This window comes from Dermacentor variabilis, chromosome 6 (genome assembly GCF_050947875.1).
Source record: "Dermacentor variabilis isolate Ectoservices chromosome 6, ASM5094787v1, whole genome shotgun sequence".
NCBI lineage: Eukaryota > Metazoa > Arthropoda > Arachnida > Ixodida > Ixodidae > Dermacentor > Dermacentor variabilis.
Genome location: NC_134573.1, coordinates 98,291,506 through 98,435,684, shown reverse-complemented (window position 1 = coordinate 98,435,684; position 144,179 = coordinate 98,291,506). Strand labels below are relative to the sequence as shown.

At 45.6% G+C, this 144,179-nt stretch overlaps 1 protein-coding gene across 2 annotated transcripts; it reads right to left on the bottom strand.

Annotated features, from left to right (window-relative positions):
* Window positions 1–40,077: 40,077 nt before the first annotated feature.
* LOC142584283 (uncharacterized) lies at window positions 40,078–134,203 on the bottom strand. 2 transcript variants are annotated; one of them, XM_075694420.1, is made up of 5 exons: window positions 133,985–134,200; window positions 111,221–111,357; window positions 78,825–78,895; window positions 71,995–72,084; window positions 40,078–40,327 (listed from the first exon to the last, which is right to left on the bottom strand). In XM_075694420.1, the coding sequence occupies exons 1-5, from the start codon at window positions 134,093–134,095 to the stop codon at window positions 40,167–40,169; spliced, it is 570 nt and encodes a 189-aa protein (XP_075550535.1). In that variant the 5' UTR covers window positions 134,096–134,200; the 3' UTR covers window positions 40,078–40,166. The 2 variants fall into 2 exon arrangements, with proteins under 2 accessions (XP_075550535.1, XP_075550536.1); XM_075694421.1 differs by lacking the exon at window positions 40,078–40,327 and adding an exon at window positions 55,611–57,237 and having other exon boundaries at window positions 133,985–134,203.
* Between the last annotated feature and the right edge of the window lie 9,976 nt (window positions 134,204–144,179).

The following is a 144,179-nucleotide window of genomic DNA, read 5'->3' as shown; positions in this document are numbered from 1 at the left end:
TTGATGTCTATAGCATCGCCTGGGTACCGGACTTCCCTGTGGTCAGCCTCGTTAGCCTCTAAGGAGCTGAGCTTGAGTTTTTTCTTCGCAGTGGAGCCGCCAATGTTCCTGTGGCGACGGTGCCTACCGACGGCGGTACCGTCAATATGAAAAAACCCAAAGACGATTCAGGACGAATTCCAGAAGGCCTCACCTCACTTCCGTCAGATCACAGAGGTCCGCCAGTTTGGCAGAGGGGGTATACTGTGCTGCTCGCCAGACCAGACCTGTGTCAAGGAACTGCCGAATTGTTCCACATTCGCTTCCCATCCGGTGAACTCTTTCGTACTGCCACATCTCGCATGCTCTAGAGACATTGTACGAGGGGTAGACGTCGCTTTAAACCCTGAAGAGATTTTAGAAATGTTCTCGGTGGCTGGAGTCATCTCCGTTCACCGGTGTAGTTGAGTGATTGACAATACGAAGATACCGACAGAGTCAGTCATAGTTACATGTGCTGGGACGATGCGGCCAACGGAAATTAAGGTCTGGCCCATAATTTACAAGGTAGAAGCTCTGGCTCCACACATTCTACAATGTAACAAATCTTGGCGATTCAGTCACAGCGTCAGGGGCTGCACCCTGCTACCGTTCTTGTGGAGACAGCCATAATTTTAGTGATCGTTCGTTCAAAGAATAGAAATGTCGCTGTGGTGGTGGTCATCCCACCAACTACTCGAATTGTCCTGCAATAGTACAGGAAATTCAAATTATAGATGTAATTGAAAGGAGACGTTGCTCACGCCGTGATGCTCTTGTTGAGGTCCAGGAGAGATCTAAGGGATATCCAGGAGTGACAGCCCGTTAGCAAATGGTTGCAGACTCAGCCCTTTCCGATTCTATTGCGACAGCGTTCGAAAAGGCGTTGTCAAAAGCTATGGAACGATTCATATTGAACCTGTCGGAGACTCTAGCTCAAGTTCTGACATCACAAATGATTCAGCTGTTCAGTCCTTTAGCGAGTTCTAATGTAAACTTGTAGATTTTTACACAGACCCTAACTTCGAATGCTTAACGGCTTATGTATCCTTTATCAGTTATTCTAAAAGACCGAAACAATGCGAGGCCATCAACTTCAACTCAGTTGACCTACAACGGATGCTTCTCTGGATCAGTGTCCTAAAACAACCAGGACGTTGAAATAGACCTCTCGACGCTTAAACGAACAAGATTACCTAACGATAGTTCACCGATCTCTGTCACGCCCTCAAAACCAAAATGTTTGTGAAAGATAGTCTTTCCAAGTTACATTCTAATCCTAACTCTTCCAGCTCTGTCCCTCAATCGAAACCAAAAAGTACGGTAGAGACAGTCTTTCGAAGAAAGATATTTAAGAGACAGTATTTTAGAGCAAGCGTTTTCTAAAGTAGGCATTAATTCATAATAGGTTATTTAGAGGTATTACAGTGGAACTGCCGTTCCATTATTCCCGCAGCTACCAATTTATTGTATTTTTGTTCACACCTTTCCCCCGACATTATTCTTTTGCTGGAAACTTGGCTCTCCAATGGCGAAGCTTTTCATATAAAAATATCGCTTATTTCGATTGGCCGTCCATCGAAAGGCGGGTAACTGGTTTTCATGATAACAACTAAAATATGGCACAAAGTAAGAAATTCCTACCAGTATATGTCTACGGAGTGTGAGATACTAGCAATAGATCTAACTATTCCTTGTTGTTCCCCATTTTCTTTAGTTAATACATATTTTCCCACAGGCGTGCATGATATTCGTTTCCTTGATACTGTTGTCAAATCTTGTAGGAAAGAAATTGTGATAGCCGGAGGCTTTAATTCGCATCACGTGTCTTGGCGTTTCAAAACGGACTCATGTGGAAAGCGATTGTCCGACTGGACAATTATTCAAAAGTTTTTGTTGGTCAAACACGAAGTCAGCTACCTTTATTCAGAGTCTTTCGAAATCGTCATTGGATCTACCACTCGCCAGTTCAGGAATTTCTCTAACTTCCTGGTCTACTGTGGACTCAGCCTCAAATAGTGACCATCTACCTATTAGGTTTCATATTATCTGCCCTGTTATTCCCTTGGAGTCTCCGACCCGACGTGTACTTCTGTCAGTTACCTGAAATTTCAGATTGTCTTGAAAACGGTCCTCAACTCCCAGGTAACGGTACCCGATGACATCAAAGCCATGAGGCTTCGCGCTGTAATAAATAGCTCCTTTAAAAGTCCCAATTTAATGTTAACATAAGCATAAGTACTACTTCTCTTTGGTGGAATTCGGATTGCACGCGGCATTATAAAAGGCGAAAAGCCGCGTGGAAGAAATTACATTACAGTCAGTGTGCGTGCACCTGGAGTGATTAGAAATTCGCAGCTGCTGCGTTCAAGAGAACGGTATCGAATGCCAAGTACGAGTATGGAGAAAAACATCACGAATTCCTCTCTAAGCCCAGCAACAAAGAAGCTCTGTTCAGATTCATTTGATATAGAAAATTCATACTGACACCAGCGAACACTTAATCAATAGCTCTTTCACGCCATGTGATATGTGCTTTTTAGAGGTCATAGGTAAGGGCTGAGCGCAACGCTTAACAGCACGTTTGCCAAATGGGCCACTAAGGCCTCCCATCGCCGATGACTTTGTGGAAGTCACAGTGTCAGAGCTCTCTAATGTCCTTAGATCTCTGCCTGCCTCAGCTTGAGATTCTGACGGCATTTCCGATGCCATTCTAAAAATGTTGTTTGAAATGTCTTCTGATAACATTCTGAACACAGTGAATTATTCTCTAAAAAATGCTTGAATTCCACCAGAATGGAGTCAGCCAAAATTTTTCCGCTGCTCAAAAAACAAGAAACTGGCTACAAGGCGAATTGCAGAGCTGGAGAAGAAGATCTCGCAAAGATGGCGGGCACCAAATAGGGAAGATTTGTTATCTGGGAGTGGAACTGCCGCAGCTTCTCAAGCAAAAAGAGCAATGATGACACAACCCATTAAAACGACCACATAAAGAGAAAAGCCCGACGCAGTAATTCTCCAGGAAAAATTTGACCACGCCAAGATTGCCGGGTACGCTGCCCACAAACAACGCACAAAAGGGAGGGGAGGGAGATCGTCGTGACTACATTAGACAAAAAAGGGCTGGTCGTGATCCCCCCAATTATGAGAAAAATTACGGACAATAGAGACATTCTCATAGAAGTCGTGCCACGCAGCAAGAAGGAGAGCAGCACTTTCGTCCTGAACGTCCAGAGCAGCCCGTCCAAAAAGGGCCTAACGCACAATTTCTAAAGTTTAATTAACGGAGTGCTGACCATCGCGGGCGACAACCGGCTCGTTATTGCAGGTGAATTTCACGCTCCACACACGCAGTGGGCATATGGGCACTCGTGCAAGAAGGGAGAAGATCTGGCCGACCTCATAGAACAGGCCGGCCTAATCCTTCTCAACGAGCCGGCCTCGCACACCACGATGGGTGCGGGCCTCGATAGGGACACCGCACCAGACCTAATGCTGTGCAGGATCGCCGGGAGAATCACTTGGGAGAACACCTTCGAGGACCTGGGGAGCGATCACAGAATCCTCAGTATAACCCTAGGAGAGGCCCGCGTCACGAAGGGAATAAAAACAAGTTGAGGCTAGTAGACCGGGACAGATTCCGCAAAATCAGAGACGAAAAAGAGCGAAAGACAAGAGCAGGGCCGCATAAAACAGGGAACGGGGTGCTGCTACGAGATGCAGAAAGGGCCCGACGGAGATGGAGTGGGACGACTGGGGGGTTCGCCGCAAAACTAAGATGACGACGACGCTGGTGATCACCCTCCGCGGATGTACATGAGGCTCGCGCACCTCGTACAGGCCGAAAAATCCGTCCAAAAACGTCTCAAAGGGCAGAAACGAAATAGAAATCTAAGGCGCAATATCGCGGAACTGAACAGGAACATCGAAAGACACTGCACTCAGTTATGCAGTCAGGATTGGGCAAGATATACGACGCCATGGACAGCAATATCATCGCGGGCAACACGTGGAAGATTCTAAAGCATCTGCTCGACCCATTGGGCACAAGAAAGCGGTGAAAGGGCAAGTGACCAAACTTAAACACAACTACAAAGGAAACATCCGTGCGATGGGCTATGAACTTGTCAAGCTGTACATTAGGAGACCTCCAACCGTAGAAAAACGGAACCACGCGGGCTCTCCGAACGATGACCTCGAGAGACTTCTCCCACCAAGAAATCAACGTGGTCGTGCAGACCATCAATACCAAGTCGGCTATGGGCCCATACAAAGTGACACAGAAGATGACCTGGAACGTGTGCGACCAGGCAACAAGCCGCTTGACAGAATACATCAACAAGTGCTGGCGGAACGGGCGATACCCGACGAATGGGAGAGGCCCGACGTGATCCTAATCCCCAAGCCGGGTAAATCCCTAGAAATGCAGAACATGGTGCCGATCTCCGTCACTTGCTGCGTTGGTAAAGTGATGGCGCACGCCTGTCTAAGTAGAGTTAACGGCTACCTGGAGTCGAACAACATGTACCACAGCAACACGATTGGCTTCAGAAGAGGGCTCTCTACCCAATACGCCATAACAAACCCCAAGGAGCAAGTAATAGCCACCACGGGGCGAGGCTTGAGGACAACACTCGGACTTGATCTAAAGAAGGGCTTCGACAAGGTCAAGCACGCGGCCATCCTCAACAGAATCACGCAACTCGACCTGGGTGAACGAACGTATAAATATATCAGGGATATTTTTTTGGGAAGAACAGCTAGGATCAGATTAGACGAGGAGGAGAGCATTCAGGTGGAAATGGGCAGCGCGGGCACACCGCAAGGGTGCGCCGTGTCACTGATGCTCTTCAACCTCGTCATGATCGGACTATCGGAAGAACTGGAGCGAATAGAAGTCATTACTCACACAGTTTATGCAGACGACATTACGGTTTCGACCATGAAGAAAGGAAGCGAAAGCGATATGGAGAACAGACATCAACGGGCGGTGGAGGAAATCGAAAATCATCTGGAGGGCGCCGGACTAGAATGCTTGCCGGATAAATCGGAACTGCAACTCTACCGCCAGAGGAGTCTAGGCAAACCGTCCAGAGACGTAGCGGAACTACACAAACGGGGAATAAGAATAACCACGAGAAAAGGCACGGAGATTCCCGTGGTCCAAAAGATCAGAGTCCTGGTTCTCTGGATCGAAGCCAGAGGAACAAACGCGGAAACTATAACGAGCCGACAAAATAAAGTCACACGGTGACCATTAAGCTAATACAGAGGGTCTCCAACAGCAGCACGGGCATTAAAGAAAGAAAGCTCATACTGCTCGTCCAGGCCTTTGCGATCAGCCATGTTGCGTACATGCGGCATTCGTCCACTGGAACAAGGCTGAGAAAGGCAAGATCAATGCGCTCGTTGGAAAAGCACACAGAAAGTCACTGGGTCTCCCGCTATACGCAAGAAACGAGCGGTAACTACCCAGGCGGCACGTCAGGTTGGGCCGACGTTGGAAACATATTGGCACTTCTTGGCCCAATGACGGCCTAAGATTGACAGCGTGGTTCCAATATTGGCAGTGCCATTCTGATTCCTGGCCCAATGATGGCCTAAGGTTAACAGCATGGCGTCAATATTGGCTGTGCCGTTCTGATAGAGATCCAACGTTGGCCCACATTACACAGTCAGTAAACAATATTGGCTGTGCCATTCTGATAGAGATCCAATGTTGGCCCACAATACACAGTCAGTAAACAATATTGGCACTGTCGTTCAACAAGGCGGGAATTATTGGACCGACTTTCGTATGGATTTGCCAATATGGGTTACTAGTTGGCTTTCTTTGGAGGACATTGGCCCGTAATAAGCCAATTTTCGCCTTGTCGGCTTTTAGTGCTCTACGACTTGCTGAGATTGAACAACGTGTTTTGAAAACTGACGCAGGAACCAGAAATATGTTCTCCCATGTCAACTCCATGAATGGTACACCGCCATTTTTGCACTTCTCCTTTACCGAAATGCGTCCCCTAAAGAGAAAAGCCAGTGTACCACGTAGCAAGCAGGGGAAGTCGCATAAATTTAGCCGCTGCTTTATTGATCGTGAATAAGAACATGAGCTTTCCATAAGAAGCAACGGTATTGCGAATTTGCCTGCGCATTGTATATTTTGCATGTACGCTCCGCGGCTTTGCTGCGTCAGGATTCTGAGGAGAATCGAGAATTACAGTGCCTCAGAGCTGATGAAACCATTTTATATTGCATCGAGATGGAGCGCATATGTATTAGTGAAACTTTTGTTTCTTTGTTTAGCATGCATGGGATGTTGCGGCGACATAATCATCATGCTCCTACTCTAATATATTTGTTTGTTCGTGCATGTGTAGTAAGCTCCTTGTATGAATGCCCCTGACAGAAAAAAAATTGCACGTTTTGGCATTTGCGTGTCAACAACCTCTTGTCTTTGCCTTTAGTAGGCACGGCGCATTCCGGAGTTTTTTTTTTCGGCCTAGCTTTCCGTCCTTCAGCCCCGACTTGCCTCTCCCCCACGCACCCACGTGAGCCTGGTCAATGCTATCAGTCAAGCGTTCAGACAGCCATAAGCTGCTGTGTCGAATTGGGTGCTCTCGGAAGCACGGCGAAAGCGGCGGGGTCTCTATTGTCCTCCTTGTCGCCCTCCGTCGCTGTCACCTCAAAACGCGGTCGGGCTAGGTCCAGCGGGGGAAAGTGGCGTTTACGCCAAATTCTTCGTTCACCCTTTCCTTTCACTCTTTCCTTCTATGCGTCGCTAGCACGCCGACTGGGTGCAACACCGCCCGAGTGCTTGCCGTCTTGTCCGTTCTTGCCAGCGCACTCCTCTCGTGAAAAATGCTTGCTTGCGGTCGTCGTTCCTACTGAGAAGCCTACATCTTGAAATACGCAGCAATGTGGCCACGAATTTTTGTGAGTGTTAGAATTAATATAGGCGAAACAACAATTAGAAAAAAAGTCGGCGCTCTTGGCCACCGTCTTCGATGTGGGATGAACTCGGATACACAGAAGCATGGATCTTACAATGGTGAGTGCATTTGTTTTGCGCATGTTTTAAGTTTTATAAGGAGCAATATCACCCAAGCAATATCACGGGGTATATATATTACTGAAGCAGGCCTGGCTAATGTAGAGTGCCTGTAATTACATAGGTCTTTTTATTTGCAGCCTTTGAATAGTGCCCGGAGGAGAACCACGTTAAATCTCTGTGAATTTCACCCACATTCCAGGACTATGATTTTATCAAGCCACGCGCGCGGCCTGATCCTGCTAGTGATACCGAGGAACCACGCTTCTTCTCACTGTTATAGGTCAAGCATCATTTCCAGCCGACAGTATTTCTTTCTTTTCGTATAATAAATGCCTCTTTTACTAGTGTTTCCTGACGGAACTTCTCGGTTTCCACATTAAAAATTTCGCACGAAGGCCGCATTGTGGCTACGCAGTCTGAAACTAGGCTTTTTGTGCTGTAGCAGGTTTTGCTGCAATTTTTTAATTATAAAGTGCTACGATGACTAGGTGTGGGGTGTAAACAAGGCGGACGGATCCTGCGCATTTTATGTCTGTTCTAAATATTACGTTACACCTTGTACAAGATATGCCTAATATGTCGAAATATTAAGAAGTGTTACCTGACAAATCTCTTGCAAGAAAGTTTCTTGATTCACCCATTCGAACTCTCTGCTCAGACTTATACTATTGTTGCAGTATGGCGATTTTTCAAATGAAAACGCTGCCACATACATTTGTCATACCAACATCTCTGATAATGTTTCTTTTTTAATTTACAGTGCAAGCATGTCCTCCAAGTAATGGTGAAGTCGCTATGGGATATGGTAGCAATATTAACGAAACCACCGCGTTATCGTGGTCCTCGGGGGCCTGATCAGCCCGCCGTCATCCAAGCACTGACCAACCTGCCTACCGACATCAGCTCCCTGCCCTGAAACCCCTGGCCAGCCCACCGTCCTCGGCACCTTGCCTAATTCCTATCCTGAGGGCAGTGCCTGTAAATAAACTGTTTGAAGATAACCGAGTGTCACCCATCTAGGTCCACGGAAAATGCCTGCTTGTGAAAATTTATTCGCAAATAAACTGTCATAAACGTCAATTTCAGTATTCTTTTATTATTATTTGCAAGCATATCTGACTTCTGCTTCTTGACATCCTTTTGTGGAGCTTTCCTAGCTACTATTGAGGAAGACGGTAAGGGGACAATTGCTACAAAAAATGCCGCTAGCAAAAGGTTTGCGGTAAGAGTGTGTGCGTGCTCTAAAGCCAGCGTATCTAGAATATTCGTCATGCAAAGGGCATTGGCTCAAAGCTGGCATTAATAATGGCAACGATATGGCTCAACACTGGTCCTACGCTGGCAGCACGATGGCTGCTGCATTGGCATAACATTGGTCCAATCTTGGCTTTAACGCTGGTCCTACGATGGCTGCTGCATTGGCATAACATTGGTCCAATCTTGGCTTTAACGCTGGTCCTACGATGGCTGCTGCATTGGCATAACATTGGTCCAATCTTGGCTTTAACGCTGGTCCTACGCTGGCAGCACAATGGCTGCTGCATTGGCATAACATTGGTTCAATCTTGGCTTTAACGCTGGGCGAGCATTGGATTGGGTTGCACTTTGCCAATATGCCAACATTGGTCCAACATTGGTACCAATTCCTGCCAGCATTGGGCCATGGTTGGACCAATGCTGGTGTGCTGCCTGGGTACAACTTGTGGTACATAACACGCTGGACGACATCGCGGAAGCACAGAGGATAGCGCAAATTGAATGCCTCTCCGGAACCAAGGCGGCAGAGAACTCATGGAAAAGATCGGCATAAACTGCCACGGAATAAAGGGCCCCAAGACGCAGGTTTACCCAGACGTCCGAGCCGCAATAAACACGGAAGATATCCTGAAGAACATTCACCCCATGCACAATGTCGAGAGAAGGAAATGCCGCACGAAAACGATCCTCAAAAAACCACGGCGCGCGGGAGGGGTTGCTCTTCGTTGACGCCACCGGTACCCCCGGAACCGGCACGGCAATGATGGTGTTGGCGGTGACGAGGGTACTTTCCTCTTCGCAATGGCGGTCGTAGACATAAATGGCAAGACCATGACTGCGGGCACGGTAAGGACCAGATTGTCAGAGGCAGCGGAAGAAACGGCGATCGCAGTGGCTGTAATCAACGGTCGGCACAAGATCAACACTGAATGACTCCTAAACGGCCATTAGGAACTTCACAAAGGCCTGGGTCTCCACCGAAGTGGCCAAAATACTTAACCGCAGAGGACAAGACTGCAACAATGGCAAAATCACGCCCAAATACCTCAAATGGATCTCGGCACGTATGGTAGAAGTAACCAGAGAATGCCCGCGCGCCCCTCACAACTTCAACGAGAAAGCCCACGGAGCTGCGGGAGAACTAGCCCTCCGTGGCTCGGACAGTGACGGTCCAACACCCCGCCAACCCTGAGTTAGGGGGAGAACTGTGGCGGAGGTGATGGCGAACACGGAGTATGCTACGACGACGAAGTAGCGATGCAAGACGACAGGGCAAGACTGGTCACGTACCATGATATAATGATACACTATACGAAACAAAGAGAAGCATACCTACAACATCACAAACAACTCGACGGTTCTCAAGAAACAGATTGGAGAAGGTTGTAGGCCAGAACTTTCCGAACCCCAGCAGAATTAAAGAGATCAAATTGCAGACAATATCTAGACACGAGCTGCAAGCTCTGCAAGCACGAACACGCAGGCATGGCGCACATCTTATGTAAATGCACAGAGATTACAGTAATATATGCAGATGACAATATAGAAGCGGGCCTAGCGCGGAACTACACAACCAACTGTGGGCAGTCCAGCAGGCCCGGGCAGCAGTAAAAATGCTATGCCTCAACACAGATATAGTCCGGGCCGGGTGGCCTGAGCCCTGGCTGGCTCGCCGGTTCTTTTCTAATTTAAGTTTTTTTCCCGTCCTTCCGTCCTTGAACATCCAAAATGAAATTTGACCTCTGCGCCAGGGTGACACTTAGAAAAGGCGGAGCGTTGCGGGCACGCCCCGCTCCGCCGCAGCCTTCCCAATACAAAGCATTGAAAAAGGAACGGGAGCACAGCGGATGCCACGTTTGATTGCCAATAACTCCGCTTCTGTTGAACGCACTGAAGAACTTTCTGTGGCAAAGTATTTCTCGAATAGCCTATTTTTACTTCAAGTACCTTTCTTCTTCTACATAAAAAGTGGGTATATGAGATTCCCTTTAAGACGTTGTCCTCATAATACTGTTCTGTTTGCAACCTACCCCGCATATAACGGTTTCAAGCCCTTGTTGAATCAGTTTTACAAAGGCAGTAATCATCCAGTCGCATTTCACCTCGCCAGATTATTGGCCGTAGACTTGATAGACACTTGGTCAAGAAACATTTACAAAAAGTGCATTTAACCAAAGAAACTCGCAGTGAGATATGCGATATAGTAGCACCAATTTCGCCTAAAGTTGATTTTGGTGGCACTTGTAGATTTTAATGAGGAAGTGGGCTAAGATGGGCGCAACTGGTAAGCGAGACTAATATCACACTAGAGTGATTGCAGCCGTAATCTATGCCGAAGATGCCAATGTACCCTTTCACTTCAAAGTTTGCCTGCGCATGACCCAATACATGGTCCTTGCTATCACCAAATGTAAGAAAAACTACCTGGTTTAATTGATTGAAGAGCCCATGTGAACTTATAACGCGCATAGAAAAACTGAAATAATCCAGGTTTCACTAAATATCTGTTAGGCTCCTAATCAGGCCAGAAACGTTAAAATTTGCGACCGAATGCACATAAGATGCAGCCCATTTCTTCTAGGTTAACGAAAAAGAACCGCCGGTCAGCCCGGCGCACCACGAGCGTTTCAACCTATACGAAGTAGGAACTTGAGGTGGCCAAGTGCTTCGCATGCCTTTAAGTGCGGAGCCAATACTACATGCTGTCAGAGTTAAATCTCCGGGATGAGTCTCACCTCTTCCGTATTCCGTACCCTATAAATGAACAGAATGCGGGGTAAGATTCCATTAAAGGTATTGTTGCGCCTCGCTAACTCACGGTTCATTTATTGCGTTTGCAGCCCTAGGGTACTTCAGGCACGTTCCAGGGGCTATGTATGTATGTATGTATGTATGTATGTATGTATGTATGTATGTATGTATGTATGTAAGTATGTATGTATGTATGTATGTATGTATGTATGTATGTATGTATGCATGCATGCATGTATGTATGTATGTATGTATGTATGTATGTATGTATGTATGTATGTATGTATGTATGTATGTATGTATGTATGTTCGTTTGCTTGTATCTAGCCGCTTTCCTGCCTACCCGGGTCACTGTGTAGTCAATGGTCGAATGGTTGCGCTTCGAGCTGCTGTGCTGAGATAATAAGGTTCGAAACGAAACATTGGACAGCTTGCATCAGTGTGCATGTGCCAGTAGGTCTGTGCCTCTCTTGAGCGAACGCATACGATGCCAACTTGGTTTACTAGAGATGTGCCATTGTGAATTTTCCGCGCTACTATGACGACAAAAATTTCTTAACTTATCCGTTTCTGAGTGAAATTTAACCCACGCCACAATAGTTCACCCAAGGAGTGCGAGCAAGCTACGCCACAAATGCATTGGGTATGCGCCTACTTTCAGTGAATGCCTTTCCCACCAGCGTTTTAGCAACATGCGCCATAAGTTCACTGGATATGTGCCCCGCTTCAATGAACCTCCCGCCACCTTGAGTCAATGAGTACATGCCACTCAGTGTGCGGCTAAGCGAGGGGACAATTCTCAGCGTTCACAAGCCTCGGCATGTCCCGCTTCTCTCCTCTGAGGCCACGCGTGGACTTCGGATTAGTGCCACTGGATGGCGCAGCGTGTACAGAAAGAAGCGCGAGGAGCGCGTTTGCCGCATGACGCGCTTCTAAGCGTTCGTATGCACCGGTGTGCCTGAAAATAGGAGGCCACGCACAGGCTTCTCTGCAGTGGTGCTAGATAGCGCCGACTGTTCTCGGGTAAGCGCGAAAGAGGAGTCTCGCTGCAGTACTCACCTTATACATACCGTATATACTTCTGTAATGACCACACCCGTGCAAAAGCCACATGGACTTTGTAAAAAAATAAAAAAGATCACCCCAAATATATTCAAAAATTACGCGTGCATAAGCCGCACCTTTGAATTTGACAAAGTTCGCAATGTTACCTGTCGTTTGGTGTGAGAATTCGGAATCTTTTTTTTTTAACTCTGGCAAAACAAGGCAGCCGTGCCAAATGTGTGGGACCTCCAACTAGCAAAAGCCCAGCCTCCGAGATCTGGCGGATGCTTCCGAAAAGCTACCATCGTTTATCTGTGGGGGGTCACTATTTATTTCAGCTGGCAGGTGACGCGCTACAGAAATAGGCAAGAATAGCCAGAGCCAGTGCAGGCGAATACTGCGCTTCAATAAAGACAAGTACCACCGAAAATATTTACGAAACGAAAAATCTGTCTTTTTCTCCGTGTAATCACCGCAACTCCTATTTCACCACAAATATCCGGAAAATGCCTGCGCCCATTACACGAGTACATACGTTAACTCGTTTCGGTGGCGACCATGCGTTATGTCGCATTACTAATTCAATGCTAACGCATCCCCGTCTGCAGTCGTCGTTAGATGGCCTCTGCCGCAATTTTTTGTTTCAGAAATTTAAAGTTTGTGTAACTTTGCAGAATGCATATTTGTCTCGTGACATTGTGAAACGCAGCTGATAACCACAGCGTAGCACTTTCAAACGCATGGTAAAATTTTTTTACTAGAGCAGTATTTTATGAACCTCACACAAAACCTTGCCACATCATTTTACTCATGTTCGCTCAACTTTATTTTGGTGGCAATATTAGTCATATAGTGTGGCAGTCTAAATATTGCGCCGCTGCTCAAGCTCACTATTCACGCGCGAGAGCACTTGCAAACTTAGTTTACTGCAACACCTGAATTTAATCAACACCCATGCAATCTTACATGCACACGGCACATAACGTGCCCCGTGTTCTTCCCGCAGAGAAGCACGGTGTTTTGTTCATTTCACAGAAGACATCAAAAAGACCTTTAATGAACATTGTATGACGCATAAGATTAGAGAAAATATGATGGTTCAGTAATTATTTGTAGTGCATTTTTTAAACAAATAACTCGAAAATGTTTCATATGTGGCGCATACGAGAATCTCGTTTTCCAAGAAATGCAAACTTTCTGTAGACTATACTTAGGTCGGGACATGGGAAGCACATTCGATGGCAGAATAATATGATGCTTTGTAATGTTCCATCAACAAAGTTCTTGGAAAGGCTGTATTTATTCATCGCATTTATCTTCGCTCAGAAATTTGACGTGGGCTTGCACCCTCGTATGTATTTAATAATATATTTCAATATATTGCGTCAGCATTGTGTTTGGAGCGGAACTAAAGAAATCTTGAATTGAGAAAATAAGGATGAGGTAACTGGGCCTCTGGTGCCTCTAATGCGCTCGTCGTCCTGCATTCGGAATTCGCAGGAATGAAGCGAAAGTATGAATAAAAAGCCGCGCACGTGCGCGCCAACAATGATGCGGTAAGTTTTCAACCACAGTAAAAGTAAAATTTAAAAGGTCAAGAAAGCTCAACAGGCACCTCAAGTGATGTGCGCGACAGAACACGTGCTGATGCTTTAGGGAGGATGAGGTTTGGCTTAGGTATCGCATTGGGGGCTCCCCCCGCCCCCCCCCCCCCGAGAACTTCGGAGGGGACTCAGGCCCCAGAGCCCCCCCCCCCCCTTCCTGTGGTCGGCGGCTATATTATGGCTTATGAGTTCGTGAGGTAATGAATACCTAAATACGGTCTTTTCTAAAAGTTACTTTAAAGTTTTTGATGGCTTTATATGCAGGTAATATTTTAAAGTGAGTGGTTTATCACGCGAGACTGCAAATTTTATTGCAACTGCTCATTAAGAACAGTGGAACTTCAAGTTTGCAAACGTCTGCTGTCTTTAACAAATTTTCATGCAGTAGTTAGTCTTGAAAAAATGAGAACAGCTAATGTTTCACTCCCACAAAAAAAGAAGTTCAATGCCGTGCTTCTGTATTTGCTGTTTCCCAAAGTTTTATCGATTGCAAAAAATCGCGGCTCGTGAAAGTTGTGTAAGCAATTAAGCGGGAGTTTTTTACCTAAAGTTTTCTTATTAAATAATATCAGAGAAGTCTGTAACTATGGTAGAGGCGTAGAACTGACCTGTTGTGTCATTGAAAAACAGAATACCACAGTGTATGTCATTGTCCCAGTAAAGGAGTATATAATCTACAACGTCGTAGCTGGTATCTATAAGGAATAAAAAGTAATAGAATACACCAACGGAGCGCAGTCAATTTCAGCCGTTTTGTGATAATGATCAACTACCAGAAAAAACATCACAAAACAGCTTTTCTTACTAAAATTAACTATATTATAGGTGAATAATAGGGAGGTAATTTTTACCAAATGCGGATTTTTGTTATTGCATATTATTATTTGGCTTCTCAGTATGTAAAGATACAATGCTTGCGCGCTGTTTTGGTAGTGATCATCAATTCCTTGTTTCAATACTTCTGTCGATGTACATCCTGTTTGGGTACTCATTTCTACATTTCCCTATGCCGCTTTATCTTCAGTTTTGTATTTGCCTAATATATTGCTAATTACTACATATTTAGTTCTATTATTAACAGCATTATTTATTTGCATTGTGGTCCTTGCGTATTACTGCCTACCCTTTGCCTATTTGGACACAATAGGTTTAGGACATTTATGTCGCCGCGTGATATGCTCTTGTAATATGAGCATGTTCGTGCTTCTCCCTTAATGTAGGGGAATGTATAAGGACGGGCTAATGTACACACGTGTGACCTTGTTAACAGCAAAATTCCAACAACAGTGTCCTCTACGGCACGCAATCACAAGTGTAATAGGCAAGTTTTCTGCATCTTGTCACATTATAGCGACAGTGAACAACCACAGTGGCACAACAGAAGTCACGAAACTAAGTCGTTGTTGGGAAAGCCTGAGGTCAGCAATCCAATAAGCACTCAGCGCAATATAGCGGTGACCACACTAGTCGGTCAGCCAAAATCTGATTTGTGCATGATAGGCGCTGGTTATTCATACATGACTCATTGAACATTCCAGAGTAATTGTTGGTGCTTGCGTAAGGTCTAGAATGTATACAGCTTTTCTCGTCGTGGAGGAAATATAATAACACAATGCTCCATGGCGACATACACAGCTGATAGAACCGTCGATAGCATTTGACAAAGTTCTGATAAAGAAAGGTACGTCTTGTACTAGGTGATAACTTTGAGCATGTTATAGCCGGCGAAAGATGGTTACCAAGAAAGGTAAATAGGTACCCTTGTGAGTGCAATGTAACGTAAATTTGTTAATCAGTATGGAAGGTGATTATGTTTTGAACGCTGACGCCCTAGCGTTATGGAATTCCAGCCTTAACATTATCTTCGCAGTTGTCTCTCAGCCACCGTTTTATTTATTTGCCAACAACGTAGATATCTCTACGCGCGCAGGCACAATTGTCAGCATATCGCAGGGTAGTCTCTCCACTCACTTTACTTAAGGACGATGACTATATAACTTATTTCATCTGTAATGCCACCACCCTAAAAGCGAGCCTAACGGCGGGCTCGCGCAAGCAATAACAACAACAACAAAAAAGAAACACGCTGCTTGAAATAGAAATAACGGAATATATTTGGTAATATTTGCGCATGCAGAACTAATTGAGTGGTTTTTAAACCAGCCCCAAATCCAGAAATGCTATTGAAACCGAACTGATTCTATTATGACCAGTGCTGAGATTCAAAGCTTCGCTAAGAACATAACGGCCGGGTAAAATTAAGCTAATATAGGTGCACCAAAAGAAAAACTTTGCCATGTAAGTAGAGAAAGATTTACTACACACACAGTTTTCGTAAGAAGACGCGATGTCAGCCGTCCAATGACAAGATCTGCAGCACAAGGTAGTCTGGCCGACTTGCTGTAGACGCTTGTACCTTATGAACGCATTACTGCTTCTCGTATTATGTGTGAGCTTAGAGGACGACAAGTATTACAGCAATGCCAAGAACGGTTTAGTGACAAGAACAATTATGCGTTCAGTGGCATCCATTATCGGCAAGCATTCCATTACATTGTAGAAGTACAGATAAGCTTTGCTAATCTAAAATTTAGCAATACATATGTGCCAATAGCTTGTAGCTTATGCCTGATAGCATTGTGTAAACACCGTGCCATTCCTAGAATTTTAATCTTTCTTAACAGCACATCTTTTTGCGACAAGTTTCGAAGAAAAATTGAGAATCGTCTTATGATGATTACTGTCAGAATTGGCAGATGCAAAAATAGACTCTCATGATCACAAAAAATTAGAGAGCCTGCAGCACTTCCGGAGGCTACTGCACGGGTCTATGGCTTGTGTGGGAGTGTACAGCTGCGAATAAAATTCTCATGTGATGTTCTTTTTTAATAGTGCATGTGACTTCCTAACGTAGTCAATGCTTAATTGACACACGCGCGGGCGTGGAATCGTAAGTTACACTAGAGTGAGTTACGATAACCTAAAGGACAGGAGCCATATCAGGATGCACATGACGAAAATTTGCCGATGTGTAACGTGCACAGATAACGCAAAAACTATTAGTGATATTTTGTATCCATATTCATGCATCACCGAGGATTTATCCCATTTTTTGTAGAATACCAGTAAAATACTTTCACTCCAATGAGCATATATATGCCATTAGTAGCAAACGTATATACATCAAGAATAAAGGCCACATTTCTTTGAAAGCTTTTGTTCATCTGCTGCATACGAGGGTGCTTGCCAGTTCTTTCCTTTCTCCTCTTGAAGCGCTTGGGTTCAGCGAGAGCAATGGGAAAGGGAACATGTCCGCAATAGAGATGAGTAAGAGGTAATTCGAAGATTGGTGGAAGAAAATTAGGCAAATGACAAACAACGGCGGTGCACAAAAACGAAATTCGCAATAGGGATTCAGATAGTTTGATAGCTTGGTGGCGCACCGCATTACCCCGTTCCAAAGGGAACGCTCATGGCATTCATACATTTACCCTGCCTCGACGTGGGAAACCTCGAAAACAATAACATCTATCTTCGCGTCAAGCCAGAAGCTGCATGACTGATGCACGTTCGACAGCTACACCAAAATATACTAGCGTAGTAAGTGTCGCAAATAATGCCAAATGTTACCGGCATTATCTGCAGCTTGGATGGAGCAGCCAAGTCCCAAGGCAAACTCGGAAGTACGCATCAGAAAGAACCAAACTTCCCACCGCTAGTACTAAGGTACGTATGTATGCGTTGGAAGCTTCAACTTTATTAGAATTCATTGGGGCACAAACACCAAATTAGGAGCGGTTAACAAGCAGCGTAGCTATGCGATATGTTGCGAAAATGACACACCAAGCGCCGTATTTACAGCCGGCATGAATATCGCAAAAATTACGTGTGGCTCACGTGACATTTTCGGTGTTGTGCCACTGGTGCCATCGATTATTTAAAGCCCATTTATTGGCCTGCGAAGCAGGCAAGAGCGCGGCACCGGCATGGTAGGCAATGACGTTTCACTGCAGAGCTCGAGGTTGGATCCCGGCCGTGGCGGCCGCATTTCGATGTAAGTGGAACGCAGAAATGATCTTGTACCTAAGTTTAAGTGCACATTACTCCCCCACTGCGGCGTGCCTCATAATCATATATTAGGTTTTGCACGTAAAATCCCAGGATTTATTTTGTTCACGTTGCCGGAAAGCGCTGAGTCGGTACGCTGAAGGTGCACAAGCTATTCACCATTAATCACGGGACATCCTGGAGCTGTAGACTTATGTCATTCCTTTTAATACGCAGCTAAAAGATGCCCGTTTTCAGAATCAAATAAAAGTAAAAATTTAAAAAAAATTGGACGCAGCCGACTTCGCATGTTATTCATAGTGCAACACAGAAGCTTTAACTTGCACAGTTTAGCGTGTGACAACATTCCTCAAAGTTTCACTGCAAGCAGCATTTCCAGATACAACACTTGAGTTTCAAATGATGTCAATGTGATGATATTCCATTTTTCATTTGCTCCATGTTGTTTCAGAACACGCTAGCCAACCTGCACGGCCTTCCCATGGATGCCACTTGTGGCATTTGTACTCAAGACCACAGTGATGATTCAAGACAAAACAGCTCAAGCCTTGCAGGACTAGGTGCTGGTGCGAATACGAGTGCAATTGCCAGTTATGTGTAAGAAGAGTAAACTAGTCAAGCTGCAAGGGAAAGAGATGTTCTTTGTGATGATAGTGCAACAAGCTTCAGTGGCAGTAAACTCAATTTTGCTTTTGAGTTGAGCTCTGAGAATGATCCTGTTCAAGAAACAGATGAAATGGGCAGCAATGATGAAGGAAGTGCACAGATGCATGATCCTGAAGGAAGTGGGAGTGAAGCTGCATGAGATCACTTCGTTAAGTATTTTGGAAAACTCGCACAGGAAACCCTACCTTATCAGGCAACAACAAAAGCACAAGCTTTCCTGGTTTTGCTTAATACATTGCCACTGCAGGACTGAAATGGGCGCAAGTTCGAGGACTTCTAACTTTGATCAATGCCCTGTTTGGAGACAAAGTTGTGCCATACACTACCTACTTCCTGAGACAGCTGTGGAAGAGCAAGAAAGAAGCGTTAAGGGTGCACGTATACTGTGAAGCCTTCCATAAATACCTCTGACTATCTTTGAATGCCCTAAGCGAGCCCAGTGTCGCCTGTGACTCATGTGACGCCGAAAAGAGTCCAAGAGACACTGATTTCTGGGAGTGTCTTTTTGATGCTTAACTTGAAAGCAGTTGCTTGAACTCTTAAAACAAATTCGCAGACCTCTCCACACTAACTTACACTAGCTGTCTTCAGGGCCTCTAGTATCAGGCGCTTTTTCTGGCATCACCGATGGTAGTTTGTACCGTAGTGTATGAAAGCATACAAACATGGCATGGAGTGACATCACATTGACCTTCAAGAGCGATGAGGCTCCTGTGTTCGATTCCAGCAAGAGCACAATTTGGCCAGTTCAAGTAAAGATAAATGAGCCGCCAGTTTTGATGCGGTGGCAATATGTGCTCATCTCAGGGCCATGGTTCTTAAGGACTCACCCACCGATGTGCCTCTTCATGCTGCAGTTTGTTGAAGAAGTCACGAATGGTGGAACTCTAGTATGCTCTCTTGTTGAGGCGGTAGGAAAATGCTGCATCAGCTTCTCCGCATTGGTGCAGAACGGCTGTTGTGACCATAGACAATAATTGACAGCAGTGTAATGTTAGGGCACACGTGAGTTGCAAGCAAGGCGGTTTAGCTAGCGTGGGAATGACTGCGTATGTTGATTTGTAGAAACATTCTCTTTTTCGCTTTACACATTGTCGTCACTTTGTATTTTATATAATTTATTGCTTTATTACAAAAATAATAAATCCATAGGAAAGTTTCCGCTTGCCAGATTTGATCAGAGGACCACGAGCACAGTAGTATGATACTTAAACCACTACGCCACTGATATGTCCTTCGCGAAGCCCCATAGAACACCCTTGGGGATTTCTCTTGGACAAGCAAGCGTGCCGAGACACTTGATAAATTTAGATGTGGCCGTCCATCTCTGGGTCAACGGAGTGACAACTGTGTAAAAGTTCTGGACCGCAGACTCGGCTAGCTAGCCGCACACTAGGTTAAAGAACTAGCTCTGGTCGACAAAGGCCCGCGAATGTGCCACTGTGGACCAGAAATGCACGATGCAAAGTAAGGCACAGGCGTAAACTCACCCCAAATGGCTACCACGCAAGCAGGGCGCCTTGTGAACTTGGGGGAGCAAACAGGCAGACAACCTTTCTCTTTGAAACACAATTTTACTCTCTGTATGACTCAGGCTACTGTACACTGCCGGGGTCCTAAGACGCAGGACTCGAGGCGGAGGGGAGATGCCTGCTATCAGGGAAGGGGGTCCAGCTGGAGGTGGCAGCGAGGCTGCAGGCATGCAGCCCGCCGCTTGCGGGCCCGTCTCCACAATGTCTTGGAGGCCCCTCGGTTTCTGAGAAAAACGGGGCCTGGTAGTGATCACGTCAGTGCCAATGATGACGTCCGGTCCAACAAAGGTGTCGTCGCTGACTATATACAAGTAGATGGCAGAAAGTTCAACATCATCAACGCGCACCTTTAAATCTAATTCGCCAAGGGATGGCTGCTTTCCACCGATTCCTCTTATGGCCGCTTCGGGAGGCGCCATAAGCTCCTTGTACAGCTGCACAGCACACGTCAACTTTATCAAGCTCACATCGGAGCCCTTATCGAGAAGGGCGGTCATCCCTTCGCCGTCAATACACATGCTTTCCTGCACCTTTTTTGAAGACGTAGTGCATACAGTGTTAGTCACATTACCTGAGCAGCCCTGATGCGGACACGATTTCGCGTTCTACCCATCGCGGTTACATTTCGTGCAACGAAGTGGGTGTCGTGGCTCAGGACACTGACTCGACAGGTGGCCGGTTTGTTGCCAGTTGTAGCAACGTACCCCATCAGCGCGGCACCTTCCTTCTTGCACGGTACTGTTGAGTACTGCATCGTCTACGTATGTTGACACAGGACAAGGCTGATGACCGCTACTCCATCGGCTTTGGCTGTCGAACAGTTGTGCCATTGGAAATTGTTTTTGGCGGCTTTCTATGAAGTTTTCATGTGTTCTGGTAGCTTGAAGTCACTCATCCACACTCTTATAGCTTCTTTTTTTGTAGTGTGAAACTCGTGTCAGTCGGCCAGAGAAATTTGATAATCGCAACCATTGTATCCTGTAGAGTTAGGTTCACCCTGGCAAACATTTTTTTACTTTTCTCGGACGTACTTCCTGACATCCTCGTCACAACTCTGAAGTCGTTCGGCTATTCTCCTCCATGAGTCCGGAAGGCTTTTCCTCAGTCACGAAACCTGCTTCAAATGCAGCTTCAAAATCTTGCCATAAATAACACCTTGTTGCAGACGAAATCAGCCAATCCTTATCTGGGGCCTGCAGCTTGAGGTGAACAGCAGTTAGTTGTTTATGTTGAGACCATTTGGGTACGGTCGGCAACGTTCGAGAATGTTTCCAGCCAATCTTCGGCACTGGTTTGGGCGCTGTCGTCAGTAAAGTTTGGGATTGCGGTAGAGAGGTCCGGTCTCTCGTGAACAGTTGTCGCAGTCGATGGCGCATTCATCCTCTCCATCATGCGGATCATTGCGGAGAAGGCCTCCGTGAGCTGTCCCAAGATGGCGTTGCTCGGGCCTGCATCCAGCTGGAATGATGGTGTTAAGGGAGCAGAAGTAGAGCCGCCGAGCTCCCGTATCTTCTCCTGGAGTGATGAAAGCTGGGCGACTTTTTCTTGGAGCTGCTCTGCTGCGCCATGATCATTTCGTTACCTGCTGTCCCGTTGAAGCTCGGTAGTGCTCGTTACCTGTTTAGCAGCGGGTGATTGCGCAGCAAGACGTCTGTTCTAAGGATTTTCTTCATACTGGCTCATCTTGACGGGCTTGTTGGGATTATCCCACTTCTGAGTGTAAAAGTTCCTTGACCACGGAATCAGCTAGCAAACCGCTGACTTCGTTAAAACTCTAGCTCTGGTCGAGAGCTGCCCGCAAATGTGCCACTGTGGACCATAAACGCGCGACGCAAAGTAAGGCACAGGCGTTCACTCCTACCAAGCGGCTTCCAACTATAATGGGCGCCCCGCGTACTTGGCGCAGCTCTCACATGTTTTTGTTTTCTCGATGTCACACAGAGTTAAGGGACACTGAATGTCACACACTGCATCATAGTGGGGAGGTAGACCCGTCCATTTACCAGTGGCTCTTGAGCTTTGCAACTACGCAGTTGCACCAAAATTTCGGCACTTGTAAAAGAAGCTATCTAGCCATACCGTGGAAACGTTTCCTTAAGACTAAGGGTGCTTGTTAAAATTTCAAAGTGCTTTTCAGACTTGCAAGGAAGGCTTTGTATGGTGTCTCCACGCTTAAGAATTGAGAGATGGGCCTTTACATTCTTTGCTGCGAATTTTCCGATGGGACGATAGGCCTCCTTTGAGCAAGTACCTCAGCGCTTAACCAAAGATGTCGTTTAGGAGTACTAGTTGCGAAATTGCCGTAGGTATATCTTCATCATTTACTGTCTCTTAAGAACCCATTTCGGGGTATTACATAAGGGGAAGGGCAAATGCATCAATAAACACTATGGTCTTTGTCATACAATGGTTAACTTATTTGTCATCATGTCCTCTGATGCGTACGTGAGTTTAAAAACAAGTACACGCTTCGTATGGGAAGTCTAAGTAAGGTAGAATAATGTTTTTGGGGCTTTTGTTGTTGTGTGTTACGTACAAATGGAGCTTCGCAGAACTCTTCGCACAAGACATGTAGGTACACAGTTGCCATAGTTTTGTGGCGGTTGTATAGGAGATTATTGGCACTGGCATGGTGATGTTTAAAAGAGAAAGACGTTGAGGAACGTTGAAAGGCGTTCTTTCTTTGTTTGTATGAATATTCTTGCGCCCAATTTTATAACGCAACTGTGTATTATTCTCTGATGCAGCAGCGTATAAATTACTTCCTCTTGTTATTTTGCAACGGGAGGCTGCAGCTCTGCTGTGAATTAACATTTGTCGCCAATACCACGCTGCACTAGGAAGAACTGTTGTCATCTCTCTTCTGCAGATCTTGTTTGCTAACTGTCAGAAGATTCCTAAAAATGTACCAAGCACCCATCAGAAGTTAAAAACCATTTTTACTGCGCCGCCAGCGTTATTACTTTAGGTTCATTGGGCAATACGTCACACACGTCTGGTGTTTATTGTGCAACACCTGAGGTTGTAGAACGCAAGATTATTCTAATTTCCCGGCATAAAATTTAAGGAACCGCTGACGCGAGCATCAGCACGTGACTCGCAGGGTTGTCTGAAAAGGCCAATGAGACGCTTTCCTCTTAAAGGAGGTCACTTTTCTCTGCTTCCAAAGCGAATAGGATCGGCTTAATCGGCAGATCTTTCCCATCTAATTGGCTGACAAAAAGCGAGGAGCATGCAAAAGTGGAGAGGATTACGGTGAGTCCGGGCTAGCGGAGTGGAAGTAGATAACCAGGTTATTGCGGTGCAGTGACCAATGTTGCCTACCAAGCCTGGCAAGCCAGCAAGCCGGGTGGGCCAACGAAGATTATGCCCGAGGGGGCGTAACATGCTTGTTACACCCCCTTACCCCCAGCTTGTTTGTCAACAACAAACGTCCAAGTTCAAAGTGCGAGGCTCTGCCTCGGCCCTAGCCGGGCCGATGGTGCCTGGTACCCAGGCGAGTAACAGTCCGGTGGCCTCCACCATCGAGTACTCCGCCTGGGCACTGGTGCTGACGGGCCAGGTGTGGCGACGCCAGGTGCTGCCTGAGCCAGCCTCGCTCCATTCGGAGGGTCCGTAGTGACAACGCTTGCCCCTTCTGAGGTGGGCGGTGCTCCACTGGAAGCGACTGGTGCTACCGCTAGTCCTCCTGCGTGCTAGAACTCGGAAGTGGCTGCCGAAGGTGCTGGCCAGGTCTCGAGGCGAGGCCTAACATGGCCGGCGTGTCTCTGCCATGTGGCCTCGTTTGGCATGCGGACGTGCAATGATTAGGCGCAGGGTGGGCCAGGACGGAAGTTCCTGGCGAAAACTGGAGCTCCCGACTCCGGCAGAGGCCCGGGACGGCACCCTCTGTCAGCGGCCAGCTTCTGCTTCAGAGGCTTCAGGAGCACAGTGGGTCGGAAGTCCAGATGCAAGACGTCCAAGGGTGTCTTGACCATCCGGCCCAGCAGGAGCTCACAGGAGGCACGGCCAGTGACATCGTGGGGCGTGATCCGGTACTGAAACACTATCCGGGCAATCTGCGTCTGAAAGTCGCCAGTTTGGCTCGTCTTGAGCGTTTCCTTGATGGTTTGCACCACCCGCTCGGCTGCATCATTTGAAGCAGCGCGGTATGGCCGAACCATCATCCGGCCGATTCCGTTCTTCGGCAGCCAGGCCGGGTACTCTGTGCTGGTGAAAGCAAGACCATTGTCGCACACGATGACGTCCGGCAACCCCTGGGCGGCGAAGACCTGTTGTAGCGCTGCAATTGTCACGCCTGCTCATAGAGTGGTGACATGTAGAACCTCCACCCACTTTGAAAAGGCGTCCACCACTCCTAGGATGTAATGGCCCTTGAAGGGTCCCCCGATATTCACATGTAGGCGGGACCAGGGTCTCGATAGGAGTGGCCAGGGGGTGATTTCTACATGACGTGAGGCCCGCTGATGCTCCTAGCAGCTGTGGCAGCTCTGCACCATGTGATCAATGTCCTGGTTCAGGCCAGGCCACCAAATATGGGACCGGGCCATCATCTTGGTCTTTTCCACGCCAGCATGACCAGCGTGCCGCAACTGCAGGACCCTGGATCGGAGACTTTGTGGGATCGCCACTCTGGAACCCCACAGTAGGGAGCCCTGCTGCAAGATCAGCTCAGCGTCCTTGTCGCTATACGCTTGCTGCACCAATTCCTCTCCACGGGATACCGCCTTGACCACCGGAGACGGGACTGGGTCCCGGCTCGTCGCTTGCGATACCGCAGATCTGGAGAGCACCTCCGGGTACACGTACTCCAGCATGAACACTTCAGCAGGTTCTGGAACAGCATCAGGGAACTAGGGCAGGGGCAGGCGGCTCAGGGCATCAGCAGGTCCCAGGTCCTTTCCAGCATGGTAAACGAGGTGGTAACTGTAAGCTGCCGGCCTCAAGGCCCAGCGTACCACTCCATGTGTTGCCTGCACAGGAACTGCCTTGTTAGGCCCCAGCAGCCACAAGAGCGGCTTGTGGTCCGTGACCGCCTTGAACTTCCGGCCCCACAGGTACTGGTGGAAGTGTTAGACATGGAACATGAGGGTCAAACCTTCCGTGTCCAGCTGGCTGTAACGTTGCCGTGCAGCATGAATCCGGCGAGAAGCAAACGACACAGTGCGTTCCTGTCCATCTTTGTCCCGGTGCGCCAGGACGGCTGCTATGCCATACGGGGACACATCTACAGTCAGGATGACAGGCTTGGTAGGATCTAAGTGCAGCAGCACTGGAGCTTTGGTGATTAGCTCCTTGCTGCGCTGGAAGGCACGGTCCTGCTCATTACTCCAGACCCATTGCTGACCATCTCGAAGCAGAAGATGGTCAGCCTCTCCTGTAGCTGCTGTAGAGCATCTCCTGTAGATGCTCTGACAGGTTCGGCAGGAAACTCCTGTTGAAATTGATGAGGCTGAGGTAGCTCTGAAGCTCCTTCTTGTTCTGGGGCTTAGGCACCTGGAGCACAGCATCAACTTTGCGGGGAGCCGGGGCTAGGCTAGCCTGGGAACATCTCCCAAGTACATAACACTGGGGGCTAGGAAAACGCGCTTTTCCAGTTTGAGCTTGAGACGGCCGCCATGCAGCCGTGCCAGGACGTTGTGCAGGTTCTGGAGGTGGTCCCCGTCGTCGCTGCCAGTAACCACGATGCCGCCCAAGTACACCACCACATGCCTCGTGCCCCTGAAGAGGTTACCCATCTCCCTCTAAAATATGGCTGGGGCTGAGACCACGCCAAAAGGTAAGCGCGTGTACTCCAAGAGCCCCGAAGTTGTCAATATTGTGACATACTTCCCGGAGGCACTCTGCAGCACCAGCTGCTGGTAATCATCCCTGAGGTCGAGCTTGTTGAACTTCTGTCCGCCGGGCAATGCTGACCAAAGATCTTCAATCCGGGGCAACGGGTACTTCTCGGCGGTAGCGATGGGGTTGATGGTAATCTTGAAATCCTCGCAGATACTGACACTGCCGTCTCGCTTCCGGACTGGTACGATGGGAGTGGCCCATTCAGACATCCTTACGGGCACCAGGATGCCCCCTCGCTGGAACCGTTGCAGCTCCTGGGTGACCCCGTCCTTCAAGGTGAATGGCAGTTGGCGAGGTTTGAAAAAACGTGGCCGGGCTCCCTAAGGTACATAGATGCCAGCCGTCGCGCCAGCGAATGTGCCCACCCCTGGCTGGAACAGGGACTTGAACTTGGTCAGGAGGCTGGGGATGTTTTTCACCGCATGCAGGCTGGTTTCTTTGTACTCTGGCACACGAACATCCAGCGCGTGAATTCCGTTTCGGCGCAGCAGCGTCGGCGACCACCCCTTTGTTAAGTAGAGGGGAAGGGTTGCCTCCCTGTCGCCAAAGCGAATGCTGACCTGTACCTGACCCTGGACCTGGGGGAGCTGCCCGGAGTAGCTGCGTAGCATCAGGCCCGAAGCCTCGACGGACACGCCGGGGAAGGTACGCTTGAACCGTTTTCCGGCCATGACAGACACGCTTGCCCCTGTGTCCACCTCCATGGAAATGGGGTGCCTGCAGATTTCGACGGTCAGCATGTACGGCGGTACAGACGACAGTACAAAGCCTGTGTGCCACATGTCGAAAATCGGCGGGTCCTCGGCCACGACGTGGAGTCTGGCCGCTGCCGGGCCTGCTGCCGCACGTCCCCGCCGCGTGTCCTTGCAAAGGCTATCCTGGCCGAGGGCTTGTACGGTACCTGGGCTTGAACTAGGCAGCTGCTGCTGCTGTTTGCTGTTCGTCCTCCCCCTTCGACATACACGTGCCAGGTGCCCTGTTTTCCCGTACGTGAAGCATTGTGCTTGAGAAAACTGGCACTGTGAGGAGGAGTGGGCACCACCACAGCGGCCACAGGTACTGCTCTTTGTCGCCAACTTGTTGACCGCCGCTTCAGCCGACGGTGAGCCAGTCGAACGGGCAATATCGCCGGCGTCCTTGCCGGCAGCTTCCATTGCCAGCGCTGCCTTCACGGCGTCGTGCAGTGAGGGGTTGGGAAACTCCAGGAGTCGCGTCTGCATGGCGGTGTTGTTGATGCCGCAGACGAAACGGGACCGGAGAAGCGAGTCCAGCTAGTCTCCGATGGCGCAGGCACTCGCTAACCATGGTAGCGCAGCAACGTACTCTCCGAGGGTCTCTCCCTCCCGGCGGCTCCGGTTGTTGAAGCGGAAACGCTCCATTAGTGTGGACGGCGCTGGGTTGAAATGCGAGCGCAGCATGGCGAGCAGCTCACCCAGCGTCTTAACATGTGGCGTGGCGGACTTGAGAAGGTCAAGCAGGAGACTGAAGACGTGGGTCCCGCAGCTGGCCAAGAAAATGCCCCGCTATTTGTCCTCGGGTGCGTCGCTTGCCCGGAAGTACACGTGGACTTGTTCCTCGTAAGTTGGCCAGGCGGACCCATCTCCCTCGAACGGCTCGAGCCTTCCGTACAGCGGCCTGGCGGCAACAACACGGTGCGGTGTTTCGCCGCTCACGGTGGCGTTAGACGATCCATGGGTACTCGTCGCCAGCCTCATCGCCAGTGTCGGTAGGCAACATTGGTCACTGCACCACAATAAACGCCGCCGAGCAGCTGTGCTCGTCCGTGTTTATTGCGGTGCAGTGACCAATGTTGCCTACCGAGCCTGGTAAGCCACCAAGCATGGCGGGCCAACAAAAATGGTGCCCGAGGGAGCGTCACATGCTTGTTACACCGATTAGGATGATGGTGCCAGCGTCGGAGATTAGCCCGCTTCCTCCTGCTGAGCTCTCGGCGTATGGTACGAAATCCGGTGGCATGGAACGGATGGGGGAAAATAACAGCTAAAACAGTTCGTGAGGGAAAAAAATTGCCAGGGCCATGTCGTGTGCTGATAGGGCTCGACAACGTTAAAGTGCCACAGAAAAAAATGTATCCTATGCAAACAGATCCATTCTCCCCGGCAGCTCTGACTAGTCAGCGCCAGAGTGATTGGCCGGCCGCCACCTTCTATTCACTTCGAAACGGCACCGTCTCTGACAATGCTGGAAGAAATAACAACGATTTTTTGCCAGAGTAACACATTTTTTCGTGGTTTTCTATCATCACGTGACAGGCGGGTGAGGCGGGCGCAGACCGACCACATTTGGCCAATTGGTGAAGGCTGATGGTCAAAAACGTAGACAAAAAAAATAATATTTCTTTTGTTCGGTGTGATCATGCATCATGAGTGTGTACGCGTTATATTAGATGACGAGCTTTAGCGGTTTTCCTGACACCACGTGATAGAGAAGTGAAGTGGCGGTGGTACCCAAATAAATGTTTACCTATTCTGGAGGTCTGGTCAGAGAAATGGAAAAGAAAAGCTTGAAATGACTTTACGCTGTAACGCCTCTGGTTGATTATTTCAATATACGCATATACACCACATATTAGCAGTGCCCGATATTCGCTAGGAATAATATGTGATAAGTGTCCATACATTTCAAAGCACCTCTCCTACATTTCTTTATATAGGTTGCTACAGGAATATGCATTCTGCGTAGCCGTAGATACTATCAGCACGACAGATGCATCAAAATGTGAAAAAAGTCAGGTATGAACACTTTATGCCCTGCTCTTGATTGACTTTCTCCCTTACAAATTTCATCTTCAGATACTAGCACTTCTGGCCCGATTCCTGGTGTTAAAATTACACCTGCGAAAACCGAGTTCAACAACCTTCGCAACTGTTGTCATAACAGATTCATTATCTTGATGTTAATCACTCAGTGTAAAATTATGGAGGACGCATAAGCTTGGCTTTTGGGAGGGGAACGCGAAAGCATTCAAATATGCCCGACTGCTTCTCGCTCTTGCTGGCCACTGCAGCTTATGTAATCGTAATGTTAAACTGAAAACGCAAGGGGTGAAGGCTGCGCAAGAATGCGTGCTTTCAGGTTCATTCTTTTTTCTCCTCCTGAGCCTCGACGCGCCGCTGCAGCGAATGAGTGAAACCGAGCGCCATCTGTATGCTGTTGCAAGGAAACGAGCGGAACGGCTCGTTCTATGATTGGTAGAAACCCTGTAAAAGGGGTTTGTGTTGGAGTTTCCGCGAAACGTATTTTCTCGTATGTTCAACTTAAAATTCGACGCTACCGTGTCTGTGGGTTCTGCAAGTCGAAATTCACGATTTTCCTGACGCACTTTGCATTGAGAAATTCAATTTGTTCAATAACGCTTCTGCGCCACGGGAAGACGCCAAGCGCCGGCGTGGGACGCCGACGCCGAATATTCTGCTGCACGGGGCCCTTAACGCAATCGTAATAATTGTGATTCTCACACCGTGCGTACAAAGTGTTCCGGAGTGCTCGCTCAATTAAATTTAAAACCACATACAGGGCGAAAGACAACGACTAACAGCGACGACACACAGTGCCCTACCTTCCAGCGCTAATTATGGCTAATTATGGCTATAGTACATTATATATATATATATATATATATATATGGTTCCCATACCTGACTTCACTAGTTTTCAGTGTCACCGAAGGGAAAATCATGCCCAACGTGTCCACTTATCAGATGAAATCAGCTACTAGTATTTCCCGCGCGAGCTACATGATGTCTCGCCAGAACTTGAGCACGTTCAAAGAGAGGCACGTAGGCGCAATTACGGCAATGTATGCCCAAATGGCTTAGTGTGGTGTTATTAACGCTAATAGGGCTCTCCCTTACGCGCTCGTTTACGCACCTGCCGGTTTGACGGCGTTTGTGTTGTCGACATCTCTACTCTTGTGTCTCGTCTGCACGCCTTACTTCTTTTTTTGCATAATTGTCCAACAAAATTACGAACGCATGGCACGGGAATCTGGTAAACCACGCCTCTGACGCGTAGCACAATACGTCGTCTGTGCTTAATAGAGCGCGATGCTTCGATACGGTCAAGCTATCCCAAGCTAAGATAGCCAAAGTCATACCCGCATGTTGCCGTATTTTTTTCAGTCGAATGTAGACATCCTGAACATAAGGGAGCCCTGCGAACCGACACTTTTGCCTATGCTGGCAGCATGACTCAGTGGGCTCGTCCCGTTTTGAGCGCAGAAGTTGTACTATGGCAGCGGTTATGGCTATTGGATATTCAGCACAAGATAGGCGGCGAAACTGTATTGCGAAACTGCATTGCATCGCCTGCGGGCAAGAATTCTTGAGGATATTCAAGAGGCATATATATATATATATATATATATATTGACAAGCTTTGAGTGTGCCGAACTAAACGGCGCCATTGCCTTCTACTCGTCGGTTTGAATAACCGCCACACTTGTTTGCTCCGAGGGCACAACCTGCAATCCAGAAAACGTCAAGAATTATTTATATTGAGCTTATGCGTCAGTTCCAGAAGCTAGAGCTCTTTCCTAAATCTCTCTAACATATATTAATATTGGATGTCCGCCAAGTGGGTGCCGTCACTCTTAGCGCTTGTCCTTCGCGTTGCACGGGGTTTGAATTATTAATAACCAACTAGCACAAGCCGCCACCCTTTCTAGCTTTAGTTCTAGTACGATGAGTCTTTTTATCAGTCTGTTTCTTGTTCTCCAGCAATTCCTAGCGTTTTAGTCTTTCTTATTGCCCTCGTTGTGTGACGAGCTTGTTCATTCGCCCACTGCATTCATGTCAAGATCCTGCCTCTGGAGGTGTCAGTCTTTAGTACTTTGTTCGAACACTTTTGTAGATATGACGTGAGGATCTGTAAGATTCTGCGCTCTGAATGGCGGCAAATAATAAGTGAATACAGGGAAAATCAGACATCCGCCCGTTCGTAGGAATTTCTACAAAGAAAACCCATACGGGTTCCTCGAAAGAAAAGCCTCATAGTCGAAGAAAAATTCGTCCTGGTCCGGGATCAATTCTCTCCACCTTGCAGAGTTTCCTCAGAACTACTACGTCAAATAATAAGTGGTGTAAGTTGTTTGTTATCGTCGACACGACTGCTCAATTTCTATGGCGACATGCACTTCTACTGGTGCGTGCGTGTACTCCAAAAAGTAACCACCACTGAAGAGCAGTGTGCACATTGTTGGTAACGTGACCCTCTAAAACGTACAGCATATATTAGGCCTCGGCCCAATGTTCGCTGTTGAAACTAGAAAGTGGCTGCATGAACTTTTCAACCTTGTCAGAGGAGATGCTAGGCGTGCCCGGATTTCCAGTCCGAAAGGTCTGGCGCAGATGGTGTAGATGTTCTGCCCCGTTGTAAGCTATATATAAGGTATTGCCGACAAGATTTGTTGTTTCTTTCCGGCAAGCTCAATGTTTCAGTTTTACATTCTCAGAAAAAGCTGCTTTCCCTGTCTTGCATTTGGGTAATTTTATTTCTAATGCCATCCTTGCCATGAATTCAGCTTTTACACGTGACGACGGTGTTTTCCTTGCAAACGTTAAATCAAATGCAAAAAAAGAAACTTTGCAGAACCCTAAGCCTTGAGAAGCTAACTAGAATAATAGAAAAAACAAGCTTAGACATTTTCTTCTCAACTGAGACACATTCGGTCGACTGCCATTTGCGGGTCATCGTAAATGAAGCACCGACTTGGCAGGAAGCTCCACCTATGTCTGCACGATAACTTTATTTTTCTAATCATTGGCGATCATTTCCTTGTTAGGGATTCTGGCTCAGTTATCAGTTCAAGAGATAGTGATAAGGGACTCAACTTGTTCTCCTTTGATGTTAAAGGTCTCCATTATTTGCTTTCTCATGACAATTTGCTACTATTTCGTTAAGAATGCATAGGCCGTTTTGAATCGGTTGGCTTTTAGAATACAGCAGGTGTTTCTGTTGGCGATTTCCTTGCATTGTTGACTTTTAATTTAAAATCAACATTCACTGCATGGAATGAGCAAAATTATATCCAAAAGAATGGTGGTGGTATATGCATGATGCTGGTACCAAGTGATATTTATCTAGCTCACCATGACCCCAATATTGAAGGTCGCCTGGACGCGTCTCAGGTTGTCAAAGTGTGGAGGCTTGGGCGTGATTTCCTAATGTTTACTCATTTTACAGATCCCGCTTTGAAGTTTTTACTCGTGGATTAAGACATATGAGAAAGGGCTGCAACCTCTCGAACTGACACACAAGCTACCTATGGAAAGTTCTTTACGTTTTCTTGAAATCAGGCTGTGCCCTCCCAGCAAGCTTGCGTGATGTTTTTTTTTTCTAGACGAGGAGTAGAAAGCCACGCTTGCCCTTTAACTCGGCACACTCAAAGGTTGTTAGGCGGGTTGTTAGGCGGGATCAATGTTTGAAATGGATCTTATTTATGTGGGCATTTTCAAGCAATTGAATAAATGGTAGGCAGTGGACTATTATTCAAGCTGCTCGAGAGAAACAGCTTGAAGCAAGGGCACATAAGTATGCTGAAATATTTTTTCTGTGCTTTATCATCCTCGCCTGAATATTATCTTTTGACAAAATTTTGCAGACGGAATATGGTACGTTTTTCTGAAGATTTTCTCAAATTTTTCTCAGGCCTTTCATATGTAATGCCTCAGCTGGTCTTATAGGGTACTTAAGGTACATCAGAAAGAAACAAAAGAAAATAAAAAAAACAACCGTACTATTGGCTACGCATTAAGGTTCCCGATCCTAAGTCAGATTTATGAGATATCTACTTCCACCTAGCGAAATTGGCATACTCTTTTACTTTTGTGGATCATTTGTCTCTGTATAATAATTTCTTAGTAGATTATGGTTGCCTTTGTTACACTTTCTGGCAAGGAGGGAGCCAGCGTCTTCGCCCCATCGCCACTCGTTGAACTTGCTTAGCGGAGCTGTAAGATGGCTATAAAATATATCTTCTCGCCGCTTGTATCAGTGCTAAATCTCAACAAGACAAATAATTGTAGCAGAAATAATTGCGTTATATCACTACAGCTTGTAGCAGTTATTGATCTGGTCAATCTCAAACCCAACGCTATGCATCACGGGCTTATTGATTTATATTCTTGTCTTTACTCCGTTAAAATATTAGCATTACTAACCATCTCTCCCACGCTATACGTTGTGAGTAAAGAGAAAACATAGGGCTTAGTAGTTTCCGCTGACTTTGTGAGCGGTGTTGCCTGATGTGTCGTGACAGCGTCAATGAAGATGTGGCACGCTTACTGTGCAGCCGCAATGGCGAATAGCAGCCTAGTGTATAAAGCAATATTGGAAGTAGGTATTACTCTGTAAACTCTGTTGCTGAAGTTTACTTAAAATGCCACGTCATTTATTGTTAAAGCAACACTCTCCCACATGGAACATCACAATGCAGATGTTGCTTGCGCGCGTCTACAGAAGTTTCCTTAAAATTCCACGTCATTTATTGTTAACGCAACACTCTTCCACTTGGAACATCACAATGCAGATGTTGCTCGCTCACATCAACTCAAATAATAGAAATTTCCAACTACGGGAGAATGGCCATGAAGGCAGCACTCTTATGGTTGTTGACTCGATGGAGTGGTGCAGAGTTTGGTGGAAAAACGCCTACTTATTGAAAGAAAAAGAAATTTAAAAAATGTTTTAAGGTTACTGAAGTGATAATTATTTTAAAGTAGGGTCTACATCCAAGCTGCTTCGTAAGGCGACATCCTGCGGCAGGTCAAGCGCAAATAAAACACAGAGACCGAAAAGAATGAGCCCACACAGACAGCTAGCACATCCTCAATATTTCTTCTGCCCGTGTTTTTGTTACCTTTGCCTGCCCCATGATAATTCCATTTCGAGATATATTTGAAAAAGAAGATTGATAGTTCTTTAGCTGAACAATTTGTGAGCTATTTGCTTTGTGACGTACGTCATCCACAATTTCTTTGCGATAATAAAGCAAGTTGTAAAGATGGAAATTCACGTATAGGCATCAGCACACTGCGATCCATCATAAGTTGGATAGAGTTTAGTACAAACATACCGGGTGCTCCAACGAACACTTTGAAAAATTACTTAAAGGCACCCTGATACGATTTTGACGACCTTGTACAAACGTACCGAGTCTGTTAGAGTACGTCCTTCTGATAATTAATTGACGCATCTAAGTGCTCCGCGTAAAGCGTGTAATTTATTATAAGGTTTTAAAAATGTACGTCGCTCCCGATCGCAGCACATCACTCGGCTGAATTTTAAGGTGCCCCTACCCATTTGTAGTCATTTGCCCCAATGACGTTAGTTGGGCGAGTTATCCGACTGGCTGCCCAGGGTGCATGATCAATAATTTTCCCATGGCATCCACTTCATCGACGGTGACACCACGAATTGACATCGTACGTGTTTCCCGCCTCAAGCGTTACCACTGCGACAACCCATTTTTAACACAACCAGCGCCGGGACGATGCTTCACCGGCCGGCGATAATGCCACGAACAGTGGCGAAGACAAAGACGTAGTAATTAGGCTGGGTCAGAGTATCTCCTGTCGGACTAAAAGAGCTCCTAAAACCTGTGTGCGCTGTGAACTGTTGACTAGCCAAGTGCTATCCGTTTACTGTTGAGTGAATACTCCCCGTAACACTATAATCTGTCTGCATCAAATAATTTCATGGCTGCGTGAGTGATCCAACTGGTTAACATGTAAGGGTGTTCATGATGTTTGCCATGCATTATCCGTCTTATCTGCAGGTGAACCCTATCTGGAGACTGAAGCTGATATTGCCTATAGAGAAATTGTGACTGCGAACTTGCTCTCTGACAGCCGGCTTTTGAGATTACAGAATCAGCTCAAAAAAAATAAATACGAGAACAAGTTGTTGAGTTTTTCAGATTGACAATCTTCAAAGCTCAATTTCTTTTATGGTGCTGATATTCTGCTGAAAGTTGTTAGGTTCATATGATGCCCAGGCATTGCGGTAACAAGTTATCTTGTAGTACGTAGCAAGAGTAGTCGAAATGAAGTGCTGGTTTCTGCTGGATTTTCAAAAACAGGTTGCTTGTTCAGTTGAGATTTTAAAATTTTGCAGCATTTATTAGGTGCTGCGACCTGTTTTCTTTTTCTACAGGTTCTTACACCTCTGGATAGTAAACACAACTTGACATTTTTCTTGATTTTATAGAATGCACGCCTTTCCTACAAAACAATTTAACTTCAAAACTGCTTGCACCTTACTGAAAGAATCACTTGGAAGCAGCCATAGCGACCAATGACACGCACGAAATGATTATCAAAATTGTAATATTTGTTTTTTTCTATCTACAGGGTGTCCCAACTATCATGCACCAAGATTTAGAACAATCTAAATGCCATGTAACTAGACAGAACCAAGGTCTCTTTGTTTGCTGTCGCTTTGAGATACTCAGATTATTTATTGTATTCTGCCTAATTACAGATTTACTCTTAATAATTTAACAAACTTCGCAAATAATTAAATGAAAAGTGTGAATGAGAAAATTCTAGAGCAGGATAAAAGCCTCCTGATACAGCTTTCTGGAGCTCATTGTGTGCTACATAACAGTGTTTTTCCAAGAAAGAAGCCTGCGAATAGATGTAAAGTGCCATGAGGGGCCAGTCATACGGCTCTTTTGTGTTGCAAAGCTCTGAATACAACCTAAATGAGTTCTTAAAAGAAGATTTAGCTCAGGAATTTATCTTTTTTTATGCAGCCTGTGGAGACAAGGTTTCCTAAACATGACCTTGGCCCTCGAGAAAAATGCCGAGGCCACAGCAGTTCACTGCAGAAGCCAAGACCACAAGCAGTTCCTCCAGTAACAGTGACAAGGTCACCTTGGGCACAAGTCTATTTCGGAGCCACCACCTTTCTCCTGCAGCTTTTCTGCCTACTTAGCTAACCAGGTGAGTCAAAGATAGAAAAGGAAAAAAGAACGAACAGTTTCAAACATAGAACTTGCTCAAGCTCAATGCACATTAGGTGTGAAATTCTTCTCATGTCATTTATCGAAAAACGGGAAATAAATAGACGATATGGTGTTCAAATGGACACCTATTTTGCGCAGAGATTTAGCAGTGAGAAAAGCAGCTTACGAAGGCTTGAATTTCGGCCAGGATGATTTGGCGTGGATAGGATAATAATTAGGAACGTTTCTGGCGAAAGTAATGGTAGAAAACTGAATAATCAGAATTAGGATATAGATTATAAGAAAGATTTCATTGCACTGCCAGAATTTTAGACCATCCCAATAATTTTTGTCTTTGATAGTCTATGCGTGCAGAGCGACAGTGCTTTCTGATACAGTGCCTCTTGATGCTTGCTTCTTGCGAACATGATCCTAATGCTGTATAATTCACTTGTTTAAATTCCCTGTTTTTCCCGTATAAGCAAACTTGCATTCATCATAAGAAACCTTGTAAGTGATTTCCGGAAACTTGCTGAAGAGATTACAGGGCGGCATGCACCCCTGGCTCAGATATGTATACAAAAGCATCGTATCTTGCAAACATTAAACATATACTCCTGCTAAGCAAGTTCATGGTACCATCCACAAGGTTATTTGCGAATACGAATTTGCCTAAATGGGGAAAACAGTCAATCTAAAGCATATCAAGCGATATCGCTGACAATGCGTACGCATTCGAACTGAAATAAATAAAACTAAATATAGCACTAAATGCAAGAATCACTGGCATGTTGCCATTCTTTTAGTGGAAAAAATCTGTCTTCTGATCTGAATCTGGAATCTTTTATAATTCATACTTCCAAATACGTAATGAGGGTTGCAACGTGAAATATAGATAGTGTATTTATTCTTCATTTTTTTACTTAACACCCGCTGATATTTAAACAGCAGTGAACGAATTGAGATCACAGTATTTAATACTTTAAATGGCTCCAGAAATCAGTTTCTCTGTGAGAGAAGGCACATAACACTTACGATGCTGCTATTCGCTTTGATTTTTTGGAAATGAAGATAGTGTACATGTTATGGCCCTACGTATCATTTTCTTTAAAGAAAAAAGCTGGGGGGTTTTGCATTTTGCAGAACCGTATGGAGGTTTTTACTATGTGCCGTTTAAATGAGAAAATTTCACAGTTGATACTAAATGCACTCTCCAAAGCTTTAGGTTATACGAGGTGCACTAGTTCACAGAGAACAAGCTCTTCACCTAATCCCGGCCCAGGTTGCGATTCAGGTTCTTCAAAGCTGTTTAAATGTATTGGGTGGCACATATCACTTCACTTATTTACAGAATATTGCTTTCCAATTGTGCCAAGAGATAAATACATTAGAGAGTTTTAACTTGCCCTAAACATATTAGAGCTGTGTACGAGTAAACTGCCAGCAGTTTGCGGTAACTACAGCTTGCGGAAAAACAATTGTAACAGTCACAGGCATTGGCAACAGAAATAGTTAGAGTACACTAGTTTCTTCTGCTCTGGAGTACGCATCCTCCACCAGAAAAAAAAATTTCTCCTCTTCTTCTACCAGGTTGTAATGTGAAGTGTAGTGTAAATTGTAGGGCATACTCTTGCATGAACTTCACACGTCCTTCTCCTTCACTGCGCCACAGATTGTAACGACTGTAAAAGCAGGGTGCCTGTTTATAGCCCCCATAGAAAACAGTCTATGATTATTTAATGAGCAGAAGCATAATAAATAATCAAATAGTATTTAGTAGTTTCCAACAAATTTAGCACTCTTTGCCTTCCACTGTGGTGTTTTTCAAATGTAAGGTTGGTACGTCTGTACAAGGTTTGACTGCAAGGTGTCATTTTGCATGAAAGAGTGCACTTGCGCACGTAACACCTCATCAGTAGCGTTGTGCTGCATTCGTATGCACCGTTACCATCTAAGAAACCGGCTGCTCCGTTGTTAGTTGGAATGTGACATTAATGCAAAGCACATCTGATGTTCTAACAAAAAGAATTGTGCCCTCTGATCCCTTAATTCTCCTCACTTGATGCCTAATGTTATAATGGCATGATCGACACCATGAGAGTCAGTGTGGCGTACAATTGTGTGTATGGTCGGGGGGGGAAGGGATTACAATAATTTTAGCAACATTTCCGGACGCATTGAATCAGCATTGTGGAATGCTGTTTGTTTCTTTCATTCATTGTTATGGAACTTCACTTTGCTTGCGGCAACACGTATAACGCAGTTTGCTAGCGCTCCTGCCAACATATATAATGTGTACGCATCTGCGTTGAAAAAGAGACCAGCTAATGGTTTGCCAGGAGCTAAGGTCCATGTAGACCAGTAAATTTTGAGCTTACGCCTGTGACTATTACTGCTGAATGAATGCCAACCCAGGATAACTGCCCATAGCATTTTCTTTCATTAAAAAACCGCTAAAGCTTTCAGCAGAATTTGAACTTACACTTGTATAAAATTGACCCATTTCCTTGTTCCAGTAAGACAAAGGTTTCACAGGAAGACAAACTTGAAGCCCTCAACAGTGCATGAATACAAAAAATGCTCAGTATTTCGTAATCTCACACCTGGTTATCATATAGCCTATCAAATTTTTTCACAGGCTTTTCTTTCTTGTTTATGGTCAAACCTAGTTTATTTTTATGTCCTCATTTTTTAATCTTTGGACAATTATTTTTCTTCATCGGCTTTCAACAAAATATGTATTCATTTACCTTCATTTATCATCTACGCTGATCGTAAGCAGATGCATCTTGATACAAAAGTTATTTTTCTTAATTTTTCGTTGCTTTTTTCCAAATGGGCAAACAGTTTACCTTTACTGCTATTTTGACTTCTGGGAAGACTACGTCTACTGGATTAATTATTGCTTGCCTGTGTGCATCGTTTTCTCTTTTGGTCATCCCTATTCTTTGAAAGGACTGACAGCAGTGCCCCTACTCACTTGATCACGATCACCGCTGCTAAGCACACCCTTCCGGCCTTTAGTTTACCATCTTGGCTTCTCTTGTCCTGTTATATGCACCAGCTCCTCATCCCCTATACAGGATAGGGGCCAGTGATCACAAGAAAGCACTGCCAAGGAAAACATTTGCTACCCTGATGAAAAGCACCTTTCTTGTAATGTCGACTACTGCAACATCCCTTGTGCCAACAATGTTGGTCTGCGTACATGTTTTTCTAACACAGAAGCGACTGCTTTGTTGTGTTATGTGGTTATCTTTTTTCCCGCTGTCATTAGGACGAAAATTTACGAGTACTATTTATTTCTCCTGAGAGCAGCAAGTTTATTCTTGCAAGGCGTTTGGGGCCTAGAGCAACTTTCACCAGGAAAAAGTAGCTGAATAATAACGTAGCTCCTGTGATCTAAGGAGCTTGACGACTGAAATTTCGCGCCTCTTTCTACACATGCTATGCAATGCATTCATATGTCAAAGTGGAAAACGTTTTATGTTTGCAACTATGTCAGTGTGTTCGCAAGAAAATGTTCTCGATGAGGACCTGTTGCTTCGGCTATGACATTTGCATTAAAGAAATGTACTATCGTAGAAAAAAGTAACCTCGATGCGCGAGCATCGACCAAATTGCATCTCTGCGTTCGAGGACGCAGCAAACAGTGGGTCACGTATGATTATTACGAACGCTGATGGTAATGCGGCTCATCCTAGCAGGTGGTGGACCAATAAAATTCGGTCGATGCTCGCGCGTGCTCTGCATTTTTGTCCCCAATGGTACATTCTCAAAAACAATGAATATGCTCTGTAAGACGAAATAGAGGAAGCATCTGTATTTAACGGATGTATTACTGATTCAGAATACAGTGTGTTCCGTTTTCTGAATACGAGAAGCATCTGTACTTTAACAGTTATACTACAGCTTGAGCATACGTAATGCATGCTTTTCTAAATATGAAAGCACTCGTATCTTTTATTACGGTCTCACTTTTGCGGCTGTTCGTTCAACGGAAATGTCTGTTCCTTATTTACGGAAAAGCGTTACGTCACACATTACCAGGAGATTTGCCGTAGACCAAGGAAAATCTTTTTACAGTGTAGGTTTCCGTAGAATTGATTTCTTAGACAATATCGAAACATCCATACCATATTTGTTAAATATAAAGATGTTTCATTTTTCTGAACAATAGCTTTCGAAACAGATGGCTAGTAATTATATAAAAACAATGAATATATTGCGTGTCTGACGATCTGACGAGAATTGGTTATGAAAAAATGAAAGGGCGGAATAATTGAAAAATTAACCTTTACTTTTATGCGTTCATCGCGTGAACACTGAAATGTTAAGCAATTCGCAGCATGGGGATCTACTAGTTGATCAGCATCCTGGCTGCTCCTTGCAGCTGTCCTGGTAGATTTCTTGCTCCTTCTGCTTATATTTGGCACAGTATATATCATACAGGCACATACATTTGTCTTTACCACTGGTTATATTTTCATTCCAGATATGCGCCTCGCAGTAGTCAGGGCCGCTGCCACCTGAAAGAAGGATATGACATAACGTAGAGTTCCAAAAATACAGAAAATATGAACTGCACGGAAAGAAAGCCGGGCGCTTTTTATATTTTATATAATTTTTAAGAAAGCTTGTGGCAGATGGCGCAGATGTAAAAAGCGGTGCCATCTCCAGTATTAGTATCACGTAGATACGTCTTGCACCCTCACTGTGCACAATTCTATATTGCAATGTATGCCGTAAAGTACCTGTTGCACATTCATTAGGGGGAACTTGGTTAATCGTTCAATTATGCCTTTTGATTTATCGTTAAGGTTAGGTTAAAGATAAATCAAAAGGCATAATTAAACAATTAACCAAGTCTGCTTGTTCGTGAAATCCACTTCTTCGAATCATGTTGTTTTGCTTGCCTGTTACGCATTCAAATTTTTTTCTAAAGTAAAGAAATAACCAAACCCCACTATTGGAGCCTTGAAGAACAGTAACCTCTTTCCAACAAGGATGTTGGTTTAGTAGCTGAAATAATAGTTTGAGTTGCCTCTAATCAAATCACATACCTCAAAAGGGCCCTAAACAACCCCTCGTGCTTGGTGAAATAACATAGTCCGTAGGTAGCATACTTTGCTGTGAACATCTCAGCTAAGTTCTGCTGTCGTACTGTCAGTGGAGTTTGGAAGCGGAGCGCTTAAACACCTTTCTCTCAAATGCTCTCTTTTCAAACAGAAGCCTGCTCCTCACTCTCTTCTGGAAGCTTTATTTCGTAATAAAGTGAACTCCCATACGCGGCTGCTATTGGTTGCTGCATCGGCTGCACAGCGTAGTTACCGCGGCCGCCATGGGGCGTTGCCACGAATCCACCGGCTAAGCGCACTGCAGCTCTCTTAGTCCAACCTCGTTTGGCGTACGTTTAGCGCGTTGTAGGCAGTAAAATCGGACGTCGTTCCGTGTACGTTAAAGAGCAACTTCTTGGGCAACGGTTTGATTACCAAACGATGTTTGACCGCACCGAGTAATGTTGTTCTTCCTGCTGAATTCATAACGGGATTCAGGCCGAGTTTACTTAGAATGACCCTGCCAGTTGCGGTGCTGGAAAATCGTTCATTGGGCTGTTTTATGGGCCTCCACGAGTTGGTATAGGGTATTGTATATACCTAGCTCAAGTAATCGTTCAGTGTTCGCATACCTCGGGAGACCAAGGGCTGCTTTATAAGTTGTGCAAATGACGCTGTTAACCTTTTATTTGTCAGAAAGGCGTAGGTGGTAGTAAGGGAAGGAATACACGATGCGACTGATCACGGAAGCATTACAAGCGGCCGCGGATACCGTACAAAATTTTGTGCTACAGACTAGTCTAGCATGCTCGCCCGCAAAATCGGAGCTTCTCGTCATCCGAGGTAAATAAATCAAACACGCCACCGAAAGGCACGCCCCCTCACCTATATGAGTCAGTATGGAAGACGGCCCAGTTGTGTCCGTGCGGACTATAAGAGTCCTAGGCATGCTAATTCAACATAACAACCATTATTCTGAGGCGATTCTCCGATTACAGACGGCAGCCCGCCAAATATGTGGCCTAATCAGACGAGTAGCCACAAGACACCGCGGTATGAAGGAGGCTGATATCTGCTTACATTATGGTAGCGTAGCAACTGGCGTCATCAATTCATCGTGACGTCACACAAAGCAGCTACCTGTTTCGGTTACGGTATCTCGTTTATTGGCAATTTAATACGGTTGATGAATTTGTGAGCAAATTGAACCACCCTACCGGTGACAGGACTTTCAGTGCCATTTGAAAATGACAATATCCTAATATGGTTAAGAAAACGCCGGAGTTTATCATTAACAACGCAAATGAAATTTCAACTGCGCGGCACAGTAGCAGAAAAGGCGGAGTGCTGTGGGCATGCCCCACTCTGCCGTAGCCTTCCCAGTGCAAATCATTGAAGAAGGAATGAGAGAACAGCTGATGCCGTGTTTAATTGCCAGTAACTCCGCTTCTGCTGAACCCATTGAAGAACTTTTAGCGGCCAAATATTGCTTAAATAGAGTATTTGTATTGCAAATGCCTTTCTTCATTTAGATAAAAAGTGGTTTCAGACTCGCTTCAAAACGTTCTCATCCTAATACTGTTCTGTTTGCAACCTACCCCGCGTACAACGGTTTCGAGCACTTTTTGCATAAGATTTACACAGGCAGTAATGATCCAGACACCTTTTACCTCGCCAGATTGTTGGCTGTAGAGTTGATTAGCACTGGATGAAGAAACTTTTACAAAAAGTGCATTTAGCCCAAGCACACTAAATGTCGCAGTGACATATGCCATAGAGTAGCGCCTACTTCCGCTAAAATTGATTTCCGTTGCATTTGTAGATCTTAACCAGGAAGTCGTCTAAGATCTGCGCCGCTGGTAAGACCGACTAATAACACATTAGAATGACTGCAGCCGTTATCTATAGTGAAGACCGTAAGGTACGCTTTCATTTGAAAATTTGTCTACGCATGACCCAATACGCGGTCCTTAGTGTCACCAAATGTAAACAAGCTGCCTGGTTTAGTTGATCGAAGAACCCATGTGAACCTTATAACACGCATGGAAAAACCGGAATAGTCCAGCGTTCATCAAATATACGTTAGGCTCCTAATCAGGCCTGAAACGTTAAAATTTGCGATCGATTGCTCTTAAGGGGCCGCCCATTTCTTCTAACTTGACGAAAAAAAAAACAGTCGGTCAGCAAGGCGCATAACGACCATTTCAAACTACGCGGAGTAGCAGTATCAGGCGGCCAAGTACATTGCAAGCCTTTCAGTACGGGGCGAATACTACATGCTGGCAGAATTAAATCTCCGGGATGAGTTCGACCTCTCCCGGATTCCGTACCCTGTAAATAAACAGGATGCGGGGTAAGATTTTATCGAAGCTATTGTTGGGCCTGGCTGACCCACGGATCTTTAATGCGTTAGCATTCCTAGGGTAGTTCACACACTTTCCAGGGGCTATGTATGTATGTATGTATGTATGTATGTATGTATGTATGTATGTATGTATGTATGTATGTATGTATGTATGTATGTATGTATGTATGTATGTATGTATGTATGTATGTATGTATGTTCGAAGGGGTAGTGCATCGAGCTACTGTGGGCTTAGGTAACAGGGTCCGAAACCAACCATTGGACCAGCTTCGGTCAACGAGTATGTGCTAGTAGATGTGTGCCTCTCTTGAATGAACGTATTTGACGCCAACTTGATAGACTAAGGATGGGCCACTTGGAATTTGCCGTCCTACTATGAGGACAAAATTCAACTTATCAGTTACTGAGCGAAATCAAACCTACGTCACAAGAGTTCATCAAGGAGTCCACCCGACGCATTAGAAAACTATGCCACAAATGCACTGAATATGCAGTAATTTTCAATGAATGTATTTTCCAACAGCATTTTAGCAGTATGCGCCATTAATTCACTGGGTATATGTCCCTCTTCAAGGAGCCTCTAGACAACTTGGGCCAATGAGTTAGTGCCACTCAGTGTGCGGCCAAACGAGAGAACAATTAGCGTTTGGAGTTCTCGGCATGCACGCTTCTCGTCTCGCAAGCCATGCACGAACTTCTCATTAGTGTCACTGGATGGCGCAGCATGTGAAGAAAGAAGCACGAGGAGCGATTTTGCAGCATTACGTGCTTCTCCGCATTCGCATGCACCGGTGCGCCATAAATATAGCGGGCTACGCGCAGGATTCGCGGCGGTAGTGCTAGATGGCGTCGAGTGTTCTCAGGTTAGCGCGGAAGAGGGGTCTCGCTGTAGTACACGCCTCATACATACCGTATATACTCGTGTAATGGCCGCACGCGTGTTAAAGCCGCACCAAGCAATTTGTAAAAAAAATCGTTCCAAAATATATTAAAAAACTACTAGTGCATAAGCCGCAGCCTTGATTTTTTAGAATGTTGGCAATGTTATCTGTCGTCATGCGAGAATTACGAAGTTTTTTTTCTTAATCGGTTGCAAAAGAAAGCAGCCGTGCCGAGATTTCGGGGCCTCCAGCTAGCAAAACCACAGTCTCAGACATTTAGTGGCTGTCCCTTCGCTACTCTGTGTGGGGGGGTAGGGGGGGTTGCTATTTATTGCAGCCGGCAGTTGACGCGCTACAGAAATAGCCAAGAATAGCCAGAGCAATTGCAACCGAGCACTGAGGCTCAATAAAGGCAAGTCCCACCGAAAATATTTGTGAAAAAAATCATCGCGTCTTTTTCTCCGTAGTATGGCCGCACTGCTGATTCCCTCCCAAATATCGAGAAAAAAAGCCTACGTCCATTACACGACTGCATACGTTAACTCGTTTCGGTGGTGGCCATACTTGTGTAGCAATACTGATTCAATGCTAATGCATCACCGTCGGCAGTCATCGCTAGATTGCCTCTACCGCCACTTTCTCGTTTCAGAAAGATAATGTTTGTGTCACTTTGTATAAGGCAGATTTGTCTCGTGACATTGGGAAACGTAGCTGATAACCACAACGTAGCACTTTCAAACACTTGCACAAAAAAGTGTTTCTTACAACAGCAGTATTTTATCGACAAACCTTCAACCTCACCTAAAAGCTTGCCACAGCATTTTCCTCAGGTTCGCTAAGCTTGATTTTGGTGGCAACAGAGGTAGTGCCAGCGTGGCGATCTAAATAACGCGACGCTCCTAAAGTTCACTGTTCACGCGCCGGAGCGTTCGCATATTTGGTTTACAACTACTGCATTTTTTCCACACCAATGCAACCTTATATACACACTGCACAGAACGTGCTCCGTGTTCTTCCCGCAAAAGAGCATGGTGTTTTGTTTAATTCGCAGAACACATCAAAGATGATGATGATGTATGGCGTTTTGTGGCGCAAGGGCCAGGTATGGCCAAAGAGCGCCATGTCTGTGCTAATGAGTTTGCAGTGTACTTATGATTACTATGGAGCTGGTGTGAGGTGGCTGTAAAGAGGCCTTAAAATATAGGCTCTAAAGTGCGTAAAATCTGTATGATAAAATTATGGCGATGACGTATGACTTGTACTATGAAAATTTAGATGCATATAAAAAGAATGATACGATAGGTAAAATATATGAGATTATGAGAAATGCCAGAGCACTACTACCTCCTTAGAGCCCTTGAAACACAAGGGCCTGGAGGCATGTGCTATGCAAAACAATTATCGCAGGGGCATCCTCTCGAGAGAGGAGGCGCTACGAATTCATGGGACTAATAACATTTAAGACCACATCTCTCAGAAAACCTAGCACTGAGTCTGTATTAAAAAGAGGTTCTGGACCAAGAAGCATTGCAGGATAAAGAGAAATGTGCTGTCGGTATGCTAATGAAAAATGACACTTTTTCTCAGATTCGGCTTCCCGACACTCCAGGAGGACGTGGAGTACGGTCAGCCTCTCTCCGCATCTACCACAGGTTGGAGGCTCACTTCCGGTCTGTAGAAAATTATGGGTGCCATATGTGTGTCCTATTCTTAAACGACAGAATAGGACATCTGTTCGGCGCGATTTTGTTGTAGAGGGCCAGAGTCCTAACTGTGGCTTTGTTAGGTGGAGCTTATTATCTTTTTCCGCGTCCCACATGCGTTGCCAGTGGGCCCGCAGCCGCCTTCGCAAGAAAGGCCTCAGATCTGTGACAGGCACCTCAGCGGTAGGGTGAAAGGCTTGCGATGCTATAGACGTGGCCATCTCGTCCGCCAGAACGTTGCCCTCGATGCTCCTATGGCCAGGCACCCAGCATATAATGATATGCTGGTTAGATATGTACGCTTTACACAAGACGGAATATAGTTCATTAAGTACTGGATTTTTGTGTCTATAGGGTGACATCAAGGCCTTCACGACGCTTAGGGAGTCTGTATATATCGATGATTTTTGAAGTTTCGATTTTCCTATGTGATTTATAGAAGACAGTGCTGCGTAGGCCTCGGCCGTAAAGATACTTGTTTCCGGATGCAGTACACCAGATTCTGAGAGGGACGGGCCGAAGGCAGCATAAGACACCCCGGCATTTGACTTCGAAGCGTCTGTGTAGAACTCTGCGCAGGAGTGCTTGTGCTGGAGTTCGAGAAAATGCATTCGGATTTCTATCTCTGGTGCGTGTTTTGTTACTTCTAAAAAGGATATGTAACATTCAATCAGCTGCCACTCCCAAGGTGGTAACACTTTGGTTGGATGCATTAGGCGAAGCTCGAGGAGTGGGACACGCATTTGATCACTAAGCACCCTCACACGAAGCGAGAAAGGCCGTCTTACAGAGGGACGGTTGTGGAAAAGTGTAGTAAATGTCATATCGTTAACAGTGCGAAAACATGGATGTTGATGATTGGAATGTATTTTCAGGAAATATGTAAGGCTGACGTAAGTTCCCTGTAGATGGAGCGACCATTCATTTGATTCCGCGTATAAGCTTTCAATCGGGCTAGTTCTGAAAGCGCCAGTGGCTAAGCGGATACCTAGATGGTGGACAGGATCTAGGATCTTTAGTGCGCTCGGAGCGGCTGAGTTATATACGACGGCGCCATAATCCAATCGTGATCGAATTAGGCTCTTATAAACACTCATCAAACACTTCCTGTCGCTACCCCATGTTGAGTGGGATAGAATTTTAAGTAGGTTCATTGTCCTTAGACATTTTTCTTTAAGATATTTAATGTGCTGTATAAAAGTAAGCTTGGAGTCTGGTATAATACCTAGAAATTGGTGTTCTTTGTTGATAGGTATTTGATGCCCACAGACTTGAACACAAGGATCTGTAACCAGGCCTCTCTTTCTAGTAAAAAGAACACAGGAACTTTTATGGGGGTTGATTTTGAATCCGTTTTCTTCTGCCCACTTGGAAACCTTGTTCAAGCCCTGCTGTACCTGTCTCTCGCATAGTGTGAGGTTGCAGGATTTGAAGCCTATTTGTATATCGTCTACGTATACGGAATAAAAGATGGCCGGTGGCAGTGAAGCATGTAGCGTGTTCATCTTAACGATAAAGAGAGTGCAACTCAGCACGCCTCCCTGGGGTACACCAGTTTCCTGCGTAAAAGGACGTGACAGTGCATTACCAACTTTTACTCGGAAGGTACGATTGACAAATAGCTTTCTATTAGGACGAGCATATTGCCACGGATGCCAATTCCCGACAAGTCTCTCAAGATTCCGTAGCGCCACGTGGTGTCGTACGCCTTCTCCATATCGAGGAATACGGATAGGAAATATTGTTTATGTAGAAAGGCGTCGCGAATGTTTCCCTCAATGCGCACAAGGTGATCGGTTGTGGACCTCCCTTGTCTAAAGCAACACTGGAAGGGATCGAGAATATTGTTGAGTTCAAGGAAATGTACAAGTCTGCGGTTAACCATTTTTTCAAAAAGCTTACAAAGACCATTTGTAAGAGCTATCGGGCGGTAACTTGCCGCCAAGGAAGGGTCTTTACCCTCCTTAAGAACAGGGACCACAATTGCTTCTTTCCATGTGGATGGGAGGTATCCCGCAGCCAAAATAGTGTTGCAAAGTGTGAGAAGTGTAAGTTGTGTGTCAGTATGTAAGTTTCTGATCATGTCATACATGACTCGGTCAGGTCCCAGTGCAGTGCTTTTGCATGTGTTCAATGCAGCTCTGAACTCGGCGATACAGAAAGGCTGGTTATACGGTTCATTCTGTCTGGATTTTCGTAAGACTGGCTTACGTTCTTCTATTTCTTTAAGTTGAAGAAAGGATTGGGAATAGTTGATTGAGCTTGACACGCGCTCAAAGTGCTCCCAAAGTGAGTCTGCCTGATCTTGCAGTGTATCGCCCTGTGTATTTACTAGAGGGAGTGAATATGTTTGTCGCCCTCTAATTCTATTAACCCTGTTCCAGGCTTTGGCCTCATCTGTATAGGAGTTGATATCGCATAAAAACTTCTGCCAACTCTCTCTTCTGGCCTGTCGGCGGGTTCGCCTGCCTTGGGATTTTACTTTTTCAAAATTGATAAGATTCTCCGCAGTGGGGGAGGCGCGTAGCAACCCCCACGCTTTGTTCTGATTCCTACGAGCGATTCTGCATTCATCGTTCCACCACGGGACATGCTGTTTGCATGCCGAGACACTTATTTCACGTATGCATTTAGATGCGGCATGTATTATGACGACTGTGAAATACTGCACAGCAGCATCAATTTCTAACGATGGTATCTCATGCCATGATATACTAGATAAGTTTCGGAATCTCTCCCAATCTACTGTGTCTATCTTCCACCTAGGAGCTTGTGGAGGATATTCGTTTTCTTTAGATGTTCTTATGAGTATGGGGAAGTGGTCGCTTCCGTAAGGATTGTCGTTAACTTCCCATTCAAGTTCGGGCAGTATTGACGGGGAAACTATACTAAGATCAATTGAAGATAAGGTTTGGTTTGCGAGGCAGTAATAAGTGGCTTCCTTCTTATTCAGCAGACACGTACCGGACGAAAAAAGGAATTGTTCAACGAGGCGACCTCGCGCATCAGTACGAGAGTCGCACCACAGGGAGCTGTGCGCATTGAAATCACCAAGAACAACATAAGGTTCTGGCAATTGGTCTCTAAAGGATTGGAATTCAGGTTTCGTTAATTTGTAGTGTAGGGGTACGTAAAGCGAGCAAATGGTGACGAGTTTATTGAGAAGAACAGCTCGAACCGCCACTGCTTCAAGGGGCGTTCGTAGCTGTAATGGTTGACATGCTATAGTTTTATGAGTGAGAATCGCAACACCACCCGATGATGCGACGGCATCATCGCGACCTTTGCGAAACGTAACATACGTACGGAGAAAGTTTGTCTGTTTGGATTTTAAGTGTGTTTCCTGGAAACACAGCACTTTCGGATTATGTTTGTGGATGAGTTCTTGCAAGTCATCAAGGTTTCTAAGGAGACCTCTGATGTTCCATTGAATAATTTGTGTATCGATATTTAAAGAAAACTGGTGCTGTGTTTACGGAAACGGAAGTGATGCCTTAGGTTACAGAGCTCTTTAGAGGCCCTGTAACGAGGGTTCTGCTCTTTCTGGAGCGTTCGAGCGAGTCTCGGCGCTCCTTAGGCGTATGGTGCGCCTTGACGACAGGTGTAGTGTCCATTGCCTCCTGAGAGACGCCGGACAAGCGCTCTTGCGAGCGCGAGGTTTTCCGAGAGAGTCCTGCCCCGGAAGGCAAGACCCCTGTGCCCACCAGCCCGGAGGTCGATGGGGCTCCCTGAGGGATTTGGCTGCGCTGGTCGTTGCCAGCGCTGGAAGAGGCCTCGGAGCTTGGGGCAGCCTCGGGTGCGCCCACCTTCGGGGTCGATGGTCCCCTCTGCTGTGTTGACGGAGCAGCGCTAGCTGCAGCCGCCGCGGGGGCACATGGCGTAACTGCCGACTCACTGCCTGTGGGTCGGACAGCCGCCGGAGGCCGTTGTGACGCTGCCCCCTTACGCGCCACATCGGCAAAGCTGCTCTTAGACAGGAATGACACCCGCCTACGTGCCTCTTTGAAAGATATGTTTTCTTTGACTTTGATTGTGACAATCTCTTTTTCTCTTTTCCAGGACGGGCAGGACCGCGAGTATGCGGCATGCTCGCCCTCACAGTTGACACAATGTGTAGTGTTCTGGCACGTTTCGGAGGAATGTTCTTTGTCACTGCACTTGGCACATGTCAGCCGGCCTCGACAGTTCTGTGAACTGTGGCCGAACCTTTGGCACTTAAAGCATCTAAGAGGATTGGGCACATATGGCCTAACACGAAGTTTGATATAACCGGCCTCAATGGACTCGGGGAGGACACTTGAACCGAAAGTGAGTATCAGGTGTTTAGTTTGGATTTCTTTTCCATCTCGCCTCATCTTAATTCTTTTTACATTTATAACATTCTGTTCGCTGAAGCCCTCCAAGAGCTCAGCCTCAGTGAGCTCCAGCAAATCATCGTCCGAGACAACGCCGCGTGAGGTATTCATCGTGCGGTGCGGGGTTACTACTACTTGGGTGTCCCCAAATGATACTAGCTGAGGCAGTTTCTCAAATTGCTTTTGATCGCGGAGCTCCAGGCGGAGGTCACCGCTAGCCATCCTCGACACCTTATATCCTGGGCCAAGAAGTTCGGTAAAAGACTTAGATACAAGGAACGGGGAGATTGTTCGCACTTGTTTAGCTGGTTTTTCTGCGTGTATTACATGAAAACGAGGAAAATTCTAGACTTGGCGTCCGAAAAACTGGAAGATCTCTTCGGTGCGCCCTCGTTTCTGAGGGCGATCAGGGAGTTCAGGAAAAGCGTTTTCCATGAGTACAGTTGGGTTTCCAGCCGCGATGCCGACCACCCACCATAGAGCCCAACAGGGGGACGTGACAGGACTTTCTGCTAGAGAAACCCTGCCAACGCCAGCCGTACATCGCTGCTATAACCAAATACAGCATAACCAAGGCTGGCTAGCTACACAAGGTTAACCCTTGCCGCCGGGAAACTAGGAAGTGAGGAGAAGTGATGAGAAGACAGGAAAGATGAAAAAGGCGAGAGAGAAAGACGAAGATTGGAGAGGAGGACAGGAAAAGGTGACTGCCGATTTCCCCCGGGTGGGTCAGTCCGGGGGTGCCGTCTACGTGAAGCAGAGGCCGAAGAGGTGTGTTGCCTCCGCCGGGGGGCCTTAAAGGTCCAAACACCCAGCATCGGCTCAACCTCCAGGATCCCCTTTTCCCCGGACACGGCTAAGCCGCGCAGGGCTACACGTGGAGGGGTCCAACCCTCGTGTGCTCGGGTACGTGGTGTCGCAACACACCAAACGCCTGCTTGCGCAGACACCCCTGCGGGGAACACATCAAAGAGACCTACTATGAACATTCTATGACGCAAAAAAATTAGAGAAATTATGAGGGTTCAGTAATTATTTGCAGCGCCTTTATATGAGCTAGGAACTCGAAAGTGTTTCCTACGTGGCGGAAAAGAGAATCTTGCTTTCCAAGAAATGCAAACTTGGTGTAGGCTATACTTAGATCGGTACAGTGGGAAGTATATGCGGTAAGTGATGATATGATGTTTTGCGATGTTTCATCAAGTTGGTTCTTGGAAAAGCTGTATTTATTCCCCGCATTTATCTTCGCTAAGAAATCTTACATAGCCTTCCACCCTCGTATTTATTTAGTAATATATTTAAATTTATTGCATCTGCATCACTCTAAGTGAAAATAATCCGAGATGGGAGTAAATGGCTTGTCCTCTAGCACATTCCCCGATGAGAGGTTAATATACTCTGGTTAGGCGGAGTAAAAATTTTACTCTGCTGCTGAACGGAGGTTTTTGGCTGTTCTTATGGGAGAAAACCGCTACATCCATCGCCGAGATTTTGCATGAAGCTATCGGAGTATATGTTTACATCCAACGAGGAGCTTTTGTAGGGAACTATGGGAGTACATGTTTACCTCCATCGAAGAGCTTACGCAGGGAATTATGGGAGCATATGCATATATCCATCGAAGAGTTTTGCAAGGAGCTATGGGAGTGTGTGTTTGTATCCATCGGGGAGCTTTCGCTGGGAACTATGGGAGTATATGTTTAGATCCATTGAAGAGCTTCTACGGGTAACTATGGGAGTATATGTTTAGATCCATTGATGAGCTTCTGCGGGTAACAATGGGTGTATATGTTTACATCCATCGAGGAGTTTTTGTAGGTAATAGTTGGAGTATACGTTTACATCCATCGAAGAGCTTTTGCAGGGAACTGTCGGAATACCTTTTGCATTCGAGGGAGGTTTTGCAGGGTACCATAGGGGTATTTGTTTACATTGATCATGGAGGTATTACATGAATATATGGGCGTATCTGTTCACATGACTCGGTTAGCACGCCGATTTAAGAATTTTCACAATTGATTTTCTTCACTGAGAAATACACAATTAATTGATTTCCAAGCCGGAAGATGCAAACAATAGTAAGCAAATTGTGTGCTTCCTTAAAAAAATAAATTTATTGCATAAGACACAAACACAAACTCTCAACTGGTCTTTGATTCTTTCTTGTCCATGTGTTATTTGCACAAACCAGATAATAAGAATAGAAAGCAACTCATCCAGCTGCAGATTTAAGCCAAGGCCTTATGAAGCACATCAAATATACATGGAAACCTGCCACAAGTGCCTAAATTAAATGCAATACACTCATTGTAGAAGTAAATTATTTGTATTAGCGTATTCTCTGACAAACCTAGACTGTGGTAAAGGAAGGGAAAGAGTAAGGAGGACATCATTTCTCAGTGATATTGAAATCTGCAGGAGTTAAAGCAGCAAAATGTGTAGAAGATGCCGAAACACTTATGACACTTCAAAACTAAATTATTAGGAAAACGAAAGTTCTGGTAGGCAATAACAGTGCCATTTTTACAGTAACAAGTGGCAGAGCGGTATAAATAAAGCAGAGTTTAGCTTTGCTTTTTTTCCCTTACCACCAAAAGGAAAACATGGTGGCTAAGAGACTACATTCCATTTATTGGGCATTAGTAATTACCCCTATGTTATCCTTGGTATCAGTGTTTGTTGGCTTCTCATGATATGACTAATAAAAATCGGGACACGCGTTAACCCCTTTCTTCTCGTTTATTACATAACGAGGGTCTCGCATCCGGCAACATGGATACCTTCAGGTAGCATATATGGGTTTATTGACCAGTTGCGTTCACCCGAAAAGATCACGTTCTCGTGGCGCCTGCGGGAACAAGGACGTTCCACGTCCGCCGCCAAGGTCTGTGAGTGGTGGCGCTGGCTAACACTCCCAGGGTTTTACTAGTAGACATAGATACCCAATAAAGAGGAGGAGAAAACAGCGCCGCGGAAGCTCAATTGGTAGAGCATCACGCGCGAAATGCGAAGGTTGTAGGTTCGGTTCCCACCTCCGGCAAGTTGTTTTTTCATCCACTTTAATTGCCATTAACTTATCGTTTCTACATTCCACTTATTAAGCACAAGTAATTTCCCCTGTGTTGTCCTTGGTGTCAGTGTTTGTTGGCTTCTCATAATAAGTTTGTAAAAGGTACATGTAAGCAATGAAATAAAAAAGTGCACTAGTACCAGAGAAGGGGGGCATGTTAAACATCACATTATAATGGCATCAGGCCTTTGTGTGAACATAATGCTGAGTACATTGCTACACTTGTGGTTTACGAGAACCATCAAGTGAAGCATAAAGAAAAGTATTAGTCAATTCCATGGCCTCGAAGACCTACAACGAACTAGAGTGTCTGAAGGCGCACACACTTCAACGTTTCTGAAACTGAAGTCAACGGAGTGTGCTTCCATTCAAACCAGTGTATTCATCACTTTTCCGGTTTGCGCTTCCCTTTTTTCGCATGTTGAATACAAACCACCTTGGCAAGGAACAGTGCCAGCAGATGATATAAAACAAAATACGCAAACATGGTGCTGACTGAGAAGTGGATGCGTCGCTACCATGCTTTCCCGTTTACACACTGTCATAAGTCACCGACAGAGCATGTGCGATAATGAGAATGTGGGGTGAGAAGCATGTGAAGTGTCAGAGAAAAATTGAAGGCAAAGGAAAGGAAGGCGAAGGAGCGGGCATTGCTGACATGGATGACAAGCAAGGCAGTCGCATCTCCAGCTGTGCTCTGGAGATGGGAAGTAGTAGCTTGGGACCACGGACGAACGAGAGGACATCCGAGAGTTGGCCAGCAATAGCTTCCGAAACATGACTACGTCGCCATGGCTGTGCTCCGCGACCCCGTTTGAACCCCACGCTGCCATAACGGGCCTTTTCCTGTGCCACAGAGACAATCACCTGACCACGTCAGCAACACGACGCCCAACTAGTCCAGACCGCGTCCTGTGCCACGCAAGTCTGGCAAGAGGGCTACAACCTCATCGCTCGCAACCAAGGTCGACGCCTACGCCGTGTTGTAACTATGAAGGCTGACATCTTGCGCCACACCGTGCCGACGTTCACCGCTATTCTGATGGCCAGAACATTCAATTCATAGGGACTATGTGTCACTTTACCAGTCAGACTAGGAACAATATGCAGCCAATGCCTCATTTGTTTTGATTATGTATGTACCTAGTTTCATGAACATCTCTTGTGTTTACAGGATTTAATATGTGCTAGTTTACTTTGCTGTTCATTTGTTTTGGGCTGTAATTTTTTCTTGGGAAAATGTTTAACATGTTCGCATTGTGTCTCTGTCTAGTCCTGGAGCGCTGACATTCGTGACAATTGGGGAGGCTGTGGGTATTTGTTCTTACTGCCCTGCTCTTCCGCATGCGCAAGGGTCTCGCTTATGCCAGGGATGTACGGCATCGAAACCCGTTTTTTGTAGTCCAGGGTGGGTGGATATTGCGCGAGCCAGCTAGCGGCCTACTGAGACAATTAGGTACTCAAGGTATCCCCAAGCCGTGGATTCGCGCCGCACAATTGCATTGTCCGCAATGGGGTCTCTCGCTCTTATGCCCACGTTTTTTGCCCGACGAAGAAGGGCCGACAACGCACCTCTTCTGCGATACAGGGTGCACCGATGTGTAGTGGAGGTAGTGACCAGTCTGAGTTCGCGTCCTAAACATCTTGAATAACAGGTTCGGCCCTTAGCGTGGCACAAGGGTGTCCAAGAATGGCAGTTGGCCTTCACATTTCACTTCTACGGTGAACTTAATTGTTGCTTGAATATTATGTAGATAAGCCGTGAAGAGTTCGAGGTTTACCTCAAGATTAACTCGTTTACACCGCCACCTGTCTTCTTTAGATGCGTCGACTGTTTCAGTGTTTTGCAACGACATAACCTTGACCTCTTCACGGCTCACGGAAACAGTAATGCAAGCAGCAAATACCTTCACCGTAGAAGTGGAATCTAAAGGCCAACCGTCGTCTTTGGACACCCTTGTGCAATGTGAAGGGTCAAGCCTGTTATTCGAGCAGTCTAGGAAGCTAACTCACACCGGGCGCTGCCTCATCTACACATCGGTACACCCTGCTTCGCAAACGAGTTCTCTTGTCGGCTCTCAACTTCGTTCGGTGAAAAATGTGCGAACAACAGCAGAAGACCGCATGGCAGACAATGCACTTTTGCGGCGGGAATTGATCGCTTGTGGATGCTCTGAGTACTTCATTGACTCAGTAGGGCACCAGTTGGCTCGCGCAGTACCTACCCACCCTGGACTCTGAAAAAAAACGAACGGGCTTCAAAACCATATGTCGCCTGCATAAGCGAGACCCTTGCATGCGTTCTGTGGTCATATGATGCACGTAAGTACAAAACTTAAACACTAGCTCATGCATGTGAAAGACCCTTTGGAAAAGGACAAGTTCTCCGGGGTAGTGTAGGCCAGTCAGTGTGCTGACTGTCGGTATGTCTACGTCGGAGATACCAGCAACTTCAAAAAACACCCAAACAGCGCAGGAGTGACGTCCATAAACAAAACTTTCCATCTATTGCCCTGGCTGAACGCTGCGCAGCTACGTCATAGATAATTAACTCGGAAAAATCTGACGTGATTGCCAAGGAACTAAATCATTCTACGTGTCGTTACCTTGAGTCTCTAATCATCCATGTCCATGTATGCCAAGTACTTTCATCATTTTTTGATCCGCACGTGAAGAGGCCGCCTACTCTGCTGCTGGTTTCATTATGAACGAGGGCCCCGTGGGGAAGCCGGAACGTAAGTATATATTTTAAACCAATTTGGTTGTGTTTGATTAGTCCTGAGATTTTTCATAGCCCCTATGACTTCAAATTAACGAGGTTTACTGCATGTACGCATGTTTGCAATTACACGCTTACTTACTGTCTCTCAGCATGTCTGCTAGGCTGCGGTTCATTTTGAGCACCGAGATTTCTTTCCTTCCTCAGGGGCAACGCATCTCGAAAGATATGCATCAAATTCATTAGGAAAATTATTAATTCCAATGTAATACATGTATTCTTATAAACACAACACAAACAAATCTGAAACAATGGTAATTATACTCTGAACAGCTTCAAATTTATGGAGGCTCAGTGCGGGTTTCTCAATGGTATTGCGGTCGTTCAGGAAGCGCCAACGAAGATCCCCTGTGATGCTCCTTTTATTTATTTATTTAAAATATCTTACAGGCCCTACGGGGGGATTGTGTAAGGGGGGTTACAAAATCAAGGCTAAAAAAGAGTAAGCAGCCTTGTAAAGTGTAATACAAAAGGTACGCCTCAAAGCAGGACTCATAAACAATACTACCAAGATAAAAACATGAAAAAGGAACAACTGAATTAATGAAAAGCCACAAAGGTACACTTAAGGAAATAACACGAGTAAAACCTAACGTAAGGCAGTAGTACTAGAAAGTAAAATACACGAAAAGCGAACATATCAGGGAGTACAATTCTTGAAGGGACATTTAGGGAAAAACATGTCAAAAAGCAATAATATATACGGGCCATACAACTGAACACGGGACGCAACATAATATAGCAATTCATAAGAGCGAGATAGCAATGCATCAATATCACAAGAAGTTCGAAGCACATTGTCAAGTGTAAGAAACAAGATAAAGTGATTTGTAAGTGCTATTATGAAAAATGCTCGCGTAGGAGATGACGAAATTTTTCCTGATCTGACTCGGAAGCAATGCGATCAAGCAGATTGTTCCACAAGCGAATGACCGTAGGGAGTGCGGAAAAGTTAAAAGCATGTGTGGTACCGTACGTGCGCGAAAAACTTAAGTGGTTATTTAATCGGGGAGACGTGTTCGAGGCGGTCTGAATATGCAGTGTGGATTGTGTGGCATTATAAACATATTTGTGAAACAAGGATAACCGAGCGATATTACGGCGAAGAACCTATCCTGAATTCTAGGACTCCCCACATCAGTTTTGCCAATTCCTTGCAGAACAGAGAGTCCTGGCCATGGCTGGAGCAGTTCCCACCCCTCATCAATGTATAGATATCCCAGGTATACCTGCAATAAAGAGGGTAGACACGTTACGACTGCTTCCGTGTGGGAGCGTGAAAGCACGTTTAGTGAACCTGATGGCTGCAATGTGACGTGCGCAATATTAAACATACACTAGGCATACCTCAATGGGACTGACAACCGATTTTAAGGACCTAGTTCTGAATTGCACAACGCAAAGCTGACCCTCAGTAGCGTTTACATCTGCAGCGGTTACTTCCTAAAGCACATTGATATTGTCATATCACAGAAATATGCTTATTTAACACCTCAGGTTCTATTCCTACCCAGTCTGCCAAACTTTCTTATTAAAGCATCTATTTTTCTTTGTTTACAGGAACCTGAGCAATCTGTCATCAAGCATTTTTTATGCATTTTTAATGTTTGTGTAATCGGCCTTTGACCTTATGTCACTAGCTGCTGGCATCAAAAAGAAGTATGTCTAACTGTGTGATAACTGTAACCGGAAAGAGCAAGGATGCCCAGTGGTCTTAGTGTAGGGGCTCCACAGAAAATAGTATGGCTTACCTCTGTTTGAAAGTAATATTTAAAGAGACTATACAGGCAATACATAACCAGTTTCAGTCAGCCCAAGTCGACCCTTTCAGCTTTGTGAAGCGTAGAAAGTGGTACAGGTTCTAAGGCACGGTGTTCTATCACAAGGAACTAGAAAAAGAAAAATTGTAAAGGACAGAGAGAAGAGAAATAATTACCGCGCTACACTCACAACTGTATATTAGGCACAAAGCTTACTACACATATACCGCGCACTCTCGACATTAGGGTAAGAAAAGGGCAAGCGGTAGGTCATCTTGTTTGCGTCAAACCTAACACTTTTTTCTGCAATATATAGGAAAACGGATGTTTGCCCAACACATGCTTGACCAGTCATACGAATGTGGCATGACTCTAGCAGTTCCTGCCAGGCTTTATCGCTACTCTTACCTAGGATTCCCCTCTCAGAAAAACGTGGCTTACACTATAGCAGCACGGTCTGCAATGCTCAGGAAAATGGGCCTTGATATCCGTTTTTAAATTGTTTGCATGTTCCCTCATTCAGTCGTTCACACAACGGCCAGTCTGCCCGATGTAGGTTTTCCCGTAACTTAGCGGCATCTGGTAAACCACAGCAGTGGATAACTTTTCCACGTAGTGCTTTGCATGCTTGAAATTGCACGTTTGCACTGCACATGCGATAATTCTGGGACATTGGCGAGACAGCCTGTTCGAGGAAGAAAAGAACAGGTACCTCATACCTATTCGCTGCCTTCTTGAGGTTGTGGCTCACACTGTGGTAATAACATGCCACCTGAGCCTTTCTTCCTGAATCGTGCTCACTTCACTCACGCCCCTATGGATTATCACTACGTTTCAGTTTCTGCAGCGAGATTTTTGCCATCAGGTGATGACCGAATGAGGAAATCTGGCATTTAAAAGCCGCTGAACATGATGCTCCAAACTAGACAGAAACGGTATGTGGAAAAGTGGTCCACTGCTGTGGTTTACCAGACATCGCTAAGTTATGGGAAAAATTACGTCGGGCAGACTGGCCGTTGTGTGAACGACCGAATAAGAGAACACAGACAATTTAAAAAAAGGATATGAACACCCATCTCTCTGCGCATTGGAAATCGTGCTTCTGGAAGCCACGTTTTTCTAAGGTGAGAATCCTAGGTTAGAGTAGAGATACAACCGTGCGGGTGCTGCTTCAGGCATATCACATTCAGATCAGTGTTCAAGCATTTGTTAGTCAAAGATCTGTTTTACTATATGATGTGGAAATGAAATAGTTCGGTTTGACGCAAACAAGAATACCTATCGCTTGCTGTTTGCTGCCCCTGATGTTGAGAGTGTGCGCAGCATATATGTAGCAACTTTTGTGCCTAATAAGCCTAATAATAATGTGGTTGTAGCGTTGTCTTTCTTTCCCTTCTTTCTGTCCTTTAGAATCTTTCTTTATCCGGTTTGTTGCGCGACAACAGCATGGTATTTAGCAAAGGCCAACTCGCTGAAGAGAAAGGTACTCTGCAGTATAGGCTGTACCAGCCAATCAGAAGAGCTATCCAAGCATGCGACTATGATCACCCTCTGAGCAATTAGTGATAGCCAAAACACAGCTTGTATCTCTAAAACTCTTGGCTTGTACTATGAGGCTATCATTACATAAACTATAAATGCAGAAATACATATTGGCATGGTTTATGAAAAGCCAGAGTAGCACTATACTGACTGCAAGTGACTGAAATGGTAAGAATGTTCTGGCTGAAAACATTTTGAGTTTATCAACACTGACTGACGAGTAACTGAGAAAGTTGGTGCATATTCATGGTTAACATTTGAGTGCAACACAAGAACGGGCAGCAGAGAGACCACAGGGCACAACAGCTATCAATTTAAAGTTTAAATGTCTATTTTAATGGAAGCAATAAAGAATATATTAACACTGCATGTGCACTTGTACTGCACAAACGTTCTGAACAATCTAAATCAGATAAAATTAGATTGATGAGAATTAGATATTACGAATTGATGAAAATTAGATGAAATGCTTTATTTTCCCAGTCGAGTCAATGCATTGTCAAGTGCGACAAACATACTTGTCCCTGGAGTGAATAATGGTGCTCTCCTGGGTGCATGTTGAGCACCAGCCAGTCTGCCCCATGTACATTTCACCAAACATGCAGATGATCAAAGGAATAGACTACACTACCCCTAACGGACACAAGACAAATTTGGTGGTATCTTCACCTACGCAAGTCTCCCTAGCATGGGCGCCTTTCTCAATTCACTTGTGGACTGCTATGGATACACATTTGTGCATACATACAGATGTATACATATGCACAACAGTCCACAATTGAATTGAGAAAGACGAGCAGGCAAACCATGTTTGCTTGTTTAAAGCAAATTTGTCTAGTGTGTGTGAGAGACAGTGTACTGTATTCCTTACACATGTGGTCAAATGCACACAGAGAAGACTGACTATAGCTAAATGTGTCAAATGCGTGCCAAGGATATCACCACATTTCACTCAAGACACCAGTATCCTTGTCCAATTTGGCCATGCATTGCCGCGATAGGGACTCAGGCTATATTAAGATCGTTCATCTGGTTTTGCCCAAGGTGAGAAATTGACGGGAGAAATCAGTGAGGCGTACCACAGATGACAAGGCAATGAAATTATTCTGCAGATATTTACTTTTCTTTTTATGCAAATACTGTTTATTGTGGTTTCGTGCCTCTATATCACAACTTACACCTTCCCTCTGAACGAACTTGTGCACAATATAAGCACAGATCCAGTGATATTATTACTTTAATTCCTTCCATGAAAATAAGGAGACATTTCTTAGTAGCAGTCATGTTGTATGGTGTCCCTTCCCACGCTGTGTAAATTCTGTCCTGTAAAGTTACATGAACTGACCGCCAAACTCATCCAGAAAATACAAATTTCACCTAGTGAACACGGCTGGTTCTCAGGAAATGCACAAATACAGTAATAGGTATGTCTTGGCATAGTGTAGTAAGCTAACTTCGCCACTGCTGCAATACTTCAGCTGCCACACGGCTACAATGCTTAAGCGACCACAGAAGCTTAAGTGCCCAACTAAAACAAGCAGGTGCATCAACCATAAATTTGACTTCAGAAAACACAACATAGGCTGTTTACACAGGTTTACCAAGCTATACATATTCGCCCATCCAAGTTAAAAGCCTATTATGAGGTTCCGGTGCATACAATGCTTGCTCTAGACACTGGTGGTTTTATCAAAAATTCTTTGAGAATGAGGTAAAATGCTTTAATCTACCCAGTAATCGATGCCTTATTGATAGTATTATAATTTGGACTTGCTGGTTGAAGATATTCTGACTTCAACAGCACCAAGCAGATTGACCAGGAGACTGCCCGCTGTGTTGACCAAACACATAGTATGAAACGGAACACATAAAAAGGGACTCAAAGTATTAAAATAATACTTGACAGCTGTTGAATTAGCGCTTGTTGGTTGATTATCAGTGTTAAAATTACACAAGTGCCAATCGGAATATTCTATGTGGTGCTGTTGAAATTCAATTCATTTGATGAGAAACACTGCAACAATGGGCAAATGCCATAGCAAGAGCAAGCAGAGAATTCAGCACAACGTACGAAATAGTATTCATTTATGATTGAGCATCAATACACTGATCTACCAGCTAACCATTTGATCTATCCTTTTTTACTTAAAGTGAAAAATAATGATACTGGATACAGACTCTCAACTGCTTGAATGCCTACTTGCATGAATGGGGACAGCTTGCCAAAAACATTTTTTTTTTAATGGGAGAGAAAAATCAATCTTAGTAGAAAACACATCAGTACAGCATTAACGTCATCAATACTTCCTTTTGGGCCAGTTGGTTCATCTTGAAACATATGGGTAACAACAGACACCCACAAGAAGGGAGACATGTACACAAAGCGCTGACTAACAACTGATTTTATTGCCAAGAATAGCGCGCCTTATAAAGGGTGTCTCACATAACTCGAGCAAATATCTTAAATGTGAAAGGCGCGTTGGAAGCAAACTGAACCAAACGCATACCATTCGCAATAACCTATAGTAACTCAGATAATTTTTTTTTCTTCCCCATAATTCAGCAATTAATTAAATTTAGTTACCCAAATTTTATTTATTGGCTGCGGACCCCAAGTATTATACGCAGATTTGTAGAGCACCTTCAGAAACCACCGATCAAGTTGTTTTCCTTGTGATACGTCTCACGTAGTTCTTGCTCCTGGGCTGCAAAGAAAGCCCACGAAATATGAAACAAGCCACGGGACGGAGCGTTGCACAGTGCTATCGTGCTCCTCTCAAGCGTGCGTTCGGCGAACAAGGTCGGCTCCCGTCGGATGACGCCGAAAATGCATGCTGTAGGCCGAGCACTGCCAATGAGATAAAGAACGCTCCACCACTTTCTCGTCGCCAGTCAGGATGAAGCCGACCTTCTTCACCGAACGCGTGCATGAGAGCAGCACAATACCACTGCGCATATACCCCATCACGTGACCTTTTTCATATTTCACGGGCATTCTTTGCAACCCGGAAAAAAAGGTCTACGTGAGACATTTAGTAAAGGAAACAATTCGGTCGGTGGTTTCTGAAGGTTCTATACATATTAGCATGCCATACGTGGGGTCCTAAACCAATAATTAAAAGTTCAGTAATTAAACTTAATCAGCATTTATGGGGAAAAGAAATAAAATGTCTGAGTTACTATAGGCTATGGTGAATAGTATGCGTTCGGTTCAATTCGCTTTCATTATTGAATTTCTGGCTCAAATTATGTGGCACATCCTGTATATGCAAGACTGAAGCAAGGGAATGGAAGGGGAAAGACATGTCAAGGGTGATAGCGTGCTAACAATGCTATCACAATACAGCCAACCACGCACAACAAAATGCAAACAATTATATTACATTGCCCTCTGACGCCGCGATGGGCCTATCCAGAAGATCAAATTTGGAATGTGTTGGCGAAGGTGTTTCAAAAATGTATATATGATTAAAACAGACCAAAAATTAAGTGAGGGACCGAAACCGGAATAACAAATAGGAGGCTGACGTGCGCAGTAGTGGGCGGGGGCAGGTGTGCTTGGGAATAGGGGGTCGTACAGTTGATAGAAACGCAAAAACATGTAAGAGTATAATAAATTAAGTGGTAGGCAGGAAAAAAAGTTTTCGAAATGGAGGAATAGGTGAGGTTAAGGAATTAAGGTTAGCTGGGGGCATAACATGTTTTGTGCCTTGGTTGATGATATGAGAATTTCAAATATAGGTTAACGCTTTTAAAGATCCTAAGTTGCCACGCGCCAAATTGATTCGCGTCGGGTGTAGGCAATTAAACTTGTGTATGAGGTATGCTTCCGCATATTTCCTTTCGCTAGGTGAACGGAAATTTATTGTAGTATATCGAGCCTTGCTTTGTCGAATATATGACCATGTTCATTGAAGTGGCTGGTCACTGCTTCAGTTAAATTGTGTTTTATACGCGCGCAGTGACCGTTGAATCTTGTATGAGTTTGCTGTCCACTCTCACCTTTGTATTGTTTGCTGCAAGCGGCACATTCTAGGCAGTAGACTACGTTGCTTGATGAGCAGGTGAAACCCGAAGTTACCTTGTGTGAATAATTCGACGATGTACTTTTTACAGTAGTAATATTTTGAATATGTTAGCATGTAGAGCACCTAGAGCGGCCACAGGAGGTTATTCCCACTTCGTCTTTGTCCTTAGTTTGGTATGCACACGAATATCTCTGAAATCATTGTTGCGTCTGTAAGCTACTCTGGGCGGGTCGTGAATAATTTTATGTTTCTGGTTGCTGGCGAGAATTGGGTAGTACTTATTAAGGTTGTTTTTCACGTTTGGGAGTGCGTTTTAGAATTCAGTATTAAGAAGAGGCTTTGTTCTTAATGACGAGCCAATCAGGATGGCCCTTAAAACAAAAAAGACGCAGGACCATCCTGATTGGCTGGCGATTAAGAAGCTTGCATCTTTGAAGCGCCTAACGGTACAGTTCACGGAATGCAGGTGGAAGTGCATCTTGAATGAGTTGCTCCGGTGTACAGGAGATAAGGAAATGGTGCAAGATGGATGCAATGTCAGCGTCATCGGGGACGTCCATACACAACCGAAGATTATGCGTTATCTGCAGAGAGTGCCCAAATTTGGGGTCCAAGCTGATATTGCTGCGCATGACCTCACTGCAATGAATCGAAAAGGGTCCGCTAAGGCAAAAGGTAATATTTGGGACCGCTGCCTTCCCAAAGGTGTCGACTGCCTGCGAAAGTTAGCCACAAAAACCCTGAATTCGCACCGTACTAGATTGTTGAATGGCGTAGTATATTTTCTTTTTAAGTGCAACAACCTGGTGCTTGCGCAAGCTGACAAGGAGGGTGGCTTCGCCTTCTTACCCAAGCGAACTTACGACGGAATAGGTTTGGTAGCGGCTAATAAGAACTTTGTCCCCATAAAGAAAAGTGAAGTGCGTGTTAAAACCAAGTTCGTTGAGTTTTGTAAGCAATTAGGCCTCGAAAAAGTTGCTAGGGACATATCTAACTGCACAGGTCACAGCTTGAAGGGGTTTTTCACACTCAAGACACATAAGCCCGAAGTTCTGCTTAACCCTACAGTTTGTGAAGAGGGGTCGTAGCAGACGTGTGTTAGCAGGTTTTGCTAAAGAAGCTCAAAACGTTTGCTGTGAACGACCCATTTCTTGTAAAAAAAAATTTCCCACCGGAGAAATGTTTTTAGAGGGAAATGGTCTGTTGGTTTCGGTCTTTTTCGTCAGCGTGCAGGACTTGTTCTATACTGCTCCGCAAAATGAACTGCTCGTGTGTGTCAAAGAATGCATTGAAGTTAAGAGTGATGTATCCTTCTAGAACACTGTCAGTTTGGGCGTTTATAATTTTCTATCTTTATTGCAGTTTTACTTGAACTCTACGTTCATCGTAATCGTTCTGCGAAAACCTGCAAGGTGGAGACAAGTAATTAATTATGGGAAAATGAGACATCCACTCAATCGTAGCAATTGTTACGATTGCAATTTGCTACCTTAGCATCTGCTAGCCACATGGTTATCTCAGCTGGTAGAGCGGCTGCCCCGGAAAGGCGGTGGTCCTGGGTTCGAGTCTCAGACTAGGAAGAATTTTTCTTCAACTGCGAGGCTTTTCTTTCGAGGAACCTCCATGGATCTCTGTTGTAGCAATTGCTAGGATTGGGTGGATGCCTCATTTTCCCCTAATTAACTACTTTTATTGTATTCGACGAGCAGTCGTTTATGCAGCACAATGGCATCTGAATCTGAATAGGGTCTTACGGAGCCCCTATTCTTTCTGACATTTCCTTGGCTAAGGTAGGAAACACACTGGAACAGGTGTTTATAGGATGCCGTTTTAAAAATTTTCAGGTATATTGACGATCGTTTAGTGCTTTTAAAAAGGCACCCGCCTTCACCTACCCCTCTACAGTAGGCGAGGTTTTATCTATCTTTAGGAAACATTGACATGGGTTGCGTTTCACCCATGAACTCCTGGACCTTTAACGTTTACAGTGTTTAGACCTAAAAATAATGGTCTGTGATGGACACGTTTGCTGGGGCTATTACCGACAAGCTAAGAAGGAGTCGCTACCCTTTGACTCGGCACACTCCAGGACAATTTAGAGAGGTATAGCGATGTTGTGTACGGACTCGGCTCTCCAAAGATTGTGCCCACATCAGACTAAGCCCAGTTTTAATAATCAGGTAAGCCGTCTTTCGGCTAGAGCGTTCCCCCTCTCTGCCTTGTCTGCCGTTTCCGAAATCATCCTTCCAAAATGCAAGTGTGGATCCGGAAGTATAATGGATGAGGATCAATGGAAAGCATCTAAGACAACTGGTGCCTTACATCGATAAATTTTCCAACCATCTTAAGGAGGTGGCAAGTAGGCACGCCGTGCCAGTTTGTTTCTCCTCCTCAATTTAGCTGGAAACGTTGCGTCCACGTATCTGTAAGTCCAGAAAACGTGGATGCCAGAAGAACCGTTGACCACCAACCGCCGTTATTAAAATGTTCCCCTTAGAGAGGTGTATTGCATGCCCATGCAATGTGGGATGTTTTACGTCATCGAAACTGGTTGCTGTGTCAATGACCGTTTAGGGGAACATGCTTAAAGACTGAAAAAGAAAACTAGAGCATCAATACGCGCATTTAGTTGAGCACATTAGCAAGTATATGGATTGTGTGGCCTGGTTGAAAGAGACGATGATTCTAAGAAAGGGCAGTGACAAGACCGCGCGCATCAGTTTAGAAGCCTACTACATTAGAAAATTTGGTAGCAAGGGCACAAAACCGCTTATGCAATATTTGAAAGCTACCGGATTGAGTCAACGTCTGTGACCCGGACTTAGTGACCGAAATATATCTCCAGTGGACTTTCACTTTTTTTCTAATCTCTTGGTCCCCTTTTTCCTTTGCCCAGTGTAGGGTAGCCAACCGGGCTCAATCCTGGTTAACCTCGCTACTTTTGGTTTATCATTTGCTCTGTCTCTCGCTTGGTAACAAGTGCCTTTAGTACCCTTTCCCATGCTCTCTTTGGTGCTAAATATGATCTTCTGGATGTAGCTATCGCGGATTCAGACGGCAAAGTAAAATAACTGTTTCCATTTTGCTGCGCTTGGTTGGCTGTATTGTGCTTGCGTTGTTAGCATGCTATCCCCCTTCACGTGTCTTTCCGCTTCATTTCCCTTGCTTCACTCTGGCCTATATAAAGTGCGCTATCCTTGCAAATAAAACCAGTAGTTAGCCAGAACTTTGTGTACGTGACCCCCTTCTTGTGATAGTCTGTTTGTGCTGTTATCCATATGTTACAGCAGTACCTGCTGCACAGTGAATACTGGCCTTCATGGGTGATTTCAAGAAGTTCAGGCTCATCAAATGTGCAATTGCCAGTGACAGTTATTCTTGGAATAAGAGATAAATAATTGTGAATATGAATGTTAAACCATGGTAAACATGCCGTGTGCTAAGACCTGCAACATAATTGGCCCACTACAGTTTGAATTCTTATGTGCACAGAAACTGCACAAGCGTGTAGAATAAACAAAAAGAAATGGAAATAAAAGCTACAGCAGAGATAACAGTTTGAAAACAATAAAACCAAAATAAAAAGTGACTAATAAACCGTGTACTAAGCAAAAATAAAATTTAAATTGCAGCCAAGCGATTGATGCAAGAAAAAATACTTAACATCAGGACACATTAGGCCTAGTTTGATATGGAAAACGATGTGTGCATAAGAGCTGTGAACACAAATAACCCGAAAGTTGCAGAGAAATTTAGCCCATTTAGTAAGCTGTGTTGATTAATATGTTGATAAACTTATTCACGAATGATACCGAGGTCCTACTTTTTGGAACACGTACACTTCATACCTACTTCAACCAATCATTCACATACCATATTGCGCTATGGCAGCCATCCAAGGTTTCCCTACATTTTTGCTGGCTCCTTCATTATGTATACACTGTTGTGGATTACGAACATCGCCACTACAATATAAGTTCGGAAAGTTCCCAGTTTTTTTATAGCAGTAGCACATTAAAGCTGTCAATTTGTGAACACATGCAAGGAGCATCTAAAAACATTCACGAAAACAATGTTTGTACTAGCGAAGGGTGGCAATAAAGCGACCCCTTCATCACAGATAAATTTTTCACAGACACGCAGCAGCTACTTATTACAAAAGAATCTTTGTTTACATAAAAATTCATTTTTTTTCAAGACTTTCTTTTAAGAATCCTCTCGTCTCATCTTTAGTTACGCATAAGTTATGTGAACACATCTTGTCTTAAAAAGTTTAGTAAGCTGTACTAGTTGCAAGCTTTGTGTGCTTACATATGTTTTTGTAACTGCTCGTAAATTCAGAACTTCATTAGCAGAGATTATTTACAACGTAGAAGCACTTATACGCGAGGAAACGTCATCGCAGTAAGAATCGGTGAAGAGGCAGGTGAGTCGTTACTATGCAACTTAAGCAGAAAAGCGAGCGCTCACGCTCAAGCACTCTTGATGAACGCCATTATTTCCGAACATAATATTTCTCAACGGAAGAAAACGCTTATAACGATTTTCAATTCCGCATTGTGACAATAAACTTGCCTTGCTAAATTCGGACAACCAGCGCTCAGCAAGCATCAGCAAAGGTTCCACTGTTGTCGTGGCAGTTCTACTTGTTCTATTCTACGCTCGGGCACTGTGTACACACACGAGAAACCCGCAATTTACACGTGTAGTCAGAAAGCACGATTACTTACTTTTTTAAAGGTACCACGCGGTAGAAACGCGCTGTCCAAGTTGGCGGTGCTGCGTCGACTCCCAGCTTACATGCCGCTACGTAGTGGACGAGCTAAGGCACGCTAACAATACACATTATTTCTCTGCGACGTCCACCAAGCTTCTCATAGACACAAAGAGAACGCACTCCTGAGCATGAAAATTGTTGGTGCACATTTGTCTGATGTTCCACGCATACGGCGAGTTTCCAGATAGACACAAGCTATCTTCTGGCATTTTTGTTTGCGCGAACTAAATCGCACTTCATTATACGATACACAAAACCACACGTATAAAAAAACACGCCGCATCGGCTAGCGCGATCGACTGCCACTTAAAAATAGAGAACATGAAAGACGGATGAACGTTATGAGCGTCTTCTTTGAAACGGGGAGGTGGGTTGCGCCACCAACAGGTCGCATGGGCGAGAGCCATCTGTAGGCCTGTGCGGTTGCTTGGCCCCCATGTTGCCTGAAATATTAACCAGTGCACTCTCATTTTGTGCCGTGCTACGCTCAACTACGTATAGTTGTTGCGAGACAAAAAAAAACTAAATTGAAGCGTATATATTGTACACTACAGTTCAGCGCAGAAAAAAATTTATGACGCATTTTCGATACTGAATAACTTCTGCTATATGCAGCCAGCAAAAGCATGGCCTTCGAGATCCCCACTTCAGTCAACTGTATTGAAGTCTTTTCATGACATTCTGCGATCCTCCCTGTGCTACCTGCGTTATGAGTTCGTTTGAAATAATTTTCTGCTGTCGTGAACATCAACTATAGCCTCAGGAATTGTTGACACGGTATCGGAGGTACGCTTGTCCAGTGTGTGATGTTTCCGTATGGGCTGTAACTGTTTCAGTCGGAAAGCATCAAATCTACCAGGGCTCATCACTCGTGTAGCGCAGGTTACACCGGTGTCGTCCACATCTGCTTTCGTGTCGGTGTGTTGAATGTGCGCGGGTTGCGCTCTTGTCGTCCGTGCCTTCTGTATTTATCATGCCAATCAGGAAGATTCCTGAGAAAAAAACACGTGTCTGCAGCGTACATATGTACTATGTGGTGTGTGCCAGAAATGTGCGGTGGTGTACGATTTGTTTGCAGCCATTTGTGCTGCAGTGCATTCCAGCGAATAGACGCAACCGCTTACGTAGCGTGTCTTCATTATCTTTGTGATTTACCTGCATCTGCCATAAAACCTAGAACGCGTTTGCATAACGTTACCGGCCTTCTACTAAACTCCATGAAGTGTCCATTCGGGCGCCGCCAGATTACAGTTTGGGTCACCTCGTTGACGCATCCGCTGTCCAACCAGATCCGGAAAAAGTTCGCGCCCTACGCAGTTTCCTTGAGCTACGTTCGGCTTCTGACGTGCGCAGCTTCGTCGGCCTGTGTTCTAACTTTCGACGTTTATTCAAAACGTCAAAGGCCGACATTGAACGGCCTTTGACAGATCTTCCAAGAATAACACACCATTCTCATAGGGCCCGGAGCAGGCTCGCGCGTTCATCGCTCTTATCGGGTTTCTGACCACCCCTCCTATACTTGCCCACTGTGATCCATTTGCACCGAGCTAAGTCCGCACTGACGCAATCAGCCACTACATCGGCGCTGTTCTCGCACAACAGCAGAATGTTAGCGAGTGCGTGATAGCTTACGCCAGCCGCCTGCTGTCACCTGCCGAGAGAAATTACTCCATCACAGAGCGGGAGTGCTTGGCTTTAGTTTGGGCTGTCGGCAGGTTCCGTTCATATTTGTACGGCCGCATCTTTTTTGCTCGTTACAGACTACCACGCCCTCTGCTGGCTGTCTTCCCTCTGGAACCCCACAAGACGGCTTGGTCACTTGGATTTGCGGCTCCAGGAATTTTCACTTCTTGCCAACTATAAGCCTGGACGCCTGGACAAGGGCGCTGACTGCCTCTCGCGTCAAACCGTGGATCCCCCTAATTTTGTTGCGCATGATCCGATGACCTGCGTGATGGCTTTGACTGACATGACCGACATGCACGCTGAACAACGAAGCCATGTATACTTACAGTCCATCACCGCCAGAGTGCAATCTGGCACCACCGTCGGCACGTGGCTCATGTTCGTGCTACATGACCGCATCCTCTACCGCCACAATATCAACCATTACGGCCCGGAGTTGCTCCTTGTCCTTCCTCGTCATCTGCCATCCGTCGTTGTCGAACATCTTCACGATGCACCGACGGTGGGGAACCTTGCAGTTTTGCGTACATACGACCGGGTACGACGCGGGTTCTTCTGGCCGGATCTCAACCGCTCTCTGCGTCGTTATGTCGCAACTTGCGAATTGTGTCAGCGCCGGAAGAAACCTGCGCTGCCGCCTGTCGGACGACTCCATCCAATTGACATTCCCTCTGAACCGTTGTTTCGTGTAGGCCTTGCCCTGCTTGGCCCATTTCCGACAGCCACTAGGGGGAATAAGTGGATCGCCGTCGCTACTCATTACGCGACACGCAACGCGATAACGAAGGCGTTGCCGACTAGTTGCGCAACAGACGTCGCCAATTTTCTCCTTCACGACGTCATTCTCCAGCACGGTGCACCTCGACAGTTACTTGCACCCCGCGGCCGCTCGTTCTTGTGTCGAGCTGTGGACGATCTCCTCCGCTCTTGCGCCACTGAGCCCAAGCTGTCCACTGCCTACCATGCACAAACGAACGGTCTTACGGAATGTCTCAATCGAACACTCAGAGAGATGCTGTCACTAATCGATCGTTACAGCTTCTCGGTGCACTGATGATTCGTCCTCTCGGCAAATGCTCATATGAGGTAACAAGCGAGCGCACTGGAGCTTCCCAATCTGAACACGGACGCGCGCTGGCACACACACGCCCATCGCTATTTAGGACTCCCATGGGAGTTGCCAACCACCTGACCTGAAACTTCCTGGGGTGTATATTCAAGCCATGTCATTCTTATACTCCATTCTTAACCTGTGGGAGTATAGTGAAGACATATGCCGTCTTCACTCCGCTATGACGAGTAAAGAGTTGGGGCATGGGAGGTATTTGTGGTGATGAGCCGACAAACTGCCATATCCGCTAATTTTTGCTTACAGTGGCTGTGTTTACAGTGGAACTGAAGAAATGTTGAAGTGCGAAAATAAATATGAGCGAAGCACCTCTGGTGCTTCTGATGTGCTCATGGTCATATTTTCAGAATTTGCATAAATAAAGGGAAAGTATGAATTAAAAACCGCGCACGTGTGTGCCAACAGGGATGCGGTAAGGTTTTACCCACAGTAAAAGATCTAATGAAAAGGTAAAGCCAACTCACAGACACCTCAAGTGGTGTGGGTGACAGAATATGTGATGATACTTTAAGGAGGAAGTCGTTGGGCTTAGGCATCGCATTGATGGGCTCTCCCCCACCCCCTGAATATATCGGGGGGGGGGGGCTTGGGCCCCACAGCCCCCCCCAATAGTCGACGCCTATATTATGGCTATGTGTTCCTGAAATAATGAACACTTAAATACGACCATTTCTAAGAATTATTTAAAAGTTTTCGAAACCTTTATACGCAGGTATCACTTTAAGGTCAGTGGCTTACCACGCGAAACTGCAATTTTTGATACAACAGCTCATTAACAACAGGGGAACTTCAAGTTTCCAAAAGGCTGCTGTCTCTAACAAGTTTTCATGTAGTAGATAGGCTTCAACAAACGAGAACAGCTAATCTTTCGATCCCACAAAAGAGAAGATTTCAAAGCAGTGCTTGCGTATTTGCTGTTTCCCAAAGTTCTCTCGACTGCACAAAACGCGGTGCGTGATAGTTGTGGAAGCAATTAAGGGGGCGCTTTTTACCAAAAGTTCGTTGTAGGCATAATTAAATAATGACAGGGAAGACTGTAGCTGTGGTAAATGGGTAGAACAGACCTTGTGGGAAGTCCTTGAAATATAGAATTCCGCAGTGAATATCGCTGTCCCAGTGAAGAAGTACATATTCTATGGTGTCGTTCATTTGCCCTATAAGGATTAAAAAGCAGGTATAGAATACACTAACGGAACCCAATCCATTTCAGCCGTTTTGTGATAAGGGTTATCACAAAGAGCATCACAAAACAACTTTTTAAACTAAGAATAAGCTATAATATAAGTAAATAATTAGTATAAAGTTTCTAACACACGCGTACTTTCTGTTAGTGCATATTCTTCTTTAGCTTCTCAGTATGAAAAAGTACAATGATTTACCGCTGTTTTGGTAGCGATCACTAATATGTTGTTTCATTATTGCTGTCGATCTATTTCCTGTTTGGGTACTCACTTTTACGTTTCCGGATGCCGCTTTATCTTCAATATCGCATTTGCCTAATACATTGCTCCTTACTAGATACTTCGTGCTGTTATGGACCTCAAAAAATATTATTTGTTTGCGTAGTGCTGGTAGCGTATTATCGCGTACCCTTTGCCTATTTAGACACGATACGCTTTAGGACATTTATGTCGCAGCGCGTTATACTCTTGCGGTTCGAGGATGCTCGTGCCTCTTCCTTAATGTAGGATAATGTATATGGACGGGCCAGCGTATACTAGTGAGAGCTTGTGAACAGAAACATACCAACAACAGTGTCCTCTACGGCGCGCAGTGACAAGTGTACTAGGCAAGTTTTGTGCATATTGTCACGTTATAGTGACAGTGAACAACCACAGTGGCACAATACAATTCACGAAATTAAGTCGTTGTTGGGTAAACCTGTGCTCAGAATTCCAATTAACACTAAGAACAATATAGCGGCGAGCACACTCGTCGGTCGCCGAAAATCTGGTGTGCGGATCAGAGGCGTTGGCAGTTCATACGTGACTCATTGAACCTTCCAGCGTAATTGTTGGTGCTTGCGTAAGTTCTAGAATGCATAAAGCTTTTCTAGTGATCGAGAAAATTTCATAACACAATGCTCCGTGAAGATATACACAATTCATAGAGCCAGCGATAGCATTTGAGAATGTTCCGATACACAAAGGCGCGTCTTGCACGGGGTTATAACTTTGGACATGTTTTAGCCGGCGAAAGATGGTCACTAAGAAAGGTAAATATGTACGCTTTTAAATGTAATGTAACCTAAATTTCTACATCAGTATGGAAGGCGGTTATGTTTTCAACACGAGCGCCCTAACGCTATATAATCCCACCCTTCATAATATCTTAGTAGTTATCCCTCGGTCACCGTTATATTTATTGGCCAATTAGGAATGTAGGTACCTGTACGCACGCAGGCACAATTGTCTGCATATCGCAGAGTACTCTCTTCCCTTTCTTTACTTAAGGACGACGACTATATAACTCATTTCATCTGCAATACCGCCACTACAAAGCGAACCTAGCAGGTCGGCTAGCGCAAGCACTAACTACAACAAGAAAAAAAAACACGCTGCTTGAAATAAAAGAAGCTGAAAATGTATTGAATATTTGCATATGCAGAAGTAATTTAGTGGTTCTTAAACAAGCCCTAAATCTAGAAATTTTATTGAAACCGAATGTATTTTATCATAACGAGGGCTGAAATTCAAAGCTTCGGTATGAACATAACGACAGGGTAAAATTAAGGGCATATAGCTGCCCTAAAGTAAAACTTCGCGAAATAAGCAAAGAAAGAGTTACTACATGCATGGTTTTTGTAAAAAGACGCGAGATCAGCCGTCCAATGGCAAGATATGCCGCACCAAGTCGTCTGGCCGACTTGCTGTAGAACGCTTCTACCTTACAAAAGCATTACTGTTTCTCTTATTCTGTGTGAGTTTAAAGGATTACAAGTATTACAGCAACGCCCCAAAAACGGCTTAGTGACAAGCACAATTACGCGTTCAGTGTGATTAATGTTCAAGAAGCATTCCATTACATTGAAGAAGTACAGATAAGCTTTACTGATCTAAATTTTGATAATATATATGTGCCAATAGCTTACAGCTCATACCTGATAACACTGTGTCAATACCGTGCCGTTCCTAGAACTTTAATCTTTCTTAACAGCACGATCTTTTCCAACAAGTTTTAAGGAGAAATTGAGAATCGTTCTATGACAATTATTGTCAGAACTGGCAGATGCAAATATAGACTCTGATGATCACAAAAAAATTAGGGAACCTGCAACACTTCGGCAGCTACCACAAAAGCCCTATAGGGTTCCCTTTAGCGCCTTTGTAGTAGCCCCCGGAAGTGTTCAGGTTCCCTAAACTTTGTGATCATCAGAGTCTATTTTTGCGTTGGGGGACCACATTGTGGACTACATGGGGAAACTATGATAATTCATTTTTGTTTCTTAAGTTAGTTTCCCAAAGAAGATGCCCCAAACTGGGCGAGACAGGAAGCTACCTATACTGCAATATTCTACGAAGAGGAAAAGATTGCGCTGCATTAAAAGTCGCATGCCTATCAGAGCCTTGTTATGGATCGGTGTTAGCACAACCGACAAAAATATGATGATGTTAGCATGCAGAGTGAACGGCGCGCGAGCGTTAGCGTAGCTATACCAGCAACCCTCGTCATCTACACATAGCAGGAGATTCAGAGACAGTTTTCCTAAAACCGCGTCATGGACGCGGACGAAAAGTGCACAACCGACAGGACGGGCGCTGAACTTTCAACTCGCGCTTATTTCAATTGGCCGGCTATTTTAAGCACAATGTATATCAGGCACACACTTGTGTGGGCCTGAAGTCCACCGTGTGCCGTTTTGTACACAGTACAAAATGTATAGGTTATAACAAAAGCAGCTGTAATTTTATCGAAGTGAGTGTCTTTTTCTCGAAAATTGGGCACAATGTTTCACACTTTTCATCATCATCATTTATGTCCACTGCAGGAGGAAGGCCTCTGCCTGTGATATGCAATTAACCTTTTCGTACGCCAATCGATTACTACTAGCGCCTGCGAAATTCCAAAATTCATCACCCCATCTAATCTTCTGCCATCCTGGACACGCTTCCCTTTTCTTGGCTCCCATTCTGTAACTATAATGGTCCACTGGTTATCAAACCTACGCATTACACGGGCTACTCAACTCCATTTTTTCCTCTTAATATAAATTAGAATAACGGGTATCCCTGTTTGCTCTCTGATCCACACCACTCTCTCCCTCTCTCTTAATATTACGCCAAAGATTCTTTGTTTGGTCGTTCTTTACAAGGTCCTTGACTTGTTCTCGAGCTTCTTTGTCAATCTCCAAGTTTCTGCCCCTTATCTTAGCCCCGGTAGGATGCATTGATAGTGCACCTTTGTTTTGTATGATAGTTGTAACTTCCAGTCCGGATGTGACAATGTCTGCCGTATGCGCTGCAACCCATTTTTGTTCTTCTGTGAATTTCCTTCTCATGGTCATGGTTCCCTGTGAATTAGTGACCTAGGGAAACGTACTCCTTCAGATACTCTATAGGCTGAATGGCGATTCTGAACTCTTGTTTCCTTGCCCGGCTATACATGATTATCTTTATCTTTTGCATATTAATCTTCAATCCCACTCTTGCAATCTCTTTGTTAAGGTCCTCAATCACTTGTAACTCGTTTGCAGTGTTGCTGAACAGAACAATATCATCCGAAAACCGAAGGTTGCTGAGGTATTTGCCGTCGATCCTTACTCCTTAGCCTTCCCAGTTTAAAAGCTTCAATTCTTCTTCAAGGACGCAGTAAATAGCATTGGAGAGATTCTGTCTTTTTGTCTGACCCTTTCTTTATAGGTATCTTACTGCTTTTCTGGAATAGAGCCAAGGTAGCTGTGGAATATTTAGATATTTTGCAAGATGTTTACCTAAGCCTCATGTACTTCTTGATTACGTAATATTTCTATTTCTGCAGGTATCTGTACTGAATCAAATGCATTTTCGTAATCTATGAAAGCCACATAGAGAGGCTGATTGCCCTATGCAGATATCTCGATTGCCTTATGATGACATTCATGTGGTCTATTGTACAATATCCCTTCCGGAAGCATACATGCTCCTTTTGTTGACTGAAGTGTCGCCTTTGTTCTATAGGAAATAATCATGGTGGATATATTATACAATCCTGGAAGTGAGCTAATGGGCCTATAATTTTTTCAATTCTTTATTGTCACCCTCTATTGTGGATTAGTATTATGTTGGCATTCTTCCAGGTTTCTGTGAACCTTAAACTCGTGGCACATTTCATATAAAGAGGCACAAGCTTTTCGAACATGATGTCTCCTTCATCTTTGATTAAATCGATAATTATTCCATCTTCCCCTGTCACTTTTCCCAGCTGCATGTCTTGCAAGGCTCTTCCAACTTCGTCGCTAGCTATAGAAGGAGCTTCTACAACCTCTTCATTACTACTTCAAAAGGAGGTTTCATGGCTGTTCTGTGTACGGTACTGGGCCGTATAGAATTTTCCCGCTGCATCAGTATACCTTCAGAATTGCTAGTGATATCACCCTTTCAGTGCATGCAGCTTGGCTTGTCCTATCCCAAGCTTTCTGCTAACTCATTTCAGGCTGCGTCAATGTTTTACTGATTCCTAAGTCTTCCTTAGGTTATGATTTCCAATATCTCTTGCTTTCTCCTTGTTCGTCAGTTTTGACAGCGCCACGAATTCTATCTAATCTCTTGAGCTGGACACTTCCATACTTTGTCGTTTCTTTTTTTTTCTTTCGTTGCTTCGGAGAGTTTACCTACTGTTTGCCTTGGGGCCTTACCTCCCACTTCCATTGCTGCTTTTGAAGCCAACCTAGTTACAGTTTCATTGATTACCTCTATGTCATCATCTGTCTCTTCTAAGGCTGCACATTTGTTTGCGAGTACCAGCTTGAATTGGTCTGCTTTTAACCTTACTGCGCCTCTGTTGGCCTGTTTCTTTTCCACCAATTTTACTCTTTCTTTCTTCGTATTGAGCTGAACCCTTGACATCACTAATCTATGATCACTGCACTTTCGCCTACATGAAACTTCTACATTTTGCACAAACCTGCGATCAGCAGAAAGTGTGAAATCTGTTTCATTTCTTGTTTCACTGTTGGGGTTTCTCCAGGTCCACTTTCTATTCTACGCTGCCTGAAGAAGGCGTTCATTATTCGCAGCATATTTCCCTCTGCGAATTCTAGTAGCATCTCTCCCCTAGCCTTCCTAATTCAACGCAGTAGCTGCCAATTGCTTGTTCACCAGCCTGCATTTTCCCCACGTTTGCATTGAAGTTGCCCATTGCTATAGTATACTGAGTTTGCACTTTTCTTATCGCTAATTAAACATGTTCATAAAGCTGCTCCACCTCATCATCATCATCATCAGTGCATGTTGGAGCGTAAGCTTGTACAACCTTTAATCTATACCTCTCATTAAGTCTGATTAAGACTACTGCTACCCTCTCCTAATGCTGTAGAAAACGTCAATGTTGCCCGCTATGTCCTTGTGGATTATGAATCCTACCCCGTATTGCTTCTTATCTGGGGGACCTCTGTAGCAGAGGACATGCACGTTAGTCAGCACTGTATAAGCTTCACCAGTTATTCTAATCTCTCTAAGGTCAATGATATCGTAAACGATGTCTGATAGTTCCTCAAAGATTCCTGCTAAGCTAGCCTCATTCGACAGCGTTCGGTTGGTAAAGTTTGCAAGGGTCAGTTTCTATTGGCGGCCTGACCAGGTGCAGAGATTCTTAGCACCCTCTGCCTTACAAGTAGACCCTCGCCTTGGTCAGGTGTTCCGCAGCTACTGCGGAATGAGGGCGATTGGTTGATTCAATGAGTAATGAGAGAAATAGTGGCCCAATACTGCTCCAAGGAGGCCAGATCCTGTTCTGGTGAGCAATTGTGTTCCGTTTCGAGCTTTGAATATGTTGTACCTGTGTTAGTATAGCCTTATTGGCTCTCGGCAATTTTTGCCGGTGTGAGGCGCTGCTACAAGCCTGAAGATTTAGTGTACTGGTGGTGAATTCGAGCTTACCAACTGAAGATATGAAAGAGAGTGAAAGAACTGAGGATTTGAGTTTCTACCTATCGCAACCAAACAACCGAGATAGCTAAGTCAGATAACTCTGTAGCTGGCGAGGCCAAATTATGGCGGAGAAGTCTAGCCTAGATGATCTTACATGTCTAAAACTCTCTTTGTTTTTCCGGGATAAACGGGTTTAATTTTATATCAAGACTGGCAGCACAATACGGCATTATTTTTAAATGGTGGTAACTTCACGGTTACGGAATCTGAGGTACTCAGGTGACTGTGAACGCGGCTAGGTACACGACCCGAAAATCGCGAGTCACTTACGCATGGGGGTATACCCACAGGCTTGTAGTGCTGAGTCTTTAACTGCTCAGTAAAGAATATTATTGCTTTCCTCAACATAATCACTGTATCTGACTTGTGTGGCTCGTCTTCTTAAACTGCCTTGCCAACGGCATTTTCCAATAATCGATCTGTACTTTTATTGATTCGTACAAAAGGCGCTCGTTCCACTGAAAAGGTGCTAGCCAGTACGTGACCATAAAAGGCGGATCTGTCTGCAAATGAGGAAACCCCATATATGATCAGTAACGTTACAGCACTAATGAGACCCACGTGTGTGCAGTTAGAGATTTTGTCACCGCCGCTTCCATCGTACAAGCTCACGCACAAACATAGGTAGAAATATTGTAGTGTTTTCCTTTGTTTTTTACCATGGCTAGCATTCCAAGGAAACTTTCTATGATGTTGTTAGCTGTGTAATGGCGTAAATAGCATTCGTTATCCACAAAGCGTTACAAAAATATCACGGAACTACTCACCTGTTTCATCATAGAGAATGATTTTTGGCCCCTCCTCTGTCAGCTTCGCGTAGAAGGTATAATTGTACATCCTGAAATAATAGTCGAAAACACGTGGTCGTACAAGACACGATTACAAATATATCGCATATAATACTTGCCGAACTGATTTCATGTCCTTTTATTTCAAGCCGCTTTGTGTACAGAAAATATTGGCGATGAAAGCTGTGAGGGCATCGTAACCAACTTTGCTATGACCACGTATTGCAGTTGCGTGCTTCATCGGCTACATAATATGGAGACGGCCGAGGCAGAATTTTTCGTTCTTTGTGAGTTGCTATCACATCTGAGTGTTTGTCAAATTACAAATCTGATTAGTACTGTATAGAACTGCCTCCTGAATTAACTCAACCTAACGCTTAATAAGGAGGAATGTGCGATTCAAGTACTTCGTCAGGAAGTTTCAGAAACCGAGAATCCGAAATTGGGGTAGTTTGACGACTTAGAAATTTTTTTTTTAAAAGTAAAAAGAGAAAACGGTAAAGTCGTACAAAAGAATTTCGGTTTTGGGAAGCACAAAGTCGCTTGTGGGCGCCGTTTCTAAAACTCTCTGTTTCATACACACTATTTTGAATATAGTTTTAGTAGAACAATTTGTCTGTAGAGTTTCCACGCTTCGCTATTGAGCGGGACGATACCATGCAACCGTTATTTCCAGGATTCGCCACTACGCATCGCAGATAAGTAGACAAGATAAATAGAAAGAACAGATAGATGGATTCACAAGAAATTGGCTTAAATCATGGTAAAAGCTGCAGTGCACACCCTGCCCCTCTTCGGCACTGCTGTTATCGATGGTGCACGGGCTTCGATTTGATGAAGGGCAGATATTCCGCGAAATGAATAATTTAATGTGTCAGACATTGCCCCACGTATTCCTAACTGCAGGGAGCCAGCATTACAAGGTGTGATTGTTTAAATGAACAATAGAGGTGAATTCAGTAAAACAATATCCAGCAATCTGAAAATATGACAATTGATTTAGGTACAGACGTCACATATGGCCAACTTATCGGATGCCTTGATTTCAATAAAAAAATTGTTTCCCTGAGCATTATTCTAGAATGCTAAGCTGACGAGCATGGACTGGTGAAATAATTGGGATGAATATTATTTGAACGGCGGCCACAAATTAGATTTTCACCTAATCTTAACGACAAAAATTTTGCGGATCAATAATAATTTCAAACGACCACACCTATATAAATGCAAACGTGAAGGTGAGAACTTTTCTCTTATCATTATTATTCACAGAGAATCGCTGCAAAATAATCGCAATCCCACTTCTAAAATACGCGTCCTAATGTTTTGAAATACCGACATGTTTTGAAATACCGACAATAAATAGCTGTTTTTATCTGTATTCATTATAGAATATAGTTTGTTCTTTTGCAAGGTTTCCAAATAATTCGTAATTTTTTTTGGCAGAGGAGGTACAGAGATGAGCAATCAATAATTTCCTTATTTGGCAGAAAAGAAGGAGGTAAACTAAGAGTAGGGATAATTTACTTTAAACAAAGAGCACGAATAATATATTTAAAGAAAAGCTCAGAGCGGCAGCTTGGACACTGCGCAAAAAATTTTAACAATTAATCAAGCTACCGTAGAAAAAAATTAAATTAAGGGGTTTTACGTGTCAAAACCACTTTATGATTATGAGGCACGCCCTAGTGGAGGACTCCGAAAACTTGAACAACCTCGGGTTCTTTACCGTGCACCTAAATCTAAGTACACGGGTGTTTTCGCATTTCGCCCCCATCGAAATGCGGCCGCCGTGGCCGGGATTCGATCCCGCGACCTGTGCTCAGCAGCCTAACACCATCGCCACTGAGCAACCACCGAGATAATATTGATGCGCAATACCAATAGATAAAGTACACCTTTCTGTGGCTGCACCAAAGACCATGAAAAACAAAGAGCTGTATATAGCTTGCTCCTCTACATCGTGGTTGCTTTTGCGCTAACGATGTAACTATATCTCGTAAATAAATTGCTTCCTGCGTACCACCTAACTGTGTTGGTGGAAGTGTGCGTATCCTCCGCGGAACTTCGCAGTGGTCGCAACGCCAACTAACTTGTATTACATTTTGGTTATGGAGCAACATCTACGTCTTGTGCCCCACTTGGGTCCACTACAATGGTCATGCTTCACATTCTCCTGATACTGGCGTATTCGGCATCATGGGCGGTCCCGTCATCTACACATGAGCTGAACTTATAGAAATGTGTCAGCACGAACACAAGGTGGTAACGCTACGGTTATCGAACTTTTGTTACTACAGCGGGTATATTCCACCGGTATGAATAAGACACATAAAGAAGAAATCATTTGTTAGAATCTGTGCAAGGAGGAGCTCTGAGACCATTTCAACGACGTTTAGCCGAGAGTTCACTCTGAAAACTCATTTTGGCTGCATGTCTGCCCGCACTAAGCCTTATGTCTGTTGCATTCCGACGTATTGGCTCATTGACGCAAAGCTGACCAGCCCATGCCATGGACAATAAGCTTGACCATGTTCTAAGGGGTATCGCTGACAATGCGGTCAGTCAGCTTGTATACAGCAATGTTGTCAGCATTCACACCATCCTTTTAAATCGATGTTGCAGGAACGAGCGAAAAGCCACCGAGTGTTCCATTACTTCACGAACCTTCTCAACCCAGCTATGGCGATGTATTGCGACGAGCTTACAAATCAGTCCTCTCGATGCGACAGCCTACCCTGTAGTGTTAGTCGTGTGTTCAAGGCACTGCCTGTCATTCCTGTGAACCTGATGCCACAAAGATCGTCCGCGAAAAACCTGAGACGTTCAGTCTTCAATCTTTTGTCCTGGTGCGCGATGGTCAGTCCCACTAGGCCCCTATTGCTGTGCCTCTTCTCGGGTACCATTCTTCAGGTCTTTGTATTCTGTCTGACTGGCGCTTCCACCGAAGACAAGGCAACCTGTTTCCATTGCCGACACACTGACCACACCACTCGGAAACTGCCGAAATTGTTGACTTTCTCGGCACCGAATGCTATTGACATATTCTACTATCCCTCCAGTCCTTCCTTCAGCTTTTCTACGCCAGTTGTGTGTCCAGTTCTTGTGGCGCGTGCGGGAAGTTACCGGTACGGCCAGTACCCTTCTTCACCCCGCCCTCAGTCTGTTTCACCTCCGTCCTAATGTGCTGTTTCTCTGACCTATTCGCACCACCGCTGAACAGAAAACTAGAAAGTTCACGTTACGAAGGTGGAACTTCATTAGGTAACTTGAATACACACCTTCACTTGACCTTGAATACGAAGCAGAATATCTTCAATATTCATGCTTCATCCAGAACCCCTATGATGTTCATGCAAAGGTGTCCTGCAAGCAAGTTCATCTACGCTAGGGCACATGGATCAATTTTGATGCTGCCCTTGGCGTCGGCAGAAGAATGTTTACACGCCTGCGGTGAACGAATTTGTACGAGTCGCCAATTGGGAGTTTAGGCACTAGTTTCGGCATGTGCCCTGCCGCAGTCGCGGACAGACAAAATGTTGTCCTTTTCCCTGTCACAGAGCATTGGCCACATGAACGTCTTGGTTTTCCATCCACCAATTCTGCTCTCATAGGGCGTTTCGCCACCTATCTTCGCCTTGCCTTGCATATTCTGTCATACCCAAGCTCGAAGCCTTAAGGTGCACATATAGTCCGATGTTTCCAGCGTGCCAGTCAGTGGCCGGCGAACCATGGGCGAACGCGGATACTTCACGCAGGCAACGCCAGGAACGCCGAAAATGTTCCCCCTGTGTAGTTCGGCCCGTTGCAGCGCGGTGATCTGCTGCCGCCATAGCGCATGCGCCGATATAGAGGGTAAGCAATGCCTCATGACCTCGAGCGTACCGGAATCTTGGAAGAACGCTAACATAATCCTAATCCATAAGAAAGGGGACGCCAAAGACTTGAAAAATTATAGACCGATCAGCTTACTGTCCGTTGCCTACAAAGTATTTACTAAGGTAATTGCAAATAGAATCAGGAACACCTTAGACTTCTGTCAACCAAAGGACCAGGCAGGATTCCGTAAAGGCTACTCAACAATAGACCATATTCACACTATCAATCAAGTGATAGAGAAATGTGCAGAATACAACCAACCCTTATATATAGCTTTCATTGATTACGAGAAAGCGTTTGATTCTGTCGAAACCTCAGCAGTCATGGAGGCATTACGGAATCAGGGTGTAGATGAGCCATATGTAAAAATACTGGAAGATATCTATAGCGGCTCCACAGCCACCGTAGTCCTCCATAAAGCAAGCAACAAAATCCCAATAAAGAAAGGCGTCAGGCAGGGAGATACGATATCTCCAATGCTATTCACAGCGTGTTTACAGGAGGTATTCAGAGACCTGGATTGGGAAGAATCGGGGATAAAAGTTAATGGAGAATACCTTAGTAACTTGCGATTCGCTGATGATATTGCCTTGCTTAGTAACTCAGGGGACCAATTGCAATGCATGCTCACTGACCTGGAGAGGCAAAGCAGAAGAGTGGGTCTAAAAATTAATATGCAGAAAACTAAAGTAATGCTTAACAGTCTCGGGAGAGAACAGCAATTTACTATAGGCAGCGAGGCACTGGAAGTCGTAAGGGAATACATCTACTTAGGGCAGGTAGTGACGGCGGATCCGGATCATGAGACGGAAATAATCAGAAGAATAAGAATGGGCTGGAGTGCGTTTGGCAGGCATTCCCAAATTATGAACAGCAGGTTGCCGTTATCCCTCAAGAGGAAAGTATATAATAGCTGTGTCTTACCAGTACTCACCTACGGGGCAGAAACCTGGAGGCTTACGAAAAGGGTTCTACTCAAAGGGACGCCACCTTCCCTATACGAGTCAGTATGGAAGACGGCCCAGTTTCGCCCGTACTGACTATAAGAGTCCTGGGCATGTTAATTCAACATAACACCCATAATTCTGAGGCGATTGTCCGATTACGGACGACAGCCCGCCAAATATGTGGCCTAATCAGACGAGTAGCCACACGACACCGCGGTATGAACGAGGCTGATATCTGCCATTTGACGCAGGCTTTCCTGATCAGTCGCGTCGTGTATTGCTTCCCTTACTACCACCTACGCCTTTCTGACAAGGAAAAGGTTAACAGCGTCATTCGCACTGCTCATAAAGCTGCCCTTGGTCTCCCGAGGTATGCGAACACTGAACGATTACTTGACCTAGGTATATACAATACCCTAGACGAACTCGTGGAGGCCCATAAAACAGCCCAACGTGAACGACTCTCCCGCACCGCAACTGGCAGAGTTATTCTAAGTAAACTCGGGCTGAATCCCGTTATGAATTCAGCAGGAAGAACAACATTACTCGGTGCGGTCAAAAGCCGTTTGGTTATAAAACCATTACCCAAGAACATGCTCTCTGGGAGACACGACAAGAGGCGGTCTGCCAGAGCCAAGGCCCTTCAGGAAAGGTACCAAAACAACCAGCACACCGCTTATGCCGATGCAGCAAAGCAAAATCCCCAAACTTACGTAGTGAGCGTCGTGACCGGAGAGGGAAGTATCCTCAACGCCGCGACCATAAAAACAGCGTCCACCGTGGAAGCGGAAGAGACTGCCATTGCTTTGGCCATCATGAATCCCTCCGTGCAAACTATCATAAGCGACTCCAAAAGGGCAATAGTCAACTTTTCGAGAGGCAGCTTAGGCGTATGTGCAGCGCGAGTCCTACGGGACTTTAATAATGAAAACACTGTTGAACTCGTATGGGTCCCTGCCCATTCGGGGAATCAAGGGAATGAGGAGGCGCACTGGGTAGCCCGAGGTCTAATCAGCCAGGAGTTGTGCCCCTCAGACTCGTATCCCATGGATGAGGCACCGACGACATACCAGGAAATAACAAACTATTACAAGCAAAAAAGGCGAATTTACCCGCCTCCAAACGCAAGCCTCACGCGAGCGCAAGCCTCGATCCTCCGTCGAATCCAAACTAAATCGTTCCCCAACCCACATTGGCTAGCCATAATTACCAACGGGCAATGGAACCCAATATGTCAAAATTGCACAAATCAAACATTGGCTACCCAAAATCACATTCTTTGGGGGTGCGAGGGCTTACCCCCTCCCAGGTCGCTCCTGCCAGCTCCCTCACAACAGACGTGGGAAGAGCTGCTCAGAACGCCGGAAGAAAAAGTACAAAAAGCCCTCGTTGCCTGGGCCGAAAGGGTCGCTCCTCGTGAGGGGCCATTCTAGGACTCGGGCCTGCCAGGTCATAACTAAGCAGAGTGTCAATAAAGTTGTTACCACCACCACCTACTCAAATTGAGGACGACACAACGAGCTACGGAAAGAAGAATGATAGGTGTAACGTTAAGGGATAAGAAAAGAGCAGATTGGGTGAGGGAACAAACGCGAGTTAATGACATCTTAGTTGAAATCAAGAAAAAGAAATGGGCATGGGCAGGACATGTAATGAGGAGGGAAGATAACCGATGGTCATTAAGGGTTACATACTGGATCCCAAGAGAAGGGAAGCGTAGCAGGGGGCGGCAGAAAGTTAGGTGGGCGGATGAGATTAAGAAGTTTGCAGGGACGGCATGGCCACAATTAGTACATGACCGGCGTTGTTGGAGAAGTATGGGAGAGGCCTTTGCCCTGCAGTGGGCGTAACCAGGCTGATGATGATGATGATGATGATGACTGCTTTTAATGCATAAACCTGCTTTGGCGAGTACCCTACCGAAATCTGCACCTCCTTCGACGCCTTATATCTCCAAAAGAAATGCATAATTGTTCAAGTTAGCACATGTACGTTATAATAGTATAATAACAGATGGTTGGTAGCGTTAGAAAAAAAAGGAAAACTGGGCCCGTATTCGCAAGATTTTCTTACGCTAAAAGCGCTCGTGCCAGCCAATAGTGATGTTGGGCATATTATTAGCGAACGCGATTAGGCAATGAAAAACAGCAAATACGAAAGAAGAACTTTTTGAATTTGGCCCCTGGTTACGTCGCCGTCGCTGCGTAAAACTAGTAAGAATAGCAAAATATAGAAGCTAACACATGTAATCGGCGTAATAGTGTACAAGTAGATTATTGGTAGCGTTAGAAAAAAACTCCTGGGGTCGCCGTCGCAGCGTCAATGTCGTAATAAAAAATAAAAGTAAAAAAGGCAAAAGAAAACCTGCAGTGCGGAAAAAAGGACGGTTGTGACGGCATTTTAGCTCAGTGGACACATTATATCTGTGAGATGAATGCGTAATTGGTGAAGTTAACACATGTAATCGTTATAACAGTATAATATTAGATGTTTGCGAGCGATGAATAGACATGCATAGGCCAGCTAAACAAGTTAACAAAAGCGAAGTAGCAGCCGAGCCCAAAAATGCTTACGCAGTAGTAGACAATTGTCAGAATTCGTGTAGCATTTTTCGTTTGGCGAAGGCGCACGCTAAGGCCATTCTTTACAATGCACCCGTACTGCAGGCCAGCATCCTGCCACTCAGCCCCGATAGAGCGCAATGCACGCACGCTTGTATAGCAGCTCCGGAATGGAATGAGGGCATGCTTTATTCCCGCGCTGACCACGTCAAAGCACGCTGAGTGCCCCAGGTCATGCTCACTGCACCATGACGCTAGACTGTATGCCGTCAACTTTATGCCGGCGTAGCGTAGCTGCATCGTGCGTGATGCGTGTACTTGATATGTCGGGCTATGTCCGCGCCATTAGAGCCGCTTAAGCTACATTGATTTTATTCGCCGGCCACCTGATGCTTTGGCACATGTCGATGTGTCCTGCCCAACTTTACCTCATGCTGGCTGCGTGATTGCACCAATTTCTGACCTTTCTATAGTTTTCTTGTTTTCTCATCTGTTCTGCCCTTGCCCATCCGCCTGCGCAGAGCAGCTAACCGTAATCTAATTTAATTAAACTCTGTGACTTTCATCTCTTGTTCTCGCTCCTTGATTCGCGCAGGGTGTTACGGTTTCGCACACTGCACTGATATCAATGGCAGCTGCACCTATCTTTTTCTTGTAAATTTTGAGGTAATAACGCAGACGTCTACGCAAAGAATCTCATTGGCTCATATCTGCCCTCTTCAGGGGAGCCAAGGCTAGGCTTTCTCAATAGACGACTCCGTCTGTCCACACTACGCCTGAACTTCATCGCATTGCAGTGGCGAGGGCTTTCAGAACTTGATTGCCACTGGCATTCCGCCTTCTCAATCACAAGCCCTTTCGCATTTGGTGACTTGTATGTCTGGTAACTTGTTTGTGCAAAGTGCCTGTATGAAAAGATTGCGAGAGTTATGCGTGCATGTAGGCGTGCAGGCTGCAAAGACGATTTAGTGAAGTTGCTGTCTCTGAAAACGGGGGTACCAGCGAAACACAAAGGAGACCCAAACAAGGAAAGGGTGTTAGACATGGACGGACGCTTGACTTGGAAGTCCAGCGTCCGTCCGTAAGTCAAGCGTCCGTCCGTGTCTAACACTCTTTCCTTGTGTGCGCGTCCTTTGTGTTTCGCTGGTACTCCCGTTTTCAAGTTCATCATGCACCAACTGGCCGAAGAGCTTGCGCTAATGCACCTCATTGCTCTCTCTGGCTGCAGCAGGGCCGTAGACGATCGCATGCATGCTCTCACACAAATTACGAAGCGGCTTTCAGCCCAACCCCATCCTACATGGTCGATTCCACGTCTGAGTGGCTTGAATAAACATTGTCACTACGGCCGCGGTGGCGTAGTAGGTTTGGTGTTGCGATGCTCAGCCCGAGGACGCGGGATGAAATCCTGGCTGCGGCGGCGAAGGAGCGATAGGTACTAAATGTAGAACACCCGTCTAGCGTGCAATGTGCATGGTAACGAACCTCAGCTGCTCGATTTTATTCTGGATCCCCCCACTGCGGCGTGCTCCTTAATGACATCGTGGTTTTGGAATGAAAATCTCGAGAATTTATTTAATTATTTTACCTTGAATATCGAGGTATTTACCGCGGAGCTGTGAAGCTTTTCGTGCGTCCGTTTTGTGCAGACAGAAAACTCGGCCCAGCTGTGCCCGGCCTGGGACACTCGGCCACTGCGGCGGCAGAGGTAAATGGCGCCATCAATCGGAAGGGCAGGAAGGCAAATCCGCTTCCCTTGTACGACCTCCTTAATCGGGGCGTGTCCGCGCGCGCCGATCCAGGAAACCGTCGCCCCTCCTCTCAACTCCTCTCCCCTTTCCATTTCTGGTAAATCCCTCACTTTCGAGTGTCTCCGCGCGCACCCGCCGGCCCGGCGCCAGGTTAGCCCGCTGAATGAGGTTTCATGTTTCGTTATCTTCTGTTGTAGGGAAGCGTGCGCTGCTGTGCATTGACCGGCGTGGGCAGTTCTGTCAGTATCGTGGTCGTCAATAGCTGTGTGCTTGTGCTCCGCGATGTTTCACACGTTTCACGAATCGTACCGCTCGTGCATCGTTGACTGGTGCCCGAGTACATCAAAAACAAGCCATGCAAGGTTGTTCAGGGTGCCTAAAGTCAACAGGGGAGCGCGCAGACCCAAGGACATCAGAAGGCGCATGTACACGAACACGGCCCTGCCCATGTGCCTGCTCCATGAGTCTCCGGACGCCGTTGCGCCTCGCTTGTGCTACACGTCCCTCTTACCGCGCGGTACAGAAAGCTCCCAAATAGATGTTTTTCCTCATTGTAACCTGGTCTATGACTTCTGTTTTTCTGTGCCTAGTCTCATTGTGCAGCTTCAGTATCTAGCAAAGCTTTCCATTCCGCCCTCAGTGCTTTTTCTGTTTTTCACGTTCTACAAACGGACTAACAGTTGAAAAAATTAATGTTCATGTTTGTGTATTATCTCAGTAATTACCGATGGGAAAACTGCGCGAACAACCATCATGATGTGTAGGCATGACAGGCTCTTTTTCTTTCTTCTGGAACGCATGAGCATTGTAAATGTCGTAAATGATGATTTTTGCAGTTCTTGTTTATTACACAAAGGAGGGCTCAGTAGGCACGACTTGGTGCCCTAACTGACGTAATTTTACGGCTAAGCATTGCATTCCGGACGAAAGAAAGGTCATGTTCTTGGCCTATTTTACCTGGTCTTTGATTGAGGAACAGGCTTTTCTGCGTAAGTTTTCTATGTGCTCCTGCGAAAACAGATTGCATTCTGTTCCCCCTTATCACCGGTACTCAGTTTGTGGTCAAGTGCAAAATAATGTGATAATTCGTATTTCCGTTTTTACTACAATGTTATTTTTGTTCTGCCTTGTCTTTTTCCATTTTTTTTTACAGTAGCAATGAACATGTCACGCATTTCATATGCTTTTGGGCAGGTGTATAAGTAAGCTCTTGTATTTTTTTTCTTGGTATGGCTGTCAATCAAACAATCTTCGCATCTTGTTCTATTTCTAGGTATTTTGCATCTTAATGTTTTTGCCATTACCAGTCAATTTTCCCTTTCTTTAGATGTCATTACTATGTCATACATGTCCTCCAGTTGTGTGCAATGCCTAAGTGAGTATATCAGAAGCTCTCAGTGCGCATATCAGAAGCGCGTCTACACTATGGTCTATAGGGCATTGTATAAAAATCTTTTATATCTGTGTACATGAAAAGACCTCGGTGTTTTCTCAAGTTTTATTTATTTATTTTTGTTATTTCGCTGTCTGTGGAATTCTGTGTTGTATAGTAGTCATGTACATATCATGCCTTTTTCACTTTTGTTTATTTTCTGAGCGTGTATCATACCAAGTCATGCAAAAATATTTGTTTTCGGGAACGGAAGTCACTAAAACGAGTCCAAAGATGTGATTGAAGTCGAATTTATGTACATTCTGGCATATGCGGGCACAATCAAAGTATGGGCAAGACTGCGTGCGTGCTAATGCATAAAGAACTCATGGCGCACCACTCGCCAGTTCACAAACAATGGGCGCTATAACGTAAAACTATTCCAAACTTTTCTATTCCATTTCTGCTATCAGCCCTCCGCGATTGGTCAAAAACTTTTTTAGACCACCCCCACTTCACATGTCTGACACGCGACGTCACGAAAACCGCGATACCTCCCCATCTGATATGATGTGTACAGACTGAGTATGCATGATTTGACCGAAAAAAGAAAAACAGTTTTTTCTGATTTGACGCCTTTTAGCCAGTAGCCCCCGGCTATTGTTCAAAATTTTGGGGCTACACGTACTTAACCTGCCTGTCACACGAAGCCTCAAAACCGAGAAAACTCACCGCGTCAGTGTGACGTGTACTCAGTAAATATGCACTAATATGCCGAACAAAACTGAATTCTCTTCTGAATAGCCGCAGGGTGCCCCGTTCCGAAAGGAATAAGAGATGGCGGCCGCCGATCGCTCAGGCGCGGGCTACACGCACCGGCCGCAGAGCATGGGTTTATTTGCGTATAATAAAACTTTTTCGAGCAGTTTGGGCACGTCTATGACCTCATTCGGCCAACTGTTCTTTGCTAAGGATCCGTTTTAACGCCATTCTTAAGCTTCTGTTGCATTCCGCCCCGATTTTCGACCAGCCACCGCAAGCTAAGTAAGGGAAAGCGGAGCAATTGCAGACGCCGGCCCCACCCTCTTCATCCGGTTATCGATTTTCAGTGCACTTGCTCTTCCCCATCGAAACCCTCTCCACTTGAGCGTTCTGCTCGCCTCCTGTCAGCCAATTAGATACAACAAGCCGCTCAGTGTAGGAAATGTTATTCGTTTTACAAGCAAACAAAAGTGACCGCCTATAAACGAGGAGAGCGTTTGATTGGTCTGTTCAGGCACCCTGCGCGTGACCGCCCGGAGGTTGCGTCGGTGGTTACGTAAATTTGACAACAGGAGATTGGAATAAAAACTTATTGGAATGTTTGACGTTATAGGGCCCAATGTCTGGGGTAGCGCGCACGCGCGATAAAAAAAAATACGCGCCGCGGACAGGCAAAAAGAAACCAAAAGGAAAGACACGTGGGCATGGGGAAGGTCAGAGAGGAAGCGGAGCGGGTCGGCATAATAAAAACAGCGAAAAACAGAGGCCCAGGATAAGGAGGCGCAGCACGGCTGCCGTTCCTGTTGCCATGACAAGGTAAACAATCGTGTGCGCCGCCATTTTTGCCCTCCTGCTAGGGCCGTAACTGAAGGGGACCTTGGCGCTAGCGTCGAAGAAGCGTCTGCTTCCAAACAGCCAATGGCAGCCATGCGGAGATTCAAGCCTGGGGTTGGGCGTCACCGAGCCATGCAACCTCCTCGAATCACACATGTACGTAGGTCTCGCCGCGACACGTGTGTGCTTACCTCTACCCAGCCGAGGATAAGCAAATGTTCGCTTAGCAATTACGACACTGATATGCCAGAAAGCTCTGAGCAGCCGACGCCCCGACAAACGTGTCGCCCCTCTCGTCTTGTGAGCACGCGTGCAGATATACCGCGGGGCGGGCCTCGATAATTAATCTACAGGTGCAACCCCGACGGCTGGTTGAGTTTTACGCCAAGGTTACATACATTAAAAAGCTGGAAGTAGTTGAACATTACTATCATCTACGACGGCGGCGTTCCCTCTCAACGTTTATAGCATGGGGACATGGCTATGTCCCACCTTCTGGGGTATAACGTCATGAGGTGTCGAGTGCTGTGGCTAAACAGCGCAATGAAGTACGTACACTCTAAAAAAAGGAACAAGAGAAGGGCGCTGACTTTCGACTAAACTTTATTCGTACGTGCACGAATATATAGGTTCAACAGCATCACATTTATGCCAATCCGTAGAAAACAGCAAGCCAAGAACGAGTAGGAATGTTCGTTATCATACGTATCCAACTCCTTCGGCTACCAAATCTATCGAATATTACCTTACGCACAAATCATCCGCTTTAATAATATGGCGAAACTCAGTTATGACTTTAGTGAGATCTAGGCTATTCTTAAACAACTCATTATTTCCCGTGCACTTAGGACGGCACCGGGACGAGCGGCTGTACATGGTCAGATGGGTGAAAACACAGATGGGTTAATGCGATTAGAGAGAGAATAACGTTATTGAATTGGGGAAATGGGGATAGGGGATTTGGATCTTGATGGGTGGTGCCCCAAGTCCAGGGCTCCACTGGCTTCTGCCGCTAGCCGAACGTGACCAAGAAAAGCCTCCTGCACCTTCGGGTCTGAGCTGGCGAGTTGTGCCTCCCATTGCTCCAGTGTGTTGGTTAGATTATACCTAACTAAGTAGGCATTTAAATTTGGCGGTCTATTTTGGCATCCCCATGAGATGTGGTACAAAGACGGTGGTGAGTCGCTACACCACGGACAGGCACGCCCGTACATCGTTGGAAAAATTTTGCTCAATCTTAACAAATTTGGGTAGGCCGCCGTTTGAATCCTGCGGAGATCTATTGCGTTTTCCCCCTTGGAAAAGATGTGGGGGGGGCGCCGTATTTTTGCCGCATGCCGCGCTGGTGAGTAAGAATATCGCGTGGTGCCATACGTACCGGATCGTTATCGTCCTCCTCGGGACGGCTTTTCTGTGAAGCGGCGGGTTGTGAATGGGAGGGCGATGGATGTTCCGCTCGGCTCGTGAGCTCTCGAGCTACAGCGTCAGCCCTCTCATTCCCCTCCAGGACTTCGTGTCCCGGACACCAGACCAGTCTGTATGTATTCTTGAGTTCCTTTCCCAGGAGGCGGCTAACCTTGAAAGGGAGACGGCCGTTCATAAAGAAGCGGCACGCCTCCTGAGAGTCCGAGATGATGGTGTTGTACGACGGCCCCGTCCGTTCCCGGTCCTTGATTGCCAAGGCGATGGCGACGCATTCTGCCTTGGAAATAGAGGACGTGATCAGGGAGACGCTTGAGATTAGGCTAGTCTTGTCATTGCGTATGACAGGGACTACTGCACGCTTCCAGTTTTGCTGAGAGGCGTCAACATAAACGGTGTTCTCATTATTTCTGACTAGTTTTCCTAGCCATTTCACCCTCTCTTCTCTTCGCTTGTTGTTTCTGCCTTTGTGCGTATTTCTCAGGACAGGAGCGACCGAGATCTTGCTTCGGACGGGACAGGGAATATCCAACAGTACCTCGTCCAAGTTTTGGGGGTGTGGTGGAATACCCACCCTCACCAGGATCTATCTGCCCTATCTCGTCTGGCTAAGTCGGCTGCTTTGTGAAAATAAAGTTGCCGCCTTGAGCTCGGAGTATGTGTTGTATACACCAAGGCCAAGGAGCTTGTCTGTCCGGGTGCCTACCGGTAAGCGGAGGCCACCTTGTAGGCGCCTCTGATAATAGTGTCAACCAGCTCCTCCTCACTCTTGTTGAGTGTGTGAAAAGGGGGGCTGTATGTTAGTTTGCTGACAACGAGCACCTGTAATAAACGGACACTGTCGCCTTCCCTCATGCCATGTTTCTGGAAGGTGATGCTTTGAATCATCCTTGCCACTTGTTTTGTAGCCAACTTTAGTAAACTGATGGTGTGGCTGGCCCTGCCATTGCTCTGAACCCAGAATCCCAAGATCCGAGCAACAGTGACCTCTTTGATTTGCTGATTTTCGATTTCAATTTCTATGTTCCCATTACTTTTATATCGTTTCCCGTGGATGCGTATTATCTCCGATTTTTCGGGAGCACAGCTGAGACCGCTGGCCCTGGCAAAGTTTTCAACTGCAGTGGCCGCCTCTTGGAGGGTCTGCTCCTTCTGTGCTAGAGACCCGCGCGTAGCCGAAGGAGTCATGTCGTCCGCGTAAATAGTATAACCGAGTAGCGGGACACCGTCTAGGGTCCGGGCAAGTCTACACATGGCGATGTTAAAAGGTAGAGGAGACGTGATCGCTCCTTGAGGCGTACATTTGTTGGGCATTTGAAACGGATCGGATTTCACATGCGATATTCCTATCGTAGCCTTCCTCCCCGCGAGGAATGCTCTAATGTAATTGAAGACATTTTCTCCGCAGCCAATTATATTAAGCTCGGAAAGTATAGATTCATGTGATATATTGTCAAAGGCGCCCTTCAGGTCAAGAGCTAACAATAGGTGCTCCCCACCCTTGGGTACGCCTTTAAGTACCTCTTCCTGTAACAAGAGAAACGCGTCCTGTGTCGAGAGGCCGTTGCGGAAGCCCAATATGGTGGCCGGGAACAAACCCCTGTCTTCCATGAAATTTTGAAGCCTAGTGTGTATGACCCGTTCGAAGCGCTTTCCCATGCAAGACGTCAGTGAAATGGGTCTTAGCGCCTGCAGGGATGGCTTCTTTCCGGGTTTTGGTATTGTAATAATTGTTGCAGTTTTCCACTCTTCGGGGATCTCTCCCGTAAGCCAATAGTTTTCATTAAACTGCCTAGTGATAGCTTCTATGACTTTATCGTCAAGGTTTCTAATCACAGCGTTGGTAATCTGATCGGCGCCAGGGGCTGTATTCTTCTTGGCCGCCTGGGCTGCCGCAAAATCCTCTTCCGTGGATATTGGGGCGTCTAGCTTCGCATTTTGGACGCTCGTATAATTAATTTGGCCTGCTGACTGTATCGCGCTCCCTCCGACATATATTTCCTTGAGAGCCTCTATATATGCTTCATTCGTGCCTGGAAATTCCTTCGCGAACCTTTGCAATGTTCTGCTGGTGGTGGTTTTGGACTTTTCCGGCTCTAGGATATCCCTCAGGATGGCCCAAGTTTTTGCGGTGCTCAGTGTGTCCTGTAGCGATCTGCAAAACTGGATCCAGCCCTCAGTTGCCAATTTACAGGCATGTTTTACTTCCTCTGCCAGAGCTGCGATCCTGCGCAGAAGGTTTTTGTTCAAGCGTTGTTTTCGCCACCTATTTAGCAGCTTACGCCTGATTTCCCACAAGCTTAGGAGGTGGCTGTCCACCGCCGGTATTTCCACCGTCCGTGTAATCTTTTTAGATGCCCGCCCGTGCGCTGCTTTAATGAAATAGGACCCTTCCCCCATGGAATCCGGTTCAGCATTGGGTGGAGGTTAGTGTAGTCGGAATTTTATCCAGTTTGTCAGAGTCGTTCCCCCCGCCACCCGTCGTAGTTTGGGAGTCGGTAGGGAAATGCTGATGAGGAAGTGATCACTTCCTAGATTTTCATCGACGCTAGTCCAGGTAACGTCCCTGATTGCGTGTGAAAGTGAGGTCCGGGAACGTGTCTCTACTCACGCTGTTGCCGATCCTGGTGGGCATGATGGGGAGTGTGATCAGGCTCAGCCCCAGCCTCGATGCAGCGTGTTCGAGACGCGTTCCCTTGGGTGTGTCTTTTCGGTAGCCACATGCGGTGTTGGGAGCGCTGAAATATCCCAGCACCATGAGGCGTTCCTTGGTACCTGAGATTTTAATATCCTCCGCAAGGAGTTTTCTAAAATCTTCATGCCTGTTTTGGGGGAACTGTACAAATTTAGTATTACATTTCTTGCCTTGCCTCTTTTTAGAGGGAATAAGCTTATTATCTTATGATTGATCTGAAGATTTTCTATATGCTCTGCTATGGCTTCGATAGTCCTGCTCACCAGGGTGGCAAGCGGGGATAATTTGAATTTTGCAGGGTGTAATATCCTTGCAGCTTGACCACTTTGGGGCCAATTTCCTGCAGGCATAGTACATCTGGTCGGATTGGTGCACCGTCTATATAATTTTGGAGTGCGGCTGCGCGCTTATGAAAAGTGCGGCAATTCCATTGACAAATCTCTAATTGTTCCGCACTCTTCAATTTAGTTTGAGCCATGATGTACGAGAGCCTCCGCACCGTCCCGACCCGCCTTTGATGGTTTATGGGTGATTGGGGTAGCAAGAGGACGCTTATTAATTGCTCTCTGCAATCCCCCCACAGTCTCCTTTGCATATTGTTTGTGGATTCTTAATTCCTCGCCGATGAGTGATTTTATGTCTGACATGAAATCGGTTAAAAGGTCATGGAGATTCGCAATGCTACTCCTATTTACTTGGACTTGGTTCTGGATTTGTTTTATAAGGTTGTTCGTGTGCGTGGGGATGCCAAGAAGCTCATCACCTCTTCCCCCGCCTACTTCCATTGCCTTTTCTTGGGTGGGATGTATTTCTGACTCGTGCCCGTTAGGGTTGACCACAGAGCCAGAGGCCTGCAGCGTTTTAACTGTGTTTTCGAACTTCTTTTGCAATGCCAATTTTTGCCAATTGGAATTCTTGGCACTCTGCCTCCATTTGGATCTCAAGCTGTTTAATTTCTTGCGTAAGTTTTTTGTTTTCATCAATGATTTTTCTGTATTGCTGATTGTCTGTTATTGGAGCACTGGGAGACACGACCCCCACCAAGCTCACCTGATTCTTTGGTCGATTTGCAGCTGCTTCTTCTGCTCCGGTTCCGGTCTGGGGGGATGTCTTCTTGTGTCGTTTTTGTTGGTCGAGGTATTCTTGAGGTTTGTTTTCCAAGGGGTGTCCTCGGGTTCGCTGGCTATGGTTTGGCGTGCCCTCGATGTTGGTCTTGATCCCGATCGTGAACTTGATCGGGACTTCCTTCTACTCATTGATTCCTCCCTTTCCGAGCTGAACCATCGGGGGTGCCTTTGTTGCTCGAGTTCGGGGAAGTCCTTTTTCGAATTAATCCACTAAGATTTCCGTCGAGGCTGCTCGATTCTAGACGTTTGGGGGCCGATGTTCTTTAGCTTCTTTCGGCATGAACTGTCGCCCGTCGCGTGTTCGTCGCCACAGATGGCACACTTTGGTGAGCACTCGTGCCCCTGATTAGGTTCAGTTGCCCCACATTTGGAACACATGCTGATATCGGGTGTTGGGCACACGTCGGTACGACGACCCGTTGAAGGGCATATTTTACAAACCTTTATTGTGGGTTTGTATGGGTAGCAGATCACTTCCGCTCCCATGAAGTACACATACCTTGGAAGCACGTTTCCGGTGAAAGTCATTATCACCGATTTGGACGAGCCCAGCATGCGGACTGTTTAAATCTTCACGCCTTGAGTGCGGATCCGCAGGTTCTCCATTAGTTCCGCCTGAGGTGTTCCGGGTGGTAAGCCGTGAACAATGCCTCGCACAACATCTTCTGGGTCAGCCACATATGCATTGAAGGAGTGAAGCGGCCCCCTGATTTTTAGTTGTCTGATTTCGCGCAGTCTTCCCACCACTTGTTCGTGTGATGTAGATACTATGACAATATTGGATCCGGGATGATACCGCAGCAAAAACTGCTGCCTCCGAAAGTATTCTGGCAGGCCTCTATCACTGCCATAGCGAGCTCCGATCCAAGCAGATCTTTAACCATCAGGCCCTTATGTGGCCTCAAAATGACCTTGATGTCATCCTTCGGGAGAGGCGGAGGTCCACGGCGTTTCCTACGTCGGAAGTCACTGTTAGCCTGGCTCGCTCTATGTTTTGTCGAGTCACCCTCGAATTTCTTTATATTCCTTTCGGTTCCCTCTTCGGTTTCCTTTACGCTTTTCTGACAGTTCCTTTTCTTGCGACGTGATAGAACGGTGTGCCACCCGTCCTGCGTCCATGTTTGAGACGCTGAGATATCCTCGGCGTTCTCGAGAGACGCGTCGCTGTTTCCCCGCGCCTCATAATTTGATGCTACATGTTGCTGGATGTCCCCCTTTCATTTGGTTGTAGGTCTGACGCCCGAGAGGGGCCCGGAATCGGCTCATCTACGTCCATATGGCCTTGAGAATTGTTAAGCCCATCCGGCATGCTCGGTGACCAAAGGAAAAGTAACGACCGCGGCCGTGCGCTGCAGTAAACCTAGTCCTAGGCTTTGGCTTTTCCGTCAAAACGTGAGTCTTTTTCCACTCAAAAGCCTGCAAAGAGGGAGGAATGGCTCACCTTCGACATTCTTGGCATGAGGAAAGTCCGTAGAGCCCGTAAAATTTTCATTGGAGTCCTGCGAGGACACAAGCACCGCGTCCGGCACGGGTGAGAGTCTTGCCGCGCCGCGTCGCCGGCCAATGGCGACGTTAGCGCTAGTACTTCCACATGTGCGTCGAATCTTCTGGTCACGATAGTCCTTCGTGAAGTCGTCGTAGGTCCAAGTATTTGATATCCTCGGAAACCTTGGGACTTTACGAACACGATGATACTATATATTGGTAGTGTTCAGCAAGATCTGCGAGAGCGGCGGCGCACTTCGACACAAGGGCCTCCGTAGCTATGCCATTTTAGCTGATATAAGTGGACACTCCCACAAAATGTGTGAGAGCGTCACTCTAGTTGCATGGCATAGCTTGCAAACGCAGACGGGTATTGCGCGGGGAAAATGCGCTGCAGTCGCCCCGGACTTGGGAAGGTTAGTGTTTGCAGTCGTCGCCAGATGACTGCGTGGCGATGTTTCAGTTTGCGATGAGGTCCGCACTGTCCGCCACTGTCCGCCTGCCTAGCTTGTAGTGTTTGTTCATGTCCTTGTACCTGACTATGCGCCTCGCTTGTTTGTAAGCAGGAGTTCCGAAGTCGAAGAGGGGGTCTCCGATTCAGGGTGACGGGTCAGTTCTCTCGCAGAGCGGTGTGCTACCTCGTTCAAATTATGGAGGCCGTTGTCGGTCGGTGGGGGTGGCGAGGTACACTGGAAACTCCATGATTGCGGTGGTATTGAACTGCTGTCGACCAGCTTTTTCTAGGATCTGAAGAGCTTCTGAGAAAATTCGCTCGTGTGCGTAGTTACGAACTGCGGATTGTGAGTCGCTAAGAACTACCTCGCATTCATTCATTCCTTCATTCATTCATTCATTCATCCTCTTACGACAGCACAGAAGCCCAAGTTGTCTTTAAGGTAGGGTGACTGAGTACGCGGTCGTTTCATCACCCCCATTCAAGCTCTGTTTTACGACTGTCGTCATGCCGTCAACGTCACGCCTACTACGCCGACCAAGTGGTTTAAGTTGTGCAATACACACCAGCGCTTGGGATGTGTGTGTCTTCTTTGTGTCGTCGTTGTTGCGCTGCTTTCAGCTTTTTTTATCCCGCTTAAGCATCTAGACAAGCGTTGAACATTCAATGCTGGGTTAGCTTTGTGCTACCGAGGACGCTAGGTGGCGGCGTGACGTGCGGACGTGTCTGCATCAGCTCCGCCAACCGAAGTTGACCTACTTCGTCCAATGTACTTTTCCCTCGCAATTTCTATTGGAACAACTCCGGGAAGTTACAAGGAGAAGTTGGATGCCGCATTTATCACGGTAGGTCCACTCAAGCCTTTTTTGTCGGTCCCTTCCCCGACACCGAGTGTTAAGCCTATACTGCCTTAGGGTGACGTCGGCTCCGCCGTAGCGTGGGAAGGCGGGAAGGCGCGGCCGCTCGTTTGGCCGGCCCCGAAGAACGTACTAGAACGTTCCGAGATGCCTTACGAGGCAATGGTAAAGGGCGAGCAAATCTCCAAAGACGCCGAGTCGAACGGCTGGATTACCGCAGACAGAAAGCGGAACGCGGACAAAACCTGCGAGACGCGAGTCACGAAATGAGACGCAAAAGGCAAGGCAGAAAGGCGCCCGCGTTGGCGCCAAACAAGCCGGCCAGCTAAAAAAGGTTGCCGCAGTATCCACGCTACCGCGCCTGCCTAAATCCCACTTTAGGGTTGTGGTCCGCCCTGGTGGAGGGCTGGTCGTGTTAAATGCAGTCAGATCAAAGTCACGAGCCCCATTTTAATGGCGGCGAAGCTGCCCCCGGCGGCAGCCGAAGAGGATATCGTGTGTGCGAATGCAATACAGAATATCTTCGTTATAAACACACCCTCCGAATCGAACTCCAATTCATACTCCAAAGTCCGGGAGATTATCTTTGCGGCTAAACAGCACCCTATCGCGGCTCACATTACGCTTCGGGGTAATACCTGTATAGGCGTGCTCAGAGGCATCGAAGCCGATCTGCCCGAAGCTGCACTGCAAAGCCTTTTTGTCACACCCAGAAGCCCGATGGTGCACGGAATCAGGCGCATAAAAGAGTCGACTACCGTGATCATACTGTTCAAGGGCATGAAATTGCCCAACTGTGTCCGATGCGGCTCCAACATGGTACGCTGCACGCTGTACAAGCGGCAAATAGACACTTGCCGCCGCTGCGGACAAGTTGGTCACAGGCACGAAGTTAGCCCCAGGCCGACCGAAAAAGTGTGTGAAAAATGTGGAACTTCGCAAACCACAAATGGACATGAATGCGTGCAACCCGAGTGCGCGCTCTGCGGAGACGCTCACCTCACCGGCGATCGAACCTGTAAAATCAGGTATCAAGGTACTTATGGCGTGAGGATACGACGCAGAAGAGGAAGGAAACGCGCCAACAAGAGGAAATATGCTTCTATAAAACTTGGTACTGGGCTAGTTGGTGATGTATTCATTAAAACTGGTGGTAGCGCTAAAAAGGACGAACACACGGTAAAGAGAACCCGTTTCAAAAAATAAACCAGTTGTCAGTAGCGTTTCCCCGTCCTCGCGTCGTCTTTTCACCCTGTGCTCATCCTTTTTAGCGCTACCATCAGTTTAAAAGAAGAAGAACGCAACGGGCAACGCTGGGGGTCGAGGAACGCTAGCTGCCGCTACAACGCCAACTACGGAGGCTACCAGGAACTCCACCGCGGAACGCCCGAGATCGAGATCCTGGAGCAGATCCCGGGTCCGGCTCAACTCGCAACCCAACTCGGCGGACAAGGCAGCCAAAACAGGTGAGACCCGTGCCCCCTGCCCAACAAGGGCAACTACAATAGCAAACGCTAGGCAAAATTAAATCACTCGAGCGCGAAAACGGGTCTCTTCAAAAGGAACTATCTGAAAATAAATCATTATTGCAGGAAATGTAACACAGAGAACGCGCGATCTGCGGCTAAGCTGCCACAGCAGCCGCCTCTCCCAACAGAGGCGCTAAACGCAGGGTGAACCCCTAGCCCATGGATGAGGAGACGCTTAACGTTTCGGGCATCAAGCAACTTCTTGGCCAGCTAAGATCGGACATAGTTGCCGAAATTAGCCCCATAAAGCTCCAGCTGAACGAGCACACAGCGAGGCTTTAAATTTTAGAATCCGACTGAAAGCTTGTGCTGCTTCGTACACCCGCACTACGTAAGTAAAATGGCTAACGCAAGCAGTCTAGTTATCTGGCAATGCAATTGCGCTAGCTTACGCAAAAGGAAGGCAGTCTTGCAGCAACTAAGCTCTGCTAACCAAAGGCCGTCAATAATCCTCGTCCAGGAAACACTCAGCGATGTGATCGCTCTTTGCGACTACCATGCAGAGCGGCACTTTTGGGAGGGCAAAAGAGGAGTAGTGACACTCGTCTCGAAGAGTCTCGCCTATTTACGTCACTACGTTAGGCTGAACTTAAACATCGAACACATTATGATCGAGCTCGTCTAAACCACTAAACTCAACCAATCCGTTTTCATTCTGAACGTGTACAGCTCACCAGCCTACAGAAGGGAGACGTTTAACGCTCTCTTCCAGATGGCACGTCAAATTGCAGGCAATCATTCGCTTACGATAGCAGGGGACTTTGACGCACAACACCAAGATTGTGGTTACATCAAAGTTACAGCCAAGCGCAAGGCACTCCGGGCACAGATAGCAGTCTGCAGTCTCACCTTGGTCACCGATCCAAAATACCCCACTAGAATTGGCAACTCGGTCAGCAGGGATACCATGCACGACCTTGTCATTGTTAGGAAGGCGCAGGAACCGGTATCGACCAATTTACAAGAGTATCTCAGCAGTGATCACTACATCAGCAGCCTCGCCACAAAAGTCTCATCACCGCCTCTCAGAAAATCCAGAGTAACGGATTGGGACCTCTTTTCAGCTTTCAGAAATAAGGACGAGACTAAATACAGCTCGTTAGAGAAATTATTCGCTCGCCTCAGCGATGCTGCTGCTTCCACAGAGGAAGTAGGGACAGAAAAAGAGGTAGAGCGCACGGACAGTAGATTCGCACACCTGCTAGAAGCCAAAACCACACTACAGGCTCAATGGAAAACACAAACGTTAAATAGACGCCTACGCAAAAAGATTACAGAACTTAATGAGCAAATAGATGGCCATAGCCAAACCCTCGCTCGGCAGCAATGGGACCAAGTATGCTATGCCATCGACGGGCAAATGAGGAGCGGAGCAAAATAGAACATTCTCAAGCATCTGCTTGGGGATAAACAATTGAAAGCCAATCAGCGGCTCGCTATTGATAGACTCATCCACAACATAAAAAAAACTCTGGCATAACATAGAAACTGATTACAGACGACCTGCCCTCGAGATACCTCTGTATTGAACCGGCTCTAACAATGACTACCCCTCTGCGACGGACGAGAACGTAACGACCCTCTGGGCTACCCCTTCACGTGCGCGGAGGTGAGGGAGGTCTTATACGAACTCAATTGCAGATCAGCACCTGGTCCGGATGGGATGAAAAACTATTAAAGAATTTCGATCACGGGGCCATCGAGCTCTTCACGAGCAAAAATAACGAGGTTTGGGAGACAGGCGAGGTACCATTGTAGTTGCGTAACGCGACTGTAATCCTCATTCAGAAGCCAATGAAACACTTAGAGTATTACTCGCTCCAGCCGATTTCACCCACTTCCTGTGTAAAGAAGGCACATCATTCTAGATAGGGTCACTAAATTCACAGAGGAAAGGAATCTCCTTCCGTTTAATCAGATTGGATCCAGACTATCCATGTCCACACAGGACGTAATGCTGCTTCTAAAACACAAGGGTATTAACGAGGCGTCCAAATACACCAGAGCCGTTCTGGCACTGGACCTAGAAAAGGCCGTCGATATGGTAGCAGACTCTCACATACTCGAATCGATTAAGGAAGCGGGTCTGGGAGAAAAATTCAACAAGTACGTCAGCTACTTTATAAAAAACAAAAAAGCCACCGTTCGCCTAGGAGCTCTGGGCTCAAGAACATTCGATCTCGGACCGAGATGCACCCTGCAAGGCACAGCCTTCTCCCCGTTTTATTCAACTTATCCATGACAGCTCACTCCGCAACCTGGCCGAAATTGAAGGTGTCGGTCACGCCTTCTACGCCAACATCACAATCTGGTGCGAGGAAGGTAGCGACGGGCGCGTCGAAGACAAATTACAAACAGTGATCACTGTCGTCCAGGATTTTCCCACGAAGACAGGACTCTGCCTATCGGCTAAGAAATCGGAACTGCTACTATACGGACCCGCAATCAGTGCAAAGAAAGGGACATGTCCCGTTATCTCTATCACCACCAAGACCGCACGCATTATCCCGGTAGTACACAGAGTAAGAATCCTGGGCATGTTCCTGGAGGAGGACGCTAGTACTGACTACATCTTACAGCGCATCGCAACCAAAGCCGATTCCATGACAAAGTTAATCACGAGGATGGCTAAAAAAAGGCGGGCTATCGGAGGATAATTTTCGGCGACTCTTCCACGCCTTCCTAATCAGCCACATTAACTACACAGCCCTGGCCCACAAGTGGAGCAGAAGGAAAGCGCCTAGGCTAGAAACAATCATTCGCAAGAACATAAAAAACGCACTGGGTCTCCGACAGAGCACCAGTAACGAAAGGCTGTTGGAGCTAGGGGTCCACAACACCTTTGAAGAGATAGCCGAGGCGCAACAAAGAGCAGAAGTTGCAGGACTGGCTTCCACGGAAGACGGCAGACAGCTACTAGCGTATATCAGTCAAGGTTCGAGCATCATCAAACAGAGGGAGTGCGAGCTCCCTGTCAAAGTCAGAGAAATGCATTCGGTATCCCAGATACCTAGAAATATGCACCCCGAGCACAATTACGGCATACGTAAAGCGAGGGCTACGGCCCTTCTTAGCCTGGCGGCTAAGATTAAACACAACGTCGCATTCGTCGACGCTGCGCTATACCCAGCGTCCAATCTTTTTGTTTCAGTGGCTACCGCGCTGCGGGGGGAGCTTCTGACGTCGCGTACGCATGAAAATAGGAACGCCGACAAAGCTGAACAGGTGGCTGCAGCCATCTTCATGGCCACCAATAAACCGTTCCACTATCTTCACAGACTCGCGAGCTGCCAATAGAGCATTCATGTAAGGCTCAGTATGCAGGGAAGCCGCTCGCGTTCCCTCTGCAGCATATTGGACAGGCAAAAAGCACTTAATCTGGTTTACCGGTCACATGGGCAGCGATGCTCATGACGCCGTCCCCAACGCCAATGAACTTGCTCACTCCCAGGCGCGAGATCTCATCCGCAGCCCCGGAAGTGGGCAATCGGAGGCCGGGGGTTGGCAATGGCACAGGGACCCTCTCCTTGCTTTTAACGAGGTCTGCAAGGACCATCAACTAGGGCGTCAGAGGTTTCCAATTCCACACCTAAAAAGACCACGGGAAATCAACCTGCGAATGCTGCAGATTTGTTCAAATTTGCTAGGCCGCATCAACCCGGGCTGTCCGAGCTGTAGATATCGCAGATGCACTCTTCAGCACATGCTCTGGCAGTGCCTCGACTTGGGCGGAGGCTGAGGGTTTCCCTCTTCGGAGGAAGACTGGCTCCGGCTCGTCACCAGCTCCACCAAGGAAGAGCAGCTCAAGGCTGTCCGGAGAGCCCGCGATATCGCCGAGAGTCTCAGCCTCCCAGCTCCGTCGTGGGTGCGGCACGCAGACGCTGCCCCCTAACGGGGACACTCATCGTCTCCTCAGAACCAAAATAAAAGTTATTTGTCTGTCTGTCTGTCTATCTAGGCCACCGAAGTGTGCAGCGTTGCACATTTCTGCAATTCATTTGTCACATAGCTTGGGCCACGATGCACGTGCCTGTGGCTGTGATAACATCGTATTCGTTGCATCGTCCTCATTTCATTTTTATCGTCTGAATCCCGTCATGCCGTCGTCTAGACGACGCCGTCATTATGCAGTCGCCATGCATTCGTTGTCATGACGTCATGGGGATGAATTTGTTGCCATTATATTGTAGTCATGCAACTCACGCTCTGCCGTCGTCATTACACAATCGTTGTCACGGCGACGCTGTCCTTCATTTGTTATCAATAATTGATTATGATGCCGTCACCGTGACGTCATCAACGTCATTCCGTATTCTCTTTCTACCGTCGGCCCTGAATAGTCTTCACAGAATCATTGACACGCTGCCATGCGTATTGCCTACTTTGGTAAGCGAGTGGCACAGCAACATGGCCGATAGCGAAGTGAGCGTACGTCGTATGTAGCCTAAGCGAAGAAAGCCTTGGAATGACCATTACAAATAATAAAGAAGCGTGACTTCCGTAACACGGTGTGTCGCTACATTGCTTGAATAGTAATCGCATTTGTAAGATTCATCCTGAGATGGGTTCTGCCCTAATTGATTTTAATAGCACCCTCATGCTCGGCCAAACGCTTATTCAGGCATGTGCACGTCTGTCCTATGTATCCTCTCCCCTCATTACAAAGGCTTGGAACACATGAGCCCTGTTGCACACCTGAAGATTGTTTGACATCGTTCCCCCTACAGCCGCTAGATAGATTAGTTGCATCATTTTTCCACTTTTCACTGTGGCGCACCTCACTGCGGTTGAAAACACAACGCCAGTGCCAAAGAAAGCAGGGAGCACGTTGGGACCACACGGGAATGTATGCGCATGAGCGATGACTGCTGCTTTTTCAGATGCAGATTACAGCTCACGAGGTCATGCTGTCCCATAGTTATCCATATTTACAACTTTTTTTTGCGAGCGAACACACAATTATCTTCAAATATCCTGTAGGCTTGAACTTATCCGCTGACCAGTAATCGTTTCAGTCAATGCTTGAACCCATCATCGCATTTTCAAACAGCCTGAGAACATCTACTGCCCTAGAATTTGCATTTTTGCAGAAACATCAAGCAATAATTGACGAAGGGTTACACTGCGAGAGCCAAATCACTTACGTTGCACTCAGATGAGTCAGAAATGTGCTGTTCGAAATTGGCACTGCTTTGGACCTTATACACATCCCAGACTTCTGCACTTTGTAGTGAAGCAGATGAATATGCATGTTAGACAGGTCTCCATCACCTGCCACCGATGCGAGAGGCTCGAGTTGTGTTACTGCCCGTCTCATGGCTCCTCAACACCAGGCATGAAACCCCTATTATAGTTGGTAGAGTTACTCAATAGGATTCAAGACTACAGCCATGGAGCTCCGAGGCTGCAGTCTACCTACTACGATCACAAACGACACAAGCGTTCAACAGCCTCCGGTGTTACTGGCTTGCATATTTTTTCGTGCGATGCGCCAGCAAGATTCCGTTTTCTTCGTCGGCATCATCAATCAGGACGTCGAAAACACGCTACATTTGTACGATTGGGTGAGCCGAAAGAAGAATAGCGATGAGAGCATAAGGCTTAAGAACATCATATTCTACCTGACAGATGTTGCGAACCTGTGAAACACCACGCCCTGCCCCCTGGAAGCTTCGAGAATAGCAATGTCTTCGCAATAGAAATAGTAATAGAAAGCCAACACCATCGACTCTTTAGCCAAAGGTAAAAGTGGAATAATAAGTAACCAATTTTTATAGCCGACGACAAACGCTTTGCACTTCTGTATAAACATATTACATGCTCATCATTTTCCTATGTAATATACTTCTTAGCACAGTACGAAAGCTTGCGATGCGGTGTACAATAAAACAGGTCTTCCAATTAATAGACGAGGCCTTCCAGTCGCACCGATTGTGCTGTTTGAGTCATTTCACTCACATATTTGAACAGGGGAATAGGAGGAGATTCTTTACTTCCAAAGAGGCTACGTGCTATTTCAGGAAGCTGCAAACATATTACCTAGTTCCGCTCTCTCAGTCTAAATACCGAAGGATACCCAGTAGCACATACCGAGTATCCCAAGTTGGCATAAAAACTGTTCATCGAAGCGGGGGCGCATACCGAGTGGCACATACCCACTGACCCTAGTTTGGTCAAAGAGGCTCCTTGAAGGGCGCACGTCCCCAGTGGCGTTAAACGGTTTCACGGAAGAGAGGCACATGCCCATGAGTCCGATACGCAGTGACGCAAGTTCATGCGACGGTTATCACTGCGTGAACATCTAAGGCTACTGCCGTAGAAAATTTTTCTGTGTGTCTGTGACGCGTGGCACAATGTACTCCATAAGCGAGAAGAGATGGGCGTTAACTGATGGGCCCGATTTTTGGTAGTCATATCATAAGAAGCCAACAAACACTGACACCAAGGACAACATAGGGGAAATTACTTGTGCCTAATCAATGAAATAAAGAAACAATAAATTAATGGAAATGAGAGCGGATGAAAAACAACTTGCCGCAGGTGGGGAATGATCCCACAACCTTCGGATTACGCAAGCTGTGCTCCACCAATTGAGCTACCACGGTGCTGTTTCCGCATCCGCTTTCTTGGGTATTTGTGTTTCCTAGCAGAACCCAGAAAATTTTAGCCAGCGCTCCCACTTTCAGACCTTGGCGGCGGATGCGGAACATCCTTTCTGCGGTAGGCGTCACGAGAACGGGATCTTCATGGGTGAACCCAACCGGTCAATAAACCTACACATGCTACCTGAATGCATCAATGTCGCCGGATTCGACACACTCGTTATTTAATAAACGAGAAGAACAGGGGCTAACCGAGCGATACCATTTTTATTAGTAATATCACAAGAAGCCAACAAACACTGACACCAAGGACAACATACGGAAGATTACGTGTGCTTAATAAATAAAATAAAGAAATTGTGAATAACAGCGCGGGTTGTAGCCTCTTTCGTCCTACATCGCTTCATCCTTCGACACGGCGCACCCCGCGAACTCCGCAGCGATCGAGGTCGCGCCTTCCTCTGCAAAGTGCTCGAAAGTTTGCGTTCGGAATGCCACATTATTCATCGGAAAAACAAGGCATACCATCCCCAGAATAACGGGCTCACAGAGGGATTTACCCGCCGTGGTTGCTCAGTGGCTATGGTGTTGGGCTGCTGAGCACGAGGTCGCGGGATCAAATCCCGGCGACGGCGGCCGCTTTTCGATGGGGGCGAAATGCGAAAACACCCGTGTGCTTAGATTTAGGTGCACGTTAAAGAACCCCAGGTGGTCGAAATTTCCGGAGTCCTCCACTACGGCGTGCCTCATAATCAGAAAGTGGTTTTGGCACGTAAAACCCCAAATATTATTACAGAGGGATTTAATCGCACACTTGGAGATATGCTTTCGTTGTACGTGGCATCTGATGACGGTAACTGGGAGCACATCCTTCCATTCTTTACGTTCGGGTACAACATGGCGTGCCAAGCCACTACCGGGAGTTTCACCCTTCTTCCTCCTGTATGGCCGCGAGGCTAGGCATACCATCGATATGCTCCTTCCGTACCCTCGTGACGCCTCCGAGTGTCTACCTATGTCCGACGTCGCCCAAGCCGAAGGATGCCGCCAGCTAGCGCGATCCTTTACGGCAGAGCAACAGCAGCGCCAGACAGAAAACCGCACTGACTCGCTTCCAAACACCACCTACGCTCCAGGCGTTTTTGTGTGGCTGTATGTCACTTTCCAAACGCCAGGGCTTTCCTCGAAAGTCGTCCCAAAATTCGAAGGGCATTACCGAGTATTGGAGCAAACATCGCCTCGAATTTTCTCATTGAACCACTGTCACCACCTGACGACTTGCGACGGCATGCACGTGACATTGTCCACGTCTCGCGTCTCAAGCCCTACCACGACCCTCTGCCTCTCGATTTTAAGGCGCCAGGATGGCTCTTTATGTTCGGGGGGAGATTGTTCAGAAGAAGACACGCATCACTGCACAGCCGCATCACCAATGCGCCACTCGGCTCGGCTCACGCTGTTGATTGTTGGCGTCGTCTTGGACAGTGCTTCGGGCTGTCTCGCCGTTCCTTGTCGCTGGGCTTTTGCATAAGGAGTTGCAAGTAAACCTATTCTCAAAACGATAAATAATGGAAATGACAGTGGATGAAAAAAACAACTTGCCGCAGGTTAGGAACGATCCCACAACCTTCGCATTTCGCGTGCTATTCTCTACCAATTGAGCTACCGCGGCGCCGTTTCGCCATCCACTTTCTTGGGTATTTATATTCTCTAGTAGAACCCTGGCTGTGTTAGCCAGCACCCCCACTCACAGACATTGGCGGCGGCCTTCTGTCTCAGGCCTGACGAGAACGGGATCACGTTCTCATGATTATATCGTGAAATTAAGGGTTAGTGAAATTACATACACCTACATTTGAATGATTATAACATTAAATTGATGAAGGATAATAAGGAATATTTATGGGCAATTAAAATCACATGAGATATCTGTAATAATTAGATTACGTTACTTACGCCTAATAAACAATAATAGGAACAAATAATATTTATTAGTTTACCAATACTTAACCCTAATTTATGATTATTACGATTGCAATGTTATCGCCCAATAAGATTAATTCTGCTCATGAGGTTAAACGAGTAGGTTTTGGCAACATGTTATCGAATACATGCCGCACATTGCATCATCGTTGACACAGTGAGTCGCGGTGAGCGTACCTCGGTCACTCAATTATTCATTGAATGAGTGCAAGATCAGAGACGCGAAATAATGTTTACTCATTATCTTACAAGTCGCACTAGGGAATTTCTGCAGTAACCTTATCGAAGTCGGTTCGCACAGCACTGCAGCGTTAGGCTTTACTCGTGGTACCACGTACTTGCTAGTGAGTCGAGTAGGCGTGGGTCTGGAAAAGTGGTTAGAGAGAGACATAGATTGACACAGCGCCTCTGTCGCGTGCCCCTTTTTCTGTGTCCCGTTTAGCGCTGTTTGCTGAAGTATATGTTCATAATAAGGAGGCCGGCTAGCCACAATTCTGAAGCTCACTTTCTTGGCGCGTTAATGGGAATTAGCTACATATATGCAATACTACAAATATTGTGATATACCGGCTGTGACGCCATACTCCCAGGCGAACAAGAAGCAACAAGAATCGCCCACTATCAGAACCGAAAATTTTACGTCAGCTGCCCTGCACAGAAGACTACCTATTACGCTTTTCTCAAATTTGTGAGGTCTACCATCCTACTTAATAGACAAAGGATGGCACCTGCTGCCACTGGATTGCTTGGTGCATTACTTAGTTCTCCCTCGTATCCCCTCTTTCGTTTTCTGTCCCCTTAAACTTCCTTCACCGCAGAGCAGCCAGCGAGAACTACATCTAGTTAATATTCACGCCTTTCCATACATCATTTGTTCTTTCGTCGGCCACATGTATTTATAGCATAAAACAGTCTGTAGAAAATGTGAATCTTTGCAACATTTAACCAAAACGGGTGTAGTAAATTTATGTTTGTTTCTGTAGTGCGTTTGGTTCAGTGATGCAACATAAACTGTCATGCTAACTGTGTCTAAGAATGCGGTTATATGTTGCTCGCAATGGCGTTACTACGATGCAATTCCGAAGTTTACGGTGTGTTCGCTCATAGCTACACCACGCTTAGGCATTTAGGTGCCATTTGCAGCAAGGTACACTATCTGGCTCTTGTTGTTACCTTTTCCGAATCCTAGTAGCGTAACAATGAGCCCATACTAATTCATGTTGCCTCTTACCTACAATAAAATAGTTATGTCAGTTTACAAATGTGATGGTATGTGCAAATGTCCCAGTACTTAAGGTAACCTTGTATATAATATCTGCGATATACATCAACTATTAACTTGCCCAAGTACAAACATAATATGCAATATTTCCACCCTCTCAAATAAAAGCTATTAATGTATCATCAAGCTGGTCATCACATAGTAACTAATTACCTCATGCTCGTTAATCTGGTGGGAAAACACAGGAGTTCATATATATACATAATGAGCAGCTAGGGCCGCCTAAATTATGTCTGTTCCAGGACTACGTCGAAAATTGAGCAGGAAATATTTTTAGCTTGAGGGTCCCTTGCCTATTAAAAATATACCACTAGTGTAGCGTGCATTTAATCTAGTATGATTGTATTTACTCATATGTTTACCGTTACCAGCGTATGTTCCGATGTAAGAGTATTAGCGATGTTTATCTTGCCTTTGTTTAGTAAAAACGATTGGCGCTTTTATTTTTGTAGGCGAATCAAGTTTGTGCTCTATAAATCACTCATTGTAACGCATGCTTTTAAGTCCGTCATATGAGGTATAACAGTCGTAGTTAAAGGTCATTGAATATGACTGGCTTGCCTTAGCAAACAAACAAAAAAAGATAATACGAATGCAGAATTGCCAGTCAAGCTGTGGTATTCAGTTGAACTTCAAGAGAAAAATTATCAACACAACATGAACCTCCTGCCTTTTTAAGGAAAAAAAGTATTCACTGAAAGACAAGCCGTTTGTAACTGAACATATTTTTAAACGCTCTAGAAGGGAATTCTTCCTCCTAGACTACGCTACGATACTACTACGCTACTATTCAAAGAGTACGCTACTATTCAAATGTAGTTTCTATTACTTACCTGCCACTAGCCATAAAATAGTACTTAAATTCATAGTCGGTCTTGTTAAGGAACATCGTTTTTGTATAGATACATGTACTATTATCTATATTGTCTGTACGTTTCAGCAACCAAACAGGATCAGATGTGTTAAGTGCCTGGAACAGAAATAAAACTGTATTTCCTTCAAGTCCATGATAGCTTCTTAGTACAGGTGAAATAGGAAGAAAGCAGACCCAACGAACCGAAATCTTACTAAAGGAAAACCACCAGGAAAGCCACGAGTACATTTTACTAATTTTGCGTTATTTTATAAGGCACAAAAATATTTATAGGCGCATTATTTGAGTTTCATAGGAAAACAGGTGATGATGGCGTAATTAATACAATAGCACTTTTCCTCAGCAGCAAGTTTTTGTTGCGACGTTCCTTTGAGGAAAGTGCACTAAAATCATAAATGGCAATAGCAGCATTCTTGTACTTATTCCTGATCCTAAAGAATAGAGCTTGTACTGTGAAAGTGAATGTAAAAGAGAAATTACCCGTCCCTTGAAACTTTTCACTTGGGGAGGCAGCGCTGAGAAATGGAGGTCAATTTTATATTGGGAGACATTTAGTGCTTTCTGTGCATTGCTTGAAAGTTGCAGATTGTTTTTGTTTGTCCCGCTATGTAGTGTAAGCACCAGAGTGTTGAATTTGCTAGTTCTGGTAGGGTGAGGTAAGGTGACGACAAAATTATGGTGACATGCTCAGAATTTCTACCTACGAAAGCACACCTCAATTTGAACTTCCAACGGCGGCTATGTTGCGTTACGGAACGACACAACAGTCATCTGCATACAAGTGCACAAATACTGCCACGACTCTATGAAAATGTTGTTTTCACATGCTTTTCATTGTGCAGGTTAACGTGTCCATGGAAACAAGCATCCGCTCGCCCTTGCAAAAAATATTGAGAAGGCACTGAAATATCATTGATCAATGTTGAGTTTTTTATTGAGGAGTAGTTGAGTTTGTCGGAGAATTGTTGGGTGAGTGTTGAGGACTTGAATATTGGCCACTGAAATTTAATTGGAACAACATTGGGTGTCTCAAAGTTGAATAATTGTTAAGTTACCATTGAAAGTCCATTGTGCTTTGACGGCTCGTTGTGTTCGTTTTGTGGAATGGTTGTTGGGTTACCATTGATGCTGCATTGAACTGACGTTGTGGTAGTTCTGTTGAGCTGTTGTTGAGTTATTATTGCCACAGCACTGAAAAGTACATTGTGGCCCACTTGAGATGGCATTGAGATTTCAGAAGTCGCCATTGAAATATGATATGCATTTCGTTGGGCTAGTGGATTTTTATTCTTATATTGAAATTGCCTTGCTATTCACACTTGCGTGCCCCGGTACCTGCTCATAAATTTCCCAAACACAAACAAAAGCAAAGGAGCGACTGATCAATTTGAAGTACCTTTATTTACAGTAAAGATGCGTTCACATGAAACATTATTACAATACATAAGCCACCACTACATCGAACCTGAAGATATAGGCTAGTACCTACTGTAGTGTAAATACATCTGAAAAACTTATACATATGAATTCTATCAAAACGATCATTGTGGTCTTCACTTGCGACTTAAGTTTATGAATAGAAAGCAAAGCGACTCAAAAGGCAGGGCTTAAGCATACCTTTGTAACAACAACTTTGAACTCATGAACACTTCTGGCTGCTTGCGCGTGAATACAGAAAATGCATCTGAATAGGTTACATTAAAATGTTTTGCACATTAACACATCACAGGAAGAGTTACGGCTGACTGTGAGAAGGCAAAATAACTGACTTGAAACAAATGGCTTCACGTAAATATATACAAGCTTTAGCACACGTCTTTCACCGCGATTAAAATTTAATGAAGTACCAAAGTAAACGTGTCTGAGCTTTCTCTTCGAGATGTATATATTTTCGTTGCCCAATTATTTTATAAAATAACATCACTCAACTGAGCTATTGACGAGACATCATTTAGAAAGTTGTCGGGCATGGTGAACACCTGAATCACACGTTTCTGACGAGCCAGGTTTGCTTTCTTCAGAAATAAACTTGTAAAGCTGTTGTGTACTGAATGCAGCTTATCTCCCTGGCACAAGTCAAGACCAAACATTACACCATTTGATTATGTTAATTTGGGATACAGAAGAGTTTGTTGGTGGCATTTCATCAATTTAGTGAGCTCATTTTCAGTTAATTTTTCTGGACACTTTTCGGGGCCTTTTTCACTATACCCAGCAACCGTACCTCAGTCAATAATGAGATAAGGCAAGGCTAATACTTTGAACGATAAGAGAAAACATAATTATTTAGCACAGGAAAGACTTAGTAACACACGCTAACACAATTCTAAACAGCCAAATAAATAGTCACCTGCGCTTGCAGTATCAAGTACCTCAGAAATAGTCATAAAGGATGAGATAAGGTTCCAATGACTGGACAGCCAGATTGGTCAGACAGTGAAAAACGGAAATAAATGCGTATACGAAACACCAATCACCTCAATTGCGCAGGTAAAATGTTATTAAAATGCCACCAGAATTTTATTACATAAAATACATAAAGGTTGCATAAAAATTGGGACAAAGCAGTAGCAAATACGGAGGGAGATACAGCACCCGTGTTGAAAAAAACAAGTTATGTAAATGCATATTTAAGCTCACGACAATTTTTTCTCCAATATATACAAAAAGAACACATGCACTTACGGCAAAAAAAGGTTTCTGCGCCTGCAGAATGCAGCACAGTACAAAGCAGCGTCATGAGAACCGAAAAGTGGAGCTTAGTATGTTTAAAAACTACGAATGCTTGCATACCTACAAACAGGCAGGTGACATGTCATGCCTTGAATGGATGAAGTTCATAAATCTTACACACAAATGAAGTTACCATCACTCTTATTGGCTTCTTCAGGGGACTCCTTGAAGTAAAGTTCACGAGGGCTGCAATGTGGGCTTGTTGCATCTTTAAGGGGAGTACGGAAGCGCGTTTAAAAGACGGGACAAAAGAAGACACATAGCGACACACACAGCGCTGCGTGTGTCCCTATGTGTCTTCTTTTGTCCCGTCTTTCAATCGCGCTAGCGTAGTCCCCTTCAAGATTCCTTGAAGTTGAACTAGAAAAATGTACATTTGTTAAAAACAAAGAGAAGGTAAGACCCTATAGCGTTCTTCCTGAAATAAACAGCTCAGATAACTTCATGTATCAATTCTGTGGACACTTCGCCAATTCGGTGTAGATTTACATTTGACAAGCACCCAAACAGAGACGAGAAGGATGAATTAAGGTAGGAACACACATGAACGCTGACCTTAACTAGAAGTTTATTCGTGAAGACAGATTTTAAACACGCTGGCCTACTTACCAAAGAAAAAGCCATGGATGCGCAGCAGAAACAGCCCGGCACAACAAAAAAGGACCGAAATATATGTCCTTTAGACTAAACATGTGCGTCAAAAACTAAAAAAAAACACAACAGAAAGGTTTGTCCTATAAGTGATATTAACGAGAAATACTTTAGCTTTTTCGAAAGATTTGTCCGATAGTTTCATGTTTTTCACGCACGTTTATTCTACATGACATGGTATTTCATATATTTTCTTGTCGCACGGGGCTGTTTCTGCCACGCATGCACGGCTTTTTACCTTTGTCAAGTTGACCAGAGTGTTTAATACCTGTCTTCAAAAATAAACTTTGAGTTGATCTTGCGCTCGTGTGTGCTGCTACCTATTTCTTCATCCGTCTCTGTTCGCGCTGCTGTTTCCAGTACAGCACGTATCACTTGGTTAGGGTAATAAACATTCTCACAAGCAAAAGGAAATACCTCGCCTCAAAAGGTAGCCCATCATTTACTACTAAAAGCCAGAGCAAATCTAAAGTAAGCCTTCACAGCATCCACGCGGCTGCTGGTACACCACAGGACAGCACAAAAAATAGCTAAAATCCCACTTGATGGAGAGTGGCAACAAAGATGTGAGCTTGCTAATGAATCAGCCACATTTCAACAGGTGTCTCTTGCACGACACCAAGCTGCTCTTGACGTAGAACACTTTAGCACCTGGGCATTTGCTGCATGCCTAACCTGTGAGAAGGGAATGCGGACAGAAAATAAGATTACGCGGATTAAGGATCTGCTACGCACTGCACATAACTACGCAAAACTAGAAGTACACGCGATATTGGCAAGTTAAAATTTCCGACTCTTTACAAGTGCCGTCGAAAAAAGGAAGAAATGGTTTGCTACGGTAAATGGTAGGTAAGAGACGCACAGCGATGTTTCACAGAGGGGAAATATATTCCCGGCTCTCTCGCAGAACCAAAGACCACACGACAGTGCATAGCAGATATCGAATCTTTGGGTAGAAGTCCAGCAGCAGGAATGACCTAAACATACGCCGAGAGCGATGCGAGCGTGAGCGTGCCTGTACGAGTGAGAACATGTACCGCTTCTTTGAAGCGAGCCGCTCCGGCGCGGCTCCGATCATCCCACGTGATTTGTGTGTAGAATGTGGCGTACACGCCCTTGCGCGTTTTGCGCGGTAGCATCTGCGTAGTGAGCTAGCTTCACACTGCGTCATTCTTCGCCGCGCAAACGGTGCTCGAGTGCGACGCTTAGCTCGAGGCGACAGCGCGCCGACTGGCGCTCCTTTCGCTTATGCAAGCAACGCACATTCTGATCGGTCTAGCTCAAAGAGGCAGCAGAGAGCGGTGGTACGTTTCGGTTGTCGTCTATTAAAATTGTACAGCACGCCTTCAACGGCAAATCGCCGCGCTAGATCAAGATGCTGACTGCGGCAGTTTTGGCGGTGATAGGCGATAAGGCGAGCCCGTCGGCGGCTGTGTTCTTTGCCGACGTTGTCACCACACCTCCGTTCATTTGCGCTGTGTATCCGTTTACAGTCACCGCGCGGAAGCTGCGACTTATTGGTTGGCCGTTCTCCTCAAATCCCGAAGAGGCCAAATATATTTTGCGGTGCGCCACATCATTATCTGCAACCTAAATCGAGGCGTGCTTAACCGCTACGGCACAAGAGGTGATCGCACTAACCGTACGGTATACGATGAGCCACTACGGTTTAAAACAAAAAATAATTGTGGTGTTCTATGTGCCAAATCAACGATCTGATTATGAGGCAGGTCGTAGTTGGGGACTCCGTATTAATTTTCACTTCCTTGAATTTTTACGTGCATACAATGCACAATGCAGGAGCGTTTTTGCATTCTGCTCCTTTGGAATGCGGCCGCTGCAGGGATCGCATCCACGACCTCGAGCCCCAAATTACCACGGCGGCCGCCATAGTTACGAAATACGTAAGCGTGAAGTGCAACACTGCCTTTCGGTACGAGTGTGGTACAAGCATAGCAGAGCTGCACACCTGCTGCACAATTATTTGTCACGGTTCTCCTGACCTCGTAGTGCCTGCCTAAATACCTTGAAAGGCAGCGCGCCTCTCACATAACGGAACGCGTGAACAAGCGCTTACACGGCCCACGTGAGCCCCTATGAAAGATGGCGTAGCCACTGTACAAAATTATCACTGCGCAGAGAAACTGATCCTTATGTTCCAATTGTGTTCTCTCATACAAATTCAGGAAACGTTGCTAGACACGAACAAATGAAGCTATGCAATTTTACGCACGTGGGGCGCCGCTGCCTCTTCGCCTACCCTTGTTTCAACCGAAGTGACGGCGGCAGCGCATTAGTATGGCGCGCTTTCGCTACGGGGCATACCGTTTGCTTGAAGAAAGTGAACGACGTGCTTAACATCTTACGCTTGCCAATTTCAAAATTGGAAAAGGGCTAAGTGCTCAAGAAAACGAGATTACTTACCTATCTGGAGAAGTTCGGCTGCTTCTGTTTTGGGGTGCCTTCTCTCCAACAAGCATCATAACCTGCCGCGCAACTCATCAAAACAGCCAGGCTCGCACATCAGTCGAAGACTAGTAGCTGGGTAAGCCAACGACTTTAACGGATAAACGTCCTACATATCGTCGTTAAGGCATTTAACTAAAATATGCGTCATGATGTCCGAAAAGAAAAAAACTACTTTCATCAGAAAGCACGAGGTGTGAACCACCGCACTACTGCAATCAAGTAACTGAGTCCGAAAGCCGTTCACAGCTTCACTATCGTATCGTAGTACTTCATTAATGTAGTAGTTCTGTTGAAACCCGCAAGGTGGAGAGAACTAATGAATAAAGGGAAAATCAGACATCCACCTGTTCGTAGCAATTGCTACGAAGGAACTTCAACTATGAGGCTTTCCTTTCGAGGAACCCGTATGGGTTTCCTTTGTGGAACGTGCGTGGAATCTGGAAAAAGATAATGGTGCCTGCGCTAACGCTTACAAAAAGCATTCTACGCATAAAATCGGATATCTTGTCGGAACTAGAAGCTAAAAAACGATCGGTAGGTCAGTTCGGTTTCGGAACCCATGCAAAGCCTCAAATTAGGGAGCGCACTTTGACATAGGTTGGGTCCCGTTTGAAGTAAGAGAAGCGCAGTACAAAATCAGTTTTGTCGATAGAATAAGGAGCATGGATCAAAATAAATCGATCGCTAAAGTGCAAAAGTATCTGTACTTATTAAGTGTGGACACAGAATGGAGAAGGAAGAGGTCAAGAAAGTAGGCAATAAAGTACACAGTAAATCAAGTGTAAATACACAACGAGCAGTCATCAAAAATAAACTGGGGAATACAGAAGAATTGGTTGCCAAAAAGGAATACAATAAAAACATAAATGTGTACAAAAATATACAGAAAGAAAACAGAAAGAAATATCTTTACGAGAACACGAAGGAAAGTGCTTTGCTACTTGAAGCTCGAGTTGGTTGCCTAAGCAAAAGAAAGCCTGTCAGAGCAAGTATTGTAAACTTGATGAGGCATCTGTATGCTGCAGCGAAAACCTGGAGACCACTCAGCATATCCTAGCGGATTGTAAGTGGTCTGGTACAGACCACTCACATTCCGTAACCTATTCCGGAGTCCTGCACGTAACGCACACCTTGCAGAAGCACTCGGTTTTTGGATTGATGGACGCATCATCCTATCAGCAGTTAATATAAGCAAGATACTTTTTGAGTGTTGGTGAAAAAGAAAAATAGGGAAGCGGTTCAAACGACCGGATCGGCTACGGCCAAAGGTAGCGGTACAAGGTAGATATAGAAGTTTTGAGAAAGAGAAATGAGTTAGAAGGTATGTATACAAAAATGCTGTAATGAAACGCATGCATAACGTATCTGAGTAACTCAAAGAAAAAGAGGTAGACCTCGAAAGATGGAAATTAAAGACAATGAGCAATACGAGAACAAGGTGAAAGCAGGAGCTATCATTTCGACAAGTGGACTTGTCTTCTTCAAGGCGCAAGTAACTGAGTAACTCAAGTAACTCAAACAGGCTACGTTAATATTTGTCGCCGCGCCGTTTCAATGGGGATGGCAATAAACCATCACCTCCACCCGGTAGCTGATGTCGCCGTTACTAAGGCATGGGTTGAGTCGGTCCACCGAAGCGATATATGGAAACGAAACGCTAGTGTGGGCTTGAGACCCACTGCGCATACGCTGCTTCGCCTGGGCAGCGGCTGCTGAAAGCGTTCCGCGCGAACCACAAGTTTCCATGCTCTCGCTTTCTTTCTGAACAGTGAGCGACGCAACCAGTGGAAGGGCTTCGTCTGCCGCTGCGTCTAAACGAGCTGCCCGAGCCGAGAGGCTTAGCACCGCCGACTCCGAGTTGCGCCCTCCTTGTATACCAAAGTCATGGGCAATAAAATTTCAGGTCACATTCCGAAAAATACAGTGCTGTGTATGTGTGCCGTTCCTATGTAACTGCGACAGCCATTCTAAGGACAATCCAGGCGCATTTCAGTCGGACCCTATACGAAAAATCGTGGCGACGAGGGCAAGAACATCGTCTCTGGGCGCCGTATGCTGCATTCGGGAGTGAAAGTGTGCTACAGTGAATAGACGCTGGCGGCACAATCTCGCGCATAAAGGGGAGGAAAATGAGCAGGAAGCGCTTCGTATTCCGTCGTGGGCATAGACTTCGGGTGGTGGGGCGGAAGGGGAGGCGGTGTTGTATTCCAGCAGCAGCTGCGTATTCTGCGGCCGCGTGCACCCTATCCTTAAAGTGATCTGCGTTGATGTTGGAGTCTAGGTGCTTCGACGCCTAATACCTTTGCGCATGGGACATTCTCGCCTCTCTGTTTGCGTTGAAGGGATAGACAGCACGAAGGTCACTTCACTCGGTTCTGCGCGGCAAAGTATAGGTGCACCGATGATTCATACCTTGCTGCGTGCTGCGTTCTTGCCGTGAGACGAACGCGTTGCCTCCAAACGCCAGTGGCGTACACTCTACATTTCGAGTTCGAGATGGGGGGAGGGGCTCCCTGCTCTCTCCCGCTCTCTGTGTACACAAACACAAAGCGACTGTATATATATATATATATATATATATATATATATATATATATATATATATATATATATATATATATATATATATACTTATGGCTGTGGAAATCCAGCTGGCCCCGGCAGTAAAATGAAGAAACAGACTACCACTTAATTTGAATAAGCACAGTGTATTGCACTGACATTTAGGCTGGTGGATGAGCCATTGTCTGTTCCACCAGCCGAAAGGTCGGTGCAATAAACTGCGCTAATGCCACGTACGTCGTACTCTTTTTGTGCATTATATATATATATATATATATATATATATATATATATATATATATATATATATATATATATGTGTGTATATATACTGTTATAATAAGCCAACCAACACCGACACCAGAACGACATAGAGGAAATTACTGGTGCTTAATCAGTGAAATAAAGAAACGATTAATTAAAGGGATACGGACACAAAAATTGGTGGGCGGTTTTATGCGTCAGAACAAAAGTTGAACTGTTAAAAATGACGAATACAACAAGCTGCTTTGAAAAAAATAATGAGAAACACCTTTCTTTTGCGATTTTCTGTTGCGCCTTGCCTCCAAGCGGCCGCCGGGAGAAGCTGAAACTTGACGTCATGACACCCCCCCCGCGTGCCCGCGCGCGCGCGGCCAAGGTCAGCCACAGCCGGCGCAGCCTTTCCGGAGTGTCGGTCCCTTGCAGCGTTTGTTTATCGCGGTCGGCTATGTTCGCACGTGGTCTGTCTGAAACATTATCCCCGTCAGCGCTCCATGCAGGTGGTGCATCTTACACGCGTGTTCGCACGGTCGTCGATTTGGTATTGAAGCATTCTTCGTAGCGGAAGAAAATGCCCAGACATTACTGCGCCCACGGCTGTTATAACAGCATTATCGGTCGTGACACGCCGTCGCGCACGTTTCCCAGAGACAAGAAGGTGCGTGAACTTTGCATACGTGCCTGTCAGCCACCACACCCAGCATGGAGACTTCTAAAAAAATGGTTTAATTTGCGCGGACCACTTCGTCAACGATACTTATGCGACCAGCCCGGCTGTGCTCAAAAGCCTTGGCATGCTGCTCAAAAGGCTCCTGTTGAGGCGATACAATTCAAAGAGCGGGTGCTTAGTGATGCATTCGTAACTGTTAGCTGTGTTTGCCAACTTTTGTTGTTCTGGCAACAGACCCTCTCTCTTTCTGTATGCATGTAGCCGCAGCGGTGACCGCAGGAGTGCCTGTTGAAAGAAGGGAAATTACCCTTTCATTGGCTGTGCAAGAACAAATATTCTCGGCTTGTGACATAAATTGTTTACCGTGCGGATGCATGTGTTTATCACAAAACAAAATAGTCATGTTGTGTGCACTTTCGCTGCGTCTAATATTGAACGACAGCATACGAGCGCTCTTCTAATTGATCAAATATACAAAAAACAGCCAGTGAATGAACGCCAGACAACAGCATACATGTGTAGTAATCTAAAATGCGCAGCACATTTATCTACATTGCCGTTTCACACGTTGCTTTTCAACCTCAAGCAAAAAATTACGGATTTTCATAGGTCTCTGCATAGTCATACGTCGGGTTTCATGACCTGGTTGTTCGCGCAGAATTTCCCTGTTAAATGTCACAGCCAAAGACTTTCCTTTGTCTATGGCCACAGAATCGATGTAGCTAAGTGATCTGGTCGACGGGACCCTAGCGCAGCCGCCCATCTCAACGAGTTCAACCAGTAAATGGCTTCTAATGGTGCGAATGTGAAAGTAGCCGTAAACACAGGGCTATGAAACGGCTGGAAAATTGTACACATGCCGTGCCTCGTCGCGTAGAAACGAAGTGTGCAGCGATCGAAAGCCGACAGCGTAGGTAAGCACCCAGCGACGAGCTACGCTACCTACGATTCAGCCGTAATAGCTCCCTTTCTGCCTCAACGCGGGTCACGAAACTAAGCATTTTGCATCCTACGTAACATAATTTTAGGAACTGCTGCTGCTGCTGCACTTCAAGTTTACTAGAAAAAGAAATTACCATTTCGCTGGCCCGGACTGCCTGTTGAAGGCCTCCTGCTATACGTCGCCGCTTGACGCGGAACGCTCGTAACCGTAAGCTTATATTTCTTGCTAAGTTGGAACGGTCCCCGTCTGCAGACGTGTACTCATCGTTGGTAGAGGCACCAGAACCCGAATCCATGCTCGCGATTGCGGCGGCGGCGCGCCTCGAATGACCGTGGCCGGCCGGCTGGCTATCCGACGGGGGTGTCGTGACGTCACGCCTTCCAACTCGCTTGGGCCGGGCGGCGTTGCGCGCGCTCACAAAAACGCCAAAAATAAAGCCATCCGCTGGAAAATGAGCGAAGTGACTACTTGTTTTCGGTGTACTCGCACACTGAGGACTCATTTTCTGTATTATCGTAAAATGTTCAGATTTTGTGTCCACATCCCTTTAATGGAAATGGACGTGGATTAAAAACAACTTGCCTCAGGTGAGGAACGATCCAACTACCCTCGCATTTCGCGTGCGATGATCTACCAATTGAGCTACCGCGGCGCTGTTACCCCAACCACATCCTTGGGTATTTATGTTTCCTTGTAGAACCCTGGGAGTGTTAGCCAGCACCACCACTCACAGACCTTGGCGGCGGACGTGGAACATCCTTTCTGCCGCAGGCGTCACGAGAACGTGACCTTTTTGGGTGAAGACAACCGGTCAATAAGCCCGCACATGATACCTTAAGGCATCAATGTTGCCGGATCCGAGACCCCACGTTCTCATGACGCCTGCGCCAGAAAGGAGGTTGTGGGAAAGAAGGTTGTGGACGCTATATTGCTTCGGCACCGCTCGGCCAGCCGCACCAATTTGTAGCGTCATGTGATCAAACCCTCATGCCCAGATACGTACACCAGACATAACGCCTTGTAACGGGTCAGTCTCACTGCAGCCGACATTGTTCATTCATCGCACACTTGAAAGCATCACGATAACAGTGCACAATCGCCCCGTTACATGGTATTTTTTTATATTTCGCGGACTTCCTTTGGAACGCGGAAGGAAGGACTAGGTGAGATATATTGCGTTGGAAACAATTTATTAAGTAGTTTCTCAAGGTGCTCTACAACTTTGTGTATCACAGTTGGGGTCTGCAGACCATGCTTAAAGAGTTGATTAATTAAACATAGATAATAAGTGAGTTAAGGGGAAAATAAAAATAGCCTGAGTAACTCTAGGTCAGTGCCAACATTATACATACGAGTCAACACGCGTGCGGGGTGCTTTTCATTTTTAAATCTTTGACTCAATTTATGTGGGACAATCTTTATATTGCACGCTGATTATTGTTGGATTAACATAGGCTCAGAAATGTGTCAGTGAGATTTATCCTTTTCATTGAGAGATCTGATTACCTAATACGCATGATGAGCTCTTATAGATAGTGTTGCCAAGCTTTCTTGAAGCGTGTCGCTGGTCACTGTACCGATTCTTGGAACAGGGCGTATTTCCCGTATTTGCAGCTGTCAGTACGATCACAGTAACGAGGTCTTGGAATTACGATGCATTCGAAATACTCAGACCAGAGCAGATTTGTGTTTTTGTCTTCCCACATTTGAAGTATCCACTCTGTATACACACTGTAAGTAAGTCTACTTGGACTGTATATGAGGGCAACTCCGGCGATTTTTCGACGACAACGGATGTCGAGAAAATTCATTGGGTCCCTTCCTCTGAACACTTCAGTCATGTCCTCAAAAAATCAGGTTTGAGTGTTGCACAGATTGTTACATATGAATTTAATTAATTGCCTCGAACAGCCTAACTTGCGTCTTCCTCAGTTACAGGCCACATTGTATATGACGTCAGCAATGTTTCATGCAGAGCATGCCGGGATCTTGCAGAGGACGGCGAGGAGAGCATCGATGAGCCGAGAATCGGGAACTTGTGCATGACGGGAGAAGTTGCATTCCCTGTAGACGTGCAATAGATGGGCGGCAAGTGATGTTGCGTTATTAGCTGCACAAACTTCAGCTCTCGCCATCAGCACACACAGTTTGAGCTGATGCCGATCGCGTTCAGGCGAGATTAAGCCTATATTTAACATTCGGGAAGTTCATGCGTCTGCTGCTGGCGGGCCTGAGCAAACTGATCTGAAGCTAATTAAGCCATTTGTTTATTTATATATGTATATATTTATATATCTATGATATACTTATGCCAATAATTAAGTCAAGGATGAAGAAAACTCCTTGTGTAGTTCAGTGTTGACCATGCAGATTTTAATTAAACCCTTCCTCATTTCGTACAGTGCACACACAAAAATCTAGAAGCCACGACATGGAGCAGTATCCACATCGGTACGTTGCCGTTTTCGACGGAATGTTGCCCGCCTCACTCACCGGCGCTTGCCTAAATTAAGTGTGACTGCGAACATCGGTAAATTTTTACGTATTGCCATGCAGACTCATCATTTAGCTTCCTAGGTGCGCCGCTTGCTTCGTATCCCATATGGGCAGCAAGAGTAGCCTCCTCGATACAGCAACGTAAACAAACGCGTCGTTCAACTGCCGACGGTATCTATACTGGCATCGCCGTTCCTGCGAGAGTACTACGAGTTCTCTAAATGAGCGATCATACGCGCAAAGTACTCATCTATGACCACTTCACGCAACACATTGTGTGAATGAAGAGAATACGAAGAATGATAAGTAGGCATCATAATAACGCTCGCGTACTACGGTCTCCCGTTCGGCGTTTTAGAAGGTGTGTGGTCGCTCATATCAACTGATTCAGAGTGATGCAAGGGTGCTTACATGCACAAAATCTCCCGGTTTTGATGTGTTCTGGCAATAACTGATGTCGCCGTTGAGCTGCTAGCATTATATATCAAGCGAACGACGAGTGATGGCTGTACCTGACGATGTAAACAAATCCACTGGTGGGTACATTGGACTGCGAGATAAAAATGCGGAAAGTCGCGCTACATATCTTACAGTGAGCACGCGAAGCGCTTCCCTGAGTAGGGCTAAAACACCAAAATAGCGAGCAGCAAGTATAAAACCAGTGATTAGGGCTACCCTTGGTCTTCATGTTGCAGCACGATATGTAGCGCATGGGCACTGGCTCTCGTGGAGCTGGGTCTAATGCGAACGGCGATTCGTGTCTTTTGAATTCGTCAGAATCATAACTGTCAATATTTGACAGATCCGCACAGCTGGTGCAGCTGACATTGTCCCCGAAATATCCGGAGCAGTCACGATTCAGCCGTGTGTCTGGGTGAGACCGGCAGGCCTTGCGCGTCTCTCCCGGTGGGGACATTCGTGACGTCACACGAAGAGGTCCGCTCGGCTGCTTGATCAGGTCTTGGTGTCGTTTTTACGCTTTTTTACTTACTAAATTTATTTTCGAATTTGCGAAACAATTCTAATATCAGACGTGTGACAGTGGTGTCTCGGAAGACCAAATATTCCATTGCCTTGACATGATCAAGTAATTGACGCAGTTGCACTTTAAGCTTGGGTAAACTTGGACCGGAACACTAGAACAAATAGCAGCGATCATTGCCAATAGCTAAGTACAAATTGAATCTGGAATAGGCATCATTCGTGCGACACCGGTGTCGCAGTGGAGCTGAAGCGACCCGACCTGTGAAAGGTCTTCGTTGTCAAAGCAGAAACAACCTGGGCATAGATATCGGACTGCTCCAAGAACATTAAAAGATGTTCGGCCTTTGTTAGTAGGTCTGTTATACCCGCAAAACTTAAGCATTTCTCGCAGTAACGTGAGTTCCAAGAAATTGGCTTCGGTCTACGTAAGTTCGATCACTATCTCGACGGAGTGCCCTTTGTCGTGGAAACTCCATAGCTTCACTTGGCTAAAGCACTTGCGCGAGCTGTCGTACAGCTTCACGCGCTGGGCACTGAAGGTACAGCGCTAGAACATTGTTCTTCGCTATCGGAAGGGGAGTATCAGCCTGGTGGCCTGTGCCCTGTCATGCATCCATCTTTCAGACACGGATACCCGGATAATAGACCCGGATAAAAAACGTGCTTGCGTCAAAGTTAGAACTTGATCCCCTGACCAGTCAATCTGCTCCTGCCGTGCACAGGCTTCCTTCTAACCCTGACAAGATTCCCGACGTTATCATGCGCTTTGCAGAACAATCAGTAAGGTATCAATGGCTGAACAAACGTAAAGCACTGCTAACAGTAGAAAAAGGTGTTCTTATGTTGGAAAACCTAATTGCCCATAACAGGGCGCTTTTGAAGACCGCTAAAGACTGAGCAAGTGCCAATGGATTCAGTTTTGCTTGGCACCGTCGCGGAAAAGTGTTTCTAAAGAAAAAAGAGGGCAGTCATGCCCACACGATCACCTGTGCTGCGGACCTTGATGAACTGAAATCACAAAACTTGTTTGATGGATAATTGTCTTTCTACTGCCATGTCTGTGACAGGCTTGTCACCTCCATCAGATTTTGTTAATTATATTGGAAATTGTCACAATTGGCGACTAAATGTTTTCACCTAAACTGCCAGTCTGCTAGAAATAGAAAAGATTAATTTGATTTTTTCTTTAAAAGCCTCAAATTTCAGTTTGATTTGACAATGCTCTCTCGCACGTGGTGTGACCAACACTCTACCCCATGGTGCCTTCCGAGCTATCAATGTTTTACTAGGTCCAGAACCACTTCGTGGGGAGGTGGTGTTAGCATGCTTGTGCAAGGTAATCATTCAGTAAATTGCATTGATGAATTTTGCCTCTTGACGGAAAACTGTGAAGTCTTATCTGTGCTGCATGCACGAACTATTTTTCTGTATTCTACCGTCCACCCAATGGGAATGTCGAGCGATTCTTGGTGTTTCTGGAGTGGAGAAATTATTTTCATATGCACATGATCTACAATGTACAGTTGTTTTCGTTGGCGATTTGAACATTGACGTATTGACTGATACCGCAGCGAGTCGTGACTTTTTGCTTTTGTTGCAAGCATATGGCTGTCTTAATACTATCTCAGTTCCAACCAGGGTCACAGCTAACACATCTACCTGTATTGACCTTTTTCTGACAAACTTTCCCCAAGTTGACATAAAAGCCGGTGTTTTCACGTATGGTTTAAGCGACCACATGACCATCTTCCTAAGTCTCATCCGTAATAATAAAAGAGAAAACAAATGTAGCTTCGCTTATCAACCAATTACGATGCACCAGCTTGCACAGCTCCGAAATGAAATACGGCTGATTAACTGGGGGGATCTTTTTGCTGCAGATAATGCAGATGCTATCTATGAAACATTCCTGCACACTTTTCGAACTTGCTACAAGAAACATTTCCCACTTCGTACTAAACCTTCGCGTTCTTCAAAAATGCGCAAACCCCAGATTACGACAGAATTGCTGCGTAACATTAAGGTTAAAATAAAATTATATAGTAAGTTCATTAGGACCCGGAATCCACATGACCTGCAGGTTTTTAAACCATTTCGAAACCAACTAACAAACGAACTGCGCCGCGCTAAAGAGCGCTATCATCTCGAATACTTTCAATCCTGCTGGAATGACAGCCAGAAATTGTGGAAGCGTGCCAACGTTTTGTTGAATTGTGTGCCTGATTATCAGCCTCCAACAGGTTTTTCGGAAAATGGCAATGTAGTTCCAGACGTGTTTTTTCCTGACAAGTTTAACAATTACTTTACCAGCGTTGTAAGTGCACCTATCAACATGAGTGCTAGTCGTTACTTATCCGTTGATTGCTCCGATTCAGTTTTTTTGCACCCAACGAACGTATCAGAAAAAAATATGCCAGTTCAGTGAACTCAATAACAGCAGCATTTGGGATGTCAATAATATACAGCTTAAGCCTGTGAAATACGTCTTAGATTTGATTGCGCCTGTATTAATGCACGTCTACAATGTCGGCCTTTCTTCCAGTGTATTTCCGCGTCAGATGCAAACTGCAAAAGTTTTTGCTTTGTTCAAGAAAGGAGATAAGAAATTGTTGACCAATTATAGACCGATTTCTACTCTCCCCGTATTTTCAAAAGGCTTAGAAAAAATTATTTTTCAACAGATTTATGATTTCCTCGAAAGCAAAATGTTTTTAACCGATTGTCAGTTTGCCTTTCGTAAATATAGGTCTACTCAACTTGCCCTGCTTCAGCAAAAAGAATTCATTTTGGATCATTTTGATAAAGGCCTTCTTACTCTAGCCATGTTTATAGACTTTAGCAAGGCCTTTGACTGTATTAACCGCGAGCTTCTGTTACATAAAATGAATCGATATGGTATTCGTGGCATCGCTTTAGACCTGATTAGGTCATATCTGCGTCATAGATGTCAGTTTGCGCAATTTAATAACATGTCATCCAAAGTTAAACCAGTATATATTGGCGTTCCGCACGGTAGCATTTTAGGCCCGCTTCTCTTTAATATCTTTACTAATTATATTGTTAATGTTGATTTCCCCACCAAGTTTATTTTATATGCTGATGATGCAACCGCGTTGTTTTCTTCAAGTAATGGTGTAACACTGCTTACAGTTCCGAATTGTGTGTTTAAGAAATTATGTACTTGGTCTGTCGAAAATGGGTTGAAAATCAACACAGAAAAAACCAAAGCAATTTCGTTTCAAGCCAAGAATAAGAATGCTCTCCTGAAGGATGACATTAAACTTGGCTCTTCAAAAATCATGCTCGTGAATTCCATTAAAACCTCCGGTGTTTTCTTTGATCATGACATGTCTTGGAACTGTCATACTAATTTTTTAACAAACAAGCTTTCTCAAGTTTCAGGTCTCCTTTTTACTATTAAACAGATTCCACAGAAGTTAAACTTCTGCTCTATAACTCTTTATTTTTTTGCCACCTAAATTACGGCTGCCTGGTTTGGGGCACAACATCTGCCACTAATATTAATCGTATTTTTCGTCTGCAAAAGAGAGCCATTCCTGTTATGTGCAAAATGCCATTTGACTTTCTAACTAATTCATTATTGAAAGACTTAGAGATACTCAAAGCTGCTGATCTCTTCAATTTTCGCTTAGCCTTAACATATGGTAAGGAATGCCAGAAAAACATTAACCACGTCAGGTCTATAGCCAACTTGACACAAAATAGAAGCTGTTATGCTACAAGATTTCCGGAGTATTGGTTTGTGCCATACCCACGTACCAACTATGCGAAACAAAAGCTTTCATACACTTTACCGCATTTATTAAAAAAAATAAATGAACGATGGTATTCATGTTTTCTCTTGCAGTAAAAACAAGTTAATAAATTACTTTGGTGCCTATTAGCCTTTAATCTCTGAGTAAGTATGCTTCTTTTTACTGAGTTATGCATGTTTTCTATTGCTATCTTCTGTATGAACACTTGCATGAGAACGTCTATTGTTTTTGTTTTGTTCTTTCTCTCTTACCCTCCCTGTTTTTGCCATGTGTTTGTTTTCTGCTGCTGCTGTCACGAGAAGGTTTAAGGACTAGTCAAGTTGCTCTTTTGTAACTTTTTCCTTTATATCCTCCATAAACTTGTATACTTATGGAAATAAATTCATTCATTCATTCATCCCTCCAAGACGACGCTTCCGAGCGAAGTCGAACCCCTGTCTCGAATGGCCCAACGGAATGAGTTTACGAGGTGATGAGGCTATTAAACTGACGTGGACATAACGTCCATGGGTGCTGTACTCGTATTCTGTGGAGAAGAGCTTCAGGAAGCTAAGCGAAGTGAACGATTTGTTCACCCAATTGTTGGCTAGGTTTAGAGAAAGCGCAGCTCTAAAATGAAGCAACGTAGAAAAGCCACCCAGCGCAAACTCACAGCTGTTAACACTGCTGGCTCCAGGCGCGATGCAGCTGGTAATGCTGCAGGTACGTTGAATTGATATCTCCTGTACCCTGACAGAGTGCTTCTGCGATAGATCTCATCTGAAAAGGATTCTCCTGAGTCCTTTAAGGTGCTGAGTTCTCGAAGTAAGAGGAGGGCTACTTTAAGCTACTTTCATGACTCGCAGTTGGCCGCACATGTGAATGGCCACAGACTTAACTTCATTTGTGGCGATCAAATATCTGGCCAGGCATCAAGCGCAATGAACTTCAGTATTTTCGCTTATGCCACGTGTCCAAAGCGTAAAGCATTGTGGTGGAAGAGAACACCCAAGCCCATGCAGCCTATCGACAGCAAGCTGCCCCGGGAAATCACGGCTTGTGACGTTAAAGAACTTTACCCAAGACATGGTAAGATTACATGCTCCCTAATGGTCGTCACAGAACATTGCACGAGTGGGTGTAATTTCTTCTGCTTTGGAAGCTAACAGTGCGTGCCATACGGGACAAGGTACTCGTGCTATTCATCCCCTTTGGCTTTCTAGCGGAGTTGATACCCGACAACGCATTTTATTTCATGACCAAGGTATTTGTCGATGTCTCTCCAGCCCTTGGCATAAAGCACCACAAAAGGATGACCGATCACCCTCAGGCGAATCCCACCGAGAGGATGATCCAAAATGTGAAGTCCAGGGGAACTCTTGGTTAAGAATCTCCGATTATGCGACGCTACTGCTCAGTAAAACGAGCGAGCCCTTTCTCATGCATCCTCGAATATGGTGAAAGCATTTGCTGGAAAGAAGGCACGATGATCATTATATCCAGCATATATTTATGTCTATTGCTGGACGAAGTCCACTCCTAGCGATCTCCAATTACCCCTGTTTGGCGCTAGCTAATTCGATATTGAGCCTGCAATTATTTGTTTTAATTTTCACTACCCCAACTCATTTTCTGCCATACTCGACAGCGCTTCCCAATACGAATGGTCAAATAGACAGGTAAATTATCAAGTAGGCGACCTTTTGTTGCGAGATGCAGCAACTGGGAAAAGCAACGTACACAGGACTTGCAAAGGTGGGTCTTAATACGCGTGCTCACCGGTACAACCTGCGAAAATACTCTCTATTGCCGCTTTTCGCTACTATAAACTTGTATGAACTTTTCGCTCAAACTTTAAATTCTGGTGTGTTGCCTTGTGATTGGAAGGTGGGCAAAATGGTGTCGCTTAAATCTGGTGACATTCGTTCTGCGCTAAATTATAGGGCAATGTCATTGACCAGTGTCCGTTTAAAGATTTTTGAACCTGTCATTTATTCTTACCTGGTTAACTTTCTTGAAGCTTATTCTTTTTTCACATCTCATCAGCACAGTTTCACGAAGACACTCTCCTTGGAAACGCAATTAATTACATTTACTAAATGACCTATTAGTAGCTCTAGACTTGGTATGTAATATTGATTGTGTATTCATAGATTTCTCTAAGGAATTAGACCTTGTCTCCCACGAACTACTTTATCTTAAACTCAGTAAACTGAATCAACACTCTAACATTCTTGTTTTTATAAAGAACTTTTTGTTAAACCGAGAGGAATTTGTAACCGCTAATTGCTACGATTTTTCTCTCTGTCCTGTCCTTTCAGGGGTGCCCCAAGGTTCCTTGCTTGGGTCCCTTCTTTTTTTAATTTACAAAAACAATTTACCTGATTGTGTTAATTTCTCTATTAGGCTTTTTGCAGACGACTGTGTTGTATATCGCACGATTTCTTCTGATAATGACACATCACTACTACAGACTGACCTTGACAATATTTCTGATTGGTGTAACACATGGAAAAGGAAACTCAATGCAACGAAGTGCAAACTGATGAATTTTTTTCATAAACTTTACACTAACGCTTATGAGATATAATATAAATGATTCCCCTCTCGATGAAGTGACTACTTACATATACTTAGGGGTCCACATTCCTCCTAACCTATCTTGGCAGCCACACATTAATTATATTGTCCGTAATGCTAAGCGCAGGCTTGGGTACCTGTGCCGTAATTCTTCAATGCCCCTTCTACTCTGAAACTCCTTCTTTATAAAACATTAGTTCGTTCCAAACTAGAATATGCATCAGCAGGGTGCGATCCATTTATTAAAAGTCTTACTAGTCACATTGAGGCTGTGCGGAATCGTAGCGAATGCTTCATTTTTACCAACTACTGCCGTCTTTGCAGTGTTTCATCTATGAAAACAGTGTTCCAGCTTCCATCTTTTTCCTCGCGCAGGAAAATAGCACTTCTCTCCTTATTTCATAACCTTTACTACCATAACCCTCGTCTTAACCGGGAATTACTCTGCCACCCCTCATTCATATCACCTCGTATTGGCCATAGTTATAAAGTGCTTGTTCCTCGTTGTCGCACTAACCAACACTTTCAATCTTTCATCCCTCAAACTAGTAATGATTGGTACCCCTTGCCCACCTCCATTGTATGTATTACAGACCCCAGTGACTTTAGAAATGTGCTTAAATATCTTACCGAACATTTGCTTTGAGTTTTTTTATTGTTTATTTATTGTTCGCACTTCCTTCTGTAACACCCTACGGGCCCTGAAGGTATTAAAATAAATAAATGATGTAAATAAGCAGCGGGGCCTAATTCCTGGCCATGCCGGCAAACGGAGAAGTGTGACGGCGCTGTTACACAGGTTAAAGCGGCGAAAAGGCAGTCATTAGCCATTTTCGTGTTGTGTGCCGCCCCTTCTGTGTGGTGCGGGGTACATGAACGGCAAACCGACGGTGTGAGCTGCGAAAGGGGATTTAGCCGTTGCGATACTGCTCGTGCAACGGGAACTCTATCCTCCCATGGCGCTCGAATAACATGAAGCGTACGCTCAGTGTTTCAGCACAGGTCGGAGGCGCGCATGATGCTTCCATAAGCCCAATGTTCTCTCTGTCTGTAAGCCTCTTCGTTTTCTTTGGTAGCTGCCTCCAAAGGCGAATGCTCCAGACCAATGCCTTCACTCGAGTGTCGGCATCGGACATATCCTATAGATTTGGTGGCGCAATAGCGCGCGTCCTGTGCCGAGTAGTGGTAAATCTCGTGGATGGGGTCATACCCACGAATGAGATTGCTTGAAGATACCGTTTCAGCTGTTCGAGAAATGTAACTGAATATGTTCAAGGGGACACCGCACAAATTGAAAAACTTGAAAATTAAAAAAGCGCCCCAGCAGCCCCACGAAAGTTTCAGTTAATGCCATATCAGTGTACTAATCAGTGCAGCTTGAAATTATTCTCACTTCGACATTAATATGCAATCTATTATTGGCCTAAGCCGTATCAACGACCAGCCGCTTGCGGCTTGAACTATCGGCATGAACTATGAAGTATCGTATGAAGTATGAATTATCGGCAAGTATGAAGTATGAAATATCGGCATAAAGGCATGAAGTAGCGGCTTTCACCTACAAAGAGTGGACCAGAGGCAAGAGAAATGCATTTAACCACACTTTTGCAGCGCCTCGTATGTAAGCTAGTCATGAGGAGTTCTCACTATGCGTGGCATCCCCATAGCACTGTCACAAAACAAATAAGTTGCTAGGTGGGTTCTTCTTTTAAATACGAACGTGTAGTTACGTCACTCCCTGCTTCGTATGCTACATTTGTCTCCTCCCGGTAACTACACTTTATGCCACCTAATCTTTAGCGATAAACGCTCGCGATGAACGCTACGTGGGAAGGTGAGCTCTCTGGTTCATTGCTTTCTTTCCTCCGCACGGCCGGCGCCGCCGCTGCCGGATGCGCGGAGGCGAGTGCCATCTGATGGTGCGGCAAGGAAACCAGTGGCGGCCTCGGGGTGAGCCTCCCCTTGGTCAGTTGGGTTTTCGGCCACGGACACGATACATGAATTGGGGGGGCAGCAGGATACAGCTTCGCTTTTAAGAGATCACCCATCTATATCGGCTCAATAAATATCTCAAACACTGTTATGTATGTCTAAGGGAGTGAGTTAAAAACAAAAAAAATATCATTAATATTTCCCAAATATCTCAGAAATGGAATTAATGTGATTTCATCCCTCACCAGTTACAAGCCGTCAAAGGTTGATGTTGCCATAAACTGAAGCACTTATTAGAAAAAAATGGTTTTAGAACAAATCCGGAATTTCGCCAATGAATGGAGCTCGTTAATATTTGGGGACGTGCATGTGATTTCCATAATGAGAGGACACATCTTTTCAATACGCAATGAAAGTCACAAAACTGAAAACCGCAGTACGCAGTGCACAATATTTATTGCTTTCCTAGGGGGATATTACGTCTTTTGACTGGCCCCACGTGCACATGCGTAAAAGGTCCTTCGAAAATTCAATCTCAGTTGATTACATAAGCGTAAAAACAGCGAACGGCTATTCTTATAAAAGCCTAATAGGTAACTTCTTGGGGCATACTATTCTGCGTAAACACAGAAGGGAAGGATTTGAGCAAAATCAACTCAAAGAAATTTGTGCAAACAATCATCTTACTTGGTAGAGTTGTTCGAGTGTTGCATTACCGGTGGATAGTTGCTCATCATAACTATCGGCGAACGTGCAAGCGAAAAGAACATATATTACAGTGCGCACCAACATTTCCATTGTAGTTCACGAAATAAAGTAGCGGATGCAGGACTGAGGTGTAACAAGTCAATGTGCTCGAGTCAGGCGCGTCTTATTTATAATCGAAAATAGGTGTCATGTTCCTTCTCGGCGAACTCCGCCTCATGGAAGCTCATCGCTGAGGTACGTCACTCTATACCAGATGTAAAGGGTTCACTTGAAGAACGCTGAAATATGCCCTTAAAATTGTCAACGTAAGCCGCGGATATTTCTCTCAGCATATTATCCTCAACTAGAAAACCGTGAACCATGGCACGTGCTCAGAAATGTCGTGACGTCAACATATCGTCAACATAACAAATGTTTTTTAACGTACAGTTTTTCCACTAGAGGGCGAGAATATCTTGTGAGGCTTCCATTATAGACAAACAACCATCATGATTTACCCCTAACACGAAAATGTCAGAATCTCAGAATGCCAGCTAGCTTGACGTGCGAATATTCAGTCGGGCGTTCATGGCGTCAGCTATGCCCGAAAGACTTAGCACGTGTCTACTGAGAGTTCAAGCTGTCCTTTGCTCAGGGTGAAGGAACGAATATTCCACCGTCGCACAAAGGCGTCCTTCCCACGTTCTTCCAGCTGTGCTTCAAAGTTAATTCCACCTCATTAGCCACGCTCTCTGAAACTCAGCATCGGCCACTCGCAGAGCTTGGTGGCGGACTTGTGCTAAGCAGCGGGGTCGCCACAAAAGATACAAGGCGACCATTATTACCAGCTGTGCAAAGGGTACAGATTCGAAAGAGACGCCGTACCAAAGCCAAATTCTCTTAGCTGCGAAGCACTAAAACATGGCGTCTCCTTTCTGCCGCACTCGGGGCAGTGGTCGTTTACAACTCCCCAACGTGAAAATTACTGATGCGTAGGTAAAATAAAAGTTTTACTCGCCATGTTCTTTGCTATCCTAAATACGACAGCCTTCAGGCTGGTTGCCGCGTAAATTCGGAGGATTAACTGGAAAAAATATTCAAGCGCATATACGATTCTGAAGCGTTGAATGTTTGACAAATTACGCGTAATGTTCTCGTGCAAGCAAAAAAGTCATTAAGTTTATTGAAGAAATGGCCACTTTGCCCGCGATATTTGACATTATTTAGGTACCATACGGCATCGCGGACGCATGGTACAGACTGCGACGGTGCGAGCGGGCCTCTAGTGTCTGTATAACTGCTACGGAAATGAAACGATGAAGCCAACGGGACGCACAGTCATGCTCCGTTCAATCTCCTTGACCATGGAGGTCCAGCAGCATTCAGCTTTCTGGAGCTGGCGGAATTTTCAGTCGCCCCTACCTATATGACGTAAACCACCCAATTGACGTCATGTGGGTCAGCGATCCGATTGGCCGCCCATAGCGCCTCATTTGTAATTTTTCCACCTTTATGGTGAACAAATGATGCTCGCAATAGCTGGAATGTTAGTTAATTTGTTTTTATAAAAAGAAAGTAAGAGCAAGAGAACGCACAAAAACTATTTCTCTCTAAAGCACTTCCGGCACCCAGCAATGGTCGACTGCTTGTGTTACAACGTGCTCCATTTTGACGAGAGCTCCGCGGAGAGTCGGTCTCAGTCATTTCGCGAGCACAATGATTCGGCTTTGTTGCGTTGTGGACTGCAACCGTAGTATGTCAAGATGCGACATCCTGTCTCTCTGCAAAGCAGCAGATTAGCGGACTGGCTGCAGCGCGTCGGACGGCGCTATCCGATCGGCCCCGCGATTTGCGCGTTTGCGGCCCTTACTTTACACCGGAAGATTACTGACGCAATAGCATTTCGCGAGTCCGGTATTACAGTAAACGCAAGCACAAGAGGACAGGGTCTGGCCGTGTCCCCTTGCGTGTCGTTTCACGGGATGAGCAGAAGCGCAAATGTGAGTGGTCTGAGCGGTGCAGCCACCTGCTGGCACCGAGCTCAAGCACACACAGTAGCAGTAACACAATGTATTCTTCTTTGCTGCTGGTGTAAATTTTTCGCCGGAGTGTAATCATTAACACGTTGATTTCGTAAATGTTTGAAATTTTTTACACTTGGTTAGAGCAATATTAGTTCTTTGTTTGGCTGGTTAAGCTCTGCGCCAACGGGTGGCTCGACCGTAGAGACCTATCAGGCAGCTCACGTACTTCTACGCTAAAGTTACCTCATCAGCTAGAGTTATGCCCCCACCATTCCGCCGAATGCCCAGCTCGCCTGTGGTTACCGGAATACCAGACATGTTCGGCGCAGCGACAGAATGCTCACAGCGCACGCTGCTTCGATAGCTCTCGCTTGGGGCCGGTTGCCAAGCAGCTGGCGCAGTGTTTGGAGATGCTTCGTGCGCTCGCTACTAGATAACCGGAGGTCGACGACACCACGTGCCCTCATGACGCAGAGCCAGTGAAGGTGGAGTGAAGGCGCCCCGATCACTCGGCGAACTAGTTGAGGAGAAAATGCATGCCTATGAAGGAGGGTAACTTGAAATGATCCGTAGCTCCCTTAATATTAATCGCTTCACACAAATTATGGTGCGAATGATTAACTTTAGCTGTACCCTACGCGTCTATAAAATTTGTCCGAACCGTTTCAGGGGCCCTTCAATATAGAAGCCCGGAGTAACGAACACGTGGCTCAGCAGAGTTCGGCGGACACTGAGCCACTAGCAGGGGAAGGCTACCTTTCTTCAGTATTTATAACGACCTACGTTAAGTTTTGTGCTGCAATGCTGCGAGAAAACGGAGAAGATGAGGTGCATTCATGTGGATACTGGTATTCGCACAACCCATGGCGAGATTATTGCATATTGAAAATTAGATTTATTACGAAATATAATCGGGTGCCACTTGAGAAGGAAGTGGCACTTCCCCCTGAAAGGCATACGTAGACGAACCTCCATCAATGAACGCGCGCTATAGACTGACGTTATGAGCCGGATGGCCGGTGACCTCGCCGACGGAGAATATGGCAGACCGCGCTTTGGACTGGTTTGAACTTGTTTGAGCTGGAGGCGTCAGCTGTGTGCGTATGCTCCTCGTCAGAGTTTATTCCCATACAGTGTGTAGTGGTCTATCATGCCGGAAGTATTATAACGAGCCTACGATGCAGCATTTGTCGCATGCGTTTTTTTCCGAACTGTGATCACGCGAAGAAAGATTGCAGCGACCAGCAGTGACGCTGCGCTACGGTTCATATGAAAACGGGACGTTGCGGTGACTCACCGCTGCAAAAAAAAAAAAGACGTCTTCCTGTTTGTTCCATGGTGTTTTTTTGTTTTGCTCCAGAGGGTAGTTACGGTGAGTAAATGTTAAAATCTAGGTACCTACTGGAAGCGGTAGTTGTGTTGGTGTGCTGTGTCGCTTAGTTTCTTGTCGGACGAGGGGATGGAGAAAAAACCATTCTCATCGTAAATCAGTAAAGCTTACGCGGAGAAAACAAACGTACAAGTTTATCAACAGAAAAGATGTCTGAGACCAACCTCTAAAGGAAAAATGCTTTGCTGCCAGCTCAGCGCTCATGCGATAGTTGGCAGCAGTTTTGCAAGATGGCTGAGCGTCTAGCAGCGTCAATTGACTGCTATTTTCGGATGCCGACAAATGGCAAGTAAGACGCGCTGCTTGAGCGAATGTCTTTGAATTAGTTACATTCAGATGTTTCGTCAGAGTGTTTCATTCCTTTATGTCTGCCCCAGTACGACGCCGTATGAAATTATATGACCGTTAAACAGGCACGGTTACAATGCAGCTTGGCATAAATTCGCGTCGCTCTGTGGCTTAGTACTCTTTGCCGACTACACGAGCCGGCTGTGACACAATGTCGTGACACAATCACCTAGTATAAGTTGTGCTGCCAGAGCACGACATGCTTTCCCACAACACAGCTCTGCATGGCCTTTCAATTCTCACCCTAAGTTGCTTCTAAAAAATCTTATCATCATGTTAAGGCAACGGTACAAAAAAGAAATAAAAACACCGGATAAGGTAGGCACAGCATCTTGTGAAGGACTACATAATGCCTCTAGTCGCGTCTGTGCGTAGATGTTTTTGTGTGTTCCTTGCATGTTTTCGTGTGTTTCTTCTTTCAAATATTTGCTTGTGTTTGATTCTTTTTTAGTTTGCAAGCTCGAGTTTGTGTGCATGAGTCTGAATATGTGCGTGCTTCCATCCGTGTTAGTGTTTGTTCTTATTTCTGTCCTTCTTATTTGACATTTGCGTTCTTTGTTTTTGTGGGTCTCCTTTCAGTCACGTTTCTTTTTCTGCAATTTCATTAACTCGCCTCATTCAAAGCACCAAATACCGTGAATAACAGGGCTGGCCTCTTCGATCTCATCAAAGCGTTCCTCTCTCGTCTACTTTGTCTTCTCAGTCTGCTTTCTCGCTGTGTTTTGTACTACTATTCTGTCTTTGATTCTGGTATGTTGCCGTAATGAGATTAAAAAACTTGCGCAAGGAAAAGCTCTATCAGCTATGACAACAGAAAAGTTCATACATATATTATGTTAAAAGTGTCGCGTGGGTTGCGCTGTAACTTTGCCTCTTACCACTGTTTACGAGCTTAAGCCTCAGTGCACGCGGCAACTCACCAGAAGCACACATGAAAGCGTGCTGTATTGTGAAACAGCACCTTGCTATGTTGTTTCTTTTTGCACGCTTCCTATCGCAGTAAGCAGACAGTTTCCTTGCCCATGAAATATGGCGGTAACCCTTTTTAACGCTGATAACATGGCGCAGAAGGGTGTTATTCACTTCCTGACACATTCATCAGAACAAAGGCATCTTTCAGTGGATTGAACCCAGCAATGCAGTGGTCGAGATCCTTTGCAACTTTCATCATTAATTACTTCGCCAACTTCATTATGCAAGTCTAGCCGTCGATTTGTCTACGGCTTCTGCAATGAACAATATGCCTCTATAAAGCGTGTTCTACTTTACTCAGCATTTATTGGTACAAGAAACGACAAAAAATACTAGCACAATAATAGAAATCTGCTATCCAAGTACCCTGACCTGGTTCCTGCCCTTCTAGAGAATTTTCGTCGTATTACAATGTGATTTTCCGCCTGAGTGCTTGTATTGCATTATCATTTGTGCAAAATATTTATCAAGTTTTAGAGTTGTTCCCAAAATGTGGAATTAGGGCCGCGCAGTGTTGTTCAGGGTTAATAATTACGCTTGCATTCGCATCACTTACCCGAGTCAGATAAACAAATTAGACAATTGCTACGACAACAATACACCTTGAAATACAGACTGCTAACGGCGGCTTTCAAGTGTCTCTACGAGGCCCTTCAAGTAGACGGTGCTTGCGCAAGTATTTTGGGTTTATTCACATAGAGAGAATTCATACGGACAGGCTGTAAAGAACGGTAGCGGCCGCATGACTACGTAGAAGCAGGCAACATGGGCATGTCACTGTTCTTACATTGTCATTATTTGTAGAAGTGGCTTAAAGGGACCCTAAAGGCAAACACGAAGGCGACGTGGACCGCCTAAGTACAATTCCAAAAACCTCGCAACCCTTCTTTCACAGCCAAGAAAAGACTTAGTTTACCAGAAAATTGCATGTGAAGGTCCGAATAACTTTTTAGTAGCTTAAACCTCCCGCCAACCAACCGGGCGAGTGGTGACGTTGCATACGCCATCGCGATCCTTTGCTGCCGTCGGTTAGTAAAACGGCGCCCGACAGACGGCGGTACCGAGCCAAGCCATAGCGGCGGTTTTACCCCTGAAGCTGCTTTTTTGTCAAGAGGCGTGGGCCGTTCGGGCATCCCGCGGCATCACAGGGCAGTTTTTCTAAAAAATGAAATAGCACTGGACAAGTAGCACTTTATTTAGTCTTATAATACAACACAAGGATGTTTTCTGCAATGTATGGTTGAGTACTGGCGCCAGAATTTAACTGAGGAGTGCTTTCGTCATCGAATAAATACTTGAATCTCCCGGGGGAGTCTCTAACCATGCCCTGCTTTTACCTCACTTTTCGGATTATTAAGGCTCTGTTCGCGATAAGATTTACGCCTTAGAGATTCTCGAACACTAATCTAGTACTTTAGCTTGACTTGATATTTGCCTTTAGTGCCCCTTTAATGAAATAACAGTGACTGGTGTGGAGTAAACTGAGCCATCAACCTCTTTTTATTAACACTCAGGTGAACTTATTGGCCTACAGGTCCATGTAAAACTTGAGGATGGCTCTATCATGACTGCTTTTTTTTTCATCTCGACATGGAGGCTGCCAACAGTGGCGGTCAATTTCGTTTCGATTCCCATTCACCATAATGTCCGCCAAGTAGGACAATGGCGGCCCGAATAGGCATTGTGGGTCTCACTGAGCTAATTGTCTTGACATAATAGTTCTGCGGAAACGCGCAAGGTGCAGAGGCGTAAATACTAAAGAAGAAATGAGACAGCATCCAATCTTAGCAATTGCTACAAAGGAAACCCGCCTTGTTACCTGCTAGCCACCTCATTAGCTCAGATAGTAGAGAGATTGCCCCGGAAAGGCGGTGGTCCCAGGTTCGAGTCCCGAGACTATTTTTTTTTCCCATGCTCTGCTTTCGAGGAACCTGTATGGGTTTGTTTTGTAACAATTTCTACGATTGGGTGGCTGCATGATTTTTCCTTTATTAAACTAATGATGTTTTGCAATCGTTCTTATTTGCAGTATTTGCCTCATCCGCATACCCAAAGCAAACAATGCAATCACATGAACGCACTTTGACATGCAAGCTGCTAACAGTGACTGCCAATTTCGTGTAGATTGCTGCTATTTCACCATAGATCCTGTTAACCTCGATGGCATCTGCACGATTTAGCATTTTTGGCCCCACAAAGTTATCGAGGTTAATGCTGTTTCCATGACCGCACCTAAAGTAAGCACGATGTGTGCAGGCCGTTGCGTTTTCATAATTGAGCTTCCATCAAATGAACTGCCCATTTATTTGACAAGTCACACGCTAGATGCTCGGTCGGCATCCCCAATGGAAAAATTTTGGTGGCCATAATAAGGGCTGCTCTTTCAATAATGAGAAACGATTATGCTCCATCGAGCGGCTGAATGCTGGAGAGCTCGTAGTCGGAGTTGCTTTCCTGAGCGTTGTCTTCCCCCGGTTTGGTGACGATTAGTTGGATGTGGCCACTCCCAGACGTGTCAGCTTTGAACTTTGTCCTCAGGTCCATCGCATGCTGAATGTTGTTCCTCCAGTCTTCCGTGGTTCCGTGCTTGATTTTCTCTCTCAACATGTCTTCCAGTGCGGACAGTTTGAAGTTTCTCTTGTCCACAGCAAAGCCAGTTTTGTCCTCCACCCACGCGTCCTTAGTGGAATTAAATTCGAAGATTAAAAACCATGTCGTAATCGTAGTATAGTGGGAGCCTGTGTACAACGCAACCGGGCCATTCAGTTGCGTTGCCCATGATGTAGCTCAGACACTGTGACTTAACAGATGCTCCCAACTCATGCAACCGCTTCTTTACCATCCTTTATGTGTAGGCGATGTTCTTGCTTTTGAGCCATTCATGTATGTTTTCCTTCTTCCAGGCCATCGTCGGTAATTTATATTCACTTCACCTTCTCTGTATTACAATCCATTGTGAATTAAAAATAACTTCGATGAAGAAGCAGAAAACCAAAAACGAAACCCTTTAAGAACCACATATATCAGTTATGATAGTATTGAAAGTAGATCAATCCGGGACAGCCACAGAAAACTTAAGAAGGCGGTTTTACTTGCCAACCGCACAGAGAATGACCTATGAGAATATGAAGCGCACGTCGTTTTTTCACTCTGTCTCTACGCCATTCCTTCGTTACCAAAGGGAAAGCTGTACTAACTGCGTCGAGCCCAGTTCCGCTGACACCAGCAATTTGACCTTCCTTTAACCTCAGCAGCGTCGTAGCTTTTGTAGCGCATCACGTGACTCACCTCGCCGAGCTCCGGACCACCGCCGCTGCGGGCTTGGCGCATGCGCTCTCCGCAGCTGAGTCGCCGCCTGACCCCTTGACTCGCCACGCTCCAGGCTAACAGGAGCGCCGCGATCACCTAGTCAGTGAGAGCTTGGGCACAGATGACAGCGAGGCCGCGCTGTCTTCTCTGAGCTTTGCGCGGTAGGGGGAGGCTTTGAACCGTCGTCGCCAAGCGGCGTCTAACCACCCCGCGGATGTCACCCGGCGAACTGCTTCACTGGAGAGGGTCCGGAATGCAACAGGTGTCGCACCTTCGAGATCAGTGTAGCGACCGCATTCGCGTCCTGTCCGTTGGCGGTTCTAAGCTGCGCATATTCGCGGCGTCTCTCTGCATATCTAGCACTTTCATTTTCCCTGTGGCACAGCAGGCTTCGCATCGTCGAGCGATGCATGCCTACCCAAGCCTAATCACAGGCATGGACAAGGTTCTTGATACCCTAGAGGATGCCGAATCTGCGCGTGAAAATTTTCAGAAGAAAATCAGCAGTAAGACGAAGGACACTTTGTTAGGTATAACTGACCTTAAGAAACACCTTCCGAAATTGGAGGTTTTGCTTGACGATTCTTCGGGTAAAGCCACAGCGATACCCGAAGTCAAAAAAAGGTGTCGATGACATCAACAGCAATATTTCATCCTGTTCTAATAGGCGGAATTCTGAATTTAACATAGTTGAACTCGTTGATGACATCAACAATCAGATGCACAGTAAAAAATTAATATTGGAAGTCTTGACCGAGGCATACAAAGAAAACTGCGAGGCTTCTGAAGTTGTCATTGAAGGCTTCTGCAGAGATCGCCATGGCCTCGAGGTAACGCGTATTGAACGTACACATCCTATTGGATCTCGCAGGCAAGGGCCGCATCGGTCAGTAATAGTGAAGTTTCTAAATTATCAGATAAAATGCAGTATTCTGGCTAATTCCTACAAGCTAAAACATTTGAAATTAAAGGTTTGGATATATGTCAACTTTTTACCTCGAATACGATTCGTGCGGAAACTGCTTCGCGACTTTGCTCGAGCGAATTGTCAACCCGATGAAAAGTTTAAGCTATCTTTTGGTAAGGAAAAGAAAGCAAGAAACTATATCAGCAGAAGCATTCCGAGGTCAGGGTCGTGGAATGCGGCCAGCGAAATGCAAACCCATGACGCAGAAAGACAGTGGGAAGCCTACATTTTCTATAATTTACGCGAATCTCCGTAGCATCCTTAACAAACAACATCAGCTTGCTTCCCTCATTCATGATGGTAATACAGATGTTATATTCAGAACGGAAACTTGGTTGACTCCTGAAGTTAACGATTCTGAGTTACGAATTTGAAGTTTATTCACTGTTTTTAGTAAAGACGTGTGGATAGAAAAGAAGGCGGTGTCGTAAAGCCCATTCCTAATGACAGCATTCTTGAAACTATTTGGGTTGCATGCTATTAGCCAGCCGTAACTTTGGTTATTGGAGCTTGCTATAGGCTACCTGACCTTCTACCTGATTTTGCTGAGGAATTACAGTCTGCATTAGGTTCCGTCCAATCCGTATTTAATAACTCTCCCACAATTTTGCCCGGTGATTTTAACTTTCCAGGCATCGATTGGCCTGCTTTACAACCCCCAGGCACGAGCCAGACACGCGATTGTGTAGAATTGCTTGACTTTGAGAATATTTCCAGTTGTCTCAACTTATCGAAACCCCTACGCGGCACAATGCTATTCCGGATCTGCTTCTAACAACGAACCCCAAAGGTGCTACAGGGGATATACTGGAGTATATCTCTGGCCGTCATGTCATAGATTGTATCTTTAAAATGCAAACCATGAAAAGACCGCGACAAAAAGAAGATTTATGACTACTTTAAAGCGGACCCCGAAGGCTTCAACTATGAGCTTTCTGAATTTTACCTGTTATTCATGCAAACGTACGAAAACTGTTCGTTGCAAGATCACTGCATTCGTTTTCGTGACGAGTTGTTAAGAATGCGGGAGAGATACTTTCCAAAAAAATGGATCTATGAAACAGCAGACAAGCCATGTTTTACTCGAGAGATTAGGCGATATTTGAATAAAAAGAAACAAGCGCAAAATCTGTTGCAGCGAAGTCAGAACATTTATCACTTTCTGAAGAATGTGTGTTACATATT

Excerpts from the sequence above, each read along its gene's own strand:
- LOC142584283 (XM_075694420.1), bottom strand. The coding sequence starts at position 134,095 with ATGGAAATGTTGGTGCGCACTGTAATATATGTTCTTTTCGCTTGCACG. Across the intron at positions 111,358-133,984 it reads CACTCGAACAACTCTACCAA|GCACTTAACACATCTGATCC; the intron begins GTAAGATGATTG and ends TTTCTGTTCCAG. Across the intron at positions 78,896-111,220 it reads TATTTTATGGCTAGTGGCAG|GATGTACAATTATACCTTCT; the intron begins GTAAGTAATAGA and ends CTATTATTTCAG.